Source organism: Triturus cristatus, chromosome 8 (assembly GCF_964204655.1).
Source record: "Triturus cristatus chromosome 8, aTriCri1.1, whole genome shotgun sequence".
In the NCBI taxonomy this organism is placed as follows: Eukaryota; Metazoa; Chordata; class Amphibia; order Caudata; family Salamandridae; genus Triturus; species Triturus cristatus.
Window position 1 is genome coordinate 1,448,480,870 of NC_140591.1, and position 144,179 is coordinate 1,448,625,048.

Here is a 144,179-nt window from a genome sequence, read left to right on the forward strand (position 1 = left end):
ACCGCTAACCATTACACTTAACACAGGGTCCCCTACATTATTACCTTACGTTCAGTCTGTGACAAAAGGCAAGATTGTAATGTCATCGCGAATACCCTACCTTAGTACAAGGGACTAGTGAGGGTGCGCGTATTACTAACAGGTGCGGACGCCAGGGCGTGCACGTGATAAGAAAATGAATAGCAGGTCTTCATAGTACCAGCACGCTCTCTCTCCCACGTATTATAATCACAGCAGATGGCCACCACTCTCCAGCCAAACACGACCCTGACAGTCAAGCTGGAGGCCGGCAAACAGTTATCTGCCACTGGCCAGGCCACTGAGAAAGGTCCCGCAGCAAGTAGACCTGTCAACTTTGAAAATGTCATGTGGGTGGAGGCCCGGAGAGAGGTAGTAAGAGCCTGAAGGGAGGTGGGGCCTGGAATTCTGGAACTCTGTGCTAAAGCTGCCATCTCTTATCTATCCAAAACACAACTATAAGTAAGGGCAGGGCTTTAAGTGGGATGAAAAAAACTGGGGGGGGTCCTCTCAAAGGGGCGTGGCCGATGTAATTAAGGGTGTGACTTAAAAACACGTAAACTAAAAATCTGTGCTTAGCATAGTGTGCCACCCGACTGGTATTTTGCTGTTTCTATCATTGCATCCAGATATCCAGAAACAACAATTAACTTTACACATACAACAAGCCAGGACTATTGGCTTTGCCAATGGTTGTTAGTTGCATAAAATAAAATTAGCATTTACTATGGCTTCATTGTATACAGTATTGAAAACGCTTCCATTCTGAAATTATAAGACTGTGAAAGAACTATAATGAGTCTGTTTGAAGTTACCTCAAAGGCAATGAAGGGTGGTACTGCTGCAGAGTTAATATAATTTTTTTCACCCTGAGAGGGAGGGTAAAAATAAAGAGCCCGATAAGGACCCGTCCTAGCACCTCCTTTTAAGAACTGCCGGTGCTGAGCACCAGCAGGACCCAGCCCACTTAAAGCCCTGAGTAAGGGTTTCTGAAGACACTTCAGAGAAGTGTGCAACATGCGTAAGGGATTTGCAACGTACTGACCCCTCCACACAAAAGCAACAAAAAAAGACACTAAATAGGAGTTTATGCTCTTCATAAAATAACAGCTCTTTACAGGTGATCGCATTAATGAGTCGACACCGTGTGACACGTTTTTTTAAATAATTGTTTTATTTAATGTTTTACTCAAACATACATAGTAACAGTGCACTCCATCAGGTCACATTTATAATATGTTGAGATACCCCGTTCGAACTTTTCGGCATGTCTGAGAGAGCGGGCAGAGTCGAGGGGCGTGGCTCGAAGGACTGGGTGTGGTCCAGAGACCAGTCCCTGCTGGGGGCATAACTGGGACACATTGGGCTTCGCTTTGCCTCACGGTGCCGGGATCCTAACTCTGGTCTATTGTATTTGTATCCTGAGCTCGACGCCTGCTTTAGGAACACCGTGCTCAGTTTATTTATTTATTTATATTTAACTTTTATGTTGAGCGCAGCGCCAATTCTGGGACACCGCACTCAGTTTCATATATTTTTTCTTTTTTAACTTTAAAACTGAGCGCGGCGCCGCTTCAAGAACACCGTGCTCAATTTCTTTCTTTTTTTTATTTACTTGTGTGGCGCCTGCTTCAAGGAGACTGCGCTCAGTGTTAAAGTAAAAAAAAACACACACAAAAAACGCGTGTCCTTGAAGCGGCGCCGCACTCAGTTTTAAACTTGCAGTGCAATAGGTCTCGCATTTACGCGAGTTTGCATTGCAAATGCTTGTTTTGTTTGTTTTCCTCTTTCCCCCTTTCGTGGCTTTCTCTCTCTTGGCTTGAGTCAAAGTGTCGTGAGGAAAAATAAGTGCTGGTCCCCACAAATGAGTGCTGGTGGGCCCCACCTGTAACCACTAGCTCAAATTAAGCACTGGTTCCTGTGGTGGTGCCTGGGGGCGGGCCGCCTGCACTTGCTCCGTGCAGGGATGAAGCCGCGGACTGGCAGCATCGCCTGGGAGCTGGGAAGCTTGGCTCCCCCTTACTCCTCCGCAGGAGTGGTACAGGCCGTCTTTGAACGCATGCGAGCCTGTCATTCCCAGGCAGTGTGGGATTGGTGCCTGCCCCATTCATTGTAGCAGCGTGTGCGCGCGCCTCGGAGTACGGGGACCGAGGATGCCGGAGGAGCCTACGGATTGCAGTGCTTGGTGCTGGGGCTCGGGAGGTTACTAGAGTCTGGTCGGCGGAGCGCGCTTGGAGGGCTCTTTTTCTTGGCCGTGGATCTGTGATGAGCATGAGGATGGGAGCCCGGGATCCTGCGGAGCGATAGGCTGCTGCTGCTGCTGACAGTGGATGCTTCTCTGGTCCAGCCCTTGCCTTTATGTATTTTAATGCGCCCCGTACTCCAAGCCCTCAAGAATGCCCTTGTGACACGTACAGCGAGCACGGGGGGCGTGAATCCGGCACATTGGTAGAAAGCTGCTGAAAGTGGATGGTTTGGGAACCAGCTGCTGCCTGTGTGTGCGCCTCGCCTGCTGCAGGACCTCTCAACCTGCCCATACTGCGCGATCCAAGCAAAGGAGCTTGAATTGGCGATCGGGGGCTGCTGCTGAGAGGAGATCGCTTCTGGAAGCGTGGGAGAGCACGCCGTGTACCACCGGACTTCGGAGCCTGCCTGGGAGGCTTGCACCCTGCAGGCCGGTGAGCTGGGGCTGCTGCCGAGAGAGGCGATCGGTTCTGGGAGCGAGCCCCCCTGCCTGCGTGAACCCCCCGTGTACTACCAGACTTCAAAGCCTGCCTGGGAGGCTTGGACCCAGCAAGTCGGCGAACAGGCTACTGCTGGCGCAGGGACGTCTTTTGGATCCATCTGCCCGCCCTTGGGGGTTTATTCCCGGGGCACGGAGCACCCCCAGTCGGCAGCCCCTCTTCGTGCGATGGAACGCGGGGAAGGCTGTCCGGACCCCCTCGGAATGGTAAGCGCCTGTTTAAGCATCTGGAAGCCGCCCCCTTCCCCTGAATGTATCTCTGCTCGTGACTCTACCGAGCCCCCCTGCCCCTCCCATGATAACCAGGGCAGGGATCATGGGTGCATATGCTGATCTGCCCCTGCCCTGTGTGGCCTCGCAGAGAGACCCCCCTCTCTTTGATAGTCCCGCAGCCTGTCTGTACTGCCAGCTCTTGGCCACCTGCAGTGCCCGAATGTGTGGATGGGGTCGGAATTAGCATCCTACGAGGACAGTTGTAGTGAATTGCCCCCACCCACCTCTTCTGTTTTTTATCATTAATATGCAGCTCGTTCTGCTGCGCGTGTTGTTGTCGTCTGTATTATATTTTCGTCTGGGATTTGCCACACTCGGCTTCAAAGCCCCAATCTGAGGGGGGAGGCGCCATGAACAGGGAGCCTCGGTGCTACATGTCCTGGTTTAGTAGTGATTGGCCTCACTTCACACCTGCAGCGCGGATGAATCAACGCAGCACGGGTGCAGGACAAGCCAGGCCACAGAGCTGCCAGGCCTCCCGTGCCTTGCAGTACATCTCCAGCCAGCCCCGACTTTTTAGGCAGTGACTCGTTGCCTAGAGAGGTGGCGTCGCTTAAAAGCCCGGGCTGTCTGGAGATGATACGCAAGACGTGAGGGGCAATTGGTATATATATATATATATGTGTGTGTGTGTCAAGGGCTCTGCAATGCTTCCGTAGCCACCAGCGGTGCAGCAAACGATGCACGGGCCCCCATGGAAGTAGAATGCACCCTTTAAAAATACAGTCACGTGGTGTCCAATGGGCCTCTCATCACAGTGAACCCCGGTGCTACTGCACCGACTGCACAATTGATAAACAGGCCAATGATCGTCACTGCTTTTCTGTATGTTTAACGGTGTGATTGAGGTGAATTCTCCTAAATGTCTGGTGGGAGCAGCGTGTTTACAGTGTGTGCGCTTGTATGTTACAGGTTCAGCTTTATCTCCGACTCGTAGCTCTTACTCGACCGCCCCACGTGTCTCTGGTTAACCAACCTCTCCCCGGAGCACAGAAGACTTGAGACCCCCTCCTGCTGCAGAGCGCAGGTTGGTGCTTCGCTCTGCCAGCCTGTTTCCACCCTGTGCAGGCCGCCACTCTGGCAGCTTCCTTCCACCCTGTGCAGGGTGAAACTCTGCCAGCCTGCTTCCACCCTGTGCAGCGTGCCGCTCTGCCACCCTCCTTCCACCCTGTACAGGAGGCCGCTCTGCCAGCCTGCTTCCACCCTGTGCAGGGTGGTGCACTGCCAACATCCTTCCACCCACTGCAGGACGATACTCTGCCAGCCTCCTTCCACCCCGTGCAGCGTGCCACTCTGCCAGCCTCCTTCCACCCCATGCAGCGTGCCACTCTGCCAGCCTCCTTCCACCCTGTGCAGGGCGCCGCTCTGCCAGCCTCCTTCCACCCTGTGCAGGGCGCCTCTCTGCCAGCCTCCTTCCACCCTGTGCAGGGAGCTGTTCAGGCAGCCCCTTTCCACCCTGTGCAGGGCGTCTTCTACCAGCCTCCTTCCACCTTATGCAGAGTGATGCCCTGCCAGCCTCCCTCCACCCTGTGCACGATGATGTTCTGCCAGCCTCCTTCCACCCTGTGCACGATGATGCTCTGCCATCCTCCTTCCACCCTGTGCAGGGTGGTGCTCTGTCAGCATCCTTAAACCCTGTGCAGCGTGCTGCTCTGCCAGCCTCCTTCCACCCTGTGCAGCGTGCTGCTCTGCCAGCCTCCTTCCACCCTTTGCAGGGCGCCTTCTGCAAGCCTCCTTCCACCCTGTGCAGAGTGATGCCCTGCCAGCCTCCTTCCACCCTGTGCAGGATGATGCTCTGCCATCCTCCTTCCACCCTGTGCAGGGTGGTGCTCTGTCAGCATCCTTCCACCCAGTGCAGGACGATGCTTTGTCAGCCTCCTTCCACCCTGTGCAGCGTGCCGCTCTGCCAGCCTCCTTCCACCCTGTGCAGGGCGGCTTCTGCCAGCCTCCTTCCACCCTTTGCAGAGTGATGCTCGGCCAGCCTCCTTCCACCCTTTGCAGAGTGATGCTCGGCCAGCCTCCTTCCACCCTTTGCAGGGCGCCTTCTGCAAGCCTCCTTCCACCCTGTGCAGAGTGATGCCCTGCCAGCCTCCTTCCACCCTGTGCAGGATAATGCTCTGCCAGCCTCCTTCCACCCTGTGCAGGGCGCCTGCTGCCAGCCTCCTTCCACTCTTTGCAGAGTGATGCTCTGCCAGCCTCCTTCCACCCTGTGCAGCGTGCTGCTCTGCCAGCATCCTTCCACCCTGTGCAGGGCGCCGCTCTGCCAGCCTCCTTCCACCCTGTGCAGCGTGCTGCTCTGCCAGCCTCCTTTCACCCTGTGCAGCGTGCCGCTCTGCCAGCCTCCTTCCACCCTGTGCAGCTGTTGCAGGGGCTCCTCTGCCTGCCCCTTCATCCAGTGCAGGGTACTGCCCTGGCTTCCTCTCCACCACCCCAGCTGCGCGGTCCTGATGCTGCCCCGCCAGCCCCTTCACCCAGTGCTGAGTGCTTCTAGTTGAGTTGTGCCAGCCTCCATCAATCCAGGGACGCCGTTGGAGCTGCTGTGCCAGCCCCCATCCAGCCAGTTCAAGCCTACCAGCCAGGCTCCTGTTCACCCATCGCAGCTTAATGTTGGTGCTCATTTGGCTGGTTCTTGCCCGCTTCATGCGGTGTGTTTTTAATTTTCCTCGGTCAGTCTCCTGTGCATCAAAGGCGGTGTGCTGCTGGTTCTAGTCTGCCTCTTTCCCAACCACCTAATGCAGTGTGCTGCTGGTGTTTCCTTGTTTTCACACTAATTTTCTCATAAAGGCTGTGCGCTACCGCTGCTCTGCCCGCCACTACCCCCAACCACCCAAAGCAGTGAGCACTGGGTTCATTCAACTCCTACAGCGCCTGCGCGGTGCCCTCCAAAGCAGCACCCTGCTCTCCTGATATTCATTAACACGGACTGATCCCTCCTGTCTACCCCTGCAGGAGGCTGCTCTCCTCCATCCATCACTGGGGGAGGCTGCTCTCCTCCATCCATCACTGGGGGAGGCTGCTCTCCTCCATCCATCACATGGGGAATGCTGCTCTCCTCTAACCATCACTGGGGGAGGCTGCTCTCCTCCATCCATCACTGGGGATGCTGCTCTCCTCCATCCATCACTGGGGGAGGCTGCTCTCCTCCATCCATCACTGGGGGAGGCTGCTCTCCTCCATCCATCACTGGGGGAGGCTGCTCTCCTCCATCCATCACTGGGGGAGGCTGCTCTCCTCCATCCATCACTGGGGATGCTGCTCTCCTCCATCCATCACTGGGGGAGGCTGCTCTCCTCCATCCATCACTGGTGGATGCTGCTCTCCTCCATCCATCACTGGTGGATGCTGCTCTCCTCCATCCATCACTGGGGGAGCTGCTCTCCTCCATCCATCATTGGGGGATGCTGCTCTCCTCCATCCATCACTGGGGGAGGCTGCTCTCCTCCATCCATCACTGGGGGAGGCTGCTCTCCTCCATCCATCACTGGGGGAGGCTGCTCTCCTCCATCCATCACTGGGGGAGGCTGCTCTCCTCCATCCATCACTGGGGGAGGCTGCTCTCCTCCATCCATCACTGGGGGAGGCTGCTCTCCTCCATCCATCACTGGGGGAGGCTGCTCTCCTCCATCCATCACTGGGGGAGGCTGCTCTCCTCCATCCATCACTGGGGGAGGCTGCTCTCCTCCATCCATCACTGGGGAGGCTGCTCTCCTCCATCCATCACTGGGGGAGGCTGCTCTTCTCCATCCATCGGCTGCTCTCCTCCATCCATCACTGGGGGATGCTGCTCTCCTCCATCCATCACTGGGGGATGCTGCTCTCCTCCATCCATCACTGGGGGAGGCTGCTCTCCTCCATCCATCACTGGGGATGCTGCTCTCCTCCATCCGTCACTGGGGGATGCTGCTCTCCTCCATCCATCACTTAGGGATGCTGCTCTCCTCCATCCATCACTGGGGGAGGCTGCTCTCCTCCATCCATCACTGGGGGAGGCTGCTCTCCTCCATCCATCACTGGGGGAGGCTGCTCTCCTCCATCCATCACTGGGGATGCTGCTCTCCTCCATCCATCACTGGGGGAGGCTGCTCTCCTCCATCCATCACTGGGGATGCTGCTCTCCTCCATCCATCACTGGGGGAGGCTGCTCTCCTCCATCCATCGGCTGCTCTCCTCCATCCATCACTGGGGGAGGCTGCTCTCCTCCATCCATCACTGGGGGAGGCTGCTCTCCTCCATCCATCGGCTGCTCTCCTCCATCCATCACTGGGGGATGCTGCTCTCCTCCATCCATCACTGGGGGATGCTGAGCCTACCCATCCATCCCTTCCTCTCATCCACTCAGTGCAGGCTGCTTTCCTCCTTCCAACCGCCCAATGCGGCACCCTGGCCTCCTTCCTTTCTCCGAAACCCGAAGAGTGCGTTGTACCCACCATTCCTTATAGGGTCCTGCCCTCCTCACAACCACGCACTGCAAGAGGCTGCATTCTCACAACTAAACACTGCAGGACGAGGCCCTGCTCACAACGAAACACTGCAAGATGCTGCCTTTCTCACAACCACACATTGCAGGATGTTGCCCTTCTCACAACTAAACACTGCAGATGATGCCCTCTTCACAACCAGGCACTGCAGGATACTGTCCTTCTCACACCTAAACACAGCAGGATGCTGTCCTCACAACTAAACACCGTAGGATGCTGTCCTACTCACAACTATAAACACTGCAGGATACTGCCCTTCTCACAACTAAATACTGCAGGATGCTGTCTTACACTCAACCAACCACTGCAGGATGCTGTCCTACTCACAATCACACACTGCCGGATGCTGTCCTTCTTACAACCACACACTGTTGGATGTTGTCCTTTCTCACAACCACACACTGCAGATGCTGTCTTACTCACAACCACACACTTCAGGATGCTGTCCTACTCACAATCAAACACTGCAGGATGCTGTCCTCCCAACTAAACAATGCAGGATGCTGTCCTCCCAACTAAACAATGCAGGATGCTGCCCTCCTCACAAACATGTACTGCACAATGCTGTCTTCTCACAGCTAAACACTGCAGGATGCTGTTCTACTCACAACCATGCATTGCAGGATGTTGCCCTTCTCACAACTACACACTGCAGGATGCCTCCCTTCTCACAACCACACACTGCAAGATGCTCTCCTACTCACAACACAGCACTGCCGGATGCTGCCCTTCTCACAATGACACAATACAGGATGCTGTCCTTTCTCACAACCACACACTACAGGATGTTGCCTTACTCATAACTACACACTGTAGGATGCTGTCCTATTCACAAGCATGCATCGCAGGATGCCGTCCTTCTCACAACTAAACACTGCAGGATGCTGTCCTTCTTACAACCACACACTGTTGGATGTTGTCCTTTCTCACAACCACACACTGCAGATGCTGTCTTACTCACAATCAAACACTGCAGGATGCTGTCCTACATACACACTGCAGGGTGCTGCCCATCTCACAACCACACACTGCAGGATGCTGCCCTTCTCACAACTAAACACTGCACAATACTGTCCTTCACAAAACGCCGCCCTCCTCACAACCACACACTCCAGTGTGCTGCACTTCTCACAACTAAACACTGCGGTATGCTGCCCTTCTCACAACTAAACACTGCAGGATGCCTTCCTCCTATCAACCACCCACTGCAGGATGCTGCCCTCCTCACAACCATTCAAAACAAGGCACTGCCCTTCTCACATCCACCCACTGTTGAATACTGTCCTCTATATGACATTCCATTAGTGGGCACTGCTCTTCTAAGAACCACCCACTGCAGGATGCTGCCCTCCTCACAACTAAACATTGCAGGATACTCCCGTTCTCACAACCACACATTGCAGGATGCTGTCCTACTCACAACTATAAACACTACAGGATGCTGTACTACTCTCAGCCACCCGCTACCGATACTGCCCTCCTCACAACCACCCATTGCAGGACACTGCCTTCCTCCCGGCCACCCACTGCAGGATGCTACCCTCCTCACCACCACGCACTGCCGGATGCTGTACCTCCCCCAATTATAAAACACTGAAGAATGCTATACTTAATCTCACAACTAATCGCTGCAGGATGCTGTCCTTCTCACAACTAAATGCTGCAGGATGCTGTCCTTCTCACAACTAAACACTGCAGGATGCTGTCCTCACAACTAAACACTATAGGAATGCTGCCCTCCTCACAATCATGTACTGTAGGATGCTGCCTTTCTCACAACTAAACACTGCATGAAGCTGTCCTTTTCACAACTTAACACTGCATGATGCCTTCCTCCTCTCAACCACCCACTGCAGGATGCTGCCCTCCTCACAACCATTTAAAACAAGGCACTGCCCTTCTCAGATCCACCCACTGTTGAATACTGTCCACTACATAACATCCCATTAATGGGCACTGCTCGTCTAAGAACCACCCACTACAGGATACTGTCCTCCTCACAACCATGCATTTGTGAGCAGTGCCCTCCTCAAAACAACTCACTGTAGCACACTGTCCTCTTCACAGCCACATTACTGGAAACTGCTCTTCTCACATCCACCCAATGCTGAATACTGTCCTCCAAACAACATTCCATTAGTGGGCACTGCTCTTCTAACAAGCACCCACTGCATGATGCTGTCCTCTACAAAACTAAACAGTGCAGGATGCTGCCCTCCTCACTGCATGATGCTGCCCTAACATTTAAACACTGCAGGACGCTGCCCTTCTCACACCTATACACTGCATGATGCTGACCTCTTTATCAGTAAACACTGCAAGATGGTTCCCTCTTCACAACTGAACACTGCAGGATGCTGCCCTCCTCACCTCAGAATGCTGTCCTACTCACAACTGAACACTGCAGGATGCTGCCCTTCTCACAACTAAGCACTGTAGAATACTTCCCTCCTCACAAGTAAACACTGCAGGATGCTGCCCTCCTCACAAATGATGCTGCCCTCCTCACAAATGAACACTGCAGGATGCTGCCTTTCTCACAGCAACACACTGCCCCTCGCACAGTTATGCACTGCAGTATGCTGCCCTCCTCAATGAAACACTGCAGGATGCTGTCCTCCTCAGAACTGAATACTGCAGGATGCTGTCCTTTCTCACAGCCATACACTGCCCTTCTCACAGCTATACACTGCGGAATACTGCCCTCTTCACTGCAGGATGCTGGCCTCCTCAAGGAAACACTGCAGGATGCTGCCCTCCTCAAGGAAACACTGCAGGATGCTGCCCTCTTCACTGCATGATGCTGCCCCCCTCAATGAAACACTGCAGGATGCTGCCATCTTCACTGCAGGATGATGCCCTCCTCAAGGAAACACTGCAGGATGCTGCTCTCTTCACTGCAGGATGCTGCCCTCCTCAATGAGACACTGCAGGATGCTTCCCTCCTCAAGGAAACACTGCAGGATGCCCTATCCCTGCGCTGTTAACCCTTGTGCCCTATCCGTGCGCTGTTAACCCTAGTGACCTATCCGTGCGCTGTTAACCCTAGTGACCTATCCCTGCGCTGTTAACCCTAGCGTCCCATTCCTGTGCTGTTAACCCTAGCGTCCCATCCCTGCGCTGTTAACCCTAGCGTCCCATCCCTGCACTGTAAACCCTAGCGTCCCATCCCTGCGCTGTTAACCCTAGCGTCCCATCCCTGCGCTGTTAACCCTAGTGTCCCATCACTGCGCTGTTAACCCTAGCGTCCCATCACTGTGCTGTTAACCCTAGTGTCCCATCCCTGCGCTGTTAACCCTAGTGTCCCATCACTGTGCTGTTAACCCTAGCGTCCTATCCCAGCGCTGTTAACCCTCGTGTCCCATCACTGTGCTCTTAACCCTAGTGCCCCATCCCTTTGCTGTTAACCCTAGCGTCCCATCCCTGCGCTGTTAACCCTAGCGTCCCATCCCTGCGCTGTTAACCCTAGCGTCCCATCCCTGCGCTGTTAACCCTAGTGTCCCATCACTGCGCTGTTAAACCTAGTGCCCAATCCCTTTGCTGTTAACCCTAGTGCCCCATCCCTTTGCTGTTAACCCTAGCGTCCCATTCCTGAGCTGTTAACCCTAACGTCCCATCCCTGCGCTGTTAACCATAGCGTCCCATCCCTGCGCTGTAAACCCTAGCGTCCCATCCCTGCGCTGTTAACCCTAGCGTCCCATCCCTGCGCTGTTAACCCTAGTGTCCCATCACTGCGCTGTTAACCTTAGCGTCCCATCACTGTGCTGTTAACCCTCGTGTCCCATCCCTGCGCTGTTAACCCTAGTGTCCCATCACTGTGCTGTTAACCCTAGCGTCCCATCCCAGCGCTGTTAACCCTAGTGTCCCATCCCTGCGCTGTTAACCCTAGCGTCCCATCCCTGCGCTGTAAACCCTAGCGTCCCATCCCTGCGCTGTTAACCCTAGCGTCCCATCCCTGCGCTGTTAACCCTAGCGTCCCATCCCTGCACTGTTAACCCTAGCGTCCCATCCCTTTGCTGTTAACCCTAGCGTCCCATTCCTGTGCTGTTAACCCTAGCGTCCCATCCCAGCGCTGTTAACCCTAGCGTCCCATCCCTGCGCTGTTAACCCTAGCGTCCCATCCCTGCGCTGTAAACCCTAGCGTCCCATCCCTGCGCTGTTAACCCTAGCGTCCCATCCCAGCGCTGTTAACCCTAGCGTCCCATCACTGCGCTGTTAACCCTAGCGTCCCATCCCTGCGCTGTTAACCCTAGTGTCCCATCACTGCGCTGTTAACCCTAGTGTCCCATCACTGTGCTGTTAACCCTAGCGTCCCATCCCAGCGCTGTTAACCCTAGTGTCCCATCACTGTGCTGTTAACCCTAGTGTCCCATCACTGTGCTGTTAACCCTAGCGTCCCATCCCTGCGCTGTAAACCCTAGCGTCCCATCCCTGCGCTGTTAACCCTAGCGTCCCATCCCTGTGCTGTTAACCCTAGCGTCCCATCCCTGCGCTGTTAACCCTAGCGTCCCATCCCTTTGCTGTTAACCCTAGCGTCCCATTCCTGTGCTGTTAACCCTAGCATCCCAGCGCTGTTAACCCTAGCGTCCCATCCCTGCGCTGTTAACCCTAGTGTCCCATCACTGTGCTGTTAACCCTAGCGTCCCATCCTAGCACTGTTAACCCTAGTGTCCCATCACTGCGCTGTTAACCCTAGTGTCCCATCACTGTGCTGTTAACCCTAGCGTCCCATCCCAGCGCTGTTAACCCTAGTGTCCCATCACTGCGCTGTTAACCCTAGTGTCCCATCACTGTGCTGTTAACCCTAGCGTCCCATCCCTTTGCTGTTAACCCTAGCGTCCCATTCCTGTGCTGTTAACCCTAGCGTCCCATCCCAGCGCTGTTAACCCTAGCGTCCCATCCCTGCGTTGTTAACCCTAGCGTCCCATCACTGTGCTGTTAACCCTAGTGTCCCATCACTGTGCTGTTAACCCTAGCGTCCCATCCCTGCGCTGTTAACCCTAGCATCCCGTCCCTGCGCTGGCAACCCTAGCGTCCCATCCCTTTGCTGTTAACCCTAGCGTCCCATTCCTGTGCTGTTAACCCTAGCGTCCCATCCCTGCGCTGTTAACCCTAGCGTCCCATCCCTGCGCTGTAAACCCTAGCGTCCCATCCCTGCGCTGTAAACCCTAGCATCCCATCCCTGCGCTGTTAACCCTAGTGTCCCATCACTGCGCTGTTAACCCTAGCGTCCCATCACTGTGCTGTTAACCCTTGTGTCCCATCCCTGCGCTGTTAACCCTAGTGTCCCATCACTGTGCTGTTAACCCTAGCGTCCCATCCCAGCGCTGTTAACCCTAGTGTCCCATCCCTGCGCTGTTAACCCTAGTGTCCCATCACTGTGCTGTTAACCCTAGCGTCCCATCCCAGCGCTGTTAACCCTAGTGTCCCATCACTGCGCTGTTAACCCTAGCGTCCCATCCCTGCGCTGTTAACGCTAGCGTCCCATCCCTGCGCTGTTAACCCTAGCGTCCCATCCCTGCGCTGTTAACCCTAGTGTCCCATCACTGCGCTGTTAACCCTAGCGTCCCATCCCTGTGCTGTTAACCCTTGTGTCCCATCCCTGCGCTGTTAACCCTAGTGTCCCATCACTGTGCTGTTAACCCTAGCGTCCCATCCCAGCGCTGTTAACCCTAGTGTCCCATCCCTGCGCTGTTAACCCTAGTGTCCCATCACTGTGCTGTTAACCCTAGCGTCCCATCCCAGCGCTGTTAACCCTAGTGTCCCATCACTGCGCTGTTAACCCTAGCGTCCCATCCCTGCGCTGTTAACGCTAGCATCCCATCCCAGCGCTGTTAACCCTAGCGTCCCATCCCTGTGCTGTTAACCCTTGTGCCCCATCCCTGCGCTGTTAACCCTAGCGTCCCATCCCTGCGCTGTTGACCCTAGCGTCCCATCACTGTGCTGTTAACCCTAGCGTCCCATCACTGTGCTGTTAACCCTAGTACCCCATCCCGTTGCAGTTAACTCTAGTGTCCCATCCCTGCTCTGTCAACCCTAGTGTCCCATCCCTGCGCTGTCAACCCTAGTGTCCCATCACTGCGCTGTTAACCCTAGTGTCCCATCACTGTGCTGTTAACCCTAGCGTCCCATCCCTGTGCTGTTAACCCTTGTGCCCCATCCCTTTGCTGTTAATCCTAGTGTCCCATCCCTGTGCTGTTAACCCTTGTGCCCCATCCCTTTGCTGTTAATCCTAGTGTCCAATCCCTGCAGAAGGAGGGGTTCACCTGGCTCCGCCTCACCAGGCACCTTATTTCCAGTCCTAGGCCTATCTGATACAAGTCCCTGCTAACAGGTGTGGCAGTCAAGTGGTTTAATTGAAGCAACTCAGAACTACAGATCCCATAACCCACTAGGTTATCAAATAAAAATCCAGGCCAGGAAACCTGGTGCCCTCCACACGGTCTGTTCTTGACAGCTGCACGTAGCTCATCTAGCCGTGGATTTTGTGGGCCTGATTCTTAACCTTCGTTTTTTACCAGAACACAAAGGTATCCAAACCAGGCATGTGAAGGAAGCCTTCGGGTGGCTGTGCCCACAGTTCACTTTGCAGTTCTGTTTTTTCTGCCGCACAATGGAATATTACCAGGGGCACCAGTCCGTGTGGTTCCACTACCATCCAGCAATTGATGGATTTGTCACTTGAACACCCAGGCCTAGAAATGTGTGGCATTTGGCATCCCTGCATGGGGCACCTTAGCTTGGCCTGGCATTTTAGCTCACAGCATCCCAGGTTCTGGGCCTGGAGGGCCATGGGGGAGAGATGCAAGAAGGCCCAGCGTGCAAAGTGTTATCGGTAGAAAAAGCCAGGACTGGCTGAAGTGTCAACAAGAACAGGGGAGGCGCGGGCAGGATGCTGGAAGCCCCATGGCCTTCAGTGCCCAGAGAGTGGTGTGGTGGGCACCAGAAACAGGCAAGCAGGCTTTAACACCAGAAGCTTACATGCCACCTGATAGACCTATATATACTCTTTATTTCACTATGCGGGCAGTTTGCCATCCTGTGTGTTTGTGGGTAGAGTGCCAAGGGCCAGCACATTTCCCACGTGTGTGCGCCAAATGGGTCAGCAGTCAGCACTACGTGGATGGGGGTGGGAAATCTTTTTCAACTCCATTATCTAAAGTGCAGGGAATTTACCTCCCTTGCACCTCCATTTCTCCCTGTGCTAAGAGAATTGTGGCCTGATGTGTTAAAAAGATTGCAGGGCCATGCTCGATGTTCTTGTTTTGTATGACACTGCCCAGCTGTTTGAAAGGAGGGCACAGCTACATTTGGGGATGTGCACTGCTGCACACCCACCCCTGATGCCTGGCCCGGGAGGCCCTTCCATCCACCTCTGCGGGTTTTAGGAGGCAGTATCGTCTGCGGAAGAGAAAGGGGCAGTTCTCTCATTGCAGTGTGGCAGAAGGGCCTCTGCAGCGTGGCGAGGAAAGCAGACGTTCATTGCGAGCGCAAGCGTGTTTGTGTGCGCGTTGGAGGAGCGTGTACCATTCCCAATGTGGGGGTGAGTTGTAAGACTGGGCTCTCTTGTGTCTGTAGGAATCACCCGCTCGCATATGATTACAGCGTGCGCTCTATTTTCCTGCCTGCTGCTGGTGGCTCCTGTTTACCTCTGTCTGATTTACTCCTTCTGCTGTTGTCTGGCTCAGTCCTGATTTACTCCTTCTGCTGGTGTCTGGCTCTGCCCAATTTGGTGTCTGAATGAGTTCCTGCCGCATTTTGTTTTGTGCCCATAAACAATGAAAGTACACTCGTCGAAGAAGTTGTGTGTGGCCAGGCACGACCCATTGAAAATGCACACTGGTCCCCAGATGACCCCTCCCCAACTCACAGAGACGTGTGAAAGCTCCAGTTCGCCCACCTCTGCCCCGCCCCCTCTCATGTCTGCTGCCCCTGCCAAGACCACCATGGTGCTCAGTGGCACAGCTCTGGGCATCCACTTCTTGTGTGGGCAGCCCTGGCACCCGCACACCGCTCCACCGGCGTGAGAGCGTCTCGCGGGTAGAGCCCGAGCGGCTGCTGCGCGCCCGCCCCTGCGACAGCTCCGTCTGCAGCCGGCTTCTCACACGCTCCTTAGCGCCCCCTCCCCAGCGGCCGTGACTGACAGCAGTCTAGTTAACATGCTGGACATGCGCGGATCCATCCCGGCTCCCTCTTCATGACAGAGGGAAACAGTCCTGGTTCCCAGCACTGCTCGCCTGGGGGGCGGCTATCAATGGTGCAGCAGGTGCAGTGGCACAGGGGCACAGAGACTGAAGTCTGCCCCAACTGCTCTACTCTGCTACCCAACGAACAGTCAGGGTCGTTGTTGCTTACCATTTGCCCAATTTGTCCCTTGCCACGTCATTACGCTCCGGCTACCCCGAGGATGACGTGTGCAAGGAATGGGCCGAAGTGCGGGAAAATACTTTCAGGACTTCCACCATGTTACGGTTCTTTCTTACATTCTATAGTGAATCAATTGTGATATTAATTGTATTATTGCATTTTTTAGAGGTCATCTCCTTTTCAAGGTCAAACCCGTCCTGATGAATGTGACCGCTTCCCCACTCCCTAAAAACACATTGAATATTTTCCACGGGGCAGTCAGCGCTACCTAATGACACCGTTTGCATTATGGGAGTTGTAGTTTCTTTATTTGCACTGAGTGAGTATCTGGGGTTTCCAAAGCGGAAATTGCAGTTTTCTAAAAAAGCAAACACTGGCTTATGAAGTCGAATGTGGCATGGGTATCTTTGCAGCTATGTGCTCACTAGTGGTAGTGACATTCCGTGAAGCACGCACACGCCCAGGCCGCCTCTAGGCGCTAGTCTCACGAGTGTGATTTGTATAAGCATTCGAGGTTGAAGAGCGTTACTGCTGATAGTGTTTCCTCTACTCTGCCATGGGTGGCACCTAACTTTAGACAGAGGACAAGCCCAAACGTGGTTCAAGGAAACCCCCCCAAAAAAATCATCTTGACATTTAAAGAAAGCAAGGGATGTTGAAGAGCTGGGAGTTTTAAGACCTCTGGGCGTTGTTTCAAGGAAGATGAGGTCATGACAGACCGCCAAGGACAAACCGCCGGGAAGACAATGTGTTTTCGTTCTATCAACACAAAATACGGACATGTGCCATCCTACATAATCAAGTTCAATCCCAGCTGTCAGGTAGGCCCTTTTCTGGAGTGTGATCTTTGACAAGTGGTATACACGCAAAGAAGAGGGTCAGAGCGTAAAGATCCAGCACCAGACGTTGCTACGTGTAATGGCCTCTAAATCCTTACAAAGACTCGGTGCATCGGGTCTGGGATGTGACCCACATACATCCGAAAAAGGTAGTATACAAACCACCACTAACAAAAACACACAATTAACCCTGCACCTGAGAAGCACAAACAATCCATTGTAAAGGCAATAGTGCATCATATTTCAAAAGCAGAACAAAATATAATTAAATAGCTCCCCAAATGAAAAGACCAGACAATCGTATTTTTTGATTGTAGAAAACATTGTCCTTTTTATTCCAAAAACTTCATTCTTTAAACTACACAACAGAATTGCTTGCCAGAATTGCTTGCCAACGCGTTTCGTCCCTCATGGGACTTCTTCAGGGCTAAAAGCAATTGCAAAACAATAGTTACAATATGATCATAATAAAAACATTCAATGCTCAAGAACCAGACAATTCATCATCATAATAACAGTATACTGCTATTCATCATCATCATCATAAATTTAAGTGAAAAACATTTCTTTGAATTATAGCTCTATGGGAAGCTACTCTAGATCTTATATGATAAAATGATGTCCACTCTGGTGATACCATCTACGATGTTGCATTTCTCATTTAAGCTTTTTGCATGGATAATATGTCTACATCCAGGTTAATGTTTGAATGAGACTTACTGTTGTCAGAAATGTACTTTGCAATTCTTTTGCCCTGTTCCCTCCCTTACTTAAAATGTACTTGTTATCTTAAGGTTTTGTAAGATCTAGAGTAGCTTCCCATAGATCTATAATTCAAAAAAAAAATTCACTTAAATTTATGATGATGATGAATAGCAATATACTGTTATTATGATGATGAATTGTCTGGTTCTTGAGCATTGAATGTTTTTATTATGATCATATTGTAAATAGTGTTTTGCAATTGCTTTTAGACCTGAAGAAGTCCCATGAGGGACGAAACACGTTAGCAAACAATTCTGTTGTGTATTTTAAAGAATGACGTTTTTTGAATAAAAAGGACAAAGTTTTCTACAATCAAAAAATACGATCGTCTGGTCTTTTCATGTGGGAAGCTATTTACTTATATTTTGTTCTGTTTTTGAAATATGATGCACTATTGCCTTTACAAATAGATTGTTTGTGCTTCTCGGGTGCAGGGTTAATTGTGTGTCTTTGACAAGTGGTGTTTATCAGCCAAAAGCATCTAGCTTGCTGACACTCGTAGGGCCCTGCTGAGACTCGTAGGGCCATGCCTACATTGAAAACATGAAGGATCTGAGTCCCAGCATGCTTAGCGCAGTTGGCTGAAAAAGAACTGGCTGGAAGTTGCCCTCATGACAAGGAGCCGACAGCTTTTAGGCTCCAAGTATAAATTTAATTTAAATCATATTGGCTTTCATCAAACATTCTTGGACTTTCAGCGGATACAGATGCAAGAACTGACCTAAGCTAACCTCTTTGTTTTGCCAAGCGAAGGATCTAGTTTCGCCGCCATGGGTGTAGACACGAGATATGATTAAGCCAACAAGGCATTTGATTTTCCACCATAAATCCACGTTTTCTTATTGGACTGTGCAAGAGTCTTTGCACATTTTATGACTGTCGTTCATTGTTTTTTTAACACAAACAATAGAGAAGCGCACACATTACATAGCAAAAGCAAGGATTTTGAGGGGTTTAAAGTAGGCCAAGAACTTGGGAACATGACTGATATGTATGGTAATCGCCAACTAAAATATTTCCATTTAGATTCAGCGTATGTACATTTCTTGTGAGTGGATATCCTGAAAGTCTTTCATAGATCAGGCACCAGTGCTTAATTTGAGCCGGTGGTTTCTGGTGCTCGGCACTTAAATGTCAACACCGGCACTTATGACAGTCTGTCACCTGGTAGCACTTTACATCTAATTTAGAGATGAGCACAACACCAGTTATATATTAATTCAGTATATCTTGAAAATGACTAATGCCTGCTGCCCAAGCCTTTCTTATAGCTTTAGGGGACTGGAACAGTCTGAACTGTCACACTTGTAGGAGTGTGGTAGTTAGTAATTGTGTTGGTGGTGTCATTGGTAGCGTTGGAAGGATCAAAGGGTGGTGGTGCAAGCTGCAGTGGCCTTCCTGACTAGGGCCCTGGCACTTATTTGTTTACAAATTAATCACTGCCTGGGACTCCTGGACCTACGCTGGACACCCAAATGAAAGAGCTCATTGAGTACAGCCTTTCAGAAGAGGTCATGGGTACTCCACAGACAGATCTGCTGGGTGGCTCAATGTATTCCAAACACAGTGCACCAGCCCCGGGCTCCTCTTTAAAGACTAGCGCTTTCGAAGAGTCCTTCATTTTGTGTGCTCCAGTTGAACCAAGTGGACTAATATACCGGATAACCATGATATGTAAAAATCAATTCCAAGACTGGATAAGTGGTGCTTGGTATACATAGCACATTCTGACAACTCTAATTACAAAGAAGGGCTCCAGTTTTTAGTTTTGGCTGATTTGTACAGGTAAATACAGACAGAAAACAATGTGTTTCCTGTCTGCATTTATATTTAACCCCTTCGCTGCGGCGCGAATTCCGCCGCAGCGCTGGGGGGGTGAGGGGTGAGCGCGGCGCCGCCATGCTCATGACGGAACCACGCCATCATGAGTCACGGGCGAGCTGTGCTCATGACGGCGTGGTTCCGTCACGACTCCGCCCACTCTCTATTTCGCCCGCACAGGCGGGGAATTAGAGCCGCGTGGGAGGAGCGGCCGCCAACGGCCGCAGCATGACGGAACCACGCCGTCATGAGCACACGCCGCCCGTGGCTCATGACGGCGTGGTTCCGTCATGAGCGTACAAGGGGTTAAAAGCGGAAAATACTGAAAATTGTGCTTCTAATGCGTGGCTTTCCATGGTGTCTGCTGTGAATTCCAAGACAACCGATGAGCAAATAGACAGCACGGGGAGTTAACAAAAACAAAAAACAGGTTAAGATATCTTTAAATACAGGCACATGTTAAAATATATTTGCAGTAATTGTTAATATTTGCCAGGGGTTGTAGTGTTTTGCTATATTTGTCTGTTGCATTTGCTAAAACGCGACAGACATCAAAGTATTAGTGCATGTTTATCAGTTAGATAAATGTGTCATTTTTGGCACCATGTATTTGCAACCCACAAAATAAATATGGATAAACACTAATAAAATAGCCCAAAAATAAATTTGGATAAATACAGATGGAAATGTTTAAAAAATCAATACCATAAAACGGGGAGCCCTAATTACAAATGACTTTGAGTTACCTTGAACAAACCAAATGTGAGGATTAATCATGGATCGAGGCACCAGGCCTGGCTAACCATGCTATGCCACAAAAAACCACCCTGAGCATTATGTACAAAGCCTATTGGGAGAAAGGGCCAGGTTATCTTCAGAAATTGTCAAGCCACTGTGCCCAGCAAAGAGCCCGCGACCCTCCCTGGCACCAGTAATCCATGGTGTTGGAAGAATTTCATGGGCTCTAAGCAAGCTCGGGAAATCCCCCCCCATTGGCACCCCTCCCCCTCCACCGACTGCTAGCTAGGTAATATTTGACCTATGACCCTGTGAAGTATGCCAGAAGATCCTTGGGGTCCAGGGCATGAAACTTTGGAAGAGCCTCACCCCTTCACCCCACAAGGCTTGTTTTTCTGCAGTTCAAGGAAATTGTGAATATCAAAGGTTTTAAAGAGGCTTTCGATTAAGGCCAAATATTATGAGGGGAGAGCCAAAGAATGCCCTAAAATCCAGACTGACGAGAATGCTCGTTTTTGCATTTTTTTTTATTGCAATTCTTTTCTTTTCATCGTTCTTTTTTATAGCGCTGTCAAGTCATTCGGGCAACATGTAGCACCCAATAGAACTCAAAGCAAGTGCCGAATTTTTGTTCAATGTTTTTTCACAAAGAGGGGTCTTAATATAGTACTATTTCAGTGGCACTGCCTAACTTTTTAAAAGACGCGTTAATACATTAATTAGTTTATAAAGCACATTTGCTTCAAGCCGCTTTCAAAACTGGTGAGTGGGCTGGGAAGAGGTGTTTACTTCCGGGTCTGGTGTAGAAGTCCGTGCACTAACAGAGGAACAGATGCAAACATGGATGCTTAAGAGGTTTTTGGCACTTATTTCTGAGTAAGGAAGAAAAAGGGGTTCCCACAGCAGAAACAAATGTTCTAATAGCGAAATCTTTAGCTTGTTCAATGTGCTGCAGCCAAAATGGCAGGCCAGTCCACTTAGATCAGGAGTGTCGTACCTAGGCCCGAATGGCCTGGTTCCATGCCGGATTTTAAGGATACTCACACATTTTATGAAGTACGTTAACTAGAATTCATTTTGTGTGTATTTTTCTGAGTAGCCTTAAGTTCAGGCATGGGCCGGACTGACCCTCCTGATCTTACGCTGGAGAGCCCTGACTTGGACAGTGATAGCAAAGATCGGTCCTCACCACACCTTTTCACTGCTTTTCTGTTCGGGGAACACATTGGGAGCAACAGAGGAGCCTGTCACCATGGATGCAGTGCTTCTTGTAATGTCCCTTAGCACGGGACTAACCTTAGCGGGCGCGCTGCGTAGCTGGGCCGCTGCAAGCAAGAATACGCCCACACAGTATTGCCGTTCGAGCGCGGACTGCCTATACCGGTCCCGTCCACATTTATTTAACCTACGCGCTCCGCCTTCCGGCGTGAGCGCGGGAGTCCTCCCTTTCCGGCGCGCAGGCCGGCAACAACAACTGGTGCGCTAACTTGTTACATCCCATTCCAACTCGGTGCTTGACTGGCTCCCCAGTGTCTCACAAATCACTTACTTGGCAGGCAAAGTCTTTCAGGTGAGTGCTCGGTTGGGGGTTCTCTCTCAGAGCATACCTGAACTGGCCTCGTTTAGACTTGGGCACAGCTGCTGGTTTGGGACATGAGGGTGGTGTCTCTGGGGCTCTGGGGTTGCTTCCGGAGTTCCTGGTGGGAAGGGAGACCTGAAGTTGTGGCCTTTCCCTTCTCCGGACTCCGCTTGGCTAGCTCTCGGTTCTCCTGAGTCGCTGACGGCTTCGGTACCTTGAACAGGGTCGTCCACCTTTTTAAACAAGGAGCTGTTCCGGGTGACGGCCTCCCCTTCCTTGCTGACTGTCACCATGGTTCCCTTCTCGTCGGTCACAATCCAGTACCCTCGTTCATACAGAGTCCGGAATTTCCCTTCAGACCTTCTGTCCTTCATGATAACGGTGTCTCTCCGGTGCAGCTGACGAGACTTAGCTCTCTTGGCCTGGCTGGCTGTGAGGTTGCGCTTCTCCCTCCTCCTGAGAGCGCCTTCTTCGTCAAATGGAGGGGGTGTCCACCCCGGTGCGGTAGGGAGGCCATCTCAGCGAGTACTGTTAAACATTAGCGCCCATGGCGCCTGGCGCGTGGAGCTCTGAGGGGAATATATGTCGTTACTACGCATTCCGTTGCAACGCATGCCTTTACCACGCATGCGTTATAACGGAATGTTTTTTCTACGCATTGCCTTTACCTCGATTTTTCCTTTACCCCGCTTTTTCTTTTTTGGGGGGGAGACCCCCCCAAGCACCCTTTCTTCTTTTTTTTGCCTTTTTCTCACGTCTTCGCCGACACTAAAAAAGGACTGACGCATTTTTTCGGATGAGGAAGAAGACGTTCCGTGATGACGTTGCTTGCGTGGTAAAGATGGTCGTGGAAGCAATACGCGTTGTGAAGACGTTTACGAGGTAAGTGTACCGTTGTAAACGTAACGCGTAGAAAAGCCTTCGTGGTAAAGGCTGTTTCCCCTCTGAGGGGTGCTGCTTCGGTATACCTGCAGGAATTTCTGCAGGTGCTGTTCAAGGTTGGCATGCTCAGCTACGGCAATGTGAAGAGCCTTATTGATGGTTCTCATAAAGTGTTCAATTTCGCCATTTGCTTGGGGCCATTGCGGGGTGATGCTCCTGTGCCGGACACCGTGGCATTGGAGGAATTCCTAGAATTCTCACCTCTGGAATGGGGGTCCATTGTCACTCCTGAGTTCTTCCGGGCACCCAAACATTCCGAATATCTTCTCCAGCACTGGGTCGACATGGGAGAAAGCCGTCGAGTTGACCACCTCCACGACCGGGTACTTTGAGTAGCTGTCGATCAGGGCTAGGGTGACTCTGCCACCTGGTAAGCTCCTGAAATTCACACTTCGCTTCTCCCAGGGACATCTCCCATGCTCTTTTGTCAGCTGACAGGACAGGCACTTCCAGACTGTCTTGTCGACTCGGGCATCCATCCCCGGGAGCCAGACCTTCTCCCGCATACGGGCTTTAATTTTCTCCACCCCTTGATGCCCACCGTGAACAAGTTGCGTCGCTCGTGCTTGGAGAGATGCTGGGATAATGATCCTCGACCCTCTCAGCAAGGTCCCTCCCTGGGTAACGCTCAGTTCATTCCTGACACGCCACATGTGTATCAGGCTTTCCTTCTCCAGACCTGTCCATTCGTTGGCCGATTATAGAAACTGATGCCAGTGCCCTCCTTGGACGGCTGCTCGGACCTTGGCAATGATAGGGTCTGCCTCCACTGCTACTGTTACTGTGTCAGTGCTCGGGGACATGTGAGTGCCGAAATCATGTTACGGTGGGTCTTGGTGGGGTCGGTCTCAGCCCCTTCGCCTGTGGCTTCCGCTGGGGTAGGGTACCTTGAGAGAAAATCAGCAGGGTTCTTGGCACCCGGCCGGTATGCAACGTCCATCTTGTACTGTTGGAGGCCAATAGCCCATCGTTCAATTTGTTGTGGCAGGTGGGGCACCGAACCTTTGAATAACAGCACTAGGGGATGATGGTCTGTGATGATCTTGAACGGGTGTCTGCAGAGGTACAAATGGAAGTGCTGACATGCCCAGCGGATGGCGAGGGCCTCTCTCTCAATCTGGATGTATCGCCTTTCGGTTGGGGAGAGCGCTTTACTGGCATAGGCTTAGGCGGCCCACCGTCTGGGTTCTTGCTCCTGAGTAAGCACGGCCCGAGACCTATAGGGCTGGTATCCACTAGTATCTCAGTTCGCTTGGCGGGGTTGAAATAAACGAGCGTGATGTGGTCGAGGAGAGCGTTCTTGACTGCCTGGAATGCCGTTTCTTTAGCTGGGCCCCACTGCCATGCTCCGTCTGCTCGGGTGAGGTTTCAGAGGGGCTCTGCGATGGTGACCAGATATGGGATAAAGCAACCACAGTACGTGGCCATCCGAAGGAAGCTGCAGACATCCGCTACAGTCAGTGGTGCTGGCGCGTCCTTGATGGCCTGAGACTTCCCGGGGTTGACCTGAATTCGCTCTTGCATGAAAGTGTAGCCAAAGATCTCTATTCGCTGCTGGAACAGTAGACACTTCTCCAGATGTAAGGTAACTCTGTGATCCTGAAGTCGCTGCAGGGTGGCTCTCAGGTGTCGGTAGTGTTCTTCAGCTGTTTGCAAGTGGATGAGGATGTCATCACTCGCGTTTAATACGCCAGGCAGCCCGACCAGGATCTCTTTGATTGTATTCTGGAAAATTTTGGCAGCTGATGATATGCCGAAATTTAGACGTTTGTACCTCCTGAGTACAAGATGGGTGCTGAATGTGGTAATGTAGCGACTTTCTTTGGCAAACACCAGCTGCTGGTAGCCAGCCTTTAGGTCTCATTTCGAGAACCACCTCTCCCCATTCAGGTCGGCTACAATATCATCCATGGTTGGCACGACATGGCGTTCGCGCCGAATGGCCTTGTTGGGAAGGAGCATGTCGATACAGAGTCTTATTTTTCCCGGCTGGCGGGGCTTTTCAGCGATTACCATGGGGGATACCCAGGGCCTTGAGACCTTTTCTATGACGCCTTGGTCTTCCAGATGCTGTAGCTCTTCTTCCACCAGCGGCCGGAGGTGCTTCAGCGCTGTTGGCATGACGGTTTAGTCTATGTGTAGCTTGATTGGGGCTTTCTTGATTCGCCCTAGCCCCTTGAACAGGTCCTCAAACTGTCAATTAGTTCTTTGGTCTGCTCCGCTTGCACACTTCTGGCAAATTTTACGAGTCCTAGGTCCTCCGATGCATGGCTGCTTAGCAGTGTATCTGCCTCCTGGTTGATGACATGGATGTCAATCGTGATTCCGGTGTCTTGTGACCATACTGATACAGTCATTTTGCCTCGGAGGGGCAACAGTGAGTCACTTACATAAACGAAGATTTTCGTCTTGGAAGGCCTGAGTTCTGGTCTGAGCTTGAGCTTGTTGTATTTTTGAAGCCCCATGACCGTGACTGATGTACCAGTGTCGATCACTGCATTGATGTCCGACCCGGCTATCCGTATAGTCCATCGGGGCTGGGGGCGCCTGCTTCGATTCAGTGCTTGGGTGAATGAAACCAGGTACATTTATCCTTCTTCATCCGACAAGGTGTTGTCTGCCTGGTAGAGGGTTTGTTCAGTCTTTCTCCGTCCTGGCGTGGACGACAGTGAGACGCTCCACAGCTGGCGGACTAGTTTCCGCAGTTGTTTGGGCCGTCTCCCTTCTTTCTGCTGTGTCTTCTTTCTACAGACCGAAGCAAAATAGTTTGCGATGCCACAGTTAGTGCACGTCCTCCCCTGGGCTGGGCACTGTTGAGGAGGGTGTTCTTCATATCCGCAGTATCCACATTGGCCTTTTGGGGTCGGTGGCGGGCGGTCTCTTGGTCTGGTGGCTTTGTCACGCACTCTGACGGCGTCAGCTCGCTCAGCCTTGACGGCCACGCCCTTTTCTGTGTTGCCCATGAGTACCAGGTCCATTTCCTCTGCACGTGCAGCCGAGAGGTCATGGGAACGTGCTAACACTAGTATGCCGTTCATTGGAATGTTCGGATGCCTGAGGATGAGGCCTCGCAGGACCTTACTGTGGATCCCTAGGATCACTTGTGCTCTGATCTCCTCTGCTGCTCTGTCTCCTATGAGATGAGTGCTGGCGAGCTCCCTCAGTCTCGCGTGGAAGGAGTCTACTAATTCACCTTCCCTTTGCCTCGCTTGCCTTAATTTGGTAAATGCTCAAAGTCTGGGTTGAATTGAGGGTCAAAGTGCGCATTGAACGCTGTCACTGTTGCCGCATAATCATCAGGGGGTCCCATGTTGGGGAGATGTTTGAAGAGCAGGTATATTTCCTCTCCTGCATAGGGGAGAAGCAGTGAGCACTTGACGGCTCCGTCTGTCTCCCTGGTGAAAATGAAGTCGTTTTACAGGCGGCCGAGCCATACTTGCCACCTCGGCGATGCTGTGGCGGGGTCCGCCGACTCACTAAACGGTGGCAGGACACCTGTAGGGGGGTGCTGTATTGCGGCCCTTGCTAGGGGCTGGGCGTCCTCATCCTGGTCCCCATACTTCAGGCAGGTGAATGGGCTGTGCCTCGGCGGGGGTGAGGTACCTCAAGAAAACTGCGCTGACGCCCTAGTTCGGAGACCCGAAATCTGTGAGTCCTTGTGGATTAACGCCTTTGGGCATGGCCTTCTGGTACATGGCTGGTCTAGCTGCGTTGAGCAAGTGTGGCTGCCCCCTCCGCGCGTCGTGCGTGACTCACCCGTGCTGATGTGGGCGTGTCTTGCCCCGTCACTGTGACCTGGTGTTGCTTCTGTGTCAGGGCCTCATGCAGATGAAGAGAAAACCTCTTCACTGTGTGAAGGTGGTTTGTGCCCTGTGCTCTGCTATCTGGTGGACCACCTGTGGGGCCTGTTCAACGCAGGGGAGAAATGCTGCTCCTCACTGCCTTGTGCTGCTTGGAGCGTGGGCTGCTCCACTCCTTTTCGCCAATGTAATGTCCCTTAGCGCGGGCCTAACCTTAGCGGGAGCGCTGGGTAGCGGGTCCACCGTAAGCAATAATATGCCCACACAGTATTGCTGTTGGGGGGCGGACTGCCTATCGCAGTCCTGCCCACATTTATTTAACCTACGCGCTCCACCTTCCGGCGTGACCACGGGAGTCGGCCCTTTCCGGCACGCAAACCGGCAACAACTGGTGCGCAAACTCGTTACACTTCTGTTCCAGGTTTTTGTTAGACAGTCTGACGCATTCTGGGAGTTGTAGTCCTAGCCCATTCCACAGGATCTGATTGAACAAACACACTTAAAAAACACAATGTTCTGTGAAAGAACATCCCAGGACTGGAGGGTTGCCCCGGATGGCATTGAGCCATCCAGTAACCTTATCTTTTTGCGATAAGCAGAGTGTTCTAACAGATTGTTTGCTATCTGGGTACCATTCCTTAGCACAGGACTGGCACTGCCATCTACTCTTAGATAAGCTCTGTATCACCTTGAATATTACCCTTGCTGATAACCGAAGCCGGTGGCTGCTCTTCTGCAGAGGACACGCAGGCGCACACGTGGGAGCGCCGAGAGCCGTGTCTCACTACGGGGTGGATTGAGGCCTCGCAGAGCATGGCAGACCCGGCAAGAGGCCGATCTCTTGAAATCCTCACTGGAGTTCACGCCGACAGCTGAATACTTGTACATCAATGTCTGCTCAGGTTTGTTCTCCGACTGTTACCTGCTGCGTGGCACGGCCCATCGGTGCCGCTTAAAATATCCTGCCTCCGCGAACTGACAGATTGGCATCCCTGGGCACGCTAACAGGAGGGCACGCACCACCTGCCAGGAGAAATAGGCGTTAAGATCCTCGGCCAATATGTTCTCAAAGAGAAAAATCTCTAATGGGCAATGCATGTGTTTCTGTTGCGAATGAAACGTGTACGTGGCATGTCTGCTTTATATTTATATGGCATACTAGGCATATGCGGCAAAGATAAGGTACGAGTATACATATTTTGTTTTTTCTTTTTCACTCGAGGGCATCAGCAGTAGATGACATCTTAAATAGTCAGTACTGGGCAACTAACCGTCGGAGTGACACACATCACAGAATATATTTCACCTTGCATTATGCGAAGAATTCCTGGCATTCGAAATATTGCATGGTTGCTGAAAAGCACACTCGTTTTGTTTGATTTGAAGGTGAAGGCTTCATTCAGAATTCATTGACTTTTATTAAGTGATTTTACATCTCTACAGCAATTGCATCAACCCTCCGAACTAGCTTAGCAAGTTCACAATGATTACTTGTCTGAGTTTCTCCATGTCTTTAGGGTCTGTCATTGTTGGATTCTCTGCTCGGTTTTCTATGGCGCTTTGGTAAGAACAAGCATTTGCAATGCAATAGGTCTCGCAGTTACGAGAGTTTAAGCTATTGGTATTGTAAATAACAATTCCTTTTATTTATGTTTTTAAAAAGAAATCAAAAATAAAAGGCATTGTTATGTGCAATGCCAATAGCTAAAACTCGCGTCAATGCGAGACCTATTGCATTGCAAATGCTTGTTTTAGCTTGGGTGTTTTAAGCCACGTCCGTGACTGCATTGGTCACGCCCCATTGAAATCCCACACCCCCCTGAAGTTTATATCCCACATAAAGCCTGGTGAAGACTGATTTGCATATGGCTTGGTCCAAACCGGGGTGGCGTTCTGAGCAAAAAACGATGGATTGAACCCAGTTTTGTGACCCGGTGTGACTTTGCATTCTGTCCATCTGTGCTTAATAAATGAACCAGCTCAGCCACGCTTTTAAATTGAGCACGTTTTGTATACAAATTTCCGCTAGGGCCTTGATCGTGGTTGCAGCTTGTCACGGCTGTGGTTTGATTTCCGAATAAAGTTTTTGTCCCAAGAAGGCTAGCCTAATCCCAACACGAAGTTGTCCGACAAGGTGAGTGACGGCCCCGGATATGTTTATGGGGGGAAGGGGGTAAACTATGGTTACGGCACGGAGCAGGATATTTCGTGTGGCGCAGGGTAACGAATTTTGTTGATTTTGGAATTTAGGAGAGCTTTATTCCTTTATTTGGTTGGGCAGTGAGCTTGTGTTGGGAAGCCCTGCTGGCTCATTTGCCAGCACCTTAATATAGGGTGACCAGATTCTCAAAACAAAAAACGGGGACAGGTCATAGACATAGAAGTAGGACCACGATTTGCAGTAACCACCGACATAAAAGTAGGACTATTTGACAGCTGTGATAAACATAAAAAAAGGACTACGACAGCTCCCTCCAAGACCGAGATGAAGCATTACAGATGACAAATCAGAGGTCTTTTATCGGCAGTAAGCATTAATTCCATTTAAACAGACTTTGCCTCAACATTTGCTTTAGTCCAAGTTTGTTTTCTTATTAGATAAGTATATATATTGGGATTGTTAACTGAACAATAAAGAAAATTGCACAATCGAAGAGGAGTTTGTGCTCTTGTTTTTGCCACGAGGAAGTGAACAAGTGCATCGCTAGCGAGTTTGATAGATATATATATACACACATATACACACACACACATTCTGTCATCGTCAAAATCAGATACTGCTGTTTGTAGAATACTCCTTCCCATAAAGCACTCCCCCTACGTTCAGCGCAGTTGACTGTAATATAAATAATGTTTGCTTTATTTACGTGGAAACATTTACGCACATTAGCATAGTAAATAGTTTAGAACATATAAGACAGGGCTGGCTTTAGTGCTGGTGGCGCCCTGTGCGACAATGTTTGTTGGCGCCCCCCCCCAATGACCACCTCCACCACGGATTCTCTCACTAGCACCCTTTAACAGTGACCAAGTCACCATAACCACACTCTATCAGATGCATTATATATAGCGCCACTCATACCAGTGTAGGGTGTCCAAGCACTTTGCATCACACACACATTACACAGAGACAATCAATCATACGTGTGTAAATCAGTGTATAGGAAATGTTACATAAGCCAAAGGACTGAAAGTGTAGGAGTCACATGTCATCCATACTGGTAGGCAGTATAGTTTAAGAGTGCTTGGTGTGGAGAAGCACAAACACAGAGTCGAAAAAGAAACAGCATAGTTGGGAGTTTTCTGTAATATTAAGAATCGATTTCTAGCCAGATTAACCCTTTTTGAAACATTAATCAATGTTCTAATAATGTATACCTTGCAGCGTGTATGCAGTTCTAGGATGAAAGTTAATAGCTCACTATTCTATATTAGGACTTTAAGTTATAAATTGCAAGTAGCAAAAAAATGTCTCTTGTGAAAGCAGTAACCCTGCTGATCTGTTTACATCATACACACTCTGTAATCTACTTGGTACACGTTCTTTGCAGCAGGCATATTAACCCTCTGCACTAACTTCAGCCAAGTCAAAACCTCAACTATACAAAATGCTGATCTGTCTCCAGGAAGATAATTAATTACACTCTTGACATTTATGTGAGGCCTGGTAATTGCTGGGGGAAAGAAACGCTACACGGCGCCCCCAGAAAGCCAGCACTGGTGCGGATAAAACTCTCAGGGTTAAAATACACGTTGCGGGCTTGCAGGCTGGGAGGGCAAGGATTCCTGGATGATGCAGCTCTGATGCAAGGCAGTGTCCCGACGGTGCTGGTAGGGCTGGGGAGGCGTCACGAAGCTGCTGCTGGATTCTGCTGTAGTTTGAGACTGTCCGACCCTCGCTCGCTTTAAGGCAGAGCAGGGTCACGGTGGATTGCTGCAGGCTGTAAAATCAGGGTCATGCCGGTCACAGGTGGTTCTAACCAGCTGCATGATGACGTAGGTGGCGCTGTGTAGACAAAGAGAAGGGAAATCCCGAGAGAACATGTCTCTCTTCAAAGGATTCCCCTTCCTGCTACAGCGCTCACCTCAGTGACGTCACCAAGCTGTGCAAACAGAGCATGCGCGCAACCGTAACAGTGAAAAACCGGGACATTTCTTTGTTCAACCCGGACACTGTTCTAAAACGGGGACATTTGACTCCATTGGAGTACAGTGTCGGGACACGGGGACATTTCACAAAAAACGGGGACCGTCCGGGCAAAACCGGGACGTCTGGTCACCCTACCTTAATACGGTTGCCTTGGGTGGTGGGTGTTGCCTGGTAGGAGTTTTGATGCATTGGTATGATATCTAATAGCCACGATGTTTAATACGGAGGAACCAGTATTAGCCAGGAATGCTTGGCACATGGTTAATTTTGTGAAACAAGTTAATGGGATGTATCTTTGTAGCTGTTGGGAACGAAACCGTCTCGGGGCCAAGCGGGTTGACATGGCTCTGTTCGTGGGAGAGCCGGAGGTTACTTCCGTCCAGCACCGGATGCTGCTGTCACGTTTTGGCAGTTCTGTCCAAGAGAAAGGCGAATAATTGTGCTCATTTACCCGAGGTTGGAGCATAGAAAAAACAAGCATTGACAAAGCCAATACGCCTGGCCATGAAATGAGCTTACGCAGTCTGACAGCGAGGCTAACTGCAAGGCCTATAGTTACCAAGTCTTTATAATTTCTAGAGTGGGCTTTGGCTCAACCTGGAGGGCTGCCCTCTCTTACCTCACCTCATGCTTGGTGTATCATTCCACCCTCTAGGAAGTGCTGCCATTGCAATGTATGAGGGACTATTTTACATCTATAAAGTAGACTCCATCATCAAAATTATCTCTTGCATTTCAGACTGCCTTGAAAGTGCTAAACAACATGTGTACATTCAACACATGCAAACAGCATTTGTGCTGTGTTTCCCTGCATTAGCACATAAAATCCAGCCGTATTGGCTTTATCAGTGCTTGTTCTGATTAGCATTACAGTATTCAAGAAATAACCACTGTATGTTGGGTTCTTACAACTTGTGTATCCTGTTTTTTCCTTGATAAACTATATTGTATTTTCAAGGTTTTGCGTCACGGAGATGCCCTCCAGGTTTAGGCGTAGTCAAGAGCCTTGGTCAGGTTCAATCAGTAGACCATATGTACGAGGTTTGTTTGTCCTCCATCAAAACAAAGTGAGAATGACATAAAATGAGGACAATTGCCATCCTTCCTATTGACAAACAAAACTGATGTTGGGAAGCACTTGAGGCTTCCCATCTTCTCGACGATGACCTTCGGAGTAGGTGTATCTTTTCTGATAGGCGCCCGCGTGAATCATGCTCCAAGGTCACTGGCCTCTCTGCAGCCTTGGAGAAGTCATTTCATATCTGTGATGCTGAGGAAATATATTCATTATGTGAGTCTGTATAGGTTCAAGGGTTGAATGGGGAAGTTGACGTCAAACGAGACACTAAGACTACAAAGTGAAATACTTTCACGAAAAATACTGAATCTTAATGGTCAAAAGCATACCTAGCTGTCCATCTTAAACTAGACAGTTCAAATGAAATGCACCCATTAGTCATGTTAAAATTCAAATTAGCTGCACATCCTAATCGAATTACAATTATCTTTACTCCCAAATCTAGTAAGGATTAAAATCATCGTCACAGTACAGACAAATTACTGCCCAAATTATCTATACAAATTCACTCTGGTTAGAACCCAATTCTAGTTATGATTCAAGTTAGCTGTACATATTAAGTGGAGGTAGAATCAGTATTACCTGCACAGTTTAGTTTACATAGGGTTAAAATTGTCTGCTTGTGTTAGGCTAATTTAGATAAAAAATATCTGTATATATTAAATCTTGTTAGACTCAAAATTATCTGCACACCTTCGCCTAGATAGGGATACAGTTATCTGCACAGCTTAATCTTTTCACGGTCTAAATTATGTTTACATGTTACAAAGATGGAACTCTCTGTTCACCTCAGATTTGTTTACATTAAGGCTATCTGCACACCTTAGCCAAAGAAGTGATCTAGCTATCTGCATGGCCAGTCCAGTTAGAGTTCATATTATCTGCGCTCCTTAGCCTATGTAGTGATCCAACTATGTTCACACCCTGGTCTTGTCACAGCCCAAATTATGTGTACATGTTATAGGGATGTAACTCTCGGCACACCTTGATTTGTTTATGTCATTATCTGCAGCCACTAGCACTGAAAGTAACCTTGCTATCTGCATGACTTAGTCCAATTATCTGAACACCATAGTCTTGTTTGAGGCCAAATCATGTGCACATTTTATTCTGGTCCAGACCTGATGTGCAAGTCACTTGCTCTCTGCTAACTTACTGTTTTTACTCTAGACAAATCCTTAAAATCCACCGTTTTCTGTTGAACCTGGCAGGGCATATTAACAAAGGCTAGATGAAAGATGAATATGCTACATAGCTCGCTAGGTATTCTTACGTCTAGCTTCAGAAATCAAATACAATTTCAATAAACGGGCACATGTGGACCATTCATGCTGAATGGTGACTTGCACCAATTTTCTAAACACAATGTATGTTTCATTTACAGAAAAAGGGATAGCATTTCTAAAGTTTTGAACTTTAACACGTTTTCTTGCAAATAATGATATTGTGATAGATTCCTGGACCTCCTGACACGTCTTCATAAACATTTGACTGGCATGCTCACCTTGACACCAAAAAGAGGAAAAGGGGGAAATGTGAATGTGCTGTAAAAATACAAATATCACACAGGAAAAAGGTTTGTTAAAAATGCCCACACCCCCTAATAGTGGCATGCTTCATCATAGGGCCGCTACAACATCCCTGTCCAGACCAACACCTGGGATGGAGCAAAAGGATATGGGGAGACAATGCATACATGTATACTGGGATCGACTCAGCAGAACAAAAAGACAACAAAAGTAAAGTATAAAACTAGCTCAGGGATGGCCTAAACTGTCTTTATTCTTGGACTCCCCGGATAGAATTAAAAAGATTCTCAAATGGGGATGACTCAGATTGTAGTTAGTGCCCCTTCAACCCTCCTTACTGCTCATTTTGTCTGGCGGACCTCACTTGATTTTTTGGTGCAGGCCATTCTAGATTTATTTAGGTGTGAGTTAGTGCTCGGAGAAGGGTATCCATTTCTTCTCCAAACATTTGTGAATGTCTCAACATAGGCTAAGGATAGATGTTGACCTTATTGCATTGTTTGCCTTTAACCATTCCTCTGACAATCTTTTGTGTATGGTCTTTTTATCAGACCGTTAAAGACACACACTGCATGCTAAAAAGTATATACACATACATACAGCCCCTAGTTGGTGTTACGGCTTGTAGTTAAAAATAATGCAGAATTCTTGCATCATGGGTCCTCCTCTGCAAGATGTGGGCCCTGGGCTGGAAATCCTAGGTCACTGAACAGGGGTGTAACCTTGATGAAAGTGTGACTACAGGTTCACCTCTCAGTCGGAGTCACTTTCCACACAAGGCCCCCCCCCCCCAACTCCTATTTTTTTCATAATTTTACACAATTTAATAAACAACAAAAAAGTGCTCCCAAATAGCACGTAGGTTGTAGCATGCCCCGTTCCGCTGTGGAACGGGATGGACCCGATGATGAAGCATGCCACAAAGGGGCAACCCTGATCGGTGAGGGTAATATAAGAAAACCTAGCGGTTTCTTTTTCTCATGAAGAGTTAGTCCATACAAACAGCAAGGCTCTCTTTGGTTCTGATACAAATAATAGGAGGACGAGCTCCTCTGATTCGGTCTCCTCTTCCTCCCCCTTTTTAGGTCGAGCCAGGGCAACGCATACGCTGCTCTGCAAGGCATGCTGTATTCGGTATATGGACTATCAGGACTTTGAAAAAGCCCACCGCTTTTGGTTAGTTAGTTGGGCTGATTTTTAAAATTCCTTTTCTCTGGTTGGTTAATATTGTGAATCTGTCCCACCTTTCAGTGCTTGGTTCACTCCCAGTAGACCTCACCAATTGATTCCTTTGGTTGGCCAGCTCTGGCCATATCTTGACTCCTCGCTTGCACACGCACACACCACCGTGCAAATGCAGCATCCATTCATGACGTTATCTGGGGGGAACATTTAGGCCCCTTTCTTCAGGTCACTGGCCTGCCGAAGAATGTCATGGAATTCCGGAGGTAAGATCAAGATTAAACAAGCATTTGCAAAGCAATAGGTTTCACATTACTGAAAGTTTGACCTATTGGCACTGTAAATGATAATGCAATGCCAATAGCTCAAACTTTCAGTAATGTGAAACCTATTGCATTGCAAATATTTGTTTTGGTAAGTATAAGCCTATTAAAACATTTCACCTAGCCTGGGTAGAAAGTTCTAAATTAAAAAGAGAGAAGCAGATATTGAAAAATTGGAATGTTGGAGCAGAAAGCCTGTGTCAGCCATTATTGGCTATGAGCCACCCGTATGTTTTCAATGGAGCTCTCAACATTTCAGTGTTATTATACCTCTTGTTTAAGCATCTGAGTAGAATTTATTTGTAGATGTGATTTATATAGTCCATATAATTCATTATAATTTTTTATCTTTATGTGCACAAACTTCTTTGAAATCTACCAGTCTGTGTCAAATGCCTCAGCCAGCCATTCATTTCTAATAATATGATTTCGACTTCACAAAATGTGCCAAGGCATACAGGCTTCTGCTGCACTCTTTGCCCTGAGCGGTGGAGGATTGAAGCACAATGGTTGTGAAGCTATCCGTACCTGCCAATTTTGGTTCCTTATGTCTTGGCTGTGATGAATCACATCTGTAAACCAGGTTAGTGCAAACCAGGGGGAGATGTAAGTAATGGCCCATTCGATTGGACAGGCCTGGCGGGCCTTGCCTACAAGTCCATGTTATGGAGCAAATGGGGAGGAGGAGAATTCAATTAGCGGGTGAAGGTCTCGCTTCAGGCTTTTGTACTGTGGGGTTTTCAAGTGGACATTTGTCATTGCATATCCTGCTACTTCACTCCAGACAGCAAGAGCATTACAGATTGTAAGAGACACAAAAACATTTAGTCGAGTGCATTTGTGCCAATGGTGCTTTTTTATAGCTATTTAAATGTTTAAGAAAGGAGTTCATTTAAATGAAAATACTAGAAAAGAATCACATATATCAATATTTTCTGATAATAAAAACTATTTTCTGCTTACTTTGCGATGTTATAAGAGTGCGCTTACGACTTTGACATCCAATCTAGTGTTAAAAAGTAGCTACCATAATTACACAAATATCACTGCTTTGTGTGTTTGGGACTTTTATAACCCCAAACAGTTCACTAGGCCTCTTCAGAGTAGTTGGTGGGATTAGGATAAACTTTTTGGAGGGGCATCTCTGAGGGTCCTTGAGACATCAGCCTAAACAAGGAATGATATTGTTTAGGCCTGGTTACTGCTAGGTCCTTGTTTTTGATTTTTGGTCTACACAGAAGTTGAGAGTTTTTGCAGGAGGGATATAGTTCTATGCATTGCAATTGGTTGCATGTCCTCCTATACTCAGGGGTGGACCAGAAGGCCAACATGAAAGCCATGTTGTGAGCAACTTTTATGATAGGTTTGATGGGGAGGTCTGATCCCTGAGACGGATTGGGCTGGGCAAACATCCTACGGTAAAGTTAAAAAAAAAAGAGCTTCTTGAAGAAGGCACTTCGCAGGTCTTACATTACAAAGGTAGTTTAGAATACAGGAACATACAATGCAAATATTGATGATCCTTATAACTGTTCTCTTAAAGGTAGTAACGGGTGGGTGCAATGTTTACATTTATTAGGATTCTGAGCCTCACTTGGTCTTCAATGGCATGGATCACTCCTCACTCATGCCAGTGAACTTGGGCTCAACCTCATAAGTGATGGAGTATTTGTGAGGGGTGTGCTGTGAGAACATCTTGGCACTATCACTGAGCTGGCCTTGTTGTTGCCTAGGTAATGAGAGACTGAAAACTATGGAGAAGCTAAAATTACCTAGAGTTAGGCTATAGACTTTAGTGAGGACTGCTAAACAAGTGGCAGAGAGAAAATTATCAGTCTTACATGTTTCAGCCCTCTTAGACACTCTCTGAAAGGTCTGGTGCTTTTATTAGGGTCAAGACATTCCTCTCTGGTCTGTCAGGACTAAAGATAATGTCCCAATGAATGGTAAGTCCAACAGAGAAGCAAAAAAAGCAAGACATTTATACAAAGCTTTGTCATCTTAATTGGCAATTGGAGGGATTTCCCTTGGATCAAACAAACCTTTCAAAAAGGAAACTCAGGAGAGGATGTGGCCTAATGGCTAGAAGAGTTACCCTCGAAGCTGGGGAACTGGATTTGAGTCTTGAAAATGAATGTGTCCGTCTGTAAAGCAACTGGTGCTCATGTAAAGTGCTATGAGACCATCAGGTCTAGTTTGTGTTATTTAAAACTCCCACCCCCCAAAACAAATCCCCCATTTGGGACTGGAGCGACAGAGGACCTATGGTTCATAATCAAGCTTGTGTATGTAGGTCAGGCCTCTAGCCCACCTAAAGTCTGTGTCTTCCCATGTACGTACCACCTCTGCAGGTCATTCCGGAACTTGCTTTACTCTACGTTTCAGAGTAGTGTGCCTAAGGGTTCAGCAACTGCTGTTCTTCCATCCCGGCTTGCTGAAGCATATCACGGACGTGTCTTGACCTTAACCTTTTAGTGGACATTTTGTTTTAAACGTAGTTCTATCCTTTGTCTCAGAAGGACCTTAGTATGGTGCATAAAATGTCACTTTTATTTATTTCTTCTACTGGAATTAAGAGAAACTGTTTCAAGGTGGATATTATATGCATGTGTTTTTCAGGTTCGGACATCAAGCTTCCCTGGCTGCCCATCCAATGTACCCCTTGTGTTTTAGACAATCTGATAAAAAATAATGATAAAGAGTCCTTATACAACCAATGAAATGCCAAGTTTCCCCTGTTGGAAGAAGAGACCTATAGGCTATTAAAGGGTCCTAATATTTGGATCAGTCCAAACACAAAATAATCTTTGCTTTTGTCTAAAAGGATGTTTGTTTTAGACACTCAGTGATGCTGAAATTCTTAGCTAGATCCACCCTAAACTGAAAGGGTACTAGGATGAAAATGAGGAGGATCTGTTCTGTACCGTGTCTGTGCGCCTTCTGGAGCTGATGTGTGTCGACATGAATGTGTTGGCTCAAATTCGATAGAGGCCCTTGATCTTTATATCACTTCATATTAGCAGAACTGAAAAAGGAACTGCTAAATAAAAAAAGTTATTGCCATATTTATTAAACGCCATTCACACCAATGAGGACCCCCATCCCGATCTTTTTTCTTTACAACTCTTTTTAATGATTTTACAGTATGAGCAAAGAACATAATACATCAATCATTGATGGCAGCCTGTATTGAGTGTGTCTTCTAAAGAGACTGTTATGCAGGCCTCTATCCCAGATAAAGTTTTTGCAATGTCTGTTGTCAAATGTACATGAAGGAGAGTTACTGGTTGACTGGGATGTGAGCCCTGGTCAAGTATCAACCACTGTCCTAGTCAGGATAAGACCAAAGCAAACCCGTGTTCATCCCCCTGGTAGCTTGCCATAGAACTGTTCGGCTTAACATGGGGTTTTTTGTAAAGTATTTGTGCAACACTTTGAACAGTAAAGAAGTGAAAACACCACCCAAAAATGATTCCTCACCAAGTTAGAAAAATAGAGCTTTATTTATTACATAAAACAAGACCGAGACAAAAATCCAATTAGTAGAATCATTGATATTCAACGTTAAAGTTTTAAGTCAAAATAGCGCCAAAAAGCACAAAGTGCCAACTGTGGACATGTGGTCGCACTGGACAAGGACAATGTCACAAGTTCAGGCCGACCACAACAAATGGTGGGCCGGCTACAGTGACCCAGTTAGGTCCCCTGAACAAAGAACCTTAAATCCTGGTTGCGGAGAGTTGTGTGGATCCACGTCAAAGAATTATTGCACAACTGAAATGATGCGTCGGTTCCGAGAAGAGGCAAGGCTTCAGTGCGTGGTCCTGTTGCATTGTCTTTGAGGATCCTGTTGACAGATCTTGTGCTGCGAAGTCCAGCTTCAATTATGCTGGGCGCAGCTGACGATGCGTTGGTTCCAAGCAGCTGCACTGCGGAGTCCACCATTGTCCTCGCGGCTGCTGTCAGTGAGAGATGCGAGGACCTGGGTCTTGGGTGCGCCACGCCATCGGGGCGATGCTCTGGTTCCAAGTACTGCGGAGGCGATGTGGGTATTTGTGATGGGTCCAATCCACGGAGCAATGCATCGGTTCTGCTCAGAGATGGGCCACTCAGCAGAGGAAGATGGGTTGGTTTTGCTCAGGGATGTGCTGCTTACCAGAGAAGATGCGTCGGTTCTGCTCTGGGATGCTCTGTTTAGCAGACAAGATGCATTGGTTCTGCTGGCAAGCACCTTAGCCTACTTCCAAGAGTCCAGGACTGCGATGGCCCCACTTGGCAGGGTTGACTCACCTAGGCAGAGTCTAGATGCAGGTGCAAGGTTGTTTGAAGCCTAGTATGTCCCTGGGGCTTCAGATCAGGAGGCCAGCCAACTAGCCCTTGAAATCACCTTGGGTTCTGGGTTGAAGAGATGCAGGTCCAGTCCTTCCCACCCAGGCAAGAAGGCAGCAGGGCAGCAGTTCCCTCAGAGCAGCAGAGTCGCTGTCCTTGTAACAGCACAGCAGTCCTTCTTCCTGGCAGAAAATACACAGGTCCAGAAGTGTACTGAAGAGTTGGTGGCTGAGGTCCCCTTTTTATACCCAGGTGCCCTGGTTCTGGAAGGTGAGAGAAGCTTCTAGATAGTGTCTTCGAAGTGCATGGCATTCTCTACCTCCCCTGCCCTGACTCCAAGCTACCTTGAGTGACAATGCAGGGTCATTAGACCCTTTGTGTGAAGACGGGACACAGCCTATTCAAGTGTAAGTGAGACCTGGCCCAGCTCCTCCCTCACATCCTGTCAGTGATGGCCCTACCAGTCACACCTAAGCTCCCATTGTGTGTGGCTGTCTAGGAGGAATACATAAAGCCCAACTGCCAACTACATCCAGTCATGTGATCAGACCCAGGCTGTAGGTATTACAGTGGCATTTTCAAAATTATAATTTAAATTCTAACTTTATCATAAGTTAGAATTTTAAATTAGGATGACAGGTGCCCCAAACACGACCCAATGATCTCTTCCAATTTAGAAACTGCACTTATAAAATGTAATGCACTTTACTAGGGACTTATAAGTAAATTAAAATAGGCCAATTTGGTATTAGTCAGTGTAACCATGTTTTAGGCGTAGAGGACAAGCACTTTAGCACTGGTCAACAGTGGTAAAGTGCACAGAGTCCTAAGGTCAACAAATAAAAATTCAGCAAAAAATAGGAGGAGGAAGGCAAAACGTTTCGGGAGGACCACCCTAAGGCTGGCAGGTCAAACAGAGGGTAAAAGGAGGTTGAAATAAGAAACTGAATATTTGTGAATTTAGCTTGCCACCATCACCCACCTTAAATTACATTTTTGCCATTTGTTGTCTTGGGAGAGCCCTCCTTTACGTGAAATTAATTAATATCATGACTTGTAAGGTTAGGGTCTAAAATCAGTAACTTGAAAGAAGGTGGTATTGGGAAGTAAAGAAGGCACTTGAGGTCTTTCACTGTGTGAATTTAAAGCGAATAATCAAGATGAACTAGATTTTCCATTAGTATAACCATTTCTTTTTTCTGTTTAACAATTTTATTAAGGTCTTCAAAAGAATTGGCATCAATGAGGTTAATACAATTAAACGGCAGTAACATGAAAGATAACAGCAATTCTAGAATAAACAATTAATGAAAAAATACAAATAATATCAGAGAATTCAGAGAGTGTTTATGTCCAACATAATTAGAATATGCAACAAGAACATTTATAAAAATAATAGAAACAGATGCTGTGAAAGAATTAAAATAATAAAACAGAGAAAAATAGGGAAAGGTAGGAAAAAGAGATTGGAGGAGGGACAAGATCATATATAGTTGGGAAGGAATTTAAAGAAGTATATTAGAAATATATTGAGCGTTAGTTGGAAAATGAAGACCGTATGTATGAAGAATTTTATGAAGCATCAAAAACCTCATCTTATAAAACAAAGGGTTGAATACATTTGGACTTTCATGATGAGATTATTTAATGTTAACCAGAAAATATCTCTTTTAATGTGATTTTGGTAGAAACACATGTGGTCTATGAATTCTATGATTTGCATAAATTCCATTCCCTCAGGAAAGAAATGACAGTTTAGAAAAGTCTTTCTAACATGAGCTGACTGGTTGAAAAGCAATAGAAATAACAAAATCTAATATTTTACAGATGTCAATATTGTTAGACTTGTCCAAAAGTAAAGGAGATTTTAAAAAAATTGGGCACATTAGAGGCAAGTTCATTTTAATAATGTTGTTCCGTTTAGACCATGTTAATTCCAAAAACTAAACACTTTACCACAAGAAAACAACATCTTATTTAAACCCTCTTTCTTTTCATTACATGACAAGCACAAATTATCAGCAGTATTAGAAATCTTAAATATCTTAACTGGAGTAATCTACTATTATACGCTATAAATTAAAAACAATGTTTGAGTAATCATGGAAGCTTAAGAACGCTTATGACTGTTGGCCCAAATGTTATCTCAGAAGTCAACAGACCAATAAACAGATAAAGCTCGCTCCCACTGCAGCATAGCCATCTAATGCAGTACTCTCTAAGAAATAAATGCCTATCTTTAAAAAAACTGTTTGGCAGTGGTTACCACAATGCAAACTAATGTAGTCATTTGCCCAGGCAAATGTGCCCAAATCAACATAAATACATGTATACATAATGGTTTCTTTTTCATATGTAAGTGGAATAATGCCACAAAATGAAGAAAATGTAAATAATATTTATTTATTTTAAAACAATCCAATGAGATGGTTCATATAACAACCCAGATGTAATAGACTAAGCCCTTTAAAACATTGTACATGATTTCATGGTTTGTTTCTATCTTTATCATCACATCCAACTAGTGAATTATAGTGAAATAATGTTCAAACATCCTCCGGGATTGTTGCATTCAGGCCCCTTTCCCAGCACCCAATGTGATAGGCAGGCATCCTGACAAAAACAAGTGCATTCTTCCTTACACAGGAAGTAACCCTTCTGGGGTATGGTCTCCAATGTGTTTTTCATGCACGGCCAATGTTTCCTTTATTTCTATAGGTCCTACACATCTCCTAGTTTCAATATACTGTCCCAATTTTAGTTCTAAACGTTGGCAGGCTACAAGCTTGTAACTGAAATTCACATCCTTCTGTATGGCACACTGATAACTAATAGTCGTGGTATCTAGAACATCTTCATATTTCTTCAACCTCTCTTTTAATGGTCACCTAGTTGAATTCAGATTTCATTTTTGTTAGGTTGATCATGGTGTATTCTTTGGTGGTCTCCCTATCTGCAATATTGTTTAACTCCTTCATAGCTGCCCATTCTACATCTATTTGCCTGATTGATAGAGCGATGTGGAAATCAAATTCACCTTGTTGGCAAATTTGCTTTTTCAAAAGCACCTGAAACAACACCTGATTTAAGGGGCCAGATATTTGCCTTCTGCTCACCGCGCACATACTGCTCTACTTTTCAGATTCCAAAGCCTAATTCCGCAGTATATATAGTTTCTTTATTAATTTAAGTTGTTATTCGTCAACTGTTAAACTGCACTCTATTATATTACGCTGCTACCTGTTATGATCAATTAGGCCTATAAGTCTCGAAAATGTGGTCGCTCTATGTTTTTAGTTTCTTTTATAACATGTGTATTTATATTGCCGACCATGCTACATATTACAAGTCCCTGTTTATTAATTTTATACTGTGTAATGTTTTTAATGAAGGTATTTCTGCTGGTATTTTGAATTGTGCTTTTATGGATATTTTATATCTGAATAAAGATTTATTGAATTGAATTGAGTTTATACTTATTAGGAGGAACATGATTTGAAGGAACATTGCAAGCATCCCAGCCCTATTGGCAAAGATTTTCTGTAACTAGATTGTTTTACTCCTTTTGCTAATGTGACTTGAACCTGGATTTCAAGGCCAGTTTTCAGAATCATTTTCCTTAAGTGCTTAGTTGCTCCCTGCTCAAGACTTAGGTGTGACATTTTCATATATTTCCGGATATGGGATATGCTCCTCAGAGAAAAAATGCTGCTGGAAATGTATGAACAAGATAAACCTAAATCAGAAGTAAGAAACAGCTTATTGCAGAAAATGATTTGTTACTAAGGCATGGATCTTCAGATATAATTCACACCCAAGACATAAGAAACATCTACCAGAAAAAAACTTTGAGACTTGGGTCCTTAGTCTTTCATTTATTTTTATGAATGAGGCTCTTTGGCTTCAGAATAAGTGACTTAGATTTCATCCCAGGACCACCCTCCCCTGATAAAAACAACTCCAGGGACACAGTGATTCTGAGGGGTTGGGGCAGTTGGGTAACTACCATGGCTTAGGGGAGTACCTTGATGTACCCTCAGAGGTATGGAATTACCAGGGAAACTGGTAATACTGCATCTGAGTTGCCCGGCAATCTGCCATTATCTCTGGAGTTTCACCCGGACATTTCAGCCACTTCCTATTTTCGTCCCCATGGGGATTACCAAGGAACTCCAGTAAGGTCCAGTGCATCTGAGGCCGCGAGGGGCAGGTTCAGCCAAAGTTGACCAAACATTTAATGGGTTCAGCCGCGGAACACTAGCAGAAAGTGTGTTTACTTCGAGCCTCGAAGCAGGAAACTTAAGCTGAAGTTTAACAAAACCACGTGCTCAAGTTACAATCGGAAGAAAAGCGGCCGGTAGTGCCTCCTATGCGCACGTGCACATAAACAGGCCTCCTTTGTGCGCAATCCCTGGCCAACGCTTGCTTTACTAGAAGACTCTCCGCTCACCTGTCTCCAACCTGAACCTGTCATTAAAACACCGAATAGCGGGCTGATTCCTCCAGATCCATCGCGATTTGTTTTCATCGCGCGCTTCGAGCCTGGGGCTGGAACTGAGTTTTTGTACTTGAAAAGAGAGCTATGTTTCATGTGCGCCTTTCACCGTCTCCCTCCGCTTTCACATGATCTGCCCTCTCCTCCCGTCTAGTTCAATAGGCCTTGAAATTTCAGATGTTGCCGAAGCCTCGTGCCAGTGACAGCCAATCGTGCGCCCAGGGCGATGGCCCGACCGCGCACCTGCATCATTTGTTTTTGCATTATTTTACATCTCCTGCATAATTAATGTTCTGTGGAAGCGCTCTCAGATTTTTTTTCCACCCTGGCCTCGTGTGTTGGAGATAATCTGGAATCATATGTCGGGCTAAACAACAGATTAGGTCAAGGCAATAGCAAAGAGTGCCTGGGGGCTGGTTCGCAAACCCCCACCACTGAAAATCACTGAGGCAGAATCTCAAATTAAGCATCAGTAAGGGGCAGGGGAGAAGCAAAATCTCAGTTACGTTACCGTCTGATCTTTAGAAAGTAACACCGCATAAGACCGAATAAAAATAATAGCGTTGGAGCTATAATACAGATAATTGGCACTGAATAAGGAACACAAAAATCAATTTGTGCTGTTTGTGTCTCTTGTGTGTTATTGAATGGCGCAAGAGCTCTTCTTTCCAGGAAAAATTGGACCTAAACTGAATTCACAATTTTTACTGCGTTATATAATAGAATTTCGTCCACTTCCAAATGAGATTGGTCGGAGTACAGTTTGAAGAACAATCGAATTACTGCATTATTTATTGTATAAGTAGCAAAACTAGTACAAAACAAGTTTACTGTGTCATTTTTCTTCACGAGCTTTGCTTTGTGTTTTTTGATATACCTGTAACCCATTGGCAACTGTGGAAACATCTTAGCCCTTCTCTGTGCAAATAATTATTAGACAATTTTAATGTTTGGGTGGAAGCCCGGTCGTCTTTAATAAAACTCAGCTTCAAAATTATGTTCCGACATTGCAAAATTATAATGCTGGGATAAAATTGACATTTTACTGAACATTGCTTGAAATTCAAAGAGGATAGTAGATTCTATTACAAAGGACAAAACGGCCCAACATCTATTACAAAGGACAAAACGGCCCAACATTCCATGCGGGAACTGGATAATTATAGGAAAGAGACATTGTTTGACATTGTTTGACATAGTTTGTGTGTGTACATCAGACGAGTGCACAGTTAACACCCTTGTGGGCTGTATAAAGCTTCACATAATTCCTATTTCTTATCATGTGTTCTCTAAAGTAATACAATATACCACAGCATTTGCCAAAAACAACAAGCATTGCCAAAGCCAATACGTCTCGCCATTGGGACTATTGGCTTGGCCAAACATTTTCAGCCGTGCTTCACAGTATCCTGATGCTGTGCCGCACGAATAAAGAATATATATATATTTTTAAAGGCTTTGATGTCGCTAGCCGCAGCATTTTGTAGATGCCGTGGGAGGTGCTAGTGTGGTGGGGGAAGCAACTCAGAGTGTGTAGGTGGGGGGAAGCAGATGACGGAGAGACAGAGAGAGAGAGTGCAAAGTGGAGCTCTGGGAGGGCACATCGGTGAAAGAGTGCAACGTAGAGCAGGTAGTGAAAAAGCACATGGGGAAGGAAGCAACAGGGATGTACAAGAGGGCGCGTGCAACATGGGGTGAGGTGGTTTAGAACCACACAGGTGACAGAGAGCAACATGGAATGCTGGGAGAAAAACAGGAAGCAGAAATATGAGGCCAACCAATGCTGAGCAATGGGCGGGCCCCAAGTCTGTGTATGTTCTTGATAAGCACACAATGTGTCTCGCAACAGAAAGCGTCTGCTCTGTCTGGTAGGCGAGACGTAAAAATGGTGCAGACGTGATGAGTGCAGGCGGCGCAGTGATTAATGATATAAAGGCAACATAACTACAAAGCTTATATACAACTAAAAAACAGCACATTCATGAATTCATAAGGACCACCAGTCTGACATACCTACGATTCATCTGTTGGTTTGTTAGATCGCCAATGTTTCGACCCCCACATAGTCAAAAATTGGGCAGGGTCACCCAGAGCGCCAGAGTCAGCAACGTTTCAAGGCGCAAAGTGAAGGAGTAGCCAGTGGCTTCATGGGTTCAATGTGCAAAAGGATGCTCTACAAAGGGACACATGTAATGCTGAAGGTGCTCTAGAATGGGGTAAAAGACCTCAACATTCTAACAAACCAACAGATGATTCTCTCTATCACACGGATGATGTCATCGGTGATGTCATGAGTAATGCCACTGACCATGTCATGAGTGATGTAATATGTGACGTCATGAGCACTGGATTGCGGGCGCGCGATTTATAGTTATCAGACCTAACTATAACGGGGGAATTTCATTGGTTTTTCACGAGTGAAATGCCCAGCTAACTATAACATGTGTGAAACCTATGGTTTTTTAAGTGAATTTGCAAGGTTTTTTAAATGCTAATTCCTAACTATAACGTGTGTGGAACCTATGGTTTTTTCAGTGAATTTGTACGGTTTTTTAAATGCTAGTTTATGTATTTATTTATTTATGTATTTTTTTTTTTTAAGTTTTTTCACTGTGCGCGTACCGTGCGCGCGCTTTGCGCACCGCGCACCCACGTTACGTAGTTCGCTGAATTTTTCTGTTTCTACCGTGCGCGTACGCAACGCGCATTAGGCGATTTTTCGTAAAAAAATTAAAATACATTTTTGCCCTTAGGGGTCCTTCTGGGACCCCCTGACCAAGGCTAGGGGGTCAGGAACTGTCCAGCCTGCCCCCTTTTCACGTTATCCACCTTTGTTTTTCACCCCCTCAGACTGCGAGAGACAGAATGGCGGCCGACACTTCCTGGTTTCGACCGATTCGAATGTTTACTAAGATCTAACAACCAATCAGAATCGCGCTCGCGCACGGCAGCGTGAGCGTACGGTAAGCTTACGGTTCGCGCTCGGAGCGCGCCCATAGAAATATATATTGATTTAAATGCTATTTTCTCAGGAAATACTGAACAGATTTACACCAGACCTGCAAAAGGCACATCCCTGTCCTGAGGACTACCTCTCTGCCAAATTTCAAGTAATTCTGTTCAGCCGTTCGGGCTGCAGCTTGGACTAAAGGTCCTATGGAAAAATGCATGGGGAAAACGCGTTTTGGGACCCCCCGTTTTTCTCTGCCCCCGCTTGACGAATCCCCCCGAGACTTTCAGGGAAGGAGCGGAGCGGAGAGCCCCACCTATTTTGAAAATTTCGCGAGGATTCGTCAATCGGCGCCAAAGTTATTCAAAATAGAATGTTGCGGATTTCCCATGGAAACACGGTCCTAACTATAACTATCTACTGGCGACCGCCAGTAGATAATATATATATATATATATATATATATATGCTCCCTTCTCCTCTTATTTTAAGGAAAACAGCACTCATGGGGGTCATTTGCAAAACTTTTAACCCCCACAGCATACCAACAGACGCGTTTCAGCTTGCGCCTTCTTCGATGTTGTAAAACACACAAGATGATGGACGGAATGTTGCACATTGGCAAAACATTAAACCCCAGTCACAGATCTGGGTTTAATCCATCGTTATTTTGCTCACCACGCCACCCCAGTTCAGACATGGCCATATGCAAATCAGTCTTGACCATGTGCCTCATGGGAACAGTCCAGCCCGACTCCCTCGCTGGAGGAGGCGAGGGAGTCGGATGCAGGTGTAGAAGCGGGAGATCTTCCTTTTTACACGCTTGACCAAAGGGGTCTCCTCCCCTCACTCTCCTATGGGGCAAGTAGGTCCCATATGTTAGGGTGTGAATATTTTAACCGCACACACGGTGGTCCGTGATATTTGTCACCCCACCAAGTGGAACCCTCACCAATTAAATACGTTAAGGGTGGAGCCTAATTGTATAATATAGGTCCTGATGAATGTCATGGACCCTCTGGGGCCAGCAGGCAGAAACATGTCGACCACTTGTAGCACGGAAGGGGGACATTGAATCCCCACTTCACCGTCTATTTCTTTTAATACCATGCAGATGCCAGTTACATTAAAATGGGTATGACATCTGCAATTGCATTTTAACTTCACTTTTTTGTAAGGGCACCCACTTAGCTTTAGAAGTGCATCCCTGTCTTCAGGTGTATGCCAGCCCTCTATCAAACCAAGTTTTTAGAGAGCGAGGACTGGTCAATGATGAAGCATGACACCAGTTGGTGTGTGAGACCAGTCTTTCACTTTTTATGAGATGCCTACACTCACAAAATAATACTTTAACACTTTAACACTGAGATCATCACACTAGGAGCAGCTCTTTTGTGTTAAACAGGATTAAAAGTTTTGCACATGACCCCGCAAGTGCTGTTTTCCTTAAAATAAGAGGAGAAGGGAGCTCTCATTGATCGCGTGGATACATCTCTAGGACTCAAGCACCCGTCCGTGAGTGCTCCGCGAAAGGTGTTTGGAGCTGGAATATATATATATATATATATACACACATTATATCCAAACAAACAGACTCCAGGAGGAAAATCACGCGCTCCACCAGCAAGTAATTACTTCCCGGTTTATTGAGCAGCACACTCAACGCATTTCAACACCAAAGTGTCTTGATAACTCTACACAATGTAGTGTCCATTGTGAATTGTATACTTTATCTCGTGCGAATCTGCATAAGAGGTCTCCAGTATGAATTAGGTGGCGTATGTCAGGTGCACATGTGGACAATGCAGACTCCTATATGAATTGTGTATTCTGCCACATGCACATCTGTACAATACAGTCCCAAACATGAATTCTGTACTTTACCATGTGCACATCTGTGCAATGCTGTTTCCGATATGACTTCCATACAGCATAACGTGCACAGTTATACAATGTAGTCCCTTAATATGAATTATCTGTACGATACAACGTGCACAGTTGTACGATGCAGTTTGCAGTATGAATTATGTGTTCTAGCCCTCAAGGCAGATGTGCAACAAAAAAACAAGGAGTGCCTTCAAAGTCTTTTTCAATATAATGATGGTGGCTTCACAAGCTTAGACTGGTAAAGAGAATCTCCTTTTAAACGAATGAGACCTGTAGGGAGATTTCCCCTGATTTGCAACGAAAATTAGGACATTTGGGCTTCACAGATTGTGGTCTGTGGTTTGCATCGAATTCCCACATTTTCAAATGAAAAAAAAATACCAGTAAAATCTGCTGCAGTCTTAGATTTCCAGTGCATTCCAATAACGCCACACTGACTCCATAAATTGGCTTCACTGTGGGCGAGCCATAGGAGTTAAAAATGGTAGAAATGTGAATTTCCAAATCTATTCTTTAACCCTTTCTTGCTGTCATGGAAGACACTTTTCCATCCACAGTACCTCCCCCCGAATCTGTTGAAAGCAAGGTGTCTTTGCATATCTTTCCCATCCTATTTGTACACTCGTTTCAGACTTTTGCCGAATAAAGTTATGTGTGAGGATAGGGTGGCAGACGGCGTTGGAAATGTTAAAGGAGGCCCACAGAGTTGTTACTTTGTGATATTTCACAACATTCTCAATGGCCACTTCACTGATGACACATATTTCCCACCTCTTCAACAAACTTAGGGGCATATTAATGAATGGGGTTCACTCGCGCTTGCACCACGCCATGTGGTGCAAGCGCGACGCAAGCCCAAAATGCGATTTATCAAGCCACTTAAGACCACCTTACGTGGCCCTGAGTGGCTTGATAAATCTGGAGTAACGCAAAACAGCGCAAATCGCTGCGTTGCGTTACTCTGAGCTAGGGAGGCGTTCCATTAGTGTTCCCATGCAACATCCATGGATTTTGCCGCATTCCCAGATTTACCCAAAATGATAGACCTGGAAGTTCACCAAAATGCTGCGCTATCTTTATTTCTGGAGGAGAAATATCTTTATTTCTGTGAAGGAAGGTGACGCCTTCCTGCCTAAAAACAATGCTCCATACAACTCAGGCACCCTCGCAAGGGTGCCTGCAATAGCGCTATGCAGCCAAAATGGTGTCACCGCAGCGACAAATGCAAGAATGCATTTATTCTTTCAAATATGGTGCATTCCTGCCCCTTCTCTGTCATGCAATATGACTTGCTGTGCTGCGTGACTGTGTTATAAATATGGTCCTTATTGTCGTGGAAAACTGCGCTAACGTAGTGGATTTTCCACAATATTAAGCGGCGGCGTTTGCAGTCGGAAATTGACATTTTTTTGCTGTAAAGAGCACCAGAGATTTCCAGAGAGCTCCCATAGATTTGTCATTTCCACGCCTCCGGAGGTCTCCTTGCTGAGACACTGACACTGTCCTATGCGCCATTAGAGTCGCGCCTGATGATGCAAATACCAGCAATTTTAAAGCAGGACTGAGACCATGTCGTACAGTTGGGCTCCTTGCTGATATTGGATGCCAGCCACCTTTTATATCACCATGATGCTATTTCAACTGCAAACGATGAAATGCTTAATATTTCAGTAGCCAGTCCCTTGAGCCATCCTGGGAGATATTATTAAATGGAAAACATCAAGCTTAGTTTGAGGCACCTTCAAACTGATGTACACACAGAAACCTCTAAGAATTTCATAAGCCAGCCAGAAGCCGGCCTGACACTAAATTCCTTTGAATATTTCATGAGAGGCCTTTCCTTAATACGTAATATGTAATCTCATCCCCTTTAGTGCATTTTTCCTGGGCAGAAGTGACAGGATGTGCTGAGTGGCAGGTGTGCTGGACTGGAAGTGCGTAACAAGATGATTTATAATGCTTCTGCGAGCACAGGATTTCAAAAATGGAAGAAACTAAGAGTATATATTCACTCCTGCAGCCACAAAAAATCAGTGGGAAGGTAAACCGAAATCTGGCTAAAAAATGATTAGACTCTGGTATGTAATTAGGTCCTGAAGAAGGCAAGAGCAGCTCCTTTCTCCCTAAAGTGAGGTTGCGCATCCTTAATGAAGGCATGTGCGCTGTGGTGTTGTATAACTATTTTTAAACCTACATCAGACTTGATGTTCAAGGCTTTGAATTATTTAGCGTCTTTCTTTCTCAGCTATCCTCTCCAGTGGGTTTTTGCAGCGGCGGCATGCAGGAGCGGCGGTGCGGCGAAACATCCAGGCAGGCCGACCGGCAGCACCTGCCTTCACTTGCCTCTTTCTGGTCCTTTGCAGTTATACTTCTCTTTCTCCTGGCACTGATGGAATTACTGGGCCAGGTATTAAATCAAGCCGAGCACTGTGGGATGCCGTAATAAAAAATGAGAGCGGGAAATTAAGTGCAGGCCTCCCCAAGACACAAATCAAATATTTCAGTTGAACAAGTGCAGTAGAGTTGTAGATTAGGAAATCTATTGATCAAAAGTCCACCTTTTTATGGTCTTTGGGGAAAAATATTTAATGGCTTTGAAAAGTATTTGCAAGCCAAAGCCATGGGAAGAATATTTGAAGGACTATGAAAATGCATAAACAAATTAAGGGGAGTGAAGAGAACCTTACACAAACTATAGAGCCCAACTCGATTGGAACAATTTAAGAACCCTCCCGTCGACCTAAGGAGAAAAGAATCCTTTTGCTTTAAAGAACTCTCACCCACCAGGGGTACCCCTTGCTGGCATGCTTCATCACAGAGTTCCTTTCTGGTCTTTTGTGGAACGGGGCGTGCTAAAACCTATGAGATTATATGATATCTATATATATGTTATTTAGAACATGTGAGCTTGCCTACAAAGCAACAGAACACTGTATAGTCAGAGGAATTCAGAGTAAGGAAAGCATTATTTAGCACCAAGAAGAAGGAATTGCAGGCATACATCCAGTATAAAGAAGTGGAGTTAATAGTTCAGAGCTCTTCAGATGCCCAGGACATGTTTTAAACAAGCTAGCTGCAACATCTGGATTCCAAAATTTCTTCCTAGAAACCTCAGCGCAATACCTATGATGCTATGCAAAATAATAACATTGCCATGGCAATCTATGGGTAGTTTTAGTATTGCTTTGACGCATGTCAATATTCATCATCATCTTAGGGAAGTAGGGGTAACTAGAGCCTGGGGACTTCCTAATTTTTCCTGTTTTTAATCATACCGGCAGGCACCCAGATTAACACATTAGGGCTACCAGGCAGGTATTTTTAAAGATTAACCCTACCCCCCTCACTACCCTATTCCTTTTCCAACATAGTGCTCCTGTGCATCTCATAGGTATTAGTGTGTGTATATATATATATATATATATATATATATATATATACATACACACACACACACACATACACAGTTGGGTCTTTAGTTCACACAAGCTCGTGTTTTTTTTCACCCTTATTCTACATCGCAGAGCATCTACCAACTGTAGGACTGAAAACTGGCACATTGACGTAGTACCAAAACAGTTCAAACTCTTACATGAGCTTTTTGTAAGACTATCTCTCTTAACTTAGCATTATACCCTGCTGCCGAGGACAATCACGGTTGCTTAAGGCCCCCAAGCCTGGGTTACAGGTCCTGAGCCACGGTGAAGGCCTTCAACAAGGAACAAATGTTATAAAGCAATAAGTTTCTTGCTGGAGGTAGAATGTTCTAAATTGAAAAGGGAGAGACAGAAAGACAAACACTGTAATGTTGGAGCAGCAGGCCTGCACCATCCATTATTAGCCCTAAGCCACTCTACTGTCTTCAATGGAACTCTTAAAATTCTAATGTTCTAATTTTAGTCCTGCTTTTTTATTTAACACAGTGCTTTGTTATTTTGTCAACATGCTTAGTGCAGTTAATAGATGTAACACTTCTTTATGCTGGGTAAGCAAAAGTTAATAGTGTAAATAATATATACTTAAATACATACAATATTAGTCTAAGTTTAGGCTACAATATCTCAATCATCCCACCCAAATGTTGGACTAAGGTGATGTTTGGGAGCGAAGACGCCATGTAACACAGTTATTGTCCTCTTGTGAACTTCCTGCCAACAGTTCTATGAATTATACCTTTTGTAAAAACGTGGGATCCAGTGTAAGCTAATAGAGTTTCACTCTCAACAGATTTTGAGGTTTATGCAAATGGGATAAATGTATGTGCAATAAATCTAAATGGGAACCGCAGACAAAGTCGGTGGTTATCCTTAAAATCTATTGTAGATCCAGCACTTGTGGACCAAGTTTGAAGAATTCTGCATTAAAGCTTCTTCGTGTAAGCGCAAAACATGTCGGCCAGTCAACACAACACACATGTGATGCAATCATCCATTACTATACAAGAACATTCATTGTTAGCTTACTGAGGTTTACTCCTTGTCCCAATGTCAAAAAAAAGTTAGCAACTGATTTTACATCTGATCTATCCTTCATCTCAGTTAGGTAAAATTGACCAATTTTCATATTCTTAAATAGGTTGAAATGAATCCCTGATATTTTGCAATCAGAAGTTACTTTGGAGTATATAAAGTTAAATTTGCTGACCTGCTTATTGGATTTTTGCCATATTAGAGGTTGTAGGAATGGTTTGTTTCTTAAAATGTCTCATAAAAATCAAATCCTTCTTGCTGTAATTTTCCTTTTTGCTTTTTTCGCACCTTCTGGGTTCCTAAATTGAAAAGGTTAGGAACTACACTCACCGACTAGGATGAGATAACTCTAAAGTACCATGGAGACGCCATGGTAACCCACTCTTACACCCTGTGATTGGGTGCTCTCTCGGCCCATGAAGTACCAGCCACCCTGATTGGCCATCTACCGGCGCATCATCCACGCTAGCATGATGACGTGTCTGGCCACAACGAACTGCTTACCAACTGGACTGGATTTAAATTCACTTACCCAACTTCCATCTCAATATTGACGGGGTCCGGTTCAACGAGGGTACACACAGGTATCATGCGGGTGCCTGGCGTTGAAGGCGTGAGTCAAGCCTTTACTCTGAAGCTAAGTACCTCTTTAACTTTGTTGTCTGAGCTATTACGCTTACCTCTAATTTCTTTTCCTTCTCAGGGTGTGCCATTTTGCCACCACCCTCCTCCCGTGACCCATGGTGCAATTAACGATTGCACTTCTCAGAAGATACTTGCAATCGATTTCTACTACTACAGATTTGCCCAGCAGCAATTTGTGTGTGTTTGTCTGTTATCAGCGTTTTTCCCCTAGTTCACAGGGTAATTGCTTAACGCTATTATGGGCATTATGATCACCTTTGCCTTCTAGTTTCTTTCCGCAGAGTATCCACGCTGCACTAGTCTGACAGGGGATTACAGTCCTTATTCACAACAATTTCCACCGTAGTCCTTTAAGTGCACAAATCCACTAATAGCAGCACGCGTGAACAGGGTACTGCTTAAAAGTGCACTACGGAGAGCACCATTGCATGGTTTTCTCCGTTGTAACAACCTAAAAGAGCATACTGATGATATTTTTCTTGTCTTTTGTTCTCTTTGTTTGTTTGTTAATGTTTGTCACATTTTTAACCAGAATAAACTTGGTTTCTCTCTAAATATTGGGGATCTCTGAACACCTAGTGTTTTTAAAGATTTTTTAAACTAGCAACCCCTGGTTAGGGTGGGCCTTAGCACGCCCATAGATAAAACTGAACAATTAAATTTAGTTCTTTATCCTACACTATATATTTTTATCCATGTCTGATTGGCAAAACTAATAAAATATTTTTTTGACACAGTCCAGACATTTTTAATTCACTCTCCACTTTTCACCAATCACTTATTACCAGCTCCGCAGTAAAACTGGTGTCGCAGCACACTAGGGTGGCACTCGGCCACTCCTGGTGGGGCCCGATGATGAAGCATGTCACCAACCAGGTTGGTGAGTGAGGGCTTTCTTAGAAACCTAATGGGTTTCTCTATATTCTTAAAAACCTAACAGTTTTTTCAACATGCTTGCTCTTCATATACTTTTTTGGCACACTCATTTGTTGATTTGACTACAGTATCCGAGACGAGTAGGAGTGCTCCTTAGTTACTTTTCCCTTCCTCTCCCATTGATTTTTACAAAAGAAATGACCTCAGTACTGCTACAGTTACATTTAAGTAGAAATAAACTCATAGCTGTAAGAGAAAAGGGTGAGTTTTATTTCTTACCCTGCTTTAGGGGCGCTTATCCATCTCTGGTACTCTTAGTGAACAATCTTAGTTGCCATGTACCATTAGTGTCCTTTACCAACATTCTTTATCTGGTCAATATTACACAAAAGCTAGCTGAATATCATCTTCATTATTTACTGCAAGATATCTGTCTCCTTGACCTTGTTTAGGCCATAATCAAACCTGGTGTGGGTATGACATCTGTGCTGGTAGTCATTGATTATGATCTGAAATAGTATAGTAAAGTCAATGTTGCGCACCACGTCCACACCCCTCTGCCACCAATAATAACAATAACCCTTGAGTACAACATCATAAATGTGATTGTAAGTGCCCACCTCTTCCACTTACTCCTGCGTCTAAGACTTGCATCGCTGATAGGAAGTGCACAGTCTACAGGTCTCAACGGTACCTCTTACATACCAACAAATGAACCTTTGCAAACAGCAGTCATCCTAAGTGCTCGCCCCTCTATCCCTGTTCAACACTGTCAGTTACTCAATATTGTTCTCTTTACAGGGCTAAATTGGACCTCCTTCTCCTGTCTTTCTGACTCCTTTTTTGTCTGTTGCTGACCTCTCACTCACCATCAGTTATGTTCTGTCTGCTGGTGACCTCTCGCTCATTATCAGTTCCCCTGCTCCTTGATCACCCCACAGGTCAGCCCTTGGACCTCTACCAACCTCAATATAGCATACTTCTCTGTGGGACATATTTGCTCATTGATTTCTTCTTCTTCCTTTGTCTGATGAAGCTCAAATATCATACTCTTTCCCATCTTTCTCTCTCAACTCTTGTCCCAGCTATAATCAACTAAATGGCACTTTCTTCACTCGTGCTTAAGTCTTCAATTGCAAAAAATGCTTTCACGTCTCCTCTTCCACACAACCGCATGCCTTATCCTGCCATTACCAGGCCTCCTTTTGCCAGGATGGTGTGCCACAAACCTTGTTGTATTATTCGAGATGTTCTGCCAATCTTTTATCTCCACGCTTCCGTGGTACCAAAATATTAGGAGCTGATCATATGGAAAACCTGCCCTGTCTCCTGGCTCATATGGCAAAGAGCCCTATCAGGACATTATACCCTCCTCTGTTGTCCAACCCCCATAAGCTCTCTTCACATCTACTGAGAGCATAAATGTACCCATGCTAATCCTTTGAAACTGACTGACTGCTGAAAGACATTTCTATAAGGCACACTGTCAGGGTTTCACGCCCCCAAGCAAAGACTCGCTTGTCAATATTGACATCAGCCTGGATAGCTTTATGAACAAAAAGGTATTGTACAAACTGATGGTATTCTTCTTCAAGACCATGCGGAGAATTGAACAATTATCCATCACCCACACGCTCTCCTCCTACATATAAGCAAACAATCCACGTTGAACAAGCCGTAGACCAATATCTTTAGTCACTAGATTTGAAGATTATCTTTTTTTCTACACACGTTTAGCTTCTTCCAAATATCTTTTTAAAATACAGAGGTTTTGAGAATTAAACATGAGAGGAAGAGTTTTATGTGCCTTCAACACAAAGTTATGCAGCTCCCTGCTCTAGTCCATCAGCACATGGGGGACCATTTATCAGCATGTAAGCGTTGAAAAAATGTGGATGATGCAAATACGCGATAAGTAGCTTATAGAGCGATGAAAGAGTCTGATTCTAGGCTAATTCCGTGTAGGCGTAGTGAGCAGTCTAAAGATCCAGGCAATGTATCAGAACAGTCAACAATTCACAGTTCTTCAAATTAACACATATATGCGCCTCATTACTTTTTCCTAGAAAACTTAGCTGCCAAGTGGCTTCATGCTATGAGTCACCTACTGCTAGTTATTTGCCAGTTGGTATTTCTCAGCCCTTACAATGTGAAAAGCAAGTCTGCAAGTGCCAGGGTGCAACATTTCCAGGAGTTAAAGAGAGTCAGTAACACCATTTCGCCTCAAGCACAGGAACATCGGAAGGGAATGTGATTGCTCTTTTGCACACCATTTGACTTCAGGGGAAGTGACATCACGCGATCCGTGGCCTACAGAGTAGGGTACATTTTTTAAAACAATCTTCAATGAAAATTTGAGGCAGCTTTGCTTTAATAAATTGTGTTGTCAGGAACACGGAGACAAAGCGAAGCTACTAAAACCAGATAAAACTGTATCCATATATGTTTTTCTTTAGAAAAATATGTAGTTAGGTTGAATAAGTCACAGAGTTTTAAAGCAGCCCACATGAGTTCCAGATTTGCAATTTAATGGTAGCAGATACTAAACTATAACTGCCCATAAATGACACTAAAATGCCAGCAATATAATTTTCTTTTTCTGACTAGACTATGATAATAAATAATAATAATCCATATTTGTAAAGCGCCAACAATCACCCCTTAACGTTTCAAGGCACTGGGGGCCATCGTGGAGATTAAGTGAGCTATTGCCCAGAGTCACATGATGTATACCTGAGCTTCCGCAAGCAATCGAACCGTGATTCCCGTGCTCCGGAGTCAGTCGCTCTGGCCGCTGCGCCACACCTCTCCTTATGAGAATAGCAGTTAACTCAGACAACCACCTTATTTGATTGGCTACCTCTAGTTCAGTGATGTCCTAGTCTCTCAGTCAAAAAGGAGAGCTCATACCTCTTCCGGGTTTTAACTTGTTCCACCAGCTCTCAGTCCAGACTTTATGGAAAGGCAGGAGGCTAGCATTGTGTATTAACTTTTATTCACCACTTCTGAGCAGCAAATAGATTAAAGTTCCCAAAAATAACATTGTACGGCTCATTGTATTTCCTCTTTTCACCATTTCTCAGATGCTAAATCTGGAGGTTGAGCTTTCAGGGTTTAGATGGATCTCGACCACTTGGCCCAATGCTAATTGCTTAAGCCTGGCTTTCTTCTTCATACTGAGCTAACTTGATGAGCGTTATATCTGAGCATCAAGACATTGTGGTAATGGTTGATTCAACAAAGCCTAAAACATAAAAGGACATGGTTGAATAAGCTAGTAATATACACCAGGGACTGCAGTGTTTTGATGCTGTGATCTGTAAGACACCCATAGGTCAATGAGCAAATTCAGGCTCATCTTTCTAAGGACAACTCTTTGGCAGTCTAACGCCATGAAATGGGCCAATGGAGGTACCAAGCGACATTGCATATTTTAAAAATAAGAGTTCATAAATGTTTTGCTACTGGGGATAAAGGGGCGTCTCACCTCCTTCGAAGTGACGGCCATTTCACCTATTTTTTTGAGAAGCTAAGTTGAATTGAGGTGTTCCAAAATTTGCTATGTGTGTGGAAATGACAGACACTGAGTTACAGAATGGAAATATAAAGGCATTTATGCCCAGAGATGGAATTCATTGTGCTAGAAAATCTACAAGTTTTGCAGATTTTCTACTGCCCTATATATGGGGGCATCAGTTGGAATATGCTTGTTCCAAGAGGAGGGATGTGTAGTCGCATAGGGTACATCAGTGAACGTTCATAAAGTCCTGCTATTTTCAGTCATTACAAACCCTCAAAATAATTTCCACTCCCAGTTTGATCAACTATACCAAGTGAAAAACGAGTGTAAATATTCCTTGAATTCCTGGAATGGGTACCTCCACTTGGGAGAAATATTTTGTCTCTGGATGAGAGATGGAAAAAGAGTCAGGCAAGAACACTAAAATCTACCCCTTTCACTCACATATTTATGTGCATTTATATAGAGATCTATGTGAAACCCTACGCAGTCTCCCTTTACCCCCTGATCGAGGTTATATTCCAAATTTTGGCAAACAGGAGGGATCAGAATTTTGAGTAAATCTGGTAATTACAGCTTTTCCTTAATTTTTCCCTGGCAGATTTCGGCAGGTCAAACCTGCTGACATTTACCTGGGGCGAATGTGATAAATTCCAATGTATTTGGAATTTGGACATGAAAGAGTACCTTACCCTGCTGTATCTGTATTTACTGGGTGCAAAGTAGTTCATCCTTCCCGCCAGGAGCCTAACACAAGCCCATGGGGAGCAGGTAGGACAGTCCTTTGCCATGGGAGAATGTTGGACCCAGGTTCAGGGTGCCAGCAGGGAGCTGCCTGACTTGATGTTATGCAAACAGCAGCTCGTCCATCCCACTTGGTCTCAATCGGGTCCCGTTAAATACTTTGTAATCAGCCCTTAAAGTGCCTAAGTAATTGTTAGCACCCCATCTTCTTCAAACCTCCTGCCATCACACCACAATAACGCCCCCAAGAAACACCAAATTTTCTTTCCGACCACAGTGCTGTCCCAGTCAATATGGTTTAGAGCCAACCATGGGTACAGGGTAGTCTCCAGTCCTTCATGGGGTCCCACCCTGTTAGGGGGGCCTTATGCAGCCAAAAGTCCACTAAATGTCTCTGAGATATGGTAGAGCAGGCTTCTCCAATGAGTAGCTTGGGAGCTACTGGTAGGTCTCCAGCTACCAGTAAGTAGCTCTCCTGTGTACAGTCCGGTCTATTAAATTAGAAGCTTGTCCTTGGCTGAATAAATATATGTATACCAAAATTGAAGTGTGTATATTCCAGATGAAAATGTGACTATTTTCCAGACTCATAAGCTGGCTTTAGGGGAGACTTATTACTAATAACTTGATGCCAGGGGCATTCCATCTATGGCTGTTATGCATTACCCATGCAGAGGCATTCCACATTGATATGGCATTTTATACATTACTGCTGGAAACTGTGCCTCATGCACCTAATAAACGCTACTGATAAGATTTCATATGGTGGGCACTCATGTAATCTTCTCTGATTTGATCAATATAATGGCTCGGGGTGACTTTCACCGAGCACGAGTAGCTTCAACTATACAAAAGGTAGGAGACCCCTTTGGTAGACTCAAGGGGTCCTCTTCATATTCTGCAAGGGGTCCCATCACTTCATATTCCTCCACTGTTTCCAGCCCCTCATAATCAGGGCCTTGGTAGTAATTGCTCTGCACCCATAGGCATAGAACTTCTGTTTGTAAAATCATTGCTTTTCTCGTGAGTTGATTCCAGAATATTTACACAAATCAAAAAAAAAACATATCTAGTTGAACGTTCTAGTCTTTTAGTTGCTTTCTCGATCTCTTTAAGGGTGATCAGTGTAACGTCAGTCCCTTCCCAATTAGCACACGGAACAACGTTATGATTAAGGTGTACTTCTTTATTGGAGAGGGAGTGTTAGAACTGGGGTCGCCAATTCCGACACAGTAGCTTAGCGCGAAGTAGGAAGGCACCCGGAGGCAATGTGTAAAGCACTAGTGCAGCACTCCCTCACACTGACTCAGCCATGCACACACAATGGAGAACACAACACCAAATGGTTTGATGAAAAACAAGATTCTTTATCTGGATCAAATAGTGGGGACTCAATTCATTTCAGGGTTAATGCAGTTACTTTCAAGGCATCAACGAGTTCATTCACGTAATGACCTAGCTAAAACAGTTAATCACCGGGCAACAGTCAGTTCATCCATATGGGGAAGTAATACATTTCAAGGCAACAACCATAAACAGTACATTCCCTTACTTTCAACAACGCAGAGTAGGAGAACAGTTAATTCCTTGCAGTAAATCAATCAGGGCACTTCAGAACTCATTTAAAGAATCACAGAGCAACAATCATGGCCTCCCAAGATATGAATCGGCGACTGGCAGGTCAACAACTAATTCAGTCAAATTAACATAGGCATGAATTCACTTCAGTACACAGCACCATTAACCTTTTGGGCCACCTTCAGTTCAATATGGCCCTAACACAGGCACAACTTCATCCATGGAGCGTTGTGGGACAATTCAGGGCGTTTTAGGTTGCACAAAAGGGCCCCAACCCTGGGGTAGATTCAGGCGGGGCACTAATTATTCCCTACAGCGACCCTAGCGGGAGAGGAACAACAGGGCCCAGTCTACGAGGCGGCCCGGTGGCAGTGTTAGATCTCAACCGGAGAGGGGCCACCAGGGCAGGCCCCTCCTCTCCGCACTCACCGCCTCTTAGTTGCAGTCCGGGGGAGGAATAGGCCCCGCAGCTGGGCGGCCTCGCCCAAGGCCGTGTGCACTGGAGGGCCCGGCCGGGGCTGGTCCAGGCGTCGCTCGTCCTCCCACGGTCTTCGGCGCAGCCCGGCCGGGCTCCGGATTCTGTGCGCAACTCGGGGGGCAGCAACCAATGGAGTTGCGGCGTTCCAGGGGCGCGGCCGGTGCCCCGAGAACCACGCAACACGCGCTCCTCACGCCCCTGGCCTTCCCAACGCTCTCTAGCCTCCCGGGGCCACAGGGACGACCCGGACCACCAGACCTTCGTGGGCGTCAGTCCCGGGAACCACGCCGATGGATTCGGTCACAGCGCCTCTGGCGGGGCACGCCCGGCAGTCCCAGCACCACCCTCAGGTACCCGGGCGGCGGCGGTGATCCTGAGCAGCCCGTGCTTACTCCCACAGCGCCAAGGGCCACTCCGCGAGCGCGCCGACTCAACGCTCACCAGGGGGGGACCTCATGGGGGCGATTGAACTCAGAGGGTCCGACAGGCAGGGGCCCAGCAGCAGGTCGCACCAATCCTGGGCGGCGGCGGTAATTTCGGGAGCCTGCAGTGCTCAGAGGGCCCAGCGCTCAGCCAGTACAGCGCTTGGGGGGTCACAGCGCGGGGGAGGCAACTTCTTCTTCAGGAGCACAGCTCAGGCAGCACAGCGCTATTGGCCACACCGCGCTTAAGGCACAGTCAGCTTCCTCTTCAGGGGTCCAGGCCTGGCAGCCTTGCGCTTATGGGGGCACAGCGCATTTCCTGTAATGGCGTAGGGCCCACAGCGACAGTCCAGTTCAGCACTGGTCTAAGGGGGGATAGTAGTTGGCGGGACCCACTGGTAGGCTGATTAGAGGTGGAATAGGGAGGTCGAGTTGGCAGGCATCAGAGGCAGGGTGGGTCCCTGCAGCACGCTGGAGATGGCCCCCTGGGTTGCCTCCTCACCAGGCAAGATCAGTAGGCAGGCAGAGTCCCTCATCTAACTTGGGTACAGCAGGGCCTAGACTCAGTCAGTCCCCAGTAGTGTAGGTGTCTCCCCTAGGCCCAACCGCCTTTGCTCCGGCAGAGGTTCCCCCAGGTCCAGTGGTGCCTCAACTAACTAGTCAGGTTTCCCTCCTTTCCTCTTATACCCCCAGGTCAGGTGACCCTCCTGCAAAGGTGGAAAAGCGAAATCCCTCCCAGGGCTGGAAGGTTCCAGGAGCTTCCACATACTAGTCTATGGGACAAAAAGGCAGGAGGGAAAAAGATACTGTATCCCACTGTCCCAGCCTGCTCCTGACTACTAGTATGTGCGTGCAATGGCCACTCCGCAGTAGCAGGGGCCTGTGGCAGCCATGTTGTGAGGAGAGCACCTGCACCTAAGCACTGGTTAGCAGTGCTAAGGCGCCCAGAGACCTAGGGCCAACAAAAAGATGGTGGAAAAAAATGAGGCAACAAGGGCAAAAAAAACGAGGTAGACCACCCTAGGGCTGAAAGGTCTAACAGGGAGGCACATACCACCTTCGCCGTACCGCGTTATCAACTGCGCCTAATCGCGTACCCTTCCCGTCAGGCACCGCATGGGGTCATGTGGGTGTCTGACTACTGGACCGCAACACCACATATCTCCCCTCTTATAACAACTCTAGGAAGAATACATAACAATGCAATGGCTTGCGTGAATACAAACTGTGTGAACAAAAGATCTGTGGTAGGCTAATACTGTGGTGCCTCAGAATGGCGAACACAAGAGGAGGGAGAGAGTGAGAGAGACTGAAAGAAGGAAAGAGAAAGAGAGGGGAAGCAAGAAAGAGAAAGGAGGTGAGGAAGTGACGAAGTGCTGAAGCTATCCCTGGTGAGGGAGGAATGAGGTAGTCTCCGCGGGGAGGTTTACCTTTCAAATTCACTATATCTACTGGGCCGCACAACTAACCTGCCTCTGCGGGTGCGTGTGTAGGAGGCCTGCTCACCGTGTGTCCCCTGTGCCCGAGGCATAGACTGTGTGTTGGTCTGTGCTTGATTTTCATTGTGTGCATTCGGTGCGTTCTGCCTCGTGCTTGTGTTGCCTGCGTCATTGGTATCCTGGGGTGGTGTGTGCTGTGTGGCTTTCCCGTCAGTGCTTGGCTCTGTGTCACCCCCTGAACTCCTCGGAGTGCAGGAGCCTCTGGAGTTATCAGGTGGAGGGACAACAGCAACCTCTGCATCTTCACCATCGTAGCCTGCTGTGTTGGTACTGCCATCCGTGGCCCACTGGAGGACTTTGTTGCACTTCGCCATTCGACTCTGTGACCAAACTTTTCTGTCACTTGATTTGTAGTGGTTTGCTGAATTTCCTGTCCCCTTTCTTGCAGAGATGGCCCAGCTTCACCCTGACCTAGTCTCCAGGGATATTTCTCTTACCCCATGTTTCCTGTCGTAGTTTGCTTTGTAGATATTCTGCGCCTTCTCAATATTGCGTCTGACAACCACCGGAGACCACTTGCTTTGTAGTGTCATGTTCATCCAAACGAGATTGTCCTTTGTAAATGGTTCTCTACATCATAGGATCTTCAATGGGCTGTAACCTGTCAGTGTGGGCGTTATGCGGTATGCCCAGATCGTGTTTCTGAGTTCAGTCTCCCAATTCTTGCCAGCGTTTATGGCAGCTTGGACTGAACCCATGATGATGCGGTTGAAGCACTCTGCTAGAAAGTTGCCGGCAGGCTGATACACCGGGGTTTGCTTTGTCTTGATCCCGTTTTGTTGAGTGAAGGCTGTCCATTTTTCAGAGGTAAACTGGGGTCCGTTATCGCAAGTGATGATTCTCTGGATGCCTTCCCTTAAGAACGTGCTAGTGAGAAACGCGATGGCTGCATCTGTGTCCACCTTCTCACAGACCTCCACTTCCAGCCATTTCAAGTACCTGTCGACTAGAACAATTACGTATTTAGGCACGCCCCAATCATCCACGATGGGACCCAATATGTCGACTGACAATTCTTCCCAGGGGTTGTTAGGGGTGGCGAATTCACCCATCGGAGGCCGCAGCAGTGTCAGCGATTTGTCCGCAGAGTTGCAGTGCCGACACGCCCGTACAAATCTTTTCACATGGGCATCGATGGCCGGCCACCAATATGACTGCTTCAACCTCCTCTTGGACTTCACAATCTCTAAGTGGCTCTCATGCACTATGCAGAGGATACGGTCCTGTAACGACTGCGGGGGTACCACCTTGTCACCTCGGAGTAGGAATATGGTGTCATCGAGGAGGGATAATTCATCCCGCACCTCCCAATACTTCTGAGCATCTTCTGACACGTGCTTCTTCTCGGGCCATCTCAGCGTGGTGAAGGTTTTCACTCGCGCTAGTGTTTGGTCATTGTCGTAGGCGGATGTCCACTCTTGTGCACTGATGATGTTCTCATGGTCGTCGGTGAACATTCGCAGGGTTTGGGTACCGCTTCCATGGCGGCAGAACGGCTGAGGAATTCAGCGACTTAGTTCTTCTGGCTCGGTAAGTTTTCCACGTCATAGATGAAGTCCAGGAGTTTAAGGGACATTTTTGCGATGCGTGGGGTGGCAGTCGTGTGGCCACTGGATGTCAAGACCATTATCAGTGGTTTGTGATCTGTTCTGGGGCTGAAACGGGAACCCCAGAGGTACTGTTGGAACTTGTCCATGGCCCAGGTGGCGGCTAGCATCTCTTTTTTGATGACTCTGAATTTTTCCTCGTTGGGGGCGAGCGAGCGGGAAGTGAAGCCTATCGTGGTTTCTGTGCCATCAGCGGATCTTTGTGACAAGACCGCTCCCAGCCCCTGCTAACTGGCATCAGTGGTCAAAATGCTAAGGGCCGAACTGTCGAAACCCTGGAGAGGAACAGCCTCGCAAATGTCCTTTTTTATGGTTTCAAACTCTCGAGTGGAATCTGGTGTCCAACAGACACTGTTCTTCTCCTTCAGGAGTTGGTGCACGGAATGGGTCTTCGTGGCAAAATTTCTGACGAATTTACTGTAGAATTCCGCTAAGCCTAGAAAGGATCGGACTTCATCTTTAGTTTTCGATTGGGGTGCAGCCTTGATTGCCTCCACGTTAGCTTGTTTGGGGAAAATGCCATGTTCACTTATCTCGTGCCCCAGGTACATGACCTTGCTCAACCCAAACTTGCATTTCTCCAGTTCTGCCGTAAGGCCGTTGACTGACAGTGTCCATAACACTTCTCGGAGAGTGGCATTGTGATCTTCTTTGGTCTTCCCCATGATAAGTATGTCATCCTGAAAGTAAAGGATATTTTTACCGTGTTGAAATAATTTGTGCATGAGTTTTTGAAATACTGCTGCCGCTGATGCCAGGCCAAACGGCATGCGGCGGAATCTATAGCAACCAAATGGGGTGATGAAAGAGGTAAGCTTCCTACAGGCGGGGTGGAGTAGGATTTGGTGGTATGCTGCTGTGAGGTCTATAGTCGTGAACCACTTAATTCCTTTGGTCTGAGCTAACAGTTTGTTAATGCGTGGTAGTGGGAATTTGTCCATCAAGATGTTATTGTTCATTTCTCGAAGGTCGATGCATAACCACACCTTCCCATTGGGTTTCCGTGCCACAATCAGGGGCGCCAGCCACTCGGCGCTTTCTATGGCTTCTATTATGCCGCATTCCTCGAGGCGTTGCAAGTTGTACTGCTTCCTTGCAGTTGAACAGAATATTGCGCACTTTGTGGCTGACCGGTACAGCACCTTCCTTTAGGACTATCTTGTGCAAGAATTTAGATAGTTGGCCGATGGTGCCCCCAAAGATGCTCGGGAAGTCCTTCTTCAATTTTGCGGGGTACAGTTCATGGGAATCATCTGCCATAAGGACTTGAATATCTCCACTGGGGTTGAGTTGTATGCTTAGTGCTCCTTGGTCAGCTCATCCAAGAACTGAGAGGCCCTTTTCTGCTACGTACAGTTTTCCTGTCGTCACTCGACCTTTAAATTCGAATGTGAGGGGTCTGAACCCAGCCATGGGGATCCTTTCCCCCGTGTAAGTGACTGGGTGTACGTTTGTGGGGTGTAGTTGGCTCCCCACAGTGTTTGCAACATCTCTGTCCCAAATCTCCCTTTGAATGTTAGTGAATGGGGAGCCCGAGTCTGCTACCATTGAAATCTGGATCTCCCCCAATTGTCAACAAACAAGACGGTTTCTTTTTGGTCTGACAATCTACACCCCACACCTGTTCATCAATGCTCAGCATGCAATCGTCGTCTCCATACCCCTCCCCCGTTTCGGGTTCAGAGTCATACATGACACACTTCACTGAAGCGTTGCTGGGTCTCCGCCTGCAGACATTGCCAAAATGTCCTACAACACCACAGAAGGAACATTTGATCCGGTAAGCGGGGCAGCGTTTATCATTGGCCATGTGCGTGTGGCTACCACACCTGTAGCAGGAACCCTTCCTGTCTGGAGGCGGTTTGGCGGGTCCAGATGGGATCCATGTGGACTGTCTGCTGTTTCTGGATCCTGTGGGGGCGGCTGGCCTGTCGCCGGAAACTTTGGTGTCACTCACTTTGCAGACCGTGGCTTTTGCCTTCGTGTCCTTCTTGACTGCCACTGCACACCGTTTGGACAGTTCCGCTTTCTTGACAATTGCAATGATCTTGTGTAGGGGCGCGTCTCCACTTACCCAAAATTTTTCTTGAACACTGGTGTTGACTGAGTGCATTATGATTTGGTCCCACGCCAAGTCATCATGTAGGTGTCCAAATTTGCAATTGATAGCTAATTTCTTGAGTGTTGCAACGTAGTCTTCAACTGTCTCCGTCTCACTTTGTTTCCGCTGAAAGAAATTGTATCTATCTATGGCCGTACATATGACTGGTTGGTAGTGACTGTCCAAGTCTTCCAACGCATGTTGGAACACATCCTCGTCCGTCGCGGCTCTCTGTTTCTTAACCATGTTGTCGTAGACCCTTAACCCTTCAGGCCCTAGGTTGTGCAGCAATATTTTCTTCCTGTGCTTGCTGGAGAATTCTTCTTCGCCCTCATTCTCAAGGGCAGACAAGTAGTTGAGGAAGTATCCCTTCCAGTCAGCCCACTTCATGTCCGACTCCCCTGGTTTAGGAAGGTAGGGCACTGGATTTGTGAGGGAGAAGGTCTGGGCACACATCGTGGCGGAGGGAGCTCACCCTCTAGAAGGTAAGTGCGCTTGAATGCCACCTCCAATTTACTGCGGACCGGACTGCCCTGCTGACGGTGCAGAGTGGTCTATAGGCGCTGCGCTGGTCAGACTAGCGCTGAGGAACGTCCTTGGGCTGCTCTGCACAGCTACTTGTGATGCTGTGATGCACCCTGGTTGGTGTCTTGCAGGGCTCTGAAGAGGGTGATCGCGTGCACTTATACTGCTTTGCCTGTCTCAACAGTCAGGTGCAGGGCAGGAAATCGAGGTGCAGAGTGAATGGTGGCGAAGGAGAGGCACTGCTGTAGCAGGGGTCCCTATGCCTGCATTTACCCCGTGGTAAGGCTCAGTACTGCAGGTGCTGGCAGGATGTCATATTGGGCACCTGTACTTCAGCTGGGGAGGTCTTGAGGCTGCGCAGTGACAGGAGGAGCATGGAGCTGCTGGGCGGAATGGTGCTCACCTCATGTGCGCTGGGCGTTGGGCCGCCGAAACTTCCAGAGAAATGCCAGGTGCCTGCTTGAATGGAGAAGCCCGAATGCTGCTCTCCCTCTCCAAAGCGCCGTGCATCCGGCACGCTTCCCGACTTGAAATGTGATCGGGACCACGAGGAGTGTCGGGCGGTCGTCGCTGCGGGAGTCATTTCCCGTCGTCACCAGTTTGTAACATCAGTCCCTTCCCAATTAGCACACGGGACAACGTTATGATTAAGGAGTACTTCTTTATTGGAGAGGGAGGCGTGTACCACCTCCACCGTGCTGCGTTATCAATGCGCCTAATCACGCACCCTTCCCGTCACGCACCGCGTGGGGTCACGTGGGTGACTGACTACTAGGCCGCAACTAGGCCTGGGCAAAATTTCCGTTCCGTTCGCGGAATTTGTGATAATTTGGCATTTCCGCGTTCCGCGGAGAGCGCGGAAATGTCAAAATTTCCGCAGCTTTGCGATAATTTGGTTCTTGCTCGCGCTGTAAAATAATACATTCTCGCGCGCGATCGCCTTACCTGAATCCCCACGTTCGCCGACAAGTTTTCCCGATCCGGTCGCGTTCTCCATGAGATGTTGTATTGTTTTAGCCATTTGCGCTGTCTCGCGACAGTTCGCGTCCGCAGTGACGTCATGCGTCGGGCGATCACGTCTTTTTTCTCGCGATCATGCACCGCGAGACAACTGAAAACAAGATGGCCGCGCCCGCAAGCAACCACATGGGTAAGTTGGCGACCCGCAACCATGCAGAAAATCTCGCGAACATGCCGGAAAAAAACTTCCGCATCTTCGCGATATTTCCGCTTGTTTGCGGAGATTTTTAACATTTTCGTGATAATTTGCGAAAGTCGCTTTTGCAAATTCCGCTGACCCCTAGCCGCAACCCCACAATCAGATCTTGAGAACCAAAAACGGGGGGGGGGGAGGGCGTGGGGAGGGGAACATTTTGCACAAATATAAGAAGGACTGCAATTTTACATCAACGGAGTGGCGCAGGATGACAGCTCTCATTAATATGGGAACACAGAGGAGGCACTAAGAAAATAAATAAAATGAAATTTAAAAAAAAAACATTCATGCCTGTTAATTAAATTGCTTACTTAGAACAGCTGTTAACTAGCACAGATTTAGAACACCTAAAAAAGTGTCCCTCATCTTTTCCGTCGACCCCCTCTAAAAAAAGGGGTACGAGACAAAATTGCCGAAATCTGCTGGGACAGCTGGTGACATCCGGGACTGTCCCGGCAAATTCGGGTCGCCGGGTCACCCTACCTCTTCCCCCAGCTGCTCTAGGGGCTGGGGAAGGATACATCGTCACCCTCTCTCCAGCTGTTGCATGAAAGAAGTCCAGCTAGAGCGGTTTCTGTCTTCTTGTCATGGATAAGATTGATATTGTGCCCAGATTCCTTTCCTATGGACAGGGTTCAGTAATGGTGATTAACGCCTGGAGTGCCAGAGGCGGTGTAGCTGCTGCTCTCTGCTGCCATCTTTGTGACGTCAGCACCGAGCTCTGATGGATAGCGGCCTTTCTACGGGTGGATTCACCGTTACTATTCCTTTGTGGAAATGATGAAAAGATTATGAAATCAAGCGAAACTGAAGCTTCTCAGACAGGAGCCCAAAAGCAAAACAAGGGCGGCCATTAAAGCGCCGCATGCCGCGGCTTGAAAAGCTCGGTTCAGGTGTCCTGAGGGAGGGAGGCTTGCACCCCTCCTGCAAATATCAATGGAAAGAAAGCTTTGCCTCATTTCACCTCGCGCTAGCAACTTGAAAGGAATCGCTCAGATTTTTTTTATTATTTTATTTTGATATTTGCCGAAGCACAGCGTGGGGGAGGTGTGGAGTCTTTCAGTGAAAAAATAATTAGAGGAGTTCTTGCCATTCGGTGTGGATGTTACAATAGTTAATGCACGATCCAAAATCCATTGCTTGTTAATTGTTCCGCTTGGCCAAAGGCATTGGCTGTATAATGCGGAGAAGGGCAATTATCAGCTGTTAATGCGCAACAGAATGCGGGCAAAAAAAGCTTTTAGCCGATGTGTTTTTGATCTCACCCAACAAAGGCAACTAAACACGCTCCCTGTGCAAGACTGCATCTTTGCTATGTAGTTGAACATAGCATGCAGGCAAACAACACTACTTTGTGGCAGTATTTTTTTGACACTCTGATTGGTCCAGCCAATTTCCGCATTCCGTGGAGGGTACCAATAGACGTTAGTAATAGTTAAGCATAGAATACAGCACAAGAGTGGTGTTTTGTGTTTGTGGGCGTGGTCTGAGAAAGTTGTCCATTTCATCCTCATGCCTGCTTAACTTTTAGCTTTTATAATGAGGCTTAATTGAAGACTGAGGGTAAGTGATTTCCTCAGCATAAGCAGGCAGATGCATCAAGAGAAAAACCGGTCGGAAACGGCCAGATTCTCAGAATCTGCCCCTTTGTGACTGGTATTTTTGCATTCGGGATGCATCATCCCAAATGCAAAAATCGCAATTTAAGTAATCTCTAAATTGCGATTACTTAAATTACAATTGCATTTAAGGAATCACAAATTGAGATTCCTTAAATGCAATGCATTAAAGTAAAAAAATTAGCAATTTCGCTAATAGGGGGCGCAAATTACCATGAAGCTGAACTTCATCGTAATTTGCAAAAACTTTGAAAAATGCACTTTTGTGCATTTTTCAAAATTTCATGTTGCGCACACACATATCCTTGGGCATGTGTGTGCGCAACATATGTGCACAGATCAATTTCAGGGGTGCAACAGGGTGTCCTTTTGACACCCCTGCACCCTGAAATTGCATGCGCAATTTGCGAGTTCCTATTGGTACTCGCAAATTGCGCATGCAATTTCCCATTCATTCCTATGGGTCTGTAGGCCCATAGGAATGAATGGGAAGCCATTCCTTATTTGCGACTCACACTTTGCGAGTCGCAAATAAGGAATGTTTAGAAATTTCTATTTTTACAGCGATTCCTACATGCATAGGCTTTTGCGAGTCCTTAATTGCGATTCCTTAATTATCGTAATTAAGGACTCGCAAAATCCAACCTTGATGCATGTGCCTGTTAACGTCTTATTTGCTGAGAATGAGTCAATGACGAGGCTATACCCAGGCTGTGAACGCATGGTGCCCGATTTGTCCTAAAAATTAACATATTTCACAGAGAAGGTAAGTGTGGGGTGAGTGGCATGGATTTCACCTCTGGAGGGCATGCTCCAGTGATGCTCTGCAGGGCACTAACAGCATATAATAGGGTATAACATGATCACAAATTGTTTGTCGAGACCAAAATTAGATATTGCAAAAATGATCACCCATGACATAGAATCCTCTTGAGTGCAGCAAACAGCCATTGGCAACATTCTTTGTGATGGATCCTTTAAGCTTTCACCATCGAAGGAAAACTCTGAAAATGTATGGTGCACTATTTAATTCATTGAGGAGCTGGTCAGGTGCTGTGCGTAGCCTCATGGTTACTTCAGAGCTTACTGGTTAGGGTGTCCAGATTCTGATAAGCAGAATCAATTTCTGTCCTTCGAACTCTTCATTTACAAGGCTACGTTTACGCAACACTAGCTATGGAGGGTCTGCACCCTGTGCCCACTTCCCTCCGAGCCCTCTCTGTCCCCCCTCTTCTGGACGCATGCCGCTGACCTCCTCCTGCACTGTTGTGACTTGACTTTTGTCCCAGAGGCCCAGGGCATGCATTTAAAACTGAGAAAAGCACTGTGACGTCACAACAGCCCTCTGAACACCGGGACTGTCCGGGGAAATCCGGGATGTCTGGTCACCCGAGTACTGATTGTCAGGCCCGTAGCTTGGAGGGGGGGGGGGGGGGTTGGTTTGGGATGTCACCCCCCCCCCCCCAATAAATGTATTTTCTGATGAACAGTTGGGCACAGGTTCTTTCAGTCGCGTATGGTGAGGTGTCTATGTGATTTCACCTTGGATAATTGCATACATACACTGAAAAAAACACACACACTCTTTCATCTCTGTTTAGAAAGCCCTAAAAATGTTTATTTTACAAAATATTGTGATCCTCTCATTTAGTACTCCTATTAATCCGTATTCCTCTCCCTTTCCACTGCCTCTTAAACCCCACTGATACGCTCTGATTGTCATATAATGTATTTTAAAATTATATGCCACCGTAATGGTCGGGAGATCTGATGGTCACCCCCCCGAATCTTACTGACCAAGCTACACCCCTGCTGATTGGGTCAGGAAAAGTGCAATAAGAAGTATATGTAAATTAGAGTTGGGCCAGAGGAAGGGGCAGCCCAATGGATCTATGCTCAGTTATAGGCAAGAGGGAAATGTTGTGTTTTCTAGTTTTTCTTGAAGCACATTCAGTGTAGTTTGTACCATGGGCTGGGACTTAGAACATCCCACAATCTAGGACCATGCAGTCCAAAGTGCTTCCCTCCCTGTAATGGCCGCTTGAAGATTCTATGAGTGATCGACTGTGAGGTAATTGAGCCAGTGTCCTCTGAGTGTGTGTGTGAAAGCGCACCGGGCCCTTTCTCCTGTATACTTTGTGTTTGGTACAAATTACCTTGAGTTGGATTCTTTCCTCCAACAGGAGCCAATAAAGTGTTTTCCGAGACGGTTTAATAGGGCCTTTCGTCTTGCAGCTTACAGCTTGGTTATAGAGCCTTTGAAACCTATTGGTGAGTTTATTAGAAAGGCCAGTGAAGAATATGTTTCAATCCCCAGGATTTCCTAATACCAGTCCTTTCTTTATCAACTTTATTTCGGTTCAGTCAACCATAAAGTGTACAGTGCAAAAGCTTTATAAATACATAAAAACATAATAGATTTCAATCACAAATCATCCAGTACAAATGTATAAAACCAAAGTACAGTTATATTATCAATTGACAGTGAGGTACCACAATACTATGGCTAAAACCAGAGGAACAAACACCTCAAAAGATGTCCTTAAAAGTGGACTCAAAAGGGGTCCGTTATGTCACTGGGTTGTCTAGGACATTTAATGGTTTGGGATAACTCAAAATGCACTCGCTAGGGTAAGTAGAATTAAAATGCGTACTGCAGTAGTTAAGACAGTAAAATTGTAAAACAGTAAAACATAAATGTGTGTCATTATAATAAGGTATTTCTCCCAACAATTCTTGCCCTAATATGCCAGATCGAGCATACATACAGTTGCATCAGTGACATATAAAACGGTGGGGCGATACATACATTAAAGCAAACAGCTACATTATGAAAGCAAGTTACATTAATAATGACAAGAAAGAAAAAAATAAAACTTTCACTTACCTTATCCTGCAGCGTGTCCTCAATGCTCAGTCCCCGACTCTGACTCTAGACACCTCCGAGTATGATGTGAAGTCACATAGCCAACTACTTTATCCAATCCAGACGCTGCTCTCATGCTGTGAAGTAGCATGAGTGAAAAGCATCTGGATTGGATGGAGCAGGCTGCCTCAGCACTCCAAAAGGCACTGGAGGCCTTTGCCTGCTCTCTAATCCAGCTGTTTAGGGCAGCTGTGTTGGAGAGGCTTGAAATGCGCATGTCAGGTTGGCTGTAGTAGAATAGCTGACCAAACTTACATGCACACTTCAAGGAAAGGGGCCCCTCCTCATTGCTGCCAATCAACAGCAATGACCTCGTCGGCACACTCTGTTTGGCAGAGATTAGAAAATAAAATTGTAATACAATCATTTATTACCATTTTATTTTCCACTTTTTCTGCAGCAGTGCTGGGGGGGGGGGGGGGGGGGGGGTGACGCTCCTCCGCTCCCATGGAGGAACCGCCACTGTGTACATAGTTGGAAAATAAATATACTATACAAGTCCTAGTATCTGCCTTACATATTCTTAGGGCGTTATGCCGGTCTGAGAGCCCAAGAAGCCGACAAAGAGGGGCTATCCAGCATGCACGCTGCTTTCTATAAGCACAGCAAAAGATTAATAAGTGTTCCTCACTTTCAACTACGTGGTAGTCCATGGGGAAATTATTCGAGGATTCATCTATTTTGTTCCAGGGGTGTGTAAAAGAAGCTAATGGCAAAACCCCAAGCCTAAATTTAATAAACCAAGTTCTCACCAATTAAACATTAACATGAACCCTAAAATCTTCAAAATCCAGACCGCATTTTTAAAATCAGTCATCTTTCCCAAGTGGGGTATCAGATTTCCATTTCCTAGGGATACTCAATGTTGCCACAGCCAGGGCTGTTGCAAACAACCCACCCTATTGCTTAGTCAAGCCACCAACCCCTGCAAGCTCATGCAGCAGCGCAGTGCGGGTTATCAATGGAAATTCCGTTCCCCTTACCATCTCCGCTTCTGCATCAATCTCCAGCCAATTGTGCATTATTCTTGGATAATCCCAAAGAATATGTAGGATGTCTCCATCTTCCTGGTGATATATCCAAATGTGGGAGTTTGGACTCAGGTTGAATCCTTGCCGGCGCAGTGGGGTCCAAAGCCATCCATTCACTACCTTGAATAAGAAAAATGTACGTCTGTCTTCTCTGATCTGTTCTCCTTGATGGTGTAAAAAGATGCCCCTCTCCTTGTCCGTGTACTGAAACCCAAGTACCCTTTACCAGTGTCGTTTCAGGCCCTCGGATATAGATTTTGAGAACTTGTGTCCTATTCAAGCTCGATACTACTCCTTCAAACAGACTCCTCTTGTGCAAGTATATCATAGGGGTCGAGATAGGATGGTTATAGAGGGGCAAGTTGCAAATATCCGTTTTGGTTGACTGGCAAACTGTAGTCTCTTTCGATGCCTTCAAAACATTAGGATAGCTGGCTTTGATAATTAAAGATGGCTAGTTATCAGATCCCCAATCGCCACACTTGAAGGTGTCGTCCTGTGAATTACGTCACAATACATCTCAAAACCCCAGCAGGCGTCATCAAACGAAGCAACATTTTAGAATGTTTATTGTTAGCATGAGGGACTGAGTAAAGAGAACTGCTCTGTCTGATTTTACGCTAAAAGGCCTAATTTTAGGAAGTGTGTTTTTTTTGTTACGTGAAATGAGAAGTCTTCACTGTCTGTGACATCTCACTATTTAACAAACTAGGCCTGCACTACACTGCACAACTGCCTTCCATGCTTCATTAGTCGTGGGGGGGTATTCATTCTCTATGAATCTAAGCTTAGGGAAGAATCCCAAAATATACATTAACAACCGAAAGTAGCATCTTTTCATGTTTCTTCTTCCGGTGATAGGTTCTTCCGGCCAGTTCTACCTGATGGATAAACGTTTGGGGGTAATTTTGTCAAAATGTTATTAGAAAGGAAACACTTTATTATAGACACTGATTAAACCTCTACACCAGGTGCAGCGTTCGATTGGCACTCGGCGTGCGCATATTTCCCACCCACTCTCTTAGGTAGGCCCCAGATTTTCCTTGAGCGCGTTGCTCATTTCAAATTGCAAAAGTTGTTGCTTTTCAGTCTTCCCACTGCAGTGCTTAATTTGAGCCAGCGGGTTCCAGTGCTCGGTACCTAATTGACAACACCGGCTATGACAGTCTGCCACATGGTGACATTGTTAGTCTGATTTAGAGATGGGCACAACAACAGTTGTTTTATTAATTCAATACACATGAAAAATGACCAATACCTGCCGCCCAAACCATTAATATAAATGTGGGGGCCTGGAACAGCCTCAATTGTCGCCCTTATAGCAGTGTGATGGTCGGTAGTGGTGCTGGTTCTGTCACTGGCAGCGCTGGCAGGGGCAGAGGTCGGTGCAAGCCGCAGTGACCTCATGACGAGGGCCCTGGCACCTATTTATTTGCAAATTAAGCACTTCCCTACTGTCAACAGGAAACACACTCCTTGTGCAGTGAGATGCAACTACAGGTCGTCTAGAGTGACAATATGCCGAGGAGCTGTCAATGCGCAAGTGATCATCTGTAAACGTGATTGCGCGCTCGTGCGCAACCAGAAGGCACGAGCCGAGGGGTCTTCTAGAGCTCCGCGGCGCGTGTTGCGGTCACAGTTCGGTAGACAGACTGACAGAACACCGCCGTGGTGATCGAGCTCCGCCTGTGGGTCGGGGTGGGGTAGGGGCGCAAGGTGTGAGCGCAGGACACGCGGCTCGAGCGCTCGCAGCCGGTATCCTTGTCTCGCGCCCGCTCCTAGTTCATCTTTGCCTTGTCATATATGTTTAGCACTGCGCAGGAGCCGGCTGAACTGGAACGCCCTTGGTGCCGTTGCGGCCTCTGTCAGCATACATAAGTAGGCCTGCGCGCGGCGCTCAGCTCGGCAAATTAAAAGAACTACAAACAGAAATGATTAAAAAATCCGCACCAGTCTTGAATTTGTTCCATGTCAGGGTTTTACATCCTGAGAGCTCTGTACACTTAATATTTTTCGCAACATTGCCTGGTTCGTTAGCTGTCGTGTTTGTGAAGGGTAGGATGCATTTAATTATCCATTCCTTTTCAGCTGTGATTTTTATGCAGGAGTTAGGATAAAAGGCAATATTTTTAATTTTGCTTGTTTAGTCGAGAGACAGAAGGCTTTTATTGAGTTAGTGGCTCGGGCCACTAAATCTATTGGCAACTAAAACGATGTTTCACGATTTATTTTATGTATTTACACGATGTCACAGAAATATTCCACTTATATGATCTGCCGACTACTAAAGTCAGTGCCACTGGAATTCTGCGGCAATGCAGGGCCAAATTATGAGAGAGGATTGACAAAATTATGGCACAAGTAAATGCATATAATGTGGTATAATACAGCAAAATCGGTGACAATGTTGTTTTGTTAATTTATTTTAAATCTTTCTGTTCAAAGTTGCATCTCATTAGTACCACACACGAACACGGTAACCACAGCTGAAATGATCTGCTACTAACTTAATACACGGTAACCACAGCTGAAATGGTTTTCTACTAACTTAATTGCTCTATTACGCTGGGGTAAAACCGTATATACAGTTATATACAGATCTGAATGACAAAATTTGCTGTTTTTTAAATAAAGTTTTTGTCTATATTGTAATGGTTTTAATTAACTGATACAAATAAAGACACATTTTTTTATATGGGCCTGCCATTGCATGGTTTTGTTGCATTACTTTTAGTAACTTTTGATCCGTTTCAGCAGGGAGCATTTTTTTGTGAAATCTTCAAATTACACAGCAGATAACGAATTATGGGGTAAATGCAGCAAATCGACAATTATGCAAAAAGAGTCAGTGCGGCAGAATCACATAATTCTAATGACCTTGACTGTATTCAACAATACTTTTGCTCATGTAACTAAAGAGGGAAGAAAAGCTTTGACTTAAGCAATGAAGATTCTAATCTGGAGACACATAGAACTAGTCCATGAACTGTAATACCCTTATGAGATACCATCAGGGGCAGCGTATCCCAGGTATTGTTGTACAGCCGTCACTGTCTTTGTCATACCGCCGTCATTGCAGCATCAGATGCAGTATAGGTGCCTCTAATTTGACCAACAAAAGAAATGAGCCGCTAATGTTGCGGTGCCGAACCCCTGGCATCGCACAATTAATTTATGACATATTGAGGCTAAAAATTAGAAGATTTAATTAATCAATCTTTCATTTGACTATAAATGTAATGCCTTAAAATAGACTTGTTAGCTAAATTGCCTTCTTTTGCAGCCCCGTTAATATGTTTTGTTGTTTTGTCAGGGCAAGGCTTCTTATATTCAAATTCTTTTAAAGTTAATATTTCTGTCCTTAGCTCATTTCTGTGGGCAGTACTAGAAATCTCTTTGTGAAACACACAGACTGTATAATTACAATAGACCTGGGATTTGTCATTATTATTATTATTTTAATTATTTATATAGCGCAGCTGATACCTTGCAGGCTTCCTGGCGCTGAGGAAAAAAAAAAATACTATACTGAAGAGGAGCACGAGTAGGTACGGCTGGGCGATCTAGGGGAAGAGCCAGGTCTTGATGCACTTCCTAAACGGGAGAAGTTGGGGGGTTTGGCGTATATTAATGGGCAGACTGTTCCATAACTTGGCAGCTGCGACCCTGAAGGATCTGCCCCCAGTTCTGGCTTTATTGTATCTGGGCACCCTTACCAGATACGCTGAGGAAGACCGAAGCTCTCTAGTGGGAGTATACCACTGAAACAAGGTTTGCAGGGGCCTAGGCCCGAGTCCATGCAAGGCCTTGAATACAATGCAGAGGGACTTAAAAGCCACCCGCTGCTTTAGGGGTAGCCAGTGCAATTCGGCCAGTGCCGCAGTGGCCGAAGACCTTCTCGACCAGCCGAGAGCCAACTTGGCCGCGGCTGATTGAATTCGTTGCAACCGGTCCAACAGCGTAACAGGGGACTCAAGGAGAAGGGCGTTGCAGTAGTCCAGGCGACTCAGAATCGTACACCTGACTACCAGCGCCCGGGCTTGTGCAGGGAGAAGTGGCATAATTTTTCGCATGGAGCGTAGCAAGGCCGTGCAGATCCCCACTGTTTTCGCCACCTGGGTTTCCATGCTCAGCTTGTTATCGAGCATGACCCCCAGGTTGCGGACCGAGGAGACAGGTTTAGGTTTCTCCCTTGTCTCAGGAGGCCAGAAGTCGTTCGGGAACTGGTGTGATAGCATGGTGCCGGCATGGAACAGAACCTCTGTTTTGGAGGCATTAAATTGAAGAGAGTTCCTATGGAGCCAGCCAGCCGTTTCTCTAAGACACTCATGGAAGGAGGTCAGGGAGATGGAATCCTCTCCTTCCCAGGAGAGAATGAGCTGGGTGTCATCTGCGTAATTAATTGTTTTTAACCCGAAAGACTTGATTAATGTAATCAGTGGTTTAAGGTATACATTAAAAAGGATGGGACTGATGGAGGACCCCTGGGGAACTCCCTGTGGCACCGGTGAGAAAGCAGATTGAAAAGGGGGAAGGGAGACAGCCTGTCTCCTGTCCTGCAGGTAAGAGTGAAACCAAAGCAAAGCTGTGCCTTCCACACCAGCTTCCCTGAGTCTCAACAGCAGTGTCCTGTGGTTGACCGTATCGAATGCGGCGGACAGGTCCAGCAGTATCAATGCCACTGACTGGCCCCTGTCTGCACGCATGCGAAGATCCTCCATGGCTGTTAAAATCGCCGTTTCGGTCCCGTGGGCAGGACGGAAGCCGAATTGGAGATCGTCCAGAAGGTTGTTCTGCTCAAGATGGATAGAAAGGCAGGAACTGACCCATCGTTCCACTACCTTCACAGGGAAAGGCAGTAGGGAGATGGGTCGATAGTTGGAGAGACAGTCTGGGTTGAGGGAGGGTTTCTTCAGGAGCGGGGTAACAAGCGCCTGTTTCCACGGGATTGGAACATAGCCACATTGCAGAGACTGGTTGCAAATTTGGCGCAGAATGCCAAAAAGTTCTATTCCGGAGCTTTTCCAAATTTTTGGAGGCAGTGGGTCGAGCGGGGAACCTGAGGTAATACTGGACGCCAGTTTTGCAAACTCGGGTTCAGAGATCATGGAGAATGCTCTCAGTCTAGCCGTCGCGCAGGAAGATTGAGGCGACAGGTCCAGGGGGCTAGTGCTGGCTCCCTGAGTAATGGCATCTCCCAGTGCGGGGGGGGTCTTCAGGTTTTGAATGATGGTATTAATTTTATTAATGAAAAAGGTTGCCAAATTATCACAGAGAGCTTGGGTGGAAGGCTGCGTTGACGTAACACAATCTGGGTGGGTAAGGTTTCTAAGTATCTGAAAAATGCTTTTTGCACTATTAGTGGCATTGGTAATCGTAGAACAGTAATACTTAGCCTTTTCTCGGACAATGGCAGATTTATACGCTCGAAGATTGTCTTTCCAAAGAGTTTTATTGGAATCGAGATAGCCTTGCCTCCACTTCCTCTCAGATTGTCTGCAAACCAGCTTGAGGGCTCTCAAGGAGTCGTTGAACCAAGGGGCGGCTGCTCTACTCCTTGGCTTACATTTTTTCAGAGGAGCGATACGCTCTGAGATATTAGCAATGTTGGTGCAGAAGGACGTATAGTTGTCCTCCACCGACCGGGCTGTGGAGAAGCTGTCTTCCACCTCGAATACGGGGCCAGTCAGTCTCTGTTTATCTAAGACTTTCCAGTCTCTATACAGAGAGTCGGGTGTGATACTGAGTGGCGGTTTATTAGCTCTGCCGCTGGCTATGTGAAGTTTAATAAGTGCATGGTCAGTCCAGCACAAAGGCAGGATGTCGTTCAGGAGAGCCAGCTGGGGGGAAGAGAAAATAAGGTCGAGCTGGTTTCCAGCTGAGTGTGTAGGTTCATTGACCAATTGCGACAGTCCCACACCTTCACAGGAGAGTAAGAGATTGTTTAAAGCAGAGTCCAGACTACCATTGTGCCAGAGATTGAAATCACCCAGGACAAGCAATTTGTTGTGGGAAGTGGCCATATTCGTGATAGTCGTGAGGAGCGACTGCTGTTGTGTGGAATTAAAAGCTCCCGGCGGGCGGTAACATATTACAGCCGTGAAAGATGTTCCGGAGAGACAGTTAATTGAAAGACCTAATATTTCCGTACCAGCCACTGGGTCCATGTCAAGTGTTTTTATGGACCAGGAGGCTCTGTAGATTATGCCAACTCCACCACCCCGACCCTTGGGTCTTGGGAGATGTAAGATTTTATAATCTTGTGGACATGCCCAGTCTAGCTCTATGTTACAGTCAGAGTGGGTCCAGGTCTCAGTCATGAATAATACGTCGAGGTGGTGGTTCTCGATAAGTTGAGAGATTTCATTGGCGTGTTTGGGCAATGACCTGACATTCAGCAGGCCGCCCATCAGTAGACCTTTGCAGGTGAAGTCTTGTAAGGGGAATGCAGTGTCCAAGAAGGAGAGTTGGCCTTCATGAGCAAAGTCTCTGAGGGAGAGTAAAAACTCACGTGACAGATACGGAGGGCTGGTGGAGGGTATAAGGGCAAGAGTATCGGGGAGCGCTGCAGCCGCTGCCGAGGCGCGGACGAGCGCAGACGAGCTTGCCTTAAGCGCGCCTTCGGCGCGCATTCGTCGCGCCCGCTGCGCTCGTCCGCTGCGCTTCCGACAAAAACTCATGATTTATAGGTAGTGTCGGTGCGTAGGAGGGGGCCGTGGCCTGGCGCGGTGGGCGTGTCCGGCGGCGACCAAGAATGGCTGCAAGACGCAATGTGCTCTACGAGCAAAGCGGCAGCTGTCAGCCGCTGAGCTGTGTCACAGGTGAGGCTAGGGTCTGAAGCACAATACAAGTAAATAAAACACACTTTATACACGGAGAAACAATTAAAATATTAAAACTAGCGACTACCGGCTTCCGCCTCAGTAGTGTTTTCCAAGTTGTAGAAAGCGCAGGCGCATTGGCGCGTTATTTATACCAATTAGGCGGGGGGGGCGTGGCCTGGCGCGGTGGGCGTGTCCGGCGGCGACCAAGAATGGCTGCAAGACGCAATGTGCTCTACGAGCAAAGCGGCAGCTGTCAGCCGCTGAGCTGTGTCACAGGTGAGGCTAGGGTCTGAAGCACAATACAAGTAAATAAAACACACTTTATACACGGAGAAACAATTAAAATATTAAAACTAGCGACTACCGGCTTCCGCCTCAGTAGTGTTTTCCAAGTTGTAGAAAGCGCAGGCGCATTGGCGCGTTATTTATACCAATTAGGCGGGGGGGGCGTGGCCTGGCGCGGTGGGCGTGTCCGGCGGCGACCAAGAATGGCTGCAAGACGCAATGTGCTCTACGAGCAAAGCGGCAGCTGTCAGCCGCTGAGCTGTGTCACAGGTGAGGCTAGGGTCTGAAGCACAATACAAGTAAATAAAACACACTTTATACACGGAGAAACAATTAAAATATTAAAACTAGCGACTACCGGCTTCCGCCTCAGTAGTGTTTTCCAAGTTGTAGAAAGCGCAGGCGCATTGGCGCGTTATTTATACCAATTAGGCGGGGGGGGCGTGGCCTGGCGCGGTGGGCGTGTCCGGCGGCGACCAAGAATGGCTGCAAGACGCAATGTGCTCTACGAGCAAAGCGGCAGCTGTCAGCCGCTGAGCTGTGTCACAGGTGAGGCTAGGGTCTGAAGCACAATACAAGTAAATAAAACACACTTTATACACGGAGAAACAATTAAAATATTAAAACTAGCGACTACCGGCTTCCGCCTCAGTAGTGTTTTCCAAGTTGTAGAAAGCGCAGGCGCATTGGCGCGTTATTTATACCAATTAGGCGGGGGGGGCGTGGCCTGGCGCGGTGGGCGTGTCCGGCGGCGACCAAGAATGGCTGCAAGACGCAATGTGCTCTACGAGCAAAGCGGCAGCTGTCAGCCGCTGAGCTGTGTCACAGGTGAGGCTAGGGTCTGAAGCACAATACAAGTAAATAAAACACACTTTATACACGGAGAAACAATTAAAATATTAAAACTAGCGACTACCGGCTTCCGCCTCAGTAGTGTTTTCCAAGTTGTAGAAAGCGCAGGCGCATTGGCGCGTTATTTATACCAATTAGGCGGGGGGGGCGTGGCCTGGCGCGGTGGGCGTGTCCGGCGGCGACCAAGAATGGCTGCAAGACGCAATGTGCTCTACGAGCAAAGCGGCAGCTGTCAGCCGCTGAGCTGTGTCACAGGTGAGGCTAGGGTCTGAAGCACAATACAAGTAAATAAAACACACTTTATACACGGAGAAACAATTAAAATATTAAAACTAGCGACTACCGGCTTCCGCCTCAGTAGTGTTTTCCAAGTTGTAGAAAGCGCAGGCGCATTGGCGCGTTATTTATACCAATTAGGCGGGGGGGGCGTGGCCTGGCGCGGTGGGCGTGTCCGGCGGCGACCAAGAATGGCTGCAAGACGCAATGTGCTCTACGAGCAAAGCGGCAGCTGTCAGCCGCTGAGCTGTGTCACAGGTGAGGCTAGGGTCTGAAGCACAATACAAGTAAATAAAACACACTTTATACACGGAGAAACAATTAAAATATTAAAACTAGCGACTACCGGCTTCCGCCTCAGTAGTGTTTTCCAAGTTGTAGAAAGCGCAGGCGCATTGGCGCGTTATTTATACCAATTAGGCGGGGGGGGCGTGGCCTGGCGCGGTGGGCGTGTCCGGCGGCGACCAAGAATGGCTGCAAGACGCAATGTGCTCTACGAGCAAAGCGGCAGCTGTCAGCCGCTGAGCTGTGTCACAGGTGAGGCTAGGGTCTGAAGCACAATACAAGTAAATAAAACACACTTTATACACGGAGAAACAATTAAAATATTAAAACTAGCGACTACCGGCTTCCGCCTCAGTAGTGTTTTCCAAGTTGTAGAAAGCGCAGGCGCATTGGCGCGTTATTTATACCAATTAGGCGGGGGGGGCGTGGCCTGGCGCGGTGGGCGTGTCCGGCGGCGACCAAGAATGGCTGCAAGACGCAATGTGCTCTACGAGCAAAGCGGCAGCTGTCAGCCGCTGAGCTGTGTCACAGGTGAGGCTAGGGTCTGAAGCACAATACAAGTAAATAAAACACACTTTATACACGGAGAAACAATTAAAATATTAAAACTAGCGACTACCGGCTTCCGCCTCAGTAGTGTTTTCCAAGTTGTAGAAAGCGCAGGCGCATTGGCGCGTTATTTATACCAATTAGGCGGGGGGGGCGTGGCCTGGCGCGGTGGGCGTGTCCGGCGGCGACCAAGAATGGCTGCAAGACGCAATGTGCTCTACGAGCAAAGCGGCAGCTGTCAGCCGCTGAGCTGTGTCACAGGTGAGGCTAGGGTCTGAAGCACAATACAAGTAAATAAAACACACTTTATACACGGAGAAACAATTAAAATATTAAAACTAGCGACTACCGGCTTCCGCCTCAGTAGTGTTTTCCAAGTTGTAGAAAGCGCAGGCGCATTGGCGCGTTATTTATACCAATTAGGCGGGGGGGGCGTGGCCTGGCGCGGTGGGCGTGTCCGGCGGCGACCAAGAATGGCTGCAAGACGCAATGTGCTCTACGAGCAAAGCGGCAGCTGTCAGCCGCTGAGCTGTGTCACAGGTGAGGCTAGGGTCTGAAGCACAATACAAGTAAATAAAACACACTTTATACACGGAGAAACAATTAAAATATTAAAACTAGCGACTACCGGCTTCCGCCTCAGTAGTGTTTTCCAAGTTGTAGAAAGCGCAGGCGCATTGGCGCGTTATTTATACCAATTAGGCGGGGGGGGCGTGGCCTGGCGCGGTGGGCGTGTCCGGCGGCGACCAAGAATGGCTGCAAGACGCAATGTGCTCTACGAGCAAAGCGGCAGCTGTCAGCCGCTGAGCTGTGTCACAGGTGAGGCTAGGGTCTGAAGCACAATACAAGTAAATAAAACACACTTTATACACGGAGAAACAATTAAAATATTAAAACTAGCGACTACCGGCTTCCGCCTCAGTAGTGTTTTCCAAGTTGTAGAAAGCGCAGGCGCATTGGCGCGTTATTTATACCAATTAGGCGGGGGGGGCGTGGCCTGGCGCGGTGGGCGTGTCCGGCGGCGACCAAGAATGGCTGCAAGACGCAATGTGCTCTACGAGCAAAGCGGCAGCTGTCAGCCGCTGAGCTGTGTCACAGGTGAGGCTAGGGTCTGAAGCACAATACAAGTAAATAAAACACACTTTATACACGGAGAAACAATTAAAATATTAAAACTAGCGACTACCGGCTTCCGCCTCAGTAGTGTTTTCCAAGTTGTAGAAAGCGCAGGCGCATTGGCGCGTTATTTATACCAATTAGGCGGGGGGGGCGTGGCCTGGCGCGGTGGGCGTGTCCGGCGGCGACCAAGAATGGCTGCAAGACGCAATGTGCTCTACGAGCAAAGCGGCAGCTGTCAGCCGCTGAGCTGTGTCACAGGTGAGGCTAGGGTCTGAAGCACAATACAAGTAAATAAAACACACTTTATACACGGAGAAACAATTAAAATATTAAAACTAGCGACTACCGGCTTCCGCCTCAGTAGTGTTTTCCAAGTTGTAGAAAGCGCAGGCGCATTGGCGCGTTATTTATACCAATTAGGCGGGGGGGGCGTGGCCTGGCGCGGTGGGCGTGTCCGGCGGCGACCAAGAATGGCTGCAAGACGCAATGTGCTCTACGAGCAAAGCGGCAGCTGTCAGCCGCTGAGCTGTGTCACAGGTGAGGCTAGGGTCTGAAGCACAATACAAGTAAATAAAACACACTTTATACACGGAGAAACAATTAAAATATTAAAACTAGCGACTACCGGCTTCCGCCTCAGTAGTGTTTTCCAAGTTGTAGAAAGCGCAGGCGCATTGGCGCGTTATTTATACCAATTAGGCGGGGGGGGCGTGGCCTGGCGCGGTGGGCGTGTCCGGCGGCGACCAAGAATGGCTGCAAGACGCAATGTGCTCTACGAGCAAAGCGGCAGCTGTCAGCCGCTGAGCTGTGTCACAGGTGAGGCTAGGGTCTGAAGCACAATACAAGTAAATAAAACACACTTTATACACGGAGAAACAATTAAAATATTAAAACTAGCGACTACCGGCTTCCGCCTCAGTAGTGTTTTCCAAGTTGTAGAAAGCGCAGGCGCATTGGCGCGTATTTATACCAATTAGGCGGGGGGGGCGTGGCCTGGCGCGGTGGGCGTGTCCGGCGGCGACCAAGAATGGCTGCAAGACGCAATGTGCTCTACGAGCAAAGCGGCAGCTGTCAGCCGCTGAGCTGTGTCACAGGTGAGGCTAGGGTCTGAAGCACAATACAAGTAAATAAAACACACTTTATACACGGAGAAACAATTAAAATATTAAAACTAGCGACTACCGGCTTCCGCCTCAGTAGTGTTTTCCAAGTTGTAGAAAGCGCAGGCGCATTGGCGCGTTATTTATACCAATTAGGCGGGGGGGGGCGTGGCCTGGCGCGGTGGGCGTGTCCGGCGGCGACCAAGAATGGCTGCAAGACGCAATGTGCTCTACGAGCAAAGCGGCAGCTGTCAGCCGCTGAGCTGTGTCACAGGTGAGGCTAGGGTCTGAAGCACAATACAAGTAAATAAAACACACTTTATACACGGAGAAACAATTAAAATATTAAAACTAGCGACTACCGGCTTCCGCCTCAGTAGTGTTTTCCAAGTTGTAGAAAGCGCAGGCGCATTGGCGCGTTATTTATACCAATTAGGCGGGGGGGCGTGGCCTGGCGGCGGTGGGCGTGGTCCGGCGGCGACCAAGAATGGCTGCAAGACGCAATGTGGCTCTACGAGCAAAGCGGCAGCTGTCAGCCGCTGAGCTGTGTCACAGGTGAGGCTAGGGTCTGAAGCACAATACAAGTAAATAAAACACACTTTATACACGGAGAAACAATTAAATATTAAAACTAGCGACTACCGGCTTCCGCCTCAGTAGTGTTTTCCAAGTTGTAGAAAGCGCAGGCGCATTGGCGCGTTATTTATACCAATTAGGCGGGGGGGGGGGCGTGGCCTGGCGCGGTGGGCGTGTCCGGCGGCGACCAAGAATGGCTGCAAGACGCAATGTGCTCTACGAGCAAAGCGGCAGCTGTCAGCCGCTGAGCTGTGTCACAGGGTGAGGCTAGGGTCTGAAGCACAATACAAGTAAATAAAACACACTTTATACACGGAGAAACAATTAAAATATTAAAACTAGCGACTACCGGCTTCCGCCTCAGTAGTGTTTTCCAAGTTGTAGAAAGCGCAGGCGCATTGGCGCGTTATTTATACCAATTAGGCGGGGGGGGCGTGGCCTGGCGCGGTGGGCGTGTCCGGCGGCGACCAAGAATGGCTGCAAGACGCAATGTGCTCTACGAGCAAAGCGGCAGCTGTCAGCCGCTGAGCTGTGTCCACAGGTGAGGCTAGGGTCTGAAGCACAATACAAGTAAATAAAACACACTTTATACACGGAGAAACAATTAAAATATTAAAACTAGCGACTACCGGGCTTCCGCCTCAGTAGTGTTTTCCAAGTTGTAGAAAGCGCAGGCGCATTGGCGCGTTATTTATACCAATTAGGCGGGGGGGGGGGCTTGGCCGGGCGCGGTGGGCGTGTCCGGCGGCGACCAAGAATGGCTGCAAGACGCAATGTGCTCTACGAGCAAAGCGGCAGCTGTCAGCCGCTGAGCTGTGTCACAGGTGAGGCTAGGGTCTGAAGCACAATACAAGTAAATAAAACACACTTTATACACGGAGAAACAATTAAAATATTAAAACTAGCGACTACCGGCTTCCGCCTCAGTAGTGTTTTCCAAGTTGTAGAAAGCGCAGGCGCATTGGCGCGTTATTTATACCAATTAGGCGGGGGGGGGCGTGGCCTGGCGCGGTGGGCGTGTCCGGCGGCGACCAAGAATGGCTGCAAGACGCAATGTGCTCTACGAGCAAAGCGGCAGCTGTCAGCCGCTGAGCTGTGTCACAGGTGAGGCTAGGGTCTGAAGCACAATACAAGTAAATAAAACACACTTTATACACGGAGAAACAATTAAAATATTAAAACTAGCGACTACCGGCTTCCGCCTCAGTAGTGTTTTCCAAGTTGTAGAAAGCGCAGGCGCATTGGCGCGTTATTTATACCAATTAGGCGGGGGGGGCGTGGCCTGGCGCGGTGGGCGTGTCCGGCGGCGACCAAGAATGGCTGCAAGACGCAATGTGCTCTACGAGCAAAGCGGCAGCTGTCAGCCGCTGAGCTGTGTCACAGGTGAGGCTAGGGTCTGAAGCACAATACAAGTAAATAAAACACACTTTATACACGGAGAAACAATTAAAATATTAAAACTAGCGACTACCGGCTTCCGCCTCAGTAGTGTTTTCCAAGTTGTAGAAAGCGCAGGCGCATTGGCGCGTTATTTATACCAATTAGGCGGGGGGGGGCGTGGCCTGGCGCGGTGGGCGTGTCCGGCGGCGACCAAGAATGGCTGCAAGACGCAATGTGCTCTACGAGCAAAGCGGCAGCTGTCAGCCGCTGAGCTGTGTCACAGGTGAGGCTAGGGTCTGAAGCACAATACAAGTAAATAAAACACACTTTATACACGGAGAAACAATTAAAATATTAAAACTAGCGACTACCGGCTTCCGCCTCAGTAGTGTTTTCCAAGTTGTAGAAAGCGCAGGCGCATTGGCGCGTTATTTATACCAATTAGGCGGGGGGGGCGTGGCCTGGCGCGGTGGGCGTGTCCGGCGGCGACCAAGAATGGCTGCAAGACGCAATGTGCTCTACGAGCAAAGCGGCAGCTGTCAGCCGCTGAGCTGTGTCACAGGTGAGGCTAGGGTCTGAAGCACAATACAAGTAAATAAAACACACTTTATACACGGAGAAACAATTAAAATATTAAAACTAGCGACTACCGGCTTCCGCCTCAGTAGTGTTTTCCAAGTTGTAGAAAGCGCAGGCGCATTGGCGCGTTATTTATACCAATTAGGCGGGGGGGGGCGTGGCCTGGCGCGGTGGGCGTGTCCGGCGGCGACCAAGAATGGCTGCAAGACGCAATGTGCTCTACGAGCAAAGCGGCAGCTGTCAGCCGCTGAGCTGTGTCACAGGTGAGGCTAGGGTCTGAAGCACAATACAAGTAAATAAAACACACTTTATACACGGAGAAACAATTAAAATATTAAAACTAGCGACTACCGGCTTCCGCCTCAGTAGTGTTTTCCAAGTTGTAGAAAGCGCAGGCGCATTGGCGCGTTATTTATACCAATTAGGCGGGGGGGGCGTGGCCTGGCGCGGTGGGCGTGTCCGGCGGCGACCAAGAATGGCTGCAAGACGCAATGTGCTCTACGAGCAAAGCGGCAGCTGTCAGCCGCTGAGCTGTGTCACAGGTGAGGCTAGGGTCTGAAGCACAATACAAGTAAATAAAACACACTTTATACACGGAGAAACAATTAAAATATTAAAACTAGCGACTACCGGCTTCCGCCTCAGTAGTGTTTTCCAAGTTGTAGAAAGCGCAGGCGCATTGGCGCGTTATTTATACCAATTAGGCGGGGGGGGCGTGGCCTGGCGCGGTGGGCGTGTCCGGCGGCGACCAAGAATGGCTGCAAGACGCAATGTGCTCTACGAGCAAAGCGGCAGCTGTCAGCCGCTGAGCTGTGTCACAGGTGAGGCTAGGGTCTGAAGCACAATACAAGTAAATAAAACACACTTTATACACGGAGAAACAATTAAAATATTAAAACTAGCGACTACCGGCTTCCGCCTCAGTAGTGTTTTCCAAGTTGTAGAAAGCGCAGGCGCATTGGCGCGTTATTTATACCAATTAGGCGGGGGGGGCGTGGCCTGGCGCGGTGGGCGTGTCCGGCGGCGACCAAGAATGGCTGCAAGACGCAATGTGCTCTACGAGCAAAGCGGCAGCTGTCAGCCGCTGAGCTGTGTCACAGGTGAGGCTAGGGTCTGAAGCACAATACAAGTAAATAAAACACACTTTATACACGGAGAAACAATTAAAATATTAAAACTAGCGACTACCGGCTTCCGCCTCAGTAGTGTTTTCCAAGTTGTAGAAAGCGCAGGCGCATTGGCGCGTTATTTATACCAATTAGGCGGGGGGGGCGTGGCCTGGCGCGGTGGGCGTGTCCGGCGGCGACCAAGAATGGCTGCAAGACGCAATGTGCTCTACGAGCAAAGCGGCAGCTGTCAGCCGCTGAGCTGTGTCACAGGTGAGGCTAGGGTCTGAAGCACAATACAAGTAAATAAAACACACTTTATACACGGAGAAACAATTAAAATATTAAAACTAGCGACTACCGGCTTCCGCCTCAGTAGTGTTTTCCAAGTTGTAGAAAGCGCAGGCGCATTGGCGCGTTATTTATACCAATTAGGCGGGGGGGGCGTGGCCTGGCGCGGTGGGCGTGTCCGGCGGCGACCAAGAATGGCTGCAAGACGCAATGTGCTCTACGAGCAAAGCGGCAGCTGTCAGCCGCTGAGCTGTGTCACAGGTGAGGCTAGGGTCTGAAGCACAATACAAGTAAATAAAACACACTTTATACACGGAGAAACAATTAAAATATTAAAACTAGCGACTACCGGCTTCCGCCTCAGTAGTGTTTTCCAAGTTGTAGAAAGCGCAGGCGCATTGGCGCGTTATTTATACCAATTAGGCGGGGGGGGCGTGGCCTGGCGCGGTGGGCGTGTCCGGCGGCGACCAAAAATGGCTGCAAGACGCAATGTGCTCTACGAGCAAAGCGGCAGCTGTCAGCCGCTGAGCTGTGTCACAGGTGAGGCTAGGGTCTGAAGCACAATACAAGTAAATAAAACACACTTTATACACGGAGAAACAATTAAAATATTAAAACTAGCGACTACCGGCTTCCGCCTCAGTAGTGTTTTCCAAGTTGTAGAAAGCGCAGGCGCATTGGCGCGTTATTTATACCAATTAGGCGGGGGGGGCGTGGCCTGGCGCGGTGGGCGTGTCCGGCGGCGACCAAGAATGGCTGCAAGACGCAATGTGCTCTACGAGCAAAGCGGCAGCTGTCAGCCGCTGAGCTGTGTCACAGGTGAGGCTAGGGTCTGAAGCACAATATAAGTAAATAAAACACACTTTATACACGGAGAAACAATTAAAATATTAAAACTAGCGACTACCGGCTTCCGCCTCAGTAGTGTTTTCCAAGTTGTAGAAAGCGCAGGCGCATTGGCGCGTTATTTATACCAATTAGGCGGGGGGGGCGTGGCCTGGCGCGGTGGGCGTGTCCGGCGGCGACCAAGAATGGCTGCAAGACGCAATGTGCTCTACGAGCAAAGCGGCAGCTGTCAGCCGCTGAGCTGTGTCACAGGTGAGGCTAGGGTCTGAAGCACAATACAAGTAAATAAAACACACTTTATACACGGAGAAACAATTAAAATATTAAAACTAGCGACTACCGGCTTCCGCCTCAGTAGTGTTTTCCAAGTTGTAGAAAGCGCAGGCGCATTGGCGCGTTATTTATACCAATTAGGCGGGGGGGGCGTGGCCTGGCGCGGTGGGCGTGTCCGGCGGCGACCAAGAATGGCTGCAAGACGCAATGTGCTCTACGAGCAAAGCGGCAGCTGTCAGCCGCTGAGCTGTGTCACAGGTGAGGCTAGGGTCTGAAGCACAATACAAGTAAATAAAACACACTTTATACACGGAGAAACAATTAAAATATTAAAACTAGCGACTACCGGCTTCCGCCTCAGTAGTGTTTTCCAAGTTGTAGAAAGCGCAGGCGCATTGGCGCGTTATTTATACCAATTAGGCGGGGGGGGCGTGGCCTGGCGCGGTGGGCGTGTCCGGCGGCGACCAAGAATGGCTGCAAGACGCAATGTGCTCTACGAGCAAAGCGGCAGCTGTCAGCCGCTGAGCTGTGTCACAGGTGAGGCTAGGGTCTGAAGCACAATACAAGTAAATAAAACACACTTTATACACGGAGAAACAATTAAAATATTAAAACTAGCGACTACCGGCTTCCGCCTCAGTAGTGTTTTCCAAGTTGTAGAAAGCGCAGGCGCATTGGCGCGTTATTTATACCAATTAGGCGGGGGGGGCGTGGCCTGGCGCGGTGGGCGTGTCCGGCGGCGACCAAGAATGGCTGCAAGACGCAATGTGCTCTACGAGCAAAGCGGCAGCTGTCAGCCGCTGAGCTGTGTCACAGGTGAGGCTAGGGTCTGAAGCACAATACAAGTAAATAAAACACACTTTATACACGGAGAAACAATTAAAATATTAAAACTAGCGACTACCGGCTTCCGCCTCAGTAGTGTTTTCCAAGTTGTAGAAAGCGCAGGCGCATTGGCGCGTTATTTATACCAATTAGGCGGGGGGGGCGTGGCCTGGCGCGGTGGGCGTGTCCGGCGGCGACCAAGAATGGCTGCAAGACGCAATGTGCTCTACGAGCAAAGCGGCAGCTGTCAGCCGCTGAGCTGTGTCACAGGTGAGGCTAGGGTCTGAAGCACAATACAAGTAAATAAAACACACTTTATACACGGAGAAACAATTAAAATATTAAAACTAGCGACTACCGGCTTCCGCCTCAGTAGTGTTTTCCAAGTTGTAGAAAGCGCAGGCGCATTGGCGCGTTATTTATACCAATTAGGCGGGGGGGGCGTGGCCTGGCGCGGTGGGCGTGTCCGGCGGCGACCAAGAATGGCTGCAAGACGCAATGTGCTCTACGAGCAAAGCGGCAGCTGTCAGCCGCTGAGCTGTGTCACAGGTGAGGCTAGGGTCTGAAGCACAATACAAGTAAATAAAACACACTTTATACACGGAGAAACAATTAAAATATTAAAACTAGCGACTACCGGCTTCCGCCTCAGTAGTGTTTTCCAAGTTGTAGAAAGCGCAGGCGCATTGGCGCGTTATTTATACCAATTAGGCGGGGGAGGCGTGGCCTGGCGCGGTGGGCGTGTCCGGCGGCGACCAAGAATGGCTGCAAGACGCAATGTGCTCTACGAGCAAAGCGGCAGCTGTCAGCCGCTGAGCTGTGTCACAGGTGAGGCTACGGTCTGAAGCACAATACAAGTAAATAAAACACACTTTATACACGGAGAAACAATTAAAATATTAAAACTAGCGACTACCGGCTTCCGCCTCAGTAGTGTTTTCCAAGTTGTAGAAAGCGCAGGCGCATTGGCGCGTTATTTATACCAATTAGGCGGGGGGGGCGTGGCCTGGCGCGGTGGGCGTGTCCGGCGGCGACCAAGAATGGCTGCAAGACGCAATGTGCTCTACGAGCAAAGCGGCAGCTGTCAGCCGCTGAGCTGTGTCACAGGTGAGGCTAGGGTCTGAAGCACAATACAAGTAAATAAAACACACTTTATACACGGAGAAACAATTAAAATATTAAAACTAGCGACTACCGGCTTCCGCCTCAGTAGTGTTTTCCAAGTTGTAGAAAGCGCAGGCGCATTGGCGCGTTATTTATACCAATTAGGCGGGGGGGGCGTGGCCTGGCGCGGTGGGCGTGTCCGGCGGCGACCAAGAATGGCTGCAAGACACAATGTGCTCTACGAGCAAAGCGGCAGCTGTCAGCCGCTGAGCTGTGTCACAGGTGAGGCTAGGGTCTGAAGCACAATACAAGTAAATAAAACACACTTTATACACGGAGAAACAATTAAAATATTAAAACTAGCGACTACCGGCTTCCGCCTCAGTAGTGTTTTCCAAGTTGTAGAAAGCGCAGGCGCATTGGCGCGTTATTTATACCAATTAGGCGGGGGGGGCGTGGCCTGGCGCGGTGGGCGTGTCCGGCGGCGACCAAGAATGGCTGCAAGACGCAATGTGCTCTACGAGCAAAGCGGCAGCTGTCAGCCGCTGAGCTGTGTCACAGGTGAGGCTAGGGTCTGAAGCACAATACAAGTAAATAAAACACACTTTATACACGGAGAAACAATTAAAATATTAAAACTAGCGACTACCGGCTTCCGCCTCAGTAGTGTTTTCCAAGTTGTAGAAAGCGCAGGCGCATTGGCGCGTTATTTATACCAATTAGGCGGGGGGGGCGTGGCCTGGCGCGGTGGGCGTGTCCGGCGGCGACCAAGAATGGCTGCAAGACGCAATGTGCTCTACGAGCTAAGCGGCAGCTGTCAGCCGCTGAGCTGTGTCACAGGTGAGGCTAGGGTCTGAAGCACAATACAAGTAAATAAAACACACTTTATACACGGAGAAACAATTAAAATATTAAAACTAGCGACTACCGGCTTCCGCCTCAGTAGTGTTTTCCAAGTTGTAGAAAGCGCAGGCGCATTGGCGCGTTATTTATACCAATTAGGCGGGGGGGGCGTGGCCTGGCGCGGTGGGCGTGTCCGGCGGCGACCAAGAATGGCTGCAAGACGCAATGTGCTCTACGAGCAAAGCGGCAGCTGTCAGCCGCTGAGCTGTGTCACAGGTGAGGCTAGGGTCTGAAGCACAATACAAGTAAATAAAACACACTTTATACACGGAGAAACAATTAAAATATTAAAACTAGCGACTACCGGCTTCCGCCTCAGTAGTGTTTTCCAAGTTGTAGCCATGCCATGCCCACTGGAATTTGCAGGCAACTCATTGAAAATGGCCATTTCTACATGGTCTGCCCCAAACCTCTTGCCTTCCTCCTCTCCTTTTTGCTGAATTCCTTTTTATTGGCTTTAGGACTCTGTGCACTTTACCATTGCTTATCGGTGCTAAAGTGCCTGTGCTCTCTGCTTAAAACATGGTAAAATTGGCTTATACCCAATTGGCATATTTAATTTACTTCTAAGTCCCTAGTAAAGTGCACTACATGCGCCCAGGGCCTGTACATTAAATGCTACTAGTGGGTCTGGAGAACTGATTGTGCCACCCACTTAAGTAGTCCTTTAAACATGTCTCAGGCCTGCCATTGCAGAGTCTGTGTGTGCACTTTAAGCTGCCATTTCAACCTGGCAAAATAAACCTGTTGCCAGGCCCAAACTTTCAATTTTTATACATATAAGTCACCCACAGGATAGGCCCTGAACAGCCCAGAAGTAAGGGTGTAGTGTATTTAAAAGGTAGGACATGTACTTTCAAGTTTTACATGTCCTGGTGGTGAAAAACTCTTACATTTGTTTTTTGCTACTGAAAGGCCTATGGCTCCCATATGATTACATTGGAGTTTTGGAGTCACCTTATTACATTTTATAAGTGTAATTTCCAAATGGGAAGAGATAACCTCTCCAAGTTTGGTGACTCTGGAATCACAATTTAAAATCTTAATTGATAGTAAAGTAGGATTTTAAATTGCAATTCTGAAAATACCACTTTTAGAAAGTTGGCATTTATTTACCTTAACAATTTGGTGCCTGCAGTCTGTCTTGTGTCACATGGCTGGGTGCAGTTCGCAGTTGGGCTTTGTGCATTACTCCTACACTGGCACACAATGCAAGCTTAGTTGTGACAGGATGGGAGGGAGAAGCTGGGCCCAGCCTCAGTCACACTTGAATATGCTGTGTCCTGTCTCCACACAAAGGACTTAACAACCCTGCATTGTCACTTCAGCCAGATTGGAGGTAGGGAATCCCATGCACTTCAAGATGCTGTCTAGAAGCTTCTCCCACCTTCCAGAACCAGGCAACACTGTATAACAGAAGGATATCAAACACCACCACCTCAGTGCACTTCTGTACCTGTGGAGACTTTGCCAGGAAGAAGGACTGCTTTGCTACTCAAAGGACTGCCACTCTGCTGGGCTGCTACTCTGAGGGAGCTTCTGCCTTGATGTGCTGATCTGCTGCCCTCTTGCCTGGGGAGGAAGAACTGGACCTGCAACCCATCTTGAACCCATGACCCCATACTGATTCAAGATGCTAGTCTTCTGGCCTCCTGATCGGAGTCTCAGGGACAAAAAAGGCTCCCTAACAGTTTCTGGACCCATCTTCAGCAAGTTCCTGATCCCCAAGAGGCCCCTCAGATTCTGGACCCTGGTGTAGCTCTTGAGCTCGTAAATTCAAGCTTTTGTGACTGCGAACTGGCTTGTTTGCACCAGAACCGCACCGCTTGCACCAAAAATTAGCGCAAGCCACCGCAAACCCGTCTCCGCACAGCAAGCATTGTTCGCCTGCAGAGGACTGCCAACGCGAAGTACCAGCCCGCCCGTCTGCAACGCCTGGCCTGTTCCTCACGCTACACTTACCAATGCCTTTGACCCTCTCCTTGCTCTCGATCAATTTTACCAATGTGAGCGGTGATCTTGTTAGAAAACTTGAGAAGGTAAACTTTCAGTGTGTGACTAATCTGGGACTGTATATAAACCTGCACTCCATCGTGGTCAGCCTAAACTTTTTACTTTGACCAGGCCCAGCGCGACCAGATAATCCCCGTTGGCGCTTTATGCTTTTAGGCACTATTTTACAGATCATTTTTTGAAAATTCATAACTCCAGTTCTACTTATTGGATTTTTGTCGCATTGGCCTTATTTTGTTTTTTACAATTTGCTGTATTTTTCTAACCTCACGTTGGATCTTTTTGTGTGGTGTTTCCACTGTTTTACTGTTTCAAGTGTTGCACAAATACTTTACACATTACCTCTAAATTAAGCCTGACTGCTCCATGCCAAGCTACCAGGGGGTTAGCACAGGTTAATTTGGGGTTTGCTTGTGCCTTTCCCTGACTAGGATTGTGGTTGCTGCTTGACTATAGCTCACGCCCCACTCAACCAGTAACCCAATTTCTGACAGAACCTTACTGTTTATTCTTGACTTGTGTTTCCTGGCTGAGAATTAAAGTAAATACCCCCTTTTATTTGATCCCAGTGTTATTCATTTTACAAAGTAATTTCCTTCGTCCGCAAATATTTATTTTTGGCTGACACCCCGCCTTATAGCTCGCCTCTGCTGACCCTTCACCAGCTGCTTTTCCCTGCCTTTGGTGTGGCCAACCTCTCAGAAATACTGAAGGTTTGTTGTCTGTTTCTTCAGGCCCAGCCACACTCAACCATAGTCAAAAAGGTTTCCTGACTGTAGGGCAAGAAGACCTTTTCAAGAAGACCAGGAGGCACAGAGACTTACAAATAGAGGCATGCAAAGTCAATATAATTACTTTGGAGGAGCTAGAGGAGGCTGGTGTGACAAAGTTGTTCATGCGTTGGAAGGCAGGAATATGGAGATCTCCAGAAAATGGATTGGCCTGGAAGGCAGGAGACGATTACAACATGGAAGACACACATTGCAGAGTTCTCACGCATTGACAGTAGTAGGATTAGAACCACATATAAAGGAGATAGGACTTTGTATAAATTCACTTGTTTATCCAAGGCATTTGGATGCATTGTGAAAGCAGTGGATGCATGTGGGATGCCTCCCTCTGGGTAACTACAATCACATTGTTGTCGGATGTCCGTATTATTACCACGTACAATATTACATAAGTCATTTACGGCAAATTCATCCTTTGGTGCACACTACTTCAATACAGGCTTGTAGCCAAGGCCAGGATTGTGAGAAGAAAAAAGGCTGTTGCATCTCTTTAATTTTGCATGGACACAGTCATTAATGTAGTAATCTTAAATTTAGGTGATGGCAAAAATGTGTTTTCAATTGCTGATTTACAAATTACATTCCAACATTAGGGAATGCATTTGTGGTTAATCTTTAGATTGCTGTTGTTGAATCAGTGTCAGATTGCTCACAGAGCCTAATTACTTTTCATCAAACGTCTGTTATGCGGCAGGGGAAAATTCTTGGGATCCCACTTCTGTTAGATATTTGTGAGCTAGAAAGCAGGAGAAATCTGAAAACATGCATTTTTGATTGACCAAATGCACAGACCATGCAAAGATCTCAAAAACATGTATTGGTACCTCTAGTATTGTGTATGGCAAAAGGTAGGGTGGGTAAGTGAGTGGAGTAGGTGAGGGTGGGAGAATTTGTTGTAGACCCCCTGGACTTCAGAAAGATGGGGACCAAAAAGATGCAGCAATCTAGAGATCAGGCAAGTCATATTTTTCCAGACTTGGAAACAGATATCTTTTTAATCTTATTTGTATTTATTGGTGATAAATTACATTTCCACTGGGAACTCTGTACGTGGAAATACAAAGATATATGAGGACGAGATCTGTCGAGTATCTACATAAAGCTTTGAGGTTGGGGAGTGACAGTGAGGATTGAAGGTAAAAGACAAGATAGTACATAAACTTATATAAGTGAATTGAGAAAAGGAAACATTTTCTTAAAACATTTCCTTAATATTGTGTAATATTTTAGATGACGAAAACACCCCGTGATCAGGGTTGATGTGACTCAACAATAAGTTTCTGGAGGCTAAAAGACAAATAATGGTTACTAAAAAGTAAATAGCTCCTTTCCAGTGACCAAGAAAACATAGCTCTAATGTTGTTAACCACTCATAGCAAGTAAGGACTGGACTATTTTTCTTAAACAGGAGAGAAGAGGTGTCCTAAATCAGAGGAATTCTTGGGAGTTAATAATAGGTTGACTAAAGAGGAATACAGTGGTTTAGGCATGGATAAGTGCCATGAAAAACATGGCTCCTGTCAGAGCCCCTTTCAGAGGGCCACAGGGCACGCGGGGGATACTGGGCCCAACTGTGATGGCTGAGGCCTTATACTCCTGATTCCCTGGTGCTTGCCCTACTATGGATCCTGCTCAACTGGGCCAAGTACCCCTTCTGCACTTGACTCTCAGTGGTAGCTGCGGTCGAGTAGTCAAGGTTCCCTCGCGGAGGATGTAGATAAAGGTTAGTGAACACGACTCATAACTCAGAGTGCAAACAGTACAAATAATAAACAATGTCCTTTTCCTTCCAGTGTGTGTTCCACCCAGCTCACAGGAATTCAGCAATACACAAATCTGTCGGGGGGTTTTCTTTCCTCTTCAAGTCTTGACCAGGCATGCCTGGGCTTCGCAAAATGGAACCCATGCTCCTTCATATAACGTACAATTGCAGGCACATTTCTTTAGTGTATATTCACAGCACGCTTACTGTCTAGCACTATAAACCCATGCATTGTACCATTACATAAACTCATGCATTCTGAACACACACTCCGTATGTGCGCACTGTTCAGCGCTGAAGCTTTTCTGTATTTAACCAGGGTGTGTTATTTACAAATACACACACTGCCAGGACACCCACTCATCCTGTGCACGCTAGACAACACTTCACCCTTCATGTATTGTACTTCATGGAAGTGGATATACGCCCAGCATATGCTCTCATTGCTCACGCACTGCACAGCACTACATCTTTCATGCCAAGTATTCCCCACAGACTCAGTACATGCACCGATTTCACATATACAACACAGTACTGCTCGATCTCTGTACTGTACCCTCTCCAGGCAAACATACTATCAGTGCAGAGTAACTACTCCTGCACTACGCAGGACTCCACATCTGCCTGATGTAGGCCAAGGATGAGTTAAGCACGCATCAGTGGGACTTTTACAAAGATGGGTGAGCCTCTAGCCCTCACTCCAGTGGCACAGGGTAAAAAGGTCCTGTCCCAATTATTGATCACTACACGGTATGCTGCCACCACCGCACTTGTGTTATTTAATTCCTGATGAAGGCTGTAGCCTTCCAGCACTATGAGCGTAACACTTTGGGTGCCCCTCCCGGTCCAACAAGACCTCAATACGTGAGACAGGCCTATGTCATGGCACACACGAAAGATCCGTGTTTGCCAATGACAAATATATCAGCATTAGGGATCCAGACAACAGTACAGTTGGGCACTCAGGGCAGAGATACACATCTTTATCATGCACAGGACATTTTCGTCCCAACATCTCCATTGCACTGCATTGCTATAGAAAACAGTGGCGGCTGGTACCCTAAATATTTGGTGAGCCAACCAACCAGCATGAGGTCAATGCCAAAGCCGTCAGTCATGGCTTGTTATAAACAGTGTTTATAACGAACCACGACTAAGAGCACTGGCGTTGAGGCTGAAGGGATTGCTTGATGGTAAGTGAGAAAGAATTAAAAAAAGAAAACTGTAAAAGAAACATTTACTTACCCACTCCGCTGGCTCACCTCCGGTCCTCCTCGGTGCTGGTGGACTCTGCAGCAATTGAAGTCTCCAGCCCAATCTAGACACTGCTCTCATGCTGCTGATAATGTTAGCTGCATGAGAGCAGCACCAGGATTGGCTGGAGCAGCTGCCTCGATGCTCCTGCAAGCCCTGGGGGCCTGTGCCTGTCTACATACCTGTCTTAGACAGCTTTGTGGAAAGGTTTACACTGTGCATGTCAGGCTGGCCGTCGCAAGACAACCAGCCAAAGTGACGCGCGCCGTGTAAACTGGTGGAGTGAGCACCACTCCCCTGCTGCCAGTCTGCAGCAAGGTCCCCACCCCCAAACATGGCTTGCTGTGGAAAGGGTAAAATAAAATGGTAGTCAATTCCTTTTATTACCATTTAATTTTTCTCCTTTGTGGTGCTGGCAGCGGGGGGGGGGGGCGACGCCCCTCCACTCTAATGGTTGGGCCACCGCTCCTAGAATAAAGGACAGCATATAGTGAAGCCTGACTCCAAATCCAGTCGTAGCAGCAGCCTCAAGTGTGAGTCAAAAGTAACAGATGATTGCAATGGGTACAGTAGAACAGGTCAATAAATGTATCCTTTTAACCCAATTTTATGCACCCAATATGAAAAGAGAGAGCACTGCAGTGCTTGATTTGAGCTGGTGGTTTCCGGTGCTCGGCACCGGCACTTAATGTTCAACACTGGTGCTTGTGACAGTTGCCACAAGGTGGCACTGTCTGAGATTACCACAACTACAGTAAATTATTAATTCAATATACATTAAAAATGACTATTTCCTGCTGCCCATGCCATTTTGATAGCTTTGGAGGCCTGTATTAGTCCGAATTGTCACACTTACAGAAGTGTGAAGGTAAGTAGTTGTGTCCTTGGCAGCATGGCAGGGGCAACGCGTGGTGCAGGCTGCAGTGGCCTCCTCACGAGAGCCCTGGCAATTAATTTGTTACAATTTGAGCACTGGAGACCTGAAGTGAAAACTCAGGATCTTAGAATAAGCTGATATTTGCCAAAGAATGTAAGGAACTGGCACTCATGCCAGATCGTATTACTTAAGGATGGTCCATACCAGTCCCTTGTGGAGGTAATGTCCCTAAGGGCTGGAAAGAGACCACTAAAAGCACTTTTAATACATGCACATGTAACTGGTTTGGCTGATTTTCAAATGGTATCAAAGTCGTCTTTACCAGCAGATTTGATGGTACAAGTGTAAATGGCAAAATTACAACCATTTGTGGAAAAGTGCACCATCTTATAAAACATTCAGGCAGACGTTAGACCTAAGCACAGCTCAGAAACAATGATTGTCGCAGTACTGGATGGCCAGTGGAGGATCATTTATGGTGATAGTGACAGGGTCCTGCTGGACTTGTTTAACAGCATTTTATGCTGTCAACCCCTTTGTTGCTGGATTGCCCAACACTGGCTTTATGTCTTGACCCTGGAATGGGGTCTCTTTTAACTCCTTAACCGCGGCGCAAATTTCACCGCGGTGCTGGAGTTCTATTGAGTGGGCGGGGCCGCGCCGGCCAACGGACGTGCGCAGCACTAGCGAGGTAGTGCTCGCGACAGCCGTTGGCCGACGGGCGCACTTAATGGGTTAAAGGGTATGGTGCAATCAGTGCAATCAGTGCTACTTCGATTTGCACTACAGACAATGAACCGTGGGCTATACGCTTTGCCATGCCAGGACTGCACCCTCTTTGCACCTTACTAACAGGGAGTTTAATGTTTTGTGGTCGATTGACAAGGGCATGTAAGAGTACATAAAGGAGTAATCTTGTAGTTTTACGTTCCACACTCGTGTATGCGTTTATGAATTTGCCCTATATTGCTCTCTGTTATAAAAGCAAAATGGGTGTAAAAGTGTTTACTAAATCTCCAAAGTTATTAAGTTAGTCTTAGGGTCATGGTTGAATAAGCAGAGGGATGCCCTCCATGTTCCTGCTGCAATATACATTACCCTAAGGATCCTAACAGGGGGTGATGATAAGGTTATTGAAGGAAGTGTCTCTGCAAGAGAGCCATGCGGCGACCACGCTCGCACACCGGTGTCTGTTCGCCTGTCACACAACAATAGAAGGTCACTTTTAATGCCATCCCTAATGGGCAAGATCTTCGCTGACGCACTGAGTTCCAGATGCAACTCATTACGGTGCCGGGGAAGGCTTGAACCGAATGGTTGTGCTGGGGCTCTGGCTCCGGTCTCCTGAGTGCCCTTGGATCTATAAGGAAGCTCTCCGCCTGCTGAGTAGGCAAAGCTTCGTGCTTAGACGCGCTTCTGTTGAGGTCTACATGCATAAAAACATGGACCAATTGCTCACAGGATGCGTTAACGACAGCTCGTGATCACTGTATAAAATCCCCAAGATGGCAGTTTAAAGATGTAAAGTTGAGTTGATGTGAATTCCAAGAAATTAGCAAATGGGAACCACCATGCCATAAAGTATGTAGCATGTCGGCCTTCTGACAACAAGAGCTGGGTCAAAGGACAAGATTCTGACCAGAGTTGAGAGCAAAGATGATCAACTTTGACATGTATTGTATTTATTCCCTCAATTTCGGTCCCATGTGGCTCCTGGCCACTGGACTGGAAGTCTGCACTCTGAAGTTACTATGACTATGTGATAACACTTTCACTGCCATGCCTTACGCTTCTTTATTTCTGGCTTCAACTGGCCTGGGTCCAACTAGGGTAGCGGTTGGTATTTGCATATGAATAAGTATCTTTCCCTGAACAGTGTGCTATCGATCTGCCTTGACAGTGCAGCTGTATCCAAGACACATTGTTACCAATTCTTTAAAACCGACATAGAGAGGGCCTTGGCTCCACCCAGATGAGTATATACTCTTTCACCTCATGCAACTGGCTGTTTGGTGTATCTCTCCGCCCTCTCTTTCACCTCATGCAACTGGCTGTTTGGTGTATCTCTCCGCCTTCTAGGAATTCCTTTCCTAGAAACACAAAAGGGACTATTCTACATCTGAAAAATACACTTAATTATGACACTGTTTGGGGCATTCAGTTCTTTATCTCCTACATGCGCTCTATATAAACAGCAATCCTCTCTTGCTATTTTTTTTACCAGCATTTGGCAAAGAAAACAGTGCAGTCTTTTACTGTGATAAACAGCATTTGTCCATGACTCTTTTTTAGATGCATTAGCACATTCAGCCTACACCTATTACCTTTGCCAGTGCTTGTTATTGAGTGTGATGTGTGTGCTTAGGTGTCTCTGTGTTCTCTTCTCCTTGAAAGCTTTTATTTCATTACGGTTGTTGTCCTTTAACTTTTTTACATTGAGCTTGTAAGCAGTTTGTTTTTTAAATAATATTTACTTACTATTGTTTCTGTCTTTCTTTTTTGTAGACACTTGTTATTGCACAAAAAGTGTTGAAATAAACGAATCTACTACGACAATTTTTTCCTTTTGTTATTTCATGCACATTCCAATTTTCTGTATTCTATTTTTCTGTGGATTTATCCTGTAGGGAATTGCTTGTGCAGCAAATGCCTTCCCTCCACCGTCTAGGTGTTACATCCATTTAGAGCATATGTGTACTCCTATCTACATTGTTTCTCTGATTACACTGTAAAATGTTTTATCCAGTCACAGCGGATCTCCTTAAGATCACAGTCATTCGAGTGGTGCAAACTACTTGTAGCCCACTACTGAGGGTTATACTGGTTGTTGAAGGCCCTGAACCCGAGTTGCTGGTCTAAGCTGCAGACAAGGGCCTATAAGAGGGAGAGAGGGCCTTTAACATCCAATATAGCCTAATGCAGAAGGGCTATAAGGCTATTAGAACACTCCATCCACTGAGGGTAAAATGTTCTAAATTATAAAAGGAGACACGGAAAGACCAACATTGGAATGTTGGAGCAGAAGGCTTATAGCAGCCATTTTAAGCCCTCAACCCCTTCATTGTCTTCAATGGCGCTCTCAATATTCCAATGTTCTAATAAACCTTATTGTGTCTTAAGCCAGTAAAGGTTAGGCTTTTGTTCATCGGAAGGGTTTATGTTTTCATGTATTGTTTATTTCTTTAATGTCCATGCAGATGGTCCTACTATCCACTGAAAGCAAGATTAGTTCCATATAGAAGCACTGCATGCAAAACGTATCCTATGCGGTTATCCTGGCTGTCTGACCATCCCTTCTGGACACATTGTAGATACACCTAATTCAGCCTATTCAGCTTTTACCAAAAACCCAAATCTTAACAAATCCCATGCTTACTCTTAATTTGAGTAATTCTTCCAAACTCCTCCTATATGTTTAGAAAAAAATAAACCTTTTTCCAATGATTTGAGAAAACTGAACAGCTGCGATTGTCTGTGTTTCTGCAAATCACAATATGCAGTAATTTGCAAAATAGAATAGTGAGGTTGTATTATATAAGCTTGTTAAATAAAAAAAATGCATTATCCTTTCTCTGTAATGCAGCTGCCATGTGTATTACACAGGTTTACTTCAACTTTTCTGCATTCACCTTAAATTGTCTAGCTTTTGGGAAGGCATTTTGGATTATGTTGTAAAAAGTTCTAATGCTCTACAGAGCTGTGTTTTAGCCAGATAGCTCTTTTCGGTATTTGTAAAGCGCAAACTACACGTCTCCCTCATCTGTTTTGCCACCCAAGAGACTGCAAATAAATAAGGGAATTTGTGAAAAAGGAAGACAACAGCAATTGCTTTGAGTGTGTCCTGTGCTTTATGAAGGCTTTGTGGTGAGGATAATTTGTATAAATCGCTCTCACATTTTGGACCCCCACTAAACGATGCCTGGATTTTGGCAGGGGGAATACGGGGCCCGAATTACAGATTCCCAGTGGTATCTCCAGACCTAAATCCGGCAATCAAAAGTTTTTGAAACCGAAATGGGAATAGGCATGCAGGCCAGAGAATACCAAATATTTTTCTACATGGTTAGGCCCTGTTCCAAATCCACTCTGATGTTCGTTTTAAATGGTGTGCGCAGGAATGAAAGAGATGTAAACAAAAAGCATACATATAAATATGACCATATGTAAGGAAGAATCACAAAGAAACATATATTAACTTAAAACAAATAGCAAGACAGAAAAGAGTTAAAGAACATTTAGAAATTTTTTGTGTTAGAAATCAATAATATATCCACATACACAAATAACTCATATATATACATATTACAGTCGACAACACATATATAGAGTCCTCAAGTTTGACATCAAGAAACTATCCATATTGACTGTATTAATGCAGAGTATACAATGAAATTCCTATTGATCTCGCCTGATCTGAAAGCAAGCAATCCTAACCATCGCATTTAAAAAAATTCTCATCAACTAATGTATATCAAAAAGATTTTTTAGATCCAGCGGAACACCAGAAAGGAAAAATGAAAACTTGTAACGCCCTGAACGTCTCAGGATCGTTTAACAGACACGATAATGAGGACGCAACCACTTGTGAAGGGTTAGTTATTTTAATGAAGGCAAAAACAATACAATGAATAAACAAAAGTTATAGTCACTGGAATCCTCCAGGCCAAGTACGTTACCAGCCCACAGCACGGATGGTCCTAACCGTCCTCTGCATATACGCCGATCCCGGCGTATGCCAACAGAGGGCAGAAATGAAATGGCCGACAATGCCAATCGGTAGGCTGTGAGGGGCACGACGAGTGTTGGGGAGAATCGAGGAGTCAGGGAAACACCCAGCCGGGGTCTCTACCTGAAGGGAGCAGCCGCTCAACCTCTTCCTCCGACTGCACCGGGACGCGGAGTCACCTCCTGGTGATGCGTCACCGATACCCCAATCAAAAAGCAAGAAGACTGAACCGAGAGCAGCCGCTCGATCGATCCTGTGGACTTCCGAGTCTGTAACGCGGCAAACACCTCCTGGTGTGCGTTACAGCTGGCAGTCCCTGTATCTCTGGTCGGGCTGGGAGTTACGACTCCAACCAGCAAAAGCGCCACTGCGCTTTGACTCAGCCGAGTCAAAAAGCGAAGCTCAATGGTTGACCGGTAGAGCTTCCGGGTCCTTCACAGGTGACGATGGGGCAAGACACGGCCCAGGGAGTAACGACTCGACCTACCTCCGTTCTTGCCTTACTGGAGCACCACTCCGGAACACTGCTCTTCACGAAGCAGGTACGTCGGTGTAAACACAATATCCGACAGCCTTGTACCTCCCGGTTCCTCCCTTTATAGGGCGTGTTTTCCTTGAGTTATGTAACAGCTCTCCTGTTTACATAAGGGCGTGTTTTCCCTTGAGTTATGTAACAGCTCTCCTGTTTACATAAGGGCGTGTTTTCCCTTGAGTTATGTAACAGCTCTCCTGTTTACATAAGGGCGTGTTTTCCTTGAGTTATGTAACAGCTCTCCTGTTTACATAACCTCTCAACCGCTAAGCATCCTGGGAGATGTAGTCCGTTTACGCTGGTTACCGTTTTCCTCCCCTCGCATGACAGGAATTCTTGACAAAACTATTCACATAGAAAAACAAATCTAAATAATTATTAAAGCAAACAGTCCATTACCAGAAATATAGACTGAATGATAAACATATCATAGGAATTTAACAAAGCAACCTGTGATCCATGAAAGTTAGTCCAGAAAAAAGCTAAAACTTTACATTAGTTAAAAATCACCGGAGATTCATTGTTTTCAAAAGATTTTTAGGGTCTGAGTTCAAGAAATATATAACTAAATGTATTGGTCGAGACCATTACAGGGAGAATTATATATATTTATAAACTCACCTTATCAAAGAAGGCCCTTCTTGAGGGAGAATGTATATAGGTTCTCATCAAGCTTTAAAAATACGGTAATGTTCTATGACGAACTTGAAATAGCAAGCGAAAGTTGTGTCACAACCACTCTGATGTTCCACCTGCTTGAAGAAGGTTGTAAAACTAAGAGGAGAAGTGTGGGCGTTTTAGGTGGGGGGTGGTCAGGAATTTGGGCAGAGTAGGTCCTTGTGCAACAGTAGGACATTGTAGGGTTCTGCCATGCCGTTGCATGGGATCGGGTGGGCCTGGACTGTGCTTCAACCCCGCCTCTGTTCAAGACCGACGTTACCAGGTGCAAATTCACACCTAAAACTAGGCCTGGTCTTACCACACCTGGTGATCCTGGGTGTGGGAACGCTAGGATACACCTCACCTCTAGGATCTGTCGTTTCCCCTGGGGATGCCGCTTCACCAAACTTCCAATGGAGGCAGTATAGACGGGGGCCCTGGCCCTGTTCATTGCTAATCCAATGGCGCATCTGACTAGAGACTTTTACTATGGAATCATTTGTGTTTTGGATACGTCGGGTTTTCTTCAGTGTAGAAATCACCTTTCATGATAGATCGCTAGAAGTTCACACCAGGCCCTTTGTTGCTTCTAGGTAGCAAGAAAATGATAAACCATAACAAAGCCTTAAAATACCACTGACTTTTGCCCAGGAGCTGGACTGATTTAAAATCCCATCTGGCTCGCTTTGAATTTTGGGCGAAACCCCTTGCTTGCCATTGTAGTATAGGACCCAGATATTGCCAACTTCTGCACCACAGACTCGGCGAATCCTCGGATTCAAGAAGCTGCACAGTTGCCTTCCAAGGACACAAGCACTTAAGCTAGTAGCTCTATAAAGTGTTTAAGACCACACTCGTTTTTGGAAGTTTAGTTGTACACGATACACTGCACAAGTACACAAATAGCCTGGTACCGGGAAATAGTTCTGCACTCAGTCAATACATCCCAAAGAGGGGTGATAACTTGCAATGAGAACCTCCTATCTCACTATTTCCCTGCATCTAAAGCAACCCTGGCTGAGCCTCAAGATCAGATTTTATGCACTGCCCATCTATGTGATGTGCAAAACATCCCTTTATGCAAATCTATGCCTGCACAAACTGCAAAACAGATGAGTGAAATGTGTACTGCATGCCTCAAGATATGTTTCCTGGTGCTTGAATACATGCTTAAAGTTTACCAGCCATCTTCTCTCCTTCTCAGGATATTTGGTTAGTAAAGGCTGCTCCGATGAGTAGCTTGTGAGTTACTAGTAGCTCCTCAACTACCTGTAAGTAGTTCTCCTGTGTACAGCCCAGCCTACTAAATTAAACGTTTTTTCTTGGTTTGTTTAATATATGTATACTAAGAGCGAGAGGGAGTGTGTGTTTGAGATGAAAATCTGTATCTTTTCAGAACTTGTAGGTTGATGTTTGGTGGGAAACTGTTGAATTTCCAAAATATATTTAAAGCTGATTTTTGAATGATATCTTACGTGGTGTTGGGAGACTTGCTACTAATAGGATTACCTTAATGCCCGGGGAATTGCAGCTTTGGTTGTCATGTATTACCCACGTGCAGGCATTTGAAATTGACAAAGCATTTTTACATTACTGCCGGCATCCCTGTTTGACGCTCTGAGGCGATCACTACTAGCAGTCTTGCATATGCTGGCCACTAAGGAAATCTTGTCTGGTGTGGTCACTATTATAACACTACAAATATTAGTGGCTCTGGATGATGTACATTAAATATAAGTAGCTCATATTACAGAAACGTTTGGAGACCCCTGGTTTAGTATATCAGAGGTTAATCTGCTTTAAAGTTTATTAATTTCAAATCTAACTTTACTCCAGGACTTAAAATTAGTTTCACTCACGGAATGTAAATATGTTTTTGCCTGAGAAAAACTAACTTTTTCTATTCTAAGTTTCTTTTCCAGTTCTAATTTTTTGTCCATTTTTTTTTCTTTTTTTGTTTATGAGTAGGCCTGTACCAAAAGTGTTGTATGAGTGAGTGCGGAATAGTAAGGTCAATCCCTCCTTGTAGGAGTTTTCAGGATAGTGAAGAAAACCCAGGCTCAAAGGGGAAAGGGATCTTGGAGGGAGAGAAAATCATAATGAGATACTGTTTCCAGGAAGTATTTGGTAGAAAGACCCGGTCTGGATCGCAGGACCAACAGCATTGCCAAAGCATCTTGAACAGCAGTTGAGGGACCGCGACATTCCAGCTGAAAGGTAAGACTCACAGTAAGCAAGAAAAATCTGGTACACATGCGTACTAAATAGATCAGGCAGATCATGGCTGTGACTTGGATCCAGGCATTTCAGGAATCCTTTCCAAGAACCAAATTAGGAGAGGATTCTGCAGGGCTGGTTCAGGGAAGTCTACAAGAAGGCGAAACAGAGACGCCGCAGCACAAATACCAATGTCAAAGGGGAGTAAGGGCCGAGGAACCATTAGGGAGAAAAACCAGTAAAGTTAATAGGACCGAAGGCCGGGTGCAAAATGTAGTGTAAGCGAAGGAGCTGTAACCTCCCCGGTTGCCAGAGGCCTGCTTATGTGTGTGGGAGGACTTTGTAGAACTCTGACTAGATTGGCCTCGCTCGAAGGGTTCCTGCCTATGGTTGGCCCTACAGTTTGCTCATGTGGTGTAAATAAACTGCCCTATAATTATTTCCCCTGCATTTTTGTAGTTTCCAATGCCCTGTTCTCCATCTCCTCCATGTATCATGATGTTTATGTCTATTTTGAGCTACTTACAACCTGTAAGTATCCCGAACCTACGGCTACATTGGACACTGAGTTTGTGTTTATCTTCCATATTAGAACATTGGAATGTGGAGCACTCCATTGTAGACAATGGAGTTTTCCGTGCTTCTACGGGCCGGTAAAGGCCCGCAGAGCAACATTCCAATGTTTTACAAAAGCCTCTCGAAGCTCGAGGGGATTTATATCCCCTCGAGCTACGAGAAGCCTTTGTTTAATTTATTAGAACATTCTGCCCTCTAGTGGCAGAATGTTCTAATAGCCTTATAGCCCTTCGTAGCAGGGCTATACCGCTATTAAAGTCCCGCTGCTTTTGTTAAAGTCCCTCGCCTTCGGCTCGGGCCTTTAACGCTGCAGCGGGCCTTTAATAGCCGGTATAGCCCGCTGCGGCGGGCTATAAGGCTATAATATAAAACTTTCTTCACTAATATTCCCCTCCAGGGTCTTATCTTTTAAAGTTGATACATATAAACCTGAAAATCTCATATTCATCTTGTTACTAAAACCAAACCTTAATTCCATCCACACTGGACCGTGATTATCTATTGAATGTTAGAATTACATGGATGTGGCGGGACTCACTTACATGTAGAGGGGATCCTGTGACATGCTGCCTCTTCGGAGTCTCAGTACAGGCATTTGAAACACATAAGGAGCAACAGCATGAGAAGAGGAATAAAAAGAAAGATTGGATGGACGAGACAAGGAGGATACAAAGAGAGGAAGGACTATTGATTCAGCATGAGCACCTTGGGAAAATGCCAAACCAGGAGGAGGGTCAGTATCTGCAGGAAGCAAAGAGACACATTAATCACAGGACGTCAGAACCAGTCTGGAGCAGCATAGGTGGCGAGGAGATGGGGGAGGGGGGGGGGGGTCTCAAGGATCCCGGGGAAGAAGCAGAAGAGGGGATGGAGGACTGGTGGACACCTCCCAGCGCCAGTCTGACCCATGCTCCCGCCACCGTCCAGGAAAGGCTGCGGTCTGCTCAGGTGGGTGACAGGGAGCACGATGGGTGCTTAAAAATCCCCGTATAAAGTCCAGATAATTAAAAGACTCAGCACCAGTAAAACGGGGGGGGGGGGGGTTAGAGGGGGTTGTGGCTGATCTAGGTGATGGGACAGAAACTCCCTACTGGAACTTTGGTGTTTTTTAGTTTTTTTTTCCTTTTGAAAGGCATAAAGATTAGGGAACCAACTTTTCCTTGTGGAAGACAGAGAAACCCTGAAAAGTTAGACAGAGAAATACATACATACCTGATCTAACGAGATATAACCGCCTTGCTCAGAGCCCTGGGGAAACATTAAAAACATTTGGTTTAGGAACTTACTGATATACCACTAAGGGTAAAAAAGGGAGAGATCAAAAAGGGAATCAATTTGGAGACCCATAGAAGTTCCTAGATTGGCAGAGCGCTAAAGTGGACAGTGACTATATTATTTCTCCTCTCCTCATTTGTCTTTGTCAGTTTCGAGTTATTTGGGCTATACAGCCTAAAGAGAAGGAGCAGTAAAATAAGAAAACTAGATGAAAGTAAAGAGGAAGATATTTTTTTCTATTATTACACATACTGCTCTGCATTTGTTTTGCTTTCTTGGAAGAACATCAGCGCGGGGGTGGGGGGGGGGCGGCAGGGAACACTGGGAGGAAAACAAAATATTTCATATGACTGTAATTGAGCAAAACAAAGAGCCGGCATTTCTCAGTAAACATCAAAAGAGAATAAATACATTTTCGTATAGCTGGGCAAAGCATGTTAGACTACTTATTAGCCCACCCTCACACACAACCATATAATAAATGTTTAAAAATGAGAAAAAAATCAATTCTCAAGTAACTTTTAGGTAGAGGAGACAAAAATAGGGTACTCCCTTTCAACAGGGTTCAATAATCTCCAAACATCCTCCAACTCCAAATATATTCAGTCTCGTCCAACTCTTGTTATGCCTGACGCCATTAACTACTTACATCCAATCGCCTGCAAATATATTTTCTATTCTTCTCGCTTCAATAATGTGTCTTATATTTGTGACGCATATATATTTATCAGAATCAGAGAAACACCATATAATGAAGAAAAGTTAATCTACATTACATATCTACTACTCTTTCATCAGCATGACATTTAAACCTTTAATTAAATGAAATATGCACACCTCTGGATTTACCATGAAATATACTAGCTAGTATTTTGGACTATTATCTGCTTTGTATCAGCCCTAGAAATTTTAAAACCGCTTTCCTTTGTGAGTTTATTCTGCATGTTTCCCATTCTATGAGTTCATTCAGTCCATATACGATCAAAGATAAACAATAAAATATATATTTTTTTAAACTAAGATTGCAAAATAAAAAAGAACACAAGTTTACTCTCTCTGTTCTCTAATATTGGTCATTGTCTAAATGTTCCTAAAAATTGTAATGTGAATATTTCAATCAAATATGCTAGGTAATTGTATGGCATTGGGATAATAAAAGACATATTATTCAAAAGTACATGGAAAAGGGGATCAAAACGTGAGGGTGACTGCAGATTAAGATTTTGAACCTGGTTTAGAAACTAAACACCTGTTGCGGGCGGTACGTATGGTACGGGTGTGGTGGGGCGGGGTAGTGGGGTGGGAGGGGAAAAAAATAAAATTCACTTCCCTGATCTCTGCATCTCTCCACCGTCTCTCACACATCATCTCTCCTCTGCTCCTCAACCAGGAAGCATCCAGGCTCCACTAAGCAAATCACAAGGCTGCAATGAAGCGCTGTGATTAGTCTGAGCGCTGTGCTGCGGCGCTCAGACGGGGAATGAGAGCCTGGGCATGTTCACCACCCAGGCTGTAATGCAGCCGGAGAACAAGCAAAGTGTGTATTACGGTTTGTCCGGGCCAAGACGGCCAACCAAGCCATCATGCGCACTTTAGAGTGCAGCAACCTCCGGGATGTCACAAGAGCCAAGCCCCGCCCCACCCCACCCTAACCTGGCGATACTAAAACTAAAATGTTAACTCATGTTATTAGCATTTTTTCTTTTACACTGCTCCACAAGCAGTGGGGTGATGCTCCTGCGCCTTGGCGGAGGAGCCTCCACTGCTAACACCTCAGGCACAAACAGGGTCATACTCGCCTATAAGGCAATCAGACAGTGGCTGATGGGCTGGTCTGACAGATCCAAATGTGGTCCGGTATTTTATCAGTTGTGAGACGGTTTTATGGCCAGGTGGGTAGGTTTTTACTCTGGATTTCCCTGATATGACTTTTTTTTTAAGCTATCTGTTTCACTAATGGGGGCCACTTTTATTTTGGTGCCTGGGCCTACTGGGCCTACTTTTATTCCCAGTCCACCCCTGGGCACAAACCGAGGGCCCACAGGAGAAGTCTTCCAATATATACTCCTAGAACGGTTCCAATGTCCAAGCATGAGATACAAAAGGCATTGAAATGTTAAGTTGGCTTGTTTTTTTAAATAAAATAATTTTTATACTTTTTACAAATACAAAAAAAGAGTATAAATATAAAAATATATAAAAAATATGAATGAATATAGATTAGCCAGTTTAAAACACAGTAATCAAGAGGATTAGGTCATAGAGGGGGTAACAGAGGATTTCTCTTCTATGTCTAAGTTTGTGCCTTTAAATAAGATTGATTTGAAATGTAATGTGACTTTGACAAAGGCTGGGATCAGCCGAAACGCGTCAGGACGGACACCATGATGTAAGAAATTAAAGAAATTTCTTGACTTGCCTGGTGTGCCCACCTTTACTCTTGTGTGCGATATATATATATTTATATATATATTATCTACTGGCGGTCGCCAGTAGATAGTTATAGTTAGGACCTATTTTCCATAGGAAATCCGCAACATTCTATTGGGAATATCTTTGGCGCCGATTGACAAATCTTCGCAAAACTTTCCAAACTTTTGGCCAGCTCCGCTCCGCTCCGCTCCGAACCTGAAAGTTTCGCGGTGATTCGTCAAGCGAGGGCCGAGAAAAAAGGGGGGTCCCAAAACGCGTTTTCCCCATGCAATTTCCCATAGGATCTGTTGTCTCAGCTACAGCCCGAACCGCTGAACGGAATGACACCAAATTTGGCAAAGAAGTAGTCCTCAGTTCGGACTCGTGCCTTTTGCATATATGGTGTGAATCCGTTCAGTAGTTCCTGAGAAAATTAGATTTAAAAGTACATAAATATCTATGGCCGCGGAGGATCCGCGGACCGTACACGCACCATACGCGCACCCTCCCCGAACCGAGCGCGCACCCTCCCGATCGCGCGATGAATGCTAATTGGCTGTCGAGTGACTTTCTACATTCGAAACCAGGAACTGTTGGCAGCCATTTTCTGCCTCGGTAGAAGCAAGGCTGAAGAAGCAAGGGGTAAAAGTGTGTAAAACATATAAAGGGGGCAGAGTGGAAATACTCTGACCCTCTAGAGGTGCTCCTGGGGCCCCCCCTTTTTTTTAAAAAAAACGTTGAAATGCGCGCACGATGCGCGCATCCTATCGCGTTGGATGCACGGATTCTCTCGAGGTGGGATCGCGGATCCAAGGGAAAAAAAATGAAATTGTTGGGAGATAAAGATTAAGCTTAAGTGTTTTGTTCTTGAGTGGCTCTAAAAAGAGCCGTTGTGCTCATTGAGAGTTTTTGGTACTTATAAGTAAGTACCTATACAGAGTCTAAAGTTGTTGAGGAAGACTCTGTTTCCTTCATCAGTAAAGTGTACTCCATCTCTCCTATACATCTCTTGCATATGAAAGCGCAGATTGTTATTGTAAATGGACTCCATTCTGTAGTCTCGGAGAAAAGCAGAAACAGATTTATTCACATGTTTCCTAGCTTTCTCAATCTATGGACAAAAATGATTGGACCAGTTCCATTTCTACCTTTGGCATATGTTAGAATACACAAAGGCAGTTTTAGGGAAAAGTGAAATCAGTTCTGCAAAGGTGTCCTTCATAAGCATTTCCAGACCTACCCCAGTCAAAGTGCCTAGGTCATTGCCACCACAGTGCACTATTATGAGGTCAGGGTGTTGGATTTGCATGAAGGATTTCACCAATGGCATCAATTGGTGCCACTTTAACCCTCTCTGTCCAATCCATTCAATGTCTACATTTTGCAAACCTAGGTCTTTGTGAATGCCTTTGTTTTCTGCATACCTTTGGCTCCAGAAAATGTAGCTGTGTCCCACAATCCACACTGTAAGCATCTTGTAAGGAGGTCTGGATTAGGGGTGGGCGGAATTTGCGAAATTCCCTTTCGCAAATTATCGCGAAAATGTTAAAAATCTCCGCAAACACGCGGAAATATCGCGAAGATGCGGAAGTTTTTTTCCCGCCCGTTCGCGGTATTTTCTGCGTGGTCGCGGCTCACCAACTTACCCATGCGGTTGCTCGCGGGCGCGGCCATCTTGTTTTCACTTGTCTCGCGGTGCATGATCGCGAGTAGAAAGACGTGATCGCGCGACGAATGACGTTACTGCGGGCGCAAACTGTCGCAAGACAGCGCAAATGGCTACCAACAATCCAACATCTCGTGGGGAACACGACCGGATCGGGAAAACTTGTCGGCGAACGCAGGGATTCAGGTAAGGCGATCGCGCGCACGCGAGAATGTATTATTTTACAGCGCGAGCAAGCAAAACATTTCCGGTAAAATGCGGATTGCGGAAATTTTGACATTTTTGCGCTCTCCGCGGAACGCGAAAATGTCAAATTATCGCAATTTCCGCGAGCGGAACGGAATTTTAGCCCAGGCCTTGTCTGGATGCACTCAGATGGTCTCTGTAAATTAAATGGCAGTTTGGAAAGTAAGATGTTTCTAAAATGGTGGCTAAGATGCAATTTTGAAAAAAGACAAGAAATCATTGGTTGTTTGACAACCTTCTACACTGAAAGGTAGGGTGCATATTTCTATTTTTTAAACGCATGATTCTTATTGGTTAACAAAAACTGATTGTAAGGAACATTATATATGATAAGCTGATATGTTGAGAAGTCAAGCACACTTGCTGTTTTGATTAGCAACATTGTGTGTGCTGAACTTGTGACCTGTGTGCTCAGTAAAGTGTTCTATGACCTGTTTCTATGGTAACGGGCAGAAGGCAGATTGGGGGAAGGGTTGAAGTTTATGTCATTTGGAAAGGGTTGAAATGTTTAACCAATAGAAATGTGTGTTTGCTTTTGAATTTATGTGGGAAGGAATGTGATTTGATGTTTACATGTATATGTGTGGAAAATGAGAGGGAAACTTTGCCATTCTTTGGTTCTGCTGACAGGTGCACAGTGCAGAGATTCTGTATAAGAAAATCTGGTGTGTGACTGATATCTGGTGTGTGACTGATATACTTCTACTAAACATCTTGAAAGGTGAGATATTTAATTGTGAGGGGATGTATGTAGACTATTTTTATTTTAATCAGACTAATGTATTTCTTCTGCTAAAGTGTAGGGAGTACTTTTTTTTCTCTACAATCTTATTGACAGTGTGTGTGCATGTAGAAACCATTTTGTGATAAGGATTTGTTTTTTTCATGTGTTTGTAGACAGATAACTATGCAGTTTTTATATTTTGGTAGAATTAGAAACCAGTCATTGTTTATGAATTTGTGAAATGAGTTATGTTTCTGCAGTAAAATGTAGTACTCCTTCTAGATGAAGAAATGTGTTTTGGTATAGTGCAAGGGATAGTGTTGTTTGTCTAGAATCACACAGAGAGCCTGTGTGCATTTGGGAACCACTGTGAGAGAAGCATTTAGTAACATCTTGTATTTGCTGACAGATAACTCTTTTAAAACCGGTCATGTTGTCAAGTTTTAGTAGCATTAGAAGGCAGTCTTTGCTTATGCGTTGATTAAATGAGTCAGGCTTTGACACAAAAGTGCACTTTTGAAATATGCACATTGTGTGCAGTTCCCTTACCACTTCCATAGTAGTAAATAAGGTTTGGTAAACTCGTAGGAATAGTGGTTGTTGTCTAGAATCACACTGTGAGTCTGTGTGCATTTGGGAACCAATGTGAGAGAAGCATTTGGTAACATTGTGTATTTGCTGACAGATAACTATTTTAAATCCTGTTATGTTGTCAAGTTTTAGTAGCATTAGAAGCCAGTCATTGCTTATGCGTTGATTAAATGAGTCAGGCATTGACACTAAAGTGCAGTCGTGAAATATGTAGATTGTGTGCAGTTCCCTTACCACTTCCACTGTAGTGAATGAGTTTTGGTTAACTCCTAGGGATAGTGGTGCTTGTCTAGAATCCCACTGTGACTCTGTGTGCATTTGGGAACCACTGTGAGAGAAGCGTTTGGTAACATCGTGTATTTGCTGACAGATAACCGTTTTAAATCCTGTCATGTTGTCAAGTATTAGTAGCATTAGAAGACAGTTATGGGTTATGCTTTCATTAAATGAGTCAGGCATTGACACTAAAGTGCAGTCGTGAAATATGTAGATTGTGTGCAGTTCCCTTACCACTTCCACTGTAGTGAATGAGTTTTGGTAAACTCCTAGGGATAGTGGTGCTTGTCTAGAATCCCACTGTGACTCTGTGTGCATTTGGGAACCACTGTGAGAGAAGCGTTTGGTAACAGCGTGTATTTGCTGACAGATAACTGTTTCAAAACCTGTCATGTTGTCAAGTTTTAGTAGCATTAGAAGCCAGTCATTGCTTATGCGTTGATTAAATGAGTCAGGCATTGACACTAAAGTGCAGTCGTGAAATATGTAGATTGTGTGCAGTTCCCTTACCACTTCCACTGTAGTGAATGAGTTTTGGTAAACTCCTAGGGATAGTGGTGCTTGTCTAGAATCCCACTGTGACTCTGTGTGCATTTGGGAACCACTGTGAGAGAAGCGTTTGGTAACAGCGTGTATTTGCTGACAGATAACTGTTTCAAAACCTGTCATGTTGTCAAGTTTTAGTAGCATTAGAAGCCAGTCTTTGCTTATGCGTTGATTAAATGAGTCCGGCATTGACACTACAGTGCAGTCGTGAAATATGTAGATTGTGTGCAGTTCCCTTACCACTTCCACTGTAGTGAATGAGTTTTGGTAAACTCCTAGGGATAGTGGTGCTTGTCTAGAATCACACTGTGAGTCTGTGTGCATTTGGGAACCACTGTGAGAGAAGCGTTTGGTAACATCGTGTATTTGCTGATAGATAACTGTTTTAAAACATGTCATGTTGTCAAGTATTAGTAGCATTAGAAGACAGTTATGGGTTATGCTTTCATTAAATGAGTCTGGCATTGACAGTAAAGTGCAGTTGTGAAATATGTATATTGTGTGCAGTTCCCTTACCACTTCCACTGTAGTGAATGAGTTTTGGTAAACTCCTAGGGATATTGGTGCTTGTCTAGAATCACACTGTGAGTCTGTGTGTATTTGGGAACCACTGTGAGAGAAGCGTTTGGTAACATCGTGTATTTGCTGGCAGATAAGTGTTTTAAAACCTGTCATGTTGTCAAGTTTTAGTAGCATTAGAAGCCAGTGTTTGCTTATGCATTGATAAAATGAGCCATGCTTTGACACTAAAGTGCAGTACCATGTAGTATTGTCTTCACTACACCAGAACTGTAAATTTAAAAATTTTACCCAGGCACTGTCCTAGCAGTAGTCTGATGATTTAGTCAGTTTCTAAGTACTTATGTTGTGAACCATTCATTACCAAATAGACTGCTTCAAATGTCTATGCAGTGTGCATGTAGTTCTCTAACCACCTACACAGTTGTTTTTCACACCTTCAATTCCCTAGTCAGTATCTATACACTTCCAGGAAACACCCTGTCACTCCCTCTGCAGTCTTCTAGTGACCCATTCAGCAGCATGTAGTAATCCATTCACTGTGCCAAAACCCAAACACTTATAAATTCACCAAGACACTGTCTTTCCAGTACTCTAATCATTCACTCAGTGCCCAAGTATTCATGCACGGAGCCAGGCCTTAGCACATGGACTGCTTCAAACCCCTATCCACTATGCATGTAGTCTTCTAACCACCTAGACACTGGTCTTTCACACCTTCAATTCCCTAGTCAGTATCCATACAGTCCAGCAAACATCTTGTCACTGCCTTTGCACTCCTCTAGTGACCCATTCAGTACCAAATACTAATCCAACCCCTGTGCGAAAAGCCTACCACTTATAAATTCATCAGGCAGTCTCCTTGCTGTAGTCTAATTATTCAGTCACTACCCAAGTACTCATGCAGTGAGCCAGGCCTTAGCACATGGACTGCTTTAAATGCCTATCCAGTATGCATTCAGTCCTCTAATCAGCTACACAGTTGTCTTTCACAACTTCAATTCCCCAGTTAGTATTCATACACTTCTAGCAAACACCCTGTTACTCACCCAGTGTGTCTCCTTTTAGTACTGTAATCATTCAGTCAGTTAGCTTGTAGTCTTTTAGTGAGGTAGGCTTTAGGGCATGAACTGCTTCAAAGTAGTATGCACTATGTATGTAGTGTTTTAATCATCGTCACACTTGTGGTTCAGGGCTATAGTTTCTTAGTCAGTTTTTATATAAAATGTGTTTGTACAGTAATGGAATACTGTAAATTTGAAAGTTATTAATATACATTTATTTCTGATTCTTTTTTGCAGATACTGTTTTTCAACGTTAAAATAGAGAAATTATGCCAGAAAAAAAAAGAAAAAGAACAGAGACAGGAGGATTATTTGAAGAAACATGAACCACAAGTATTGAATGAACAAGATAATGTGGCTAAAAGGAAAAAAATCTTCTGGTAAGATCACGAAGCAATTTATTAAAAATGTTTGTAGGTGCAAACAAAATGTAGATAATGCTGCAAGTTCAGAGAATTTTTTAAGTAAGAAAAAAATTCAAAATAAGAGGAAAAGTAAAAAAGCAAATGTTCAGTCAAAGAAGATAAAGTATGGTAAAAGACGACAAAATCAGTATAAGGAATTACGCAAAAAAATATTTTACAAGAGAGTAGTGCATAATTTGCTGAAAGATGTAAAGAAATATACAAAGAGAGCTTTATTTTATAAAAAGAAGAAGCATATTGAAAGCATTGTGGAAAAGGCTTTTGAAGTAAAAAGGAAACTGTTTAGTTTAGTGTTAAACAGAATTTGATCACTAGATAAACCAATATATGTAATGAAGGCCAAAAGTAGGAGGAAAAGAGTTATTAATAAAACAAAAAATTATGATGTTTTTTTGGGAGAATGGAAACACAGTTCTAGTTCAGAGCCTTTTTTTAATGAAGAGAGTTATTCACTAAGTGAACAATTATTGTATGCAGTTGACACCAGTGGTAGAGGTTATGAGGTTAGTGATGGTTGTCCAATGGAGAAAGAGAAAATGGTTGAAATAAATGCAGAAGACGTGATAGCTGATGAAGTTTTATGGAGACGTGCTAAAAACCCTGTGTACACTTTGGATTGCAATAGTGTTTGTAGTGCACGACAGGAATCTATTGAAAAATTATGTTGTTTTTTACGAGTCTATACTAAAAAAAGTGTAAAACAAAAGATTAAGCTGTTGCAAGGACTAGACCCTTGCAGAGTGAGAAAACATACTGGTTTGCAAGGTCATTCTCTGGCTTGTCTTTCTAGGAAAGTTTGTGAAAGTGTTTTTCACCATTTCAGAATGCTGGCAGTACATCATACTCAAATGTGGAAGTTAGTGAGAAGGTTGTATTATGCAAAAAGTCCAGCACTAAAGTTAAGTGAGTTGAACAGTGCTCTTTTACGTGGGTCAGTTTCAGATGTGAAGCAGGTCTGTGAGGATATTGAGTTTTGTTACTTTGGGCCTCAGCAAGAGAGTGAAGAAACTGACACATTAGTCGAACAAAATGTTGAAGACAATGTAGAACCTGTAATTACAGAAAAATTTGAGGATGAAATCACAAAGTTTAAGGTAATTTCAGGTGAAAGACCAAATGTTTCTTGTATTTGTTGTTGGCGAAGTCACTATAAAAATCAGACTAGGGGTGTCAATCTGTATTTAAAAAGTGAAATAGAAGATAATGATAAGTGGATGGAATTTGCAACTTATTTGTTGGTAGAGGATTGTTTTGATTTGGGATGTGAGCAGCGTATTTGCAAATATTGTTATAATAAATTAGATGAGAATAAAATGCCTGCTGGAGCTGTTCATAATAATCTAGAGTTGGTTGCTATTCCTCCAAAGCTGATAGATTTAAATACGTATGAGTCTATTCTGATACAATGTGTTCACCCGTTTCAGGCTATTGTTTGTATGGAGCCCAAAACAAGTAAATTACCTCCATCAGAGTTGCAAAGAGGATTGAAAGGAAGAATTGTGTATTTACCATTAGATTTAAGGACAAATGTTGAAACTATTGGTGTAGATCATGCAGAAAATGAGCCACTAGTCATTCTAGTTAATGGTGTTCCTACTAAGAATAAGAAAATCTGGCAAGAGTTAGTGGATGTTAGAAAAGTGCAAAAGGCATCATTGTATCTGTTAAAAAATAATGAGTACTATAGAAATGTGTTTGTTGGAGAAGAAGAAATAGATTTAGCAGAAGATAGTGAAACATTAAGTGGACAAATTGAAAAAGTGGACATGTCCAGATGTGAAGAGATCTATGAACATTACAGTGTACATCCACTTAATTCCAAAGAGGTGATGGGGAATACAATAGAGTTGTTCCAAATGAAAAAAGCAACAGGAAGTCCCATGAGTGTATGGGAAGAGAGCTTGGAAGCTCGTTGTTTCCCGCAGTTGTTTCCAACAGGAAAAGGTGGACGATATGATGAACGTCCTGTGCAGATTCCTGCATCTGAATATCGGACAACAAGATTATATGCAGAGGATCCAAGATTTCGACAATGTATCCCTTATATGTTTCATCTTCTGTTTGAAAGTGACTTGTCTGGACTTTCATATGCAGTAAATCACATTTTAAAACTGGAATGCATCTGCAAAATGTAACTGCAAAGGATTTTATGGATAAAGTGCATCAGAGAGATGATCATTTAGAATCTCAGTTGATTAATCTGATGGCATGTCAGCGTGGGACTAATGAATATTGGTACCGTCGACATGGAGAACTGAAATGTATGCTACGGAACTTGGGAACTCCTACATGGTTTGTTACACTAAGCTGTGCTGAGTATGCTTGGGATGATTTACTTGAATTTCTTCGAGAGGCAAATTCCAATATAAAGAACATTGAATACAAGACATCTGGAGAATTGTGCTCTTTGGATCCTGTGAATGTATGCAGATATTTCAATCATAGATTTGAAGCTATGATGTCTTTCATCTGCAAAAAAAAGAATCCTCCTCTTGGAGAAGTTGTGGATTTCTTTTGGAGAAAGGAGTATCAAGCAAGAGGTGCTCCTCACATACATATGTTGTTATGGGTCAAGGACGCCCCCAAATTTGGAACAGATTCAGATAAAACTGTTTTGTCTTTCATTGAAGATTATGCTACATGTGCTCTTCCAAATAGCAGAGAAGAGAAAAACTTAAAACAACAAGTCTTATGATTTCAAAGCCACAGGTGTGGAATATACTGTCGACGAAAGTACAAGTCAAAGGATAAGTTCTATACCAAATGTCGTTTTGGATTTCCACGTCCTGTATTAGCCAAAGGAAGAGTGAACAGTTTTATGTCAGCTGTACGACATACCATCACAAGAAAGTCTCCGAAAAACACCTGCAACTTAAGAAGAAGCGAAGAATCAAAATACATAAATGACTACAATCCAGTTATTTTATCCATGTGGAACGCTAACATGGATATTCAGTATGTTGCGGACAATTCCATTGCTGTTGCTCGATGTGTAACGTCTTAAATTACTAAATCAGAAAAGACTGAATTGAAAGAAATGTCAAAATGTTGAATGATGAAATTGATCAAGAAGCTACAATTGCAGCTGAGATTGCTAGAGACAGTTCTCAAGACAGTCAAAGTTCTGCTGCACTGAGTCAAGATCCACTCGGACAACCAATTGTTGAAAATGAAGCAGTGATTGCAATGAATGAGGTGGAAACAGCAATGTATCAAGCACAAGAAGATGCAGTACAGTTAGGAAACTTGGAAGAGCAACTAAATGTTGAACAGAAACAAATATATCAGCAAGTGAAAGAGCAGATTGACCATGGATTACTTCATGAAAAGAGAGTGTGCTCATGTACATCATTTCAACCTATCCGAATGTATGTGAGTGGTCAAGCTGGAACAGGAAAGAGTTTCTTAATTAAAGTAATTACAAGTTATCCGCAAAAAACAACTGAGTCGCATTTGTCTTGTGTTGTCACTGCTCCAACTGGGTTGGCAGCACATAACATTAAAGGAATTACTTTACATCGTTTACTAATGCTGCCAGTAGAGCATGAGAACAAATTGGAATACCACAAGCTATCTGGAGAAGCTTGTTGTGAAGTTTCAAGAGTCCTGAAGAAAATGAAACTTCTCATTATTGATGAGGTGAGCATGGTTTCAAACTTGATGCTTGCCTTTGTGCATTTAAGAATGCAGCAAATTCTTAAAACAGAGTATGACCTGTTATTTGGAGGAAAACACGTCATAGTTTTTGGAGATCTACTGCAACTGACACCGGTAAAAGGACAACCGGTATTTAAAACACTTGCCCATGAAGATACCAGAAAGTCTCTTGGCAGTGTTGGTAATGTGAACATTTGGAGTAATTTTGAATACAAAGAACTGAAAACAAATATGCGACAGGCTAATGATGCTGAATTTGGAAGTATTCTTCAAGATATAAGAATTGGAATTCTTTCAAAAAAAGGGAAAGAAGCTTTGGCGAGTCGATTACTTTGCAATGTCTTTCCAAATGACAATGCAGTTCCTGCAAAAGTGTACGTGGAAATTGCTAAAAATAAGTCAGTGATTTGCTTAATGTCGACACTGCATGAGTGTTCAATATTCAACGAAGAATTATTAAACTTGGAAAATGAAGAAATTATAAAAATGGAAGCCATCGATAAAATACTACATGAAGGAATCACTATTATTTTGACGGGTAAGTTGAGATCCAAACTAGATTGTTTAGAAAAAAAAATATCTAAAACTGCTGGTTTGGAAAAGACACTGTATGCGTGTGTAAACTGTAGGGTAATTTTAAGGCGTAATTTGGATGTAGAGAAAGGTTTAGTTAATGGTGCAATGGGCAAAGTGGTGGATTTTGTGAATTATCAGAAAAAGAAGGAATTGAATTTTTTAAAATTAAATTTGATCAGATTGAAGAAGTTAAAGAAATTGGTTGTTGTTCAGTTCGTTTTTTGCTTGTTAAAGATTTATATGTCCGTAGGAAACAATTTCCATTTTCTCTGGCATATGCAGTGACTATTCATAAATCTCAAGGATTAAGTGTAGACAGTGCATTGGTGAACATTGGATCTACTGTATTTAAAGAGGGTATGGCATATGTTGCTTTGTCGCGAGTCAGAACATTATCTGGTTTGTTTTTGATTGATTTTGATGAGACAAAGGTTACTGCAGATGCAAACTGTGTAAAAGAGTATAATAGGTTAAGAAGAGTTTATGCTCCAAATTTAGGTCAATATCCTGTATTTGAAAAGCGTATGGTTGGTCGAAAAAGAAGGTTAGAAAATATCTGTTCTGAAGGTATCAAGAAAAGAAAAGAACAAGATAATGTGATTGCAGGTAAAAAGAAATTGGACACTGTTGAAGAGATTGTTGGTTATCAGTTTGAAAATAGTTCTGGTGTCAACTTCTATGCTAATGTAGTGGTCAATGTTGTTTTTTATCTGGAAGGTTTGCAAGCACAAATTATGCAGAATCGGGAAAAAAGATTTTGTTCTCTGTTGCATTCTGTTTATGAAAAATTGACAACAGATAGAAGTAATATACAATCTGTTTCAGATGTTCGTAGTCTTTTGGATGTGTGTTCTGGTTCTACACAATTTACACAAAATATCCAACAAGATGCTCAGGAATTTTTAATGTATATGCTTTCCATTTTTGAAAATGAAGGTGTAGAAATAGAAAATATTTTTGGCCTTTCTTACAAATGGGAACATTATTGTGAAAATTGCATGTATACATGTAGCACCAATGTAGACACTGAGAGATTTCTGTATTTAACATTACCAGACTGTAAATCAGTGTCTTTCAGTAAATTAGTGAAAGGTGCAATTCAAAACATGGAGTGTAGCCAATGTAAATCAGAAATGTTATCCACATTATTCTTAACAAAATATGGAAAATACATAATTTTAATGATGCAACGTTGTACAGCTGACGGAAGAAAATTGGATACTTTAATAAAACAATTTGCAGCAGCACAACTATCAATATCAGGAAGGACTTTTGTAGCAATTGCAATAATTTTCCATGATGGTCCTTCCACCACATCTGGACATTACATTGCCTATCTAAAATGTGACAAAGGCTGGACACTTTGTAATGATGCCCAGTTGGTTTTCAAACAACGTTTGCCTAGTGAATTACCAAATTCCTACCTAATATTTTTAAAACCAAAGTTTTAGGAAGATAATTCACTCTCTGAGGAATTTATTATTATAATTTAATAGGACTACCATTGGACAATTTACATAAAGAAGGAGTGCAAAAATACCGTTTGGCCTCAAGGAAAGGTATATTTTTGAATTATGGACTTTTTGGTGGTCATTCATTCGGTGATTATTTTAATGCGGCAACATTTACAGTTTTTATACGTTAAAGTTATAAAATTTTGTAATCTGTAAGCATTTCATATATGTGTGATTTGTATTTTCTGGTATTTTACTGAGAATAGTATGTTGTTGTTTTTTTTAACAATCCTTCTGATTGTTTTTTTTTTTGCCCGCTGTTAAGTGATGAGTACCATTGAAATCACTATTTCTAGTGAAATTCAATATATTCTGAGAACAGCAAAAAAGGCAAACAAATTACTTTGTGGAAATTATGTTGTGTTGTAAAAAATGTATTATATTTTATAAAAAAAATTCTTTTCTTTCACAGATCCAAATTTTAAAATAAGCAATTTTTAAGAATTTATATTTGAATGAAAAACAGAAAAAAAATGTATACCATTTTTTATTCCTATTACTGTGAAGGTAAGTTTAACTAAGTCTCAATATGCAGGATGAAGAGGCCTGCAAGAAGCTACAAAGTTGAAACATGTTTCTAAAAACACTCTGTTTATGTAGTTTTGAAATCTGACCATAATCAGATATCATGTGACCTGCAAAAAAAGAGATTTGAGGGGTTCATAATATTTCACCTTTTTAGCTGTTGAAGGACTGCAATAATTTCAATCATTCTTCTTTGAACATGTTTGCAGACAAAACTTTGTGCTTACTTTCTATCATTCGCAAGGAAATTTAAAAACGGAAATATGTCACTTTTTGTAACATAGTTATTGTGTAAGATACTGTTTCATATTTAGAAAGAGAGAAAAAGGCACTCTGTGCACTTTTTATACTCCATGTAAATACAACCTCATCATGCAGACCACTTTGCGTTGGTAGGGAGTCCTATAAGTGTTGTTGTGCATGATTGCACTGAATACTCATAGAACAAGACACATGTCTAGTTTTATCATAAATCTCGATATGTGTGTGAATGCTGTACCAATCTAAAATTGGTGTAGGAAAGCACAACAAGGAGAATTGTTTTCATTTCTCCACATTTTTATATCTTCGATGCATGCTAAAATGTTCAGCATACATTGAAGGAGAAAAATACATGTTCTCATTCTTTTTGTGCAGGAAGGTGTGTCTTCCTGCAGAAAAACAAACAGCACATGACACAGATATCCTTGCACTATGGTGCAAGGGTGTCTGTGTCACCACATGGCTGCAGTTTAAGCAGCCGTGCAGAGAGAAGCATAGATTTGCAACATATTTATGTACATATGTTGCATCCCTGTGCTTCGGAAGTACTACAGCACACTGCAGTTAAAGAGGTTACTGTGTGATGCTGCAGCACTTCCTTATAGTTCTGCACTTATACATTCACCATACGCTAGTAATACATTCATTCAGTCAATTACGTACTAAACATACATTCATCTGAACTTTCACACACTAACAAAGAAATTTAGCTCTTTTTTTAAACCAGGAAAGTTAGTTCTTACAAGAACTTTTTTTTTCTTCTTTTATAATTTTATGGGGGTTTTCTAAACAATTTTAAATTTTTGGGGGGTTTTCTGCCAGAAAAAAAACAGGAGAAACCAAACAATGAACTTCAGGGAACAATAAAAAAAAATAAAAAAAATTAGCAAATGTGACTTTCTTGGCGGCGCAAGATCAGATCGATCGACTGCTCACCATAGCACAAAGTCGCATTGCACTTAGTACAGAGCACTTTTAAAAATTGAAATTGAGGATGGATGTCCAAGGTTTGGGCTGATGGATGCACTCTTGATGTGCTCGGCTGCGATGAGGTAGATGGCGCAGGAGCAGGAGTGTTTCTCATCCGTCGGCACTCTTCTTTTGCAAGATTGTTTGGATGAAGGGTCCTCATGTGCTTCATCATACTTGCCGTGCCGCAAGAGTATTTCTTGTTTCTTGTCCCCTCTCGATAGGACTCTTTTGCAAATCTTGCATGTGACCAAGGGGGCATTGGTCTTATTCTGCCCCTCGGGAAAAGTAAAAAAATTCCACACCACTGAAGAAAAACGTTTTTTGAGTGGTGCCTCCGGCAAAAATTCATCCTCAGAACTATGAGGTGATGCATGTGATGCCTGCTGCCCTGAATCCATTTTTGGCTGAAAAAAGTTAGAGCTAAGTGTAAACTTAGTCTAAAAAACTTCTTCTCTCCAAAGAGGTGGTTCTCCAAAGAAGCTCAAAGAAGAATGATTAAAATGGGTGGGGTCTTTCAGTAGTTAGAACAGGAAGTGTAATGAACCAATCAAATCTCTGTTTTTGCAGGTCACATGGGATCCGCGCACCCTGCGCGTACGCAGCACGCACCCAGCGCGCATCCGCGAAATTGAATTAAAAAGAAATATAGGATTAGATATCAAAATATATTACTTTTAAGACTAGTTTTGAGTTTGTCTTCAATTAATATTCACATGAAATACATAAATATGTTTTTTTTAAATGTTAAATACTTCGCGGGATCCGCGCACCCACCGCGTCATAGACGCAGATGACGCATGGCGGAAGCGCGTAAACGTCGCGTTACGTACATCGAACGTGTCGCGTATAGGCTGGGAGTCGCGTACCGGTCGCATTGGAATCGCGCACTAACCACGTACCCGACGCATACCATGCGCGGATGCTATCGCGTAGGGATCGAGAACGGTGCGCGTAGGGTGCGCGGATCCAAAAACATGGAAAAAATATATATAAAATAAAGTTTTGCACATATAGTTAAAAAAATATTTTGAAAAATATAAAATAATATGTTTGAAAAACCCATTAAGTTCAAATAATATTTTTTAATTTTTAAAGGAATTAATTGAAAAAATACGTTTAAAAAATGGTGATAAAAAAGTATTTTAAAAAAAATTTAAGTAATGAAATGACACACTGAATTTGAAAAATATAGAAATCCAATCAAAATCATTAAACATGATATCTTCAGAGATAAGTTATAGATAGGAATTAGCATTTAAAAAACCTTTGAAATTCACTGAAAAAACCATAGGTTTCATGCACGTTATAGTTAGGAATTGGCATTTAAAAAACATTTGAAATTCACTGAAAAAACCATAGGTTTCAGGCACGTTATAGTTAGGAATTGGCATTTAAAAAACCTTAGAAATTCACTTAAAAAACCATAGGTTTCAGGGGTGTTATAGTTAGCTGGACATTTCCCTAGTACAAAACCCTAGAAATTCCCCTGTTATAGTTAGTTCAGCTAACTATAACTCGCGCCCCCGCAATGCACTGCTGATGACGTCACATATTACATCACTCATGACATGGTCAGTGACATCACTCATGACATCACTGATGACATCTCAAATGACATCACTGATGAAATCACTGTTGAAATCATCCATGTGATAAATTACTGCATCTTCTCACACCCTAATTTAACCTTTGATACACCAACTCAAAATTTCAGACGTCCATTCTCAAAACCATAGATACTCCAATACCAATAGCTACATACCCACTCATTAACTCTTAGGTCTACATACACCTCCACTCACTCACCTGTACAGTCACTCATACTTACAGTCACTCCGTACAAGACTATCATATGCATTTATACACCTATATAGACACTCACAGACCGTCAATCATCCATTGAGGTACTGACACACCTAGTCAGTCGTGCAAGTAATTAAACACAGTCCAATTTACTCACCTATACAGTTAAACACACTCAAGTTCACTTACTCATAAAAATAGTACCACATTCTTACAATTCTATACAATCATTGATACACACACACACTCATCAATACAGCCACTCTCACAATCACACACTCTCACATACACCCACTTATATACTCTTACACGCATATATACTGCCTTTCAGATATGTACTTAGTCAAACATGTACCACTGAGATATACATTCAATCCCTAACACACCCATACATACACTCACCCAACCATACAGTTGATCACAGATGCACTCTTAAAACCATGCACCCATAGAATCACCCTTTCACACATCTATGCATAGAGTCACACACACCCTACCCACACAAACACTCAGGCACCCATACAGATACTCAGACAACGAATCAATAACCCATATAGACACTCATATAGCTATTCTCAAAACCATGCAGCCACTTATACACCAACACACAGACACATACAGACATTCACACAGTTTAGTCACTAGTCCACAGTAAGATACATTTAATGACTCACTTATAGAGTCAGTTACGCACCTAGAAAATCATCCATTCACACACTTGTACACCCACTCATTCTTTCACAGGCCTTTCACTATAAATATATAAAATATATTTAAACTTTACAGAAACACACAGTCACTGGATGACCTCATCAGTGATGTCATCAGTGATGTCATTTGAGATGCCATCAGTGATGTCATGAGTGATGTCACTGACCATGTCATGAGTGATGTAATATGTGACGTCATCAGCAGTGCATTGCGGGGGCGCGAGTTATAGTTAGCTGAACTAACTATAACAGGGGAATTTCTAGGGTTTTGTACAAGGGAAATGTCCAGCTAACTATAACACCCTTGAACCCTATGGTTTTTTAAGTGAATATATATATACCTCGAAGACTCTCACACACAAGAGTAAAGGTGGGCACACCAGGCAAGTCAAGCAATTTCTTTATTTTCTAGATAGAAAGGGACACAGTATTACAGCTTTGGATTAGTAAAATACCATCCAAGCCAAGCTGAAATGAAGACAAGCAACCCCTGACACGCGTTTCACTGTCATTATAGCTCTTTAGAGTAATACTATGCCAGGAGTGGTATTGGCTTTTGTCATTTTACAGCACTGTGCTAATCCTATGCTTTCGTCCCTTTCTAACTCGGCGTGGATGACATTGTGCTAATCCTATGCTTAAAAACGTTGATAGGGGGGGCGTGGCTAGCTGCCGAGCGCGATGGCCGCAGCCTGAAGGAGCTCCGGGAGTGAGACCGTCCTCCCCGCCATCCGCACACTGATCCGCGTCCTGTGGCGAGTTCCCAGTCTGCGCCTGTGACGCCGCGGCACAGCGACGCCCGTTTGTGTCACCCGGGAGTCTCTCCGTGACCGGGAAGGCGGCCGCGGCCGCGCTGCGAACTTGGGCCTGTACCTGCGACGGAAGCCGGGACCTCGAGTGCGGCGGCGTGCCCGGGTGCAGTGCACGAGCCCCGGGGTCGTTGAGTGGCGGCCCCCCCCGCCCCTGCCCTGCAATTGGCCGGAACGTGCGGCGGACGGCGCGGAGAAGTAGCCTGGAGCCTGACTGCCCTGGAGGGCGCCCACTGGCCGCGCAGACCCCTGGTACATCCGGGGCACCGCCGAGTGAGGAGCGAGGTGGCGTTGCGGGGCGGTGGCGGCTCGGCGCCAGCGGCGCTTCCCCCTGCGGGACAAGATTCCCGGATCAGCACCGCCGGCGACGCTAGAAGTGCGGGGGCGATCTGCCGGTGCCACCAGTGGTGCAAATGCAAAATCAACAATTGATGGACAGAATGCAGAACAATGTCATACATTCACCCCAGTACAGAGATCTGGGCCTAAATCCATCGTTTTTTTGCTCACCATGCCATTCCAGTTTGAACCCAGCCATATGCAAATCAGTCTTGACCCTGTGCCCCATGGGAACAGTCCAGCCCGAACTGCCAAGCCAGGTCTTCCCTGGACTGGAAACAAGCATCCTAGGACCGGTTTCGGGCTTTCAGCCCTCGTCAGCCAGGATAGCTTGATTCCAGTGGCATGGAGAGCAAGGGACTCACGTCTGAGCATACCCTTCCCACTCGGGGTGACAAATGCAAAATCAACAATTGATGGACAGAATGCAGAACAATGTCATACATTCACCCCAGTACAGAGATCTGGGCCTAAATCCATCGTTTTTTTGCTCACCATGCCATTCCAGTTTGAACCCAGCCATATGCAAATCAGTCTTGACCCTGTGCCCCATGGGAACAGTCCAGCCCGAACTGCCAAGCCAGGTCTTCCCTGGACTGGAAACAAGCATCCTAGGACCGGTTTCGGGCTTTCAGCCCTCGTCAGCCAGGATAGCTTGATTCCAGTGGCATGGAGAGCAAGGGACTCACGTCTGAGCATACCCTTCCCACTCGGGGTGACAAATGCAAAATCAACAATTGATGGACAGAATGCAGAACAATGTCATACATTCACCCCAGTACAGAGATCTGGGCCTAAATCCATCGTTTTTTTGCTCACCATGCCATTCCAGTTTGAACCCAGCCATATGCAAATCAGTCTTGACCCTGTGCCCCATGGGAACAGTCCAGCCCGAACTGCCAAGCCAGGTCTTCCCTGGACTGGAAACAAGCATCCTAGGACCGGTTTCGGGCTTTCAGCCCTCGTCAGCCAGGATAGCTTGATTCCAGTGGCATGGAGAGCAAGGGACTCACGTCTGAGCATACCCTTCCCACTCGGGGTGACAAATGCAAAATCAACAATTGATGGACAGAATGCAGAACAATGTCATACATTCACCCCAGTACAGAGATCTGGGCCTAAATCCATCGTTTTTTTGCTCACCATGCCATTCCAGTTTGAACCCAGCCATATGCAAATCAGTCTTGACCCTGTGCCCCATGGGAACAGTCCAGCCCGAACTGCCAAGCCAGGTCTTCCCTGGACTGGAAACAAGCATCCTAGGACCGGTTTCGGGCTTTTAGCCCTCGTCAGCCAGGATAGCTTGATTCCAGTGGCATGGAGAGCAAGGGACTCACGTCTGAGCATACCCTTCCCACTCGGGGTGACAAATGCAAAATCAACAATTGATGGACAGAATGCAGAACAATGTCATACATTCACCCCAGTACAGAGATCTGGGCCTAAATCCATCGTTTTTTTGCTCACCATGCCATTCCAGTTTGAACCCAGCCATATGCAAATCAGTCTTGACCCTGTGCCCCATGGGAACAGTCCAGCCCGAACTGCCAAGCCAGGTCTTCCCTGGACTGGAAACAAGCATCCTAGGACCGGTTTCGGGCTTTCAGCCCTCGTCAGCCAGGATAGCTTGATTCCAGTGGCATGGAGAGCAAGGGACTCACGTCTGAGCATACCCTTCCCACTCGGGGTGACAAATGCAAAATCAACAATTGATGGACAGAATGCAGAACAATGTCATACATTCACCCCAGTACAGAGATCTGGGCCTAAATCCATCGTTTTTTTGCTCACCATGCCATTCCAGTTTGAACCCAGCCATATGCAAATCAGTCTTGACCCTGTGCCCCATGGGAACAGTCCAGCCCGAACTGCCAAGCCAGGTCTTCCCTGGACTGGAAACAAGCATCCTAGGACCGGTTTCGGGCTTTCAGCCCTCGTCAGCCAGGATAGCTTGATTCCAGTGGCATGGAGAGCAAGGGACTCACGTCTGAGCATACCCTTCCCACTCGGGGTGACAAATGCAAAATCAACAATTGATGGACAGAATGCAGAACAATGTCATACATTCACCCCAGTACAGAGATCTGGGCCTAAATCCATCGTTTTTTTGCTCACCATGCCATTCCAGTTTGAACCCAGCCATATGCAAATCAGTCTTGACCCTGTGCCCCATGGGAACAGTCCAGCCCGAACTGCCAAGCCAGGTCTTCCCTGGACTGGAAACAAGCATCCTAGGACCGGTTTCGGGCTTTCAGCCCTCGTCAGCCAGGATAGCTTGATTCCAGTGGCATGGAGAGCAAGGGACTCACGTCTGAGCATACCCTTCCCACTCGGGGTGACAAATGCAAAATCAACAATTGATGAACAGAATGCAGAACAATGTCATACATTCACCCCAGTACAGAGATCTGGGCCTAAATCCATCGTTTTTTTGCTCACCATGCCATTCCAGTTTGAACCCAGCCATATGCAAATCAGTCTTGACCCTGTGCCCCATGGGAACAGTCCAGCCCGAACTGCCAAGCCAGGTCTTCCCTGGACTGGAAACAAGCATCCTAGGACCGGTTTCGGGCTTTCAGCCCTCGTCAGCCAGGATAGCTTGATTCCAGTGGCATGGAGAGCAAGGGACTCACGTCTGAGCATACCCTTCCCACTCGGGGTGACAAATGCAAAATCAACAATTGATGGACAGAATGCAGAACAATGTCATACATTCACCCCAGTACAGAGATCTGGGCCTAAATCCATCGTTTTTTTGCTCACCATGCCATTCCAGTTTGAACCCAGCCATATGCAAATCAGTCTTGACCCTGTGCCCCATGGGAACAGTCCAGCCCGAACTGCCAAGCCAGGTCTTCCCTGGACTGGAAACAAGCATCCTAGGACCGGTTTCGGGCTTTCAGCCCTCGTCAGCCAGGATAGCTTGATTCCAGTGGCATGGAGAGCAAGGGACTCACGTCTGAGCATACCCTTCCCACTCGGGGTGACAAATGCAAAATCAACAATTGATGGACAGAATGCAGAACAATGTCATACATTCACCCCAGTACAGAGATCTGGGCCTAAATCCATCGTTTTTTTGCTCACCATGCCAATGTTTGTTGTAACGCTTTTCGCCCTAAGTGGGATGGGTATTCCCAGACGTGGGACCCGTGCTCACTACGCCACTGGAGTCAAGCTATCCTGGCTGATGACGGCTGATAGCCAGAAACTGGTCCTAGGATGCTTGATTCCGGTCCAGGGAAGACATGGCTTGGCAGTTCGGGCTGGACTGTTCCCATGAGGCACAGGGTCAAGACTGATTTGCATATGGCCATGTCTGAACTGGGGTGGTGTAGTGGGCAAAAGAACGATGGATTTAACCCAGATCTCTTGACTGGGGGAGAATGTATGCATTGTCAGCATTCCGTCCATCATTTGTTTGCTGTAACGCTTTTCGCCCTAAGTGGGATGGGTATTCCCAGACGTGGGACCCGTGCTCACTACGCCACTGGAGTCAAGCTATCCTGGCTGATGACGGCTGATAGCCAGAAACTGGTCCTAGGATGCTTGATTCCGGTCCAGGGAAGACATGGCTTGGCAGTTCGGGCTGGACTGTTCCCATGAGGCACAGGGTCAAGACTGATTTGCATATGGCCATGTCTGAACTGGGGTGGTGTAGTGGGCAAAAGAACGATGGATTTAACCCAGATCTCTTGACTGGGGGAGAATGTATGCATTGTCAGCATTCCGTCCATCATTTGTTTGTTGTAACGCTTTTCGCCCTAAGTGGGATGGGTATTCCCAGACGTGGGACCCGTGCTCACTACGCCACTGGAGTCAAGCTATCCTGGCTGATGACGGCTGATAGCCAGAAACTGGTCCTAGGATGCTTGATTCCGGTCCAGGGAAGACATGGCTTGGCAGTTCGGGCTGGACTGTTCCCATGAGGCACAGGGTCAAGACTGATTTGCATATGGCCATGTCTGAACTGGGGTGGTGTAGTGGGCAAAAGAACGATGGATTTAACCCAGATCTCTTGACTGGGGGAGAATGTATGCATTGTCAGCATTCCGTCCATCATTTGTTTGTTGTAACGCTTTTCGCCCTAAGTGGGATGGGTATTCCCAGACGTGGGACCCGTGCTCACTACGCCACTGGAGTCAAGCTATCCTGGCTGATGACGGCTGATAGCCAGAAACTGGTCCTAGGATGCTTGATTCCGGTCCAGGGAAGACATGGCTTGGCAGTTCGGGCTGGACTGTTCCCATGAGGCACAGGGTCAAGACTGATTTGCATATGGCCATGTCTGAACTGGGGTGGTGTAGTGGGCAAAAGAACGATGGATTTAACCCAGATCTCTTGACTGGGGGAGAATGTATGCATTGTCAGCATTCCGTCCATCATTTGTTTGTTGTAACGCTTTTCGCCCTAAGTGGGATGGGTATTCCCAGACGTGGGACCCGTGCTCACTACGCCACTGGAGTCAAGCTATCCTGGCTGATGACGGCTGATAGCCAGAAACTGGTCCTAGGATGCTTGATTCCGGTCCAGGGAAGACATGGCTTGGCAGTTCGGGCTGGACTGTTCCCATGAGGCACAGGGTCAAGACTGATTTGCATATGGCCATGTCTGAACTGGGGTGGTGTAGTGGGCAAAAGAACGATGGATTTAACCCAGATCTCTTGACTGGGGGAGAATGTATGCATTGTCAGCATTCCGTCCATCATTTGTTTGTTGTAACGCTTTTCGCCCTAAGTGGGATGGGTATTCCCAGACGTGGGACCCGTGCTCACTACGCCACTGGAGTCAAGCTATCCTGGCTGATGATGGCTGATAGCCAGAAACTGGTCCTAGGATGCTTGATTCCGGTCCAGGGAAGACATGGCTTGGCAGTTCGGGCTGGACTGTTCCCATGAGGCACAGGGTCAAGACTGATTTGCATATGGCCATGTCTGAACTGGGGTGGTGTAGTGGGCAAAAGAACGATGGATTTAACCCAGATCTCTTGACTGGGGGAGAATGTATGCATTGTCAGCATTCCGTCCATCATTTGTTTGTTGTAACGCTTTTCGCCCTAAGTGGGATGGGTATTCCCAGACGTGGGACCCGTGCTCACTACGCCACTGGAGTCAAGCTATCCTGGCTGATGACGGCTGATAGCCAGAAACTGGTCCTAGGATGCTTGATTCCGGTCCAGGGAAGACATGGCTTGGCAGTTCGGGCTGGACTGTTCCCATGAGGCACAGGGTCAAGACTGATTTGCATATGGCCATGTCTGAACTGGGGTGGTGTAGTGGGCAAAAGAACGATGGATTTAACCCAGATCTCTTGACTGGGGGAGAATGTATGCATTGTCAGCATTCCGTCCATCATTTGTTTGTTGTAACGCTTTTCGCCCTAAGTGGGATGGGTATTCCCAGACGTGGGACCCGTGCTCACTACGCCACTGGAGTCAAGCTATCCTGGCTGATGACGGCTGATAGCCAGAAACTGGTCCTAGGATGCTTGATTCCGGTCCAGGGAAGACATGGCTTGGCAGTTCGGGCTGGACTGTTCCCATGAGGCACAGGGTCAAGACTGATTTGCATATGGCCATGTCTGAACTGGGGTGGTGTAGTGGGCAAAAGAACGATGGATTTAACCCAGATCTCTTGACTGGGGGAGAATGTATGCATTGTCAGCATTCCGTCCATCATTTGTTTGTTGTAACGCTTTTCGCCCTAAGTGGGATGGGTATTCCCAGACGTGGGACCCGTGCTCACTACGCCACTGGAGTCAAGCTATCCTGGCTGATGACGGCTGATAGCCAGAAACTGGTCCTAGGATGCTTGATTCCGGTCCAGGGAAGACATGGCTTGGCAGTTCGGGCTGGACTGTTCCCATGAGGCACAGGGTCAAGACTGATTTGCATATGGCCATGTCTGAACTGGGGTGGTGTAGTGGGCAAAAGAACGATGGATTTAACCCAGATCTCTTGACTGGGGGAGAATGTATGCATTGTCAGCATTCCGTCCATCATTTGTTTGTTGTAACGCCACCAGTGGTGCAAAACAGCGGAAGCGGTGACCGGAGACAGGGGGTGAGGAGGAGTGCGCCCCTGGACAGTTGTGACTGCGGCAGCCCTGGCGCGCTGGTGTTGGCTCGCTGAGGCGCCGTCCATCGATCGCCCTGCCCCCTTGGAGATACCTGAGGGGTGGCAATACTGCCTTGGGTCCAGTGTGGAGCGCAGCAGCCCCTGATTTCCTGTCCTCCCCCTGGAGTCGTGGGGACGACGACCCGCCACGGAGTTTGGTCCCCGGCCTCACCATGAGCGGTAAGGGGAATAGGGCGCACCACCAAGGGAAACTGGACAAATTTGCGTTCACTAAAGGCTCACCCCCGCCGACGGACCACGACAAGCGTGCGGGCACGGCCTCTGACCCGGCCGGCCCGCCTAAAGTAACGCTGGAGGACATCATGGCCGCCCTGACCACTGTGCAAGCGACGGTGGGGTCGATATCCACGGATGTGACGCTACTCCGAGCGGACTTCCAAAAAATGTCCGCCAGAGTCACAGAGGTTGAACAGGTGACTACCACTCTGAAGAGAGACACTGGCACGCTGCTCCAAAAGGTGTCGCGACTGGAGGCCGAGAATAAACGCATGGTCGAGAGGCTTGAGGATCAGGAGGGGCGCTCCCGCCGCAACAATGTCCGCATCACGGGCATTCCGGAGAGCGAGGGGAGCCCAGCCATGGACCTCTATGTGGAAAACCTTATTAAAACTGAACTGCAGCCCAGGGGGCTCTCTGCCTTCTTCTCAGTGGAGCGGGCGCACAGGGTGCCCGGGGGGAGGCCGAGGGTCGGGGCTCCCCCCCGGCCGGTCCTGGCCCGCATTTTCAATTTCCGCGATCGTGATGCCATTTTACAGACGGCCCGCGTGGCCCCACCCTTGCGTATCCAGAACTCCCAAATATCCTTCTTTCCGGACTACACGGCGGCGGTGTCGGCGCGGCGGCGGAGCTTCCTGGAAGTCAAAAAGAGCCTAAGGGCCCGCGAACTTTCCTACTCAATGTTATTTCCGGCCAGACTGAGAGTGGTGGCAGAGGGAAAGACTTTGTTCTTCGAATCGCCGGAGGAAGCGCATGACTGGCTGGAGGGGTGGCAACAAGTGAAACAGTCAGGCCGTTCCGACAGGCGCAAACGACCGGCGGGAGAGGCGCCGGACCCCACTGGCCGAGATGAAGCTCTGATGGCTGCGGCGCGGCTGCAGCATGAGACTTAACCCGAAGGCGTTGGACACTGCTTACTTAAATGGACGGTGCAGGGTAAGGGGGATGACCCTGGGGTGGGGAGATGGCTATGCTTCCTAAAGTAGCCCGGGACATACGGACACTCGAAATGGGGAAGGTACTGGTCTTCCTCGGACCTTCCGCTCCTTGCACACGAGTTAGGTGCTGGGATATGGGGTCAAAGCGCTCTGCTGAGTTGGGGTGGCGGGCAGTTTGGAGTCCGCATGGCAGGGAGGCAGGGAGGGGGTTGGAGGGTATGAGGGTAATCTGTTGGGGTTTTTTAGTAGTTAAGGTTTACATTGGCAGTAATGTTTGTTGTGCGGCACATGCAACCACTACAGAGCACACACTGCGCGCCGTTTGCTGCGCGCCGCTAGTTCCCCTGGTACACGAGCGTTCTGATGGCTACTCACCGGGAGGAGGCGCCTGAGCTGGGCCCCTCCACTCCGATACCACCGCTCTCCCTGCTCACATGGAATGTGCGTGGCCTGGGGGACAAAATCAAGCGAGGCCTCGTTTTACACAGTCTTAAGAGATGCGCCCCAGCGATTGTCCTGCTGCAAGAAACCCACCTGATCGACACCACCAGTAAAGCGATGGACAGGTGGGGGTACAAAATGGTAGTACATTCGGAGTTTACCTCCGGGTCCAGAGGGGTGGGTATTTTAGTACGGAAGCACTACCCACTTATTATACACACACATAAAACGGACAGAGCAGGGCGGTTTGCGGCTATAGCCATCCAGTGGGAGGGACGGCCCCTTAACATAGTCTCCGTTTACATCCCTCCTGCAATGCACGCCACCGCGCTGCCGGCGCTTAGCGAATTCCTCCTTGACCTACCGGAGGGGGAACTGCTCATTGGCGGTGATTTTAATGCTGTAGTGCACGAAGCACTTGATAGGCACCCTCAGCGAGCGGGGGGGCGGGACTGTCCCGGTTCGGAGGTTTTCTGGAGGCCATGGGTCTGCTGGATTTATGGCGGTTGCACCATCCGACGACAAAGCAATACACGTACCACTCGGGGGTGCATAACAGTCTTACCAGGATTGACTACTTCCTGGGTTCCACTAACTGTCCCCGCAATATCGATAGTGTTGAGATTAGACCTAGGGGTATCTCCGATCACTCCCCCATACTTCTGAAATATGACTGCTACGGCCTTGCACGTCGCCGTATTCCGGTGATACGTCCGGGTTGTCTCCAGGTTCCGACGATACATAAAGCGCTGTCAAAGGCGACGGTCCTCTTCTTTAAGGAAAATGCCCCTTCTGCTGCTTCGCCGACGATATTATGGGAGGCATACAAAACAGTCCTCCGAGATCAGGCGCTCACCACCATGGCGGCGCACCGGCGTGCGACGCTGGCGGAGCTACAACTGCTTGAACGGGAACTGCGCCTGGCGGAGGATCGGCAGGCTCGGGACCCAACTCTGGAGTCAGCCAACCAAGTATCGGGCGCACCTTACGGAGCACACGAAGCAGCAGCTGCTGGCCACACGGCACAGGATATATGACCTGGGGGATAAGACAGGGAAGCTCCTGGCGTGGCTTGACAGGAGGGAGGGTGGAACTAGGTGGATAGCGCAGCTCGCCTCTGAGGCAAGCCAGGTGCTAACAAAACCTGGCGAGATAGTGGACACTCTCGCGCGTCACTTTCGGCGGGTCTACTCCTCCAGCTCCTCTATGACAGAGGAGGAGGCAGGGACGTATGTGCGGGATCTGGCGATGCCCTGGCTCGACCCTGAGGCGGCGGATGTCTTAGAGGCTGACATTACAGTGGAGGAGGTGCAAATGGCGATCCTTGCGCTGCAGTCAGGTAAGGCGACGGGACCCAACGGTATACCAGTTGAGCTATACAAGCGACTGGCCGGGACGGTCGCCCCTCATTTGCTCAACATGTTTACGGATAGTCTCCGAGCGGGTGTACTCCCGCAGGACCAACGGACAGCTACTATTGTGGCTATCCCTAAGCCTGGCAAGCCGGCGTCAGAATGCACCTCCTATCGCCCTATCTCTCTGCTGAACGCAGAGGCGAAGATCCTCGCGAAACTCTTGGCATCCAGGCTCACGCCGCATTTACCGAACATTGTACACCCGGACCAATCGGGTTTTATGCCTGGCAGGAGCACGGCCCTTAATCTGCGACGATTACACGGAGTGCTGGCCCGTGTGGGTCAGGTGCAGGAACCAGCGGTGCTGCTCTCATTGGATGCGCGAATGGCATTCGACATGGTCGAATGGCCATTCCTCTTTGCCGTCTTGTCGCACTTGGGCTTTGGGCCCAAATTTAGGGCCTGGGTCCGGCTCTTATATGCCCAACCACTGGCCCATGTGGCCGTGAACGGACACATATCGAGAGACTTTCCCCTTACGCGTGGCACCCGACAGGGATGCCCCCTGTCGCCCCTGCTCTTTGCTCTGGTGCTAGAACCCTTGGCAGCTTGGATCCGCTGGGAACCCCAGATACGGGGACTTAAATGGACAAATGATTGGGAGGACCGCATCTCCCTCTACGCAGATGACGTGCTACTCTATCTCTCCTCCCCGAGACGCTCCATCCTTGCACTACTCAACATTTGTGCTATTTTCGGGAGAGCGTCCGGTTATACTATCAACTGGTCGAAATCGGTGCTCTATGTGCTGCGCGGCCCCACTCCCCGGCTCCCCGTGGACTGCCCGTTGCAGACGGTGACGGAGTCGTTTAAGTATCTGGGTATCCATATCACGGCCAACCCCACGGACTTCTTCCAACTAAATCTGCACCCCCCATTGGACCGCCTCCGGCGTGATGTGCGCCACTGGGGTACGCTACCGCTTGCGTTGCTGGGGAAGGCGGCCCTCTTTAAAATGATGGCCCTTCCCCGGTTCGTCTACGTGCTGGAAAACACACCGTATCGCGTCCCGCCAGACTACTTCCGCGCGATAGCAGCGCAGGTGACTACCCTTCTGTGGGGTGGCAGACCGCCGCGCATAGCGCAGTCAAAATTGACTCGCGGCTGGTACGACGGGGGGATCGCGCTTCCCGACATTCAGCTCTATTATTGGGCTGCGCAGCTCAAAGTCATAAACCAGTGGCTTCATGTCCCGCATACGGACCCGGCATTTAGAGCAGATAGGGACATAATGGGGGAACGAGGTGTGTTGGCGACCCTGTATGGTGGTGGGCTGACACCCGCTTTCATCGGCCCTCTCAGACAAACGGTGGCCATATGGCATGCAGCACAGGCCAGATTAGGGTGGCGCGGGGTGCTGACCAAGCTCACGCCGCTGTGGGACTCCAGGCAGCTTGGGAGGGTCCGGCACAGCAGGGGATTTGACAAGTGGGACGCTATAGGGATCTCTACGATTGGCGACATGTGGCATGGGAATGACGTTATCACATTCGACCGTCTCCAACAGCAATACGAACTGGCGCCCTCCGAATGGTTCCGCTACACGCAAATTAAACACGCCTTGCTGGCACGGCTAACACCGGGTGTGGCGGTACCAGAGGCATCGCCCTTAGAGGACCGGTTATTAACGGATTATATGCCGAAAAGGGCCACATCGTTTACATACCGTAAACTGATTAACAACCTGCCGGACCCAATGGGCCCTCTCCGCGAGAAATGGTCCCGTGATCTGGGGGAATTCGACGAACCGGAGTGGCGAGAGGCGCTGGCCTCGCCACGGGAGGCGGGTATACCATCGAGGCTCAGGCTGGTGCAGCTTCGCATCTTCCACCGCTCCTATTACACCAGGCACACACTGCACAAGATCGGCAGCGCGACACATCCTTTCTGCCTGCGCGGTTGCGGGGAGGTGGGAGGCTTCTTCCATACCATATGGGAATGCCCCGTGCTTCAGGAGTACTGGCGGGGGGTGCTGCACATGCTGTCACAGTCGGGGGGAGTCACGCTGGTGCCGGAGCCCAGACGCTGCCTGCTGAATATCTGGGAGCCTAACGACCTCTCGCGCTTGGCGCAGGGCTGGGCCACACTAGGATTAATGATAGCTAAACGCAACATAGCTCAAAAATGGGGGACAGGGGAACTGCCGCGCCTCACTGCTTGGGGCACAGACATGGACGAGGCCATGTTTGCAGAGAAGTCGGCCTTTATCAGACGGGGCTGTCCTGGCAAATGGAGTAAAGTATGGGGAGCGTGGAACTCCTATAGGGGTGACATCTGTGACCCGCCCTCGGATCCTGAAGACGATGCCTCAGACACAGACTAGGGTGGGGGACCCCGGGGATGGGGGAGCGAAATGGTGGATGTTGGAAAAATGTACCGCTGTTGAACTGTTTTCCGCCAACTTGCCGCATTCAGGGGCCACTGCATTGCTCTACATTGTGGAAAATTATGTATCTGATTACTGTATTGTGCTGCTGCTAATGAATACAATAAAAACAAGTTTAAAAAAAAAAAAAAACGTTGATAGAAAAGCAGACATTTGAGGTGAGCAAATTCAGTGTGGCTGGTGTTTTAAGGTGCTCTACAAAGGAGCTGCTCTCCACCTAAACTTGGGAATTACCCTGAGTTCTCTGCTTCTTTGTTACATAATTTATGAGGCACTGAAAGGGAATTATTTTGATGTGTATGTAGATGTATATGTATATATATATATATATATATCCAACAAACAGCCTCCGAGCATGGAGCCTCCGACCCTACAGAGCGGCCTCTCACAACGGGCACGGAGCAGCCCGTCAAATAATCCATTAAACACCACACAGAGGCCCAATACTGGATTTGCAGGCACTTTATTCACAGGCACAGCAGCGCAAAAGGTTCCCCATGTCCTTACGCGTTTCGGCGTCGTTCTGCCTTGTTCACAGGTGGGGGTCATTAATTGCAAGTGCGTTTGTGCGCGCCTTTTAAGCTTTAAGAAATCACATGACTTGACATTAAAATACAGTTCCCAGGGTGCAATTCACTGGTAGTGAGAGTATATTTCCCAGAGTCTTAGTGAATCCGAGTTCTTTTGCGATAAATTCGTTTTCCTCGTTCAGTTCAAGCACCCAAAATTCAAGTGGCTAAAGTTTACTCACGCCGTCATGTTGTTATGCTGATTGATGGCCTGTGCTCAGATTTCATAGCTGCCTCGTGGACAAAGCCCCAGCTCCAGCACGATCAGAGTGAAAGGTCATCCCACTCTGAATCTCTTCCTCAGCCAACTCCTTTTCACTATAGTAGCGCTCCTGCTTAGGCTTGGAATGGCGAGTGGGTCATGCTCCAAATAGAATTCAACAAACAGCCTCCGAGCATGGAGCCTCCGACCCTACAGAGCGGCCTCTCACAACGGGCACGGAGCAGCCCGTCAAATAATCCATTAAACACCACACAGAGGCCCAATACTGGATTTGCAGGCACTTTATTCACAGGCACAGCAGCGCAAAAGGTTCCCCATGTCCTTACGCGTTTCGGCGTCGTTCTGCCTTGTTCACAGGTGGGGGTCATTAATTGCAAGTGCGTTTGTGCGCGCCTTTTAAGCTTTAAGAAATCACATGACTTGACATTAAAATACAGTTCCCAGGGTGCAATTCACTGGTAGTGAGAGTATATTTCCCAGAGTCTTAGTGAATCCGAGTTCTTTTGCGATAAATTCGTTTTCCTCGTTCAGTTGAAGCACCCAAAATTCAAGTGGCTAAAGTTTACTCACGCCGTCATGTTGTTATGCTGATTGATGGCCTGTGCTCAGATTTCATAGCTGCCTCGTGGACAAAGCCCCAGCTCCAGCACGATCAGAGTGAAAGGTCATCCCACTCTGAATCTCTTCCTCAGCCAACTCCTTTTCACTATAGTAGCGCTCCTGCTTAGGCTTGGAATGGCGAGTGGGTCATGCTCCAAATAGAATTCAACAAACAGCCTCCGAGCATGGAGGCTCCATGCTCGGAGGCTGTTTGTTGAATTCTATTTGGAGCATGACCCACTCGCCATTCCAAGCCTAAGCAGGAGCGCTACTATAGTGAAAAGCTTAAAAGATCGTGCTGGAGCTGGGGCTTTGTCCACGAGGCAGCTATGAAATCTGAGCACAGGCCATCAATCAGCATAACAACATGACGGCGTGAGTAAACTTTAGCCACTTGAATTTTGGGTGCTTGAACTGAACGAGGAAAACGAATTTATCGCAAAAGAACTCGGATTCACTAAGACTCTGGGAAATATACTCTCACTACCAGTGAATTGCACCCTGGGAACTGTATTTTAATGTCAAGTCATGTGATTTCTTAAAGCTTAAAAGGCGCGCACAAACGCACTTGCAATTAATGACCCCCACCTGTGAACAAGGCAGAACGACGCCGAAACGCGTAAGGACATGGGGAACCTTTTGCGCTGCTGTGCCTGTGAATAAAGTGCCTGCAAATCCAGTATTGGGCCTCTGTGTGGTGTTTAATGGATTATTTGACGGGCTGCTCCGTGCCCGTTGTGAGAGGCCGCTCTGTAGGGTCGGAGGCTCCATGCTCGGAGGCTGTTTGTTGAATTCTATTTGGAGCATGACCCACTCGCCATTCCAAGCCTAAGCAGGAGCGCTACTATAGTGAAAAGGAGTTGGCTGAGGAAGAGATTCAGAGTGGGATGACCTTTCACTCTGATCGTGCTGGGGCTTTGTCCACGAGGCAGCTATGAAATCTGAGCACAGGCCATCAATCAGCATAACAACATGACGGCGTGAGTAAACTTTAGCCACTTGAATTTTGGGTGCTTGAACTGAACGAGGAAAACGAATTTATCGCAAAAGAACTCGGATTCACTAAGACTCTGGGAAATATACTCTCACTACCAGTGAATTGCACCCTGGGAACTGTATTTTAATGTCAAGTCATGTGATTTCTTAAAGCTTAAAAGGCGCGCACAAACGCACTTGCAATTAATGACCCCCACCTGTGAACAAGGCAGAACGACGCCGAAACGCGTAAGGACATGGGGAACCTTTTGCGCTGCTGTGCCTGTGAATAAAGTGCCTGCAAATCCAGTATTGGGCCTCTGTGTGGTGTTTAATGGATTATTTGACGGGCTGCTCCGTGCCCGTTGTGAGAGGCCGCTCTGTAGGGTCGGAGGCTCCATGCTCGGAGGCTGTTTGTTGAATTCTATTTGGAGCATGACCCACTCGCCATTCCAAGCCTAAGCAGGAGCGCTACTATAGTGAAAAGGAGTTGGCTGAGGAAGAGATTCAGAGTGGGATGACCTTTCACTCTGATCGTGCTGGAGCTGGGGCTTTGTCCACGAGGCAGCTATGAAATCTGAGCACAGGCCATCAATCAGCATAACAACATGACGGCGTGAGTAAACTTTAGCCACTTGAATTTTGGGTGCTTGAACTGAACGAGGAAAACGAATTTATCGCAAAAGAACTCGGATTCACTAAGACTCTGGGAAATATACTCTCACTACCAGTGAATTGCACCCTGGGAACTGTATTTTAATGTCAAGTCATGTGATTTCTTAAAGCTTAAAAGGCGCGCACAAACGCACTTGCAATTAATGACCCCCACCTGTGAACAAGGCAGAACGACGCCGAAACGCGTAAGGACATGGGGAACCTTTTGCGCTGCTGTGCCTGTGAATAAAGTGCCTGCAAATCCAGTATTGGGCCTCTGTGTGGTGTTATATATATATATATATATATATATATATATACACACACACACAAACACACATCAAAATAATTCCCTATATATATATGTATGTATGTATATATATGTATGTATGTGTGTGTGTGTGTGTGTGTGTGTGTGTGTGTGTATATATATATATATATATTCTGTGTTCTTGTTAGTAATTGGTGTTGTTTGTAGTGCGGTTTACACCTATGGATTGTTTACACTTGCTTTCATTCAGGATTAATGGTAGTACTTGCTGTGACAAAACATACCAAAATGCTTATATACCCGCAGTAAAGAACGCATTTTA